We start from the raw sequence: 143,642 nt of genomic DNA, 5'->3' as shown, positions 1-143,642 counted from the left end.
CTGTTTGACAAAGGACAAAAACATACTAGAGTAAATATTCGCAACAGGATGGGGCACGTGTCTGCTGCAGCAAAAATCCGGAAACCACTCGGCACATCCTAATGGAACGCGGAGGTATTATTCACCCAGTGAGACTTGTGGTTAACGTGCACCTTCCAGAAGTGCTGTGGTTTAAAGTATAGATGGAAGGGGCATTAACCGGTCAGCAGGCGAGTTAAGCAAGAAATGTGTAGCGTATTTGTCGAAAATAAGGGGAGAATAGATTTATAGGGCTGGATACGTTACAGGCATAGGTAACGTCGAAAGGTAGATACAGAACCTTTAAGGAAGAGAAAAAAAAGATTAAGGAGAGATAGATAAAATCCTAGACTTGAAAACTTGTGTAGCACACCATGGTTAGCTCAAGCTGTATGTATTGCGTCCTACTTCAGCTAATTAGGTATGCTATAGACGCTATTCGGTCTAGCATTTTATCTACCCCTCCTTATTATTTTATCTACCCCTCCACAAGTAAGGCAACTGTGATCCCGACGCGAAAGCCATCAGACCTCACCATTTTATATGTGCCTGTGGCTGCTAGCGACAATCTAAACCGGATCAACCGCCAAGCCACATCTGTATCGCTCGAGGCACTCGTTCCGGGTCAGATCAAAGATATAAGGATCAACGCCCGTAAGAACATCCTCGCTATAGATGTCACAAACCGCAGCGCGCTAGACATTCTAAGCAACGTTAAGGTGCTGGATAGCATCAACGTACGCTGCTATAAACAAGACCATCATGACTCTATGGCCGGCGTTGTGTATGACGTAGATAATTCCATAAGCGATGCTGACCTGCATATACTCATCAAGCCGGTGACAGAGGGAATTGCCATATTGCAAGCCCGTCGCCTGGGAAACTCGCAGTGTGTCAAGTTAACTTTCAAAGGAGACAGCCTACCGTCCCACGTCAAGGTCGGTCACTTCCGACACATTGTACGGCCTTTTGTGCCAAAGCCGCTTCAGTGCAGGAAATGTCAAAGGATAGGGCACGTTAGTGCGGTTTGCACAAACGCTGCCGTGTGCTCCCGGTGCTCTGGGTCGCACAGCTCCGACGCCTGTCGTGCAGAAAACCAAAAGTGCGCCAATTGTCAGGGCTCTCACGATGCAACTTCGAAGAATTGCCCACATGTGAAAAATGAGGCGAAAGTCTTGAGGCAAATGGTCAGGGATGGTTCCTCGCACAGGGAGGCTGCCGCTAAGGTGCGACGTCGACGTTCACGTCGCCGGAGTTCTAGGAAACCCACTGCTATTGCTAAGGATGCACCGCGTCCACTGACAGTCCAGACACTTCCGCATACAACTAGCAATAGCAGCAACGACGTTCCTCAGCAGAAAGTCTCCAATCTCATTGCCTCAAGCGAGGAGTGGCCGCCATTGCCACGGCTAGATCCACCAGCGGAGCGACAAGATGTAGCACGCTCGCCGAATCATGCTTCACCTTCTGGCAGCAACCAAGACAACGACAAACAAGTTGTCACCATGATAAGGGCCCTTATGAACACGCTACGAGCACTACTGACTGCCATACACACTCCGGCGGCTCGAGGCGCACTTCAAATACTGGATGCCCTGTATCCGGTACTTTCCGGTCTTGAGAAGTACCATGGCTGCTCCTCTACATTCGTTCCTTAAAGAGGTCAAGGAAGCGTCTATCTTCCAATGGAATGTCAGAGGCATTAAATCGCGCATTTCGGACCTTCGTCCGTTTGTTTTTAAGAACAAATTTCCAATAATTGTCATTTGTGAACCAAACGTTGAGAGCGCCATCCGCCTATCAGGATATGAAGCTTTCATGTCTGCCACCTGTACCGACCGCAGCAAAGTCATCGTTTATATCAGATGCGATTTCACATATGTTTTACACCCAGTGGCACCTGATGACAACAATCAGTATGTGTGTTTGATTATAAAATGCAAGAACGTCGCACTCACGCTCATAGGTGCCTACATCTCACCTTCGAGTCGATTTGACAGCGCAAGACTAGGTGGAATTTTAACAGCGACATCTGGACCATGGGTTATTACCGGCGACTTCAATGCGCATCATCCGCTATGGGGAAGCTTAAAGATGGACTGTCGAGGAAGACGTGTACTATCCTTCGCGTCGGACCATGAGCTCTGCTGCCTAAATGATGGCAGTCCCACCTTTCTGCGGGGATTGACATACAGCAGCTGCCTGGACTTGACTTTTGTTTCAAGATGCCTCAGTGCCAGTGTGAAATGGTTCACGGACAACGAAACGCGTGGTAGTGACCACGTTCCAACGTATGTTAAAATCGACGGCATACGCAAGTCACACTCTACTACAGTTCTTCATCACATCGACTGGCCTAAATACACGTTGCTCATGGAGAAGAATTGCCAAGAGATCCGGGACTGTCTGCCTGGCAACATCGAGAAGCTAATTAACGCCGCTGCTCAAGAAGCCACAAGATCTTTTAGACCTATTCCTAAATTCTCTGAATTCGAAGCAGAATTGGAGCGGCTTCGAGCAATCCGCCGTCGCGCGGAAAGAAGGTACAGGCGCACCAAGTCCATCTACGACCTAAGGGAGGCGAGACGCATACAGAAGAAGATCCAGCGTCGGATCAACGCCCTGCAGTCTCTAAGATGGAAAACCTTCTGTGATACCCTTGATCCGCATAAACCCCTGTCACATATATGGAGAACAGTGCGTGGTCTTCGAACATCACCGCAACAACGCCACCCCTTCAAATGCCTGGCTCTCTACCAAGGTCGCAGAGAGCTCGACGTAGCGGACGACTTCTGTGTCAAGGTCGCTGGTCTACCGCCATCGTTCGCTACACATGATCCCCGTGATGTTCCAATCTCGTGGGATTCTCCTATGGACAATCTGTTTTCCATCGAGGAGTTGCAGGCGGCGTTGGCAGCGTGCAGACGTTCCTCATCGCCTGGGCCTGACGGGGTGACATACGCAGCTCTTGGAAACCTCGGTCACACAGCCCGGCATGCACTTCTAGACGTGTACAATAATTCATGGCGTGAAGGAGAAGTTCCAGCTGCATGGAAGTCCAGCCGCCTTGTGCCTTTGCTCAAGCCAGGTAAATCACCCCTAGACGTGGCGTCTTATCGTCCCATTGCTCTGGCCAGTTGTCTAGGAAAGGTGATGGAGAGGATGGTGCTGACGCGTCTAGAGTGGTATCTAGAACATTACAAGTTATATCCTGACGCTATGGCAGGCTTTGGACGCGGACGCTCTTCTATAGACAACGTCATAGATCTTGTCTCGTCTGTTCAGCACGAAAAAAGCCTCAGGAAGCTGTCAGCGGCGATGTTCCTGGATGTTAAAGGCGCATATGACAACGTAACCCATCAAGCCATCCTGGACGACTTGGGTGATGTCGGCCTAGGCGGCCTTGTTTTTCGGTGGATATCCAGCTTCTTGAAAGACAGGTCATTCTTTGTGCAAACAGAGGACGGTGCGTCATCACAACGCAAAACCTACCGAGGCGTACCACAAGGCGGAGTCTTGAGCCCCACTCTATTTAAGCTGGTGCTCATCGACATGGTTCATACCCTTCCGGAATCCGTCCATGTGTCGATCTATGCAGACGATATATGCATTTGGTCATCAGGAGCGACGCGTCCTCAGGTGCGCGCCAGACTTCAAAAAGCGGCCACACTAACATCAGGTTATCTTCGAGCACGAGGTCTGGAGCTGTCCTGCGAGAAGTGCTCTATAATCGCTTTCACGCGTAAAGCAATGAAACCATACGTTATCAGAATTAATGGACAGCCAATTGCCTACGAGAAGACGCACCGCTTTCTAGGAGTGATAATAGACCGAGACCTTTCCTGGAGTCCTCATATCTCCTACCTAAAAAGGAAATTAGTCATGATAACCCACGTGCTCAGATTTCTTGCGGGAAAGTCATGGGGTGCGTCTGTGAGTGCGATGCTCCAACTCTATAACGCACTGTTCCTCGGTCTCCTGCGCTATAGCTTACCTGTACTGGGTGGGACCGGCAAGACCAACCTCCGTGCCCTCCAATCTGTACAAGCTCAAGCTCTGCGAATTTGCCTTGGTCTTCCTAGATGTGCGTCCACGGCAGCGACAATAGCCATCGCGCATGACCACCCTATCAACACGTATCTTCAAGTCGACACTTTGAGGATGCATATCAGGCATTTCGCCCGACTTCCATCGCATCATCTCGCCTCCCTTCCTGCCGCTCGACCTCGTTCAGCGTTTAGCAAGATTATTGCCGCCAACAATGGAACTTTACCGTCAAACTTCACGCCTGCAGCACGACCATCTCAACCGCTGTGGTGCCTCCATCCACTCCAGGCTGTCCTTGTTATTCCCGGTATCAAAAGGAAAACAGAGATGTCAACTTTTGCCCTCAAACAAACCGTGCTTTCAGTGCTACATGAACAACACAGAGGACGCATCCACGTTTACACTGACGGTTCTGTATCCTCTAATAATTCAGCTGGAGCAGTGGTGATTCCCACAGAGTGCGTCACCCTCAAGTTCAAGACATCTCACATTACATCATCGACGGCTGCAGAACTCGCAGCTATCCGTGCTGCTCTGTAGTTTATCGTTCAGAAATCATCACATTCATGGTCCATCTTATGTGACTCAAAGGCAGCTCTTCAGTGTCTGATGTCCCCTTTCAACCATGGACCTAATGAGCAACTAGTCGCAGACATCCGACTACTCCACCATCACGCAATCAACAAGGGACACAACATCATCTACCAGTGGATACCGGGTCACTGTGGAATTTCAGGAAATGACAGTGCGGACGACGCTGCCCGGTCGGCTCATGATGGCGCCCAGATTATACCCATACCACTGTCAAGAACAGATGCAGCCACAAGTCTTCGCTCCCTCGCCCGCGAGCTTACACAAAATCTGTGGAACACCAGTGACTTCACGAACGCACGTCTCCACAAATTGGATCCACGTCTGCAACTCCGCCTACCACCAGGGTTGCCACGAGCGGAAGCAACACTTCTGTGCCGCCTGTGGCTCGGCGTGGCGTTCACGAACTCATATTCATTCCGTATCGGAATGGCCGACAGCCCTACTTGTGACACCTGCGGCTGCGAGGAGACGATTGAACACCTCCTTTGTGACTGTCCCCGTTACGCAGTGCGAAGAACAGTGCTTGTGACCGCTCTCGCAAAACTGGACAATCGCCCCTTTACAGAGGAAAAAGCTCTAGGACATTGGTCCAGACGGGCTTCGGCACTGAAGGCCTTAAGGGCTTTGTTGAAGTTTTTAAGGACGTGCGAATTGTGTGACCGCCTTTGAACGTTGTAGAGCGTAGTTTCGCGTTACTCTGTGAATTTTCTTTTTTTTTTCTTTTATTTTCCTCTTCTTCTTCTTTCTCCTTTTATTCCCTTTACCCCTATCCCCAGCACAGGGTAGCCAGCCGGTACTTACACTGGCTAACCTCCCTGTCTTTTCCCTCCTTTGTCTCCTCCTCCTCTCCTACCCCTCCTTAATATCCTACCCGCAATCCTTCCTTGGCCTTAATCTTCTTACCTCCATCCTGCCCTCTGTCTATACAAATACCCGCACTGCAAGGAATTTGTTGTCCTCCAAAACACTCGCAACCTACAGCCCCTTCCTAATCCAGCCCTAGACCACTGAGAAGCAGCACTATCTAGCTCGAGCTTGTAAGACCCGTTGCACCCGCTCCCCCGCCGGCGGAGGGGTGCAACTGGCGGTACTGGCTGCTTCTGGACTGAGGAGTCTGCTCACCGGCAGGTGAAAACCGCTTTTCCACTCGACCCCTTACCTCGCTTAACAGCGTAATAAAGTTTACTACTACTACTACTACTACCACTACTATTATTACTACTACTACTACTACTACTACTACTACTACTACTACTACTGCTATTACTACTACTACTACTACTACTACTACTACTACTACTACTACTACTACTACTACTACTACTACGTCTACTACTACTAATTTCACTACTACTACTACTACTACTAGCTCAAACAGCCTGGGTACTAATTGTCACAGTCCCGTTTCAAAGGGGAGGCTAATAAATCATGATCTCGCATAACAAAAATTCCGGTGAGGCCTTTTGAAGGCTCTCTCAGTAATATATGCCTGTAAATAACGCTTATGCAGCAGAAAAACCACCCCTGTTGACGGAAGCGCAGGCTTCATCAGTTAGGAAAGAAAGAAAGCGAAAGACCGGTGGCGATGCCACCCCGGAGTTCTAGCACCACCGAGCCGTGTGGTTTTGACAGCACCTAGTCCGGTTAGGTAATTGTTTCGGAAAGAACCAACGACTCGACCTATCGAGTTTAGAGAACTCTTGCACCTGCGCCTAAACCACCCAAAAGGAGAGAAAATATTTGGAATCCGTAATCGGACGCTGTACGCACCAGTGCACTGGCTCCAGCGCGAAATTTTAAAAAGTATGAAGTTTCACCGTCATATTTTTAAGTAATAACGAAATATCTTTCTGCCCAAATGAATTAAAATGTAACTCTGAAAGCATACTTTGCTATTCTAAACTGAACAATGGTTGCTCATTGGTGTCGCTTCAAAACTACCACCTTGCAGGATGCCATGACATCCTGTTGGATAACGTTTGCCCAGCGGCACAAACGATTAAATATATAAATGTAGACAGGTTTCGCAATGTACATCAGTAGTCCTCGATGGTTGGTCCCATGGAGCCAAGAATCATAGTGTGGTGGTCTAGTGGGATGAAGGCCCACTGTTTTGCAGGTATACCGCCGTCGGATCTGGTTTAGGCCAGGGCATGTTCACAATAGGTGTTTGATTGTAGCCGCGTACGCTGGAGCTGAGCGATATGTACAGGTATCCCCAAATGGTCCACGGAGATGCTGTGGCCAGGCACAGGCGACCATGGGGTAAGTGCCGAACCCCAGAAGGAAACTCCGCAACACCACCGCCTCCTGTCGGCTAAGGCCACCTGGGGTGTTTGAACCACACAGCGCGATTAAATCTGCGGTGCGGCGTAGAATCTTCTTGCGGTGGAGGAAATCACCCTGGGGTTCACTTGGGAAAGGTGCGTCCAAAGTAGGTGGTAGCCCGCTGTGGGTAGTGGGGTCAGCTTGTATGTAAGCAGAAATAGTTTTCCGTGGAATCCACTGTACCCGAAGCTGACCGGGCGCCTGAGCAGTCATTCGGTGTATGCTGCCTGCCAAAGGGTGGGCAGTGTATACTTTCCGAATCTCGCTTATGTATTTATTTTAAAAGTTTTCATTAAGAAAGATAGTGCGAAAAAAAAGTTGGTTACTTCAAATTCTAAAGCTGCACGGTTGGCGGTGAGAGATACAGGGCTCGGGATTAATATTCACCAGCTGAAGTTCTTTCGCGTTCCCCTAAACGTAATACATAAGCGTCTTTGCATTCCTCCTCCGTTATGGGTACAGCCGCCGCATTCAGATGGCTGCCGCGGCCACGATTCGATCCCCGTCAGCAGTATTCACTAAGCACCGCGGCAAGTGTCAAGGTGCTACCTATTAAGTTAAATATTAATTAAATTCTGGGTTTTTTCGTGCCAAAATCACGATATAATTATGAGACGCGCCTTAGTAGGGGACTGCAGCTTAATTTCAACCACCTACAGTTCCTTAACACGTACGTAAATATAGGTACACGCGGTGACAAAATATTACGGACCATGAATTTTTTCAATTCAAGTTTATTTGCATCTATACATGTACAGATGACAGGAGTACAGACAAAAAGCCAAATGAATTCGGCTTGACGGGGTCTGTACCCCCTACAAAAAGGGCACTGTGCACAATAAAGAGAACACAAACATACAGTAATGTATAAACGAGAAAAAAAAAGTGAACATTAGTGAACATTGTATAACAGAAATGCATACGGGTAAAAAATCAACAATAGAATGCTGCAAGAAATTGTATTACAGGAAGCGAATAGTATGAAATGACACAAATAATACAGCCTTGAAATTCACATCTATACATAATAAGTTATTGACAAGCAGAGAAAATTGGTTAAGCGTTCATGGCGTCAGTGTATACGAGAGCAAAAAAAAATAAAAAGAAAGGAATACACAATGAGCCTAATAAAAGGAGAGATAGGTGTCTATTGAGTTTTCAATGAGTTTAACAAAGATGGCAGTGTGTGGCGTAACATTTGTTGACCGTAGTTAGTGCGCGCTTTAGGAACGTACCATGTTTCTCTGTGACGTGCGTTGTAAATGTTACAATTCATTGTCAATAGAGACAAATGCTCGAGAAATGTCGTGTTCTGTTTTTTCGCAGTAGTGAAACGCTTGAGCAAAATACTACGATATATGGAGGTGACCGGTTGTAAATTAAGGGCGCTAAAAAGGGGCTGCGTATGAGCGTCATATGAAGAATTGGCGATAGCGCGCACGGCTTTCTTCTGCAATAGAATAAGTTTGGTCATGTTAGACATCGTGGTGTTTCCCCAGACTAAGTGACAGTAATTCAGATGGGACAGGAAGAGAGAGTTATAAAGCAATTTTTTGACGCTCAAGGGAAGAAAAAAATCGAAGTTTCGTTAGTATTCCCACAACACGAGTGATTTTGTTAGCAACTGAGTCTGTATAAGGATTCCAAAGTAAGTTTTCTTGAAATACGACCCCGAGGCATTTAATAGATGGCACAATGTTGATAGTCGAGGAACCCATTAGCAAATGGCCGACAATGTGGACATTTTTGTTTTTAGGTTGAAAAAGTACAGCCTTTGTCTTGTTTTTATTTATAGACAGTGAATTCAATGAACTCCATCGATTAAGTTTACTTAAGGCAGCGTTCGCAAGAGCCAACAGGTCCCTTGCACAACCAGATGTAAAAAACAGACTAGTGTCATCAGCGTATATGATGAATCGGGCAGTGGTGTCAATATTAATTATGTCGTTTATGTAAATGTTGAATAACAAAGGTCCAAGAATGCTTCCTTGAGGTACAAAAGAATGAATGGGTAAGTTATCGGAAATACAGTTATTTATTGAAATCCTTTGACACCTGAACTGCAGATAGCTTTTGATTAAGCCAAGGAAGGGGCCCCTGAAGCCGTAAATTTCAAGTTTTGTTAGCAGAGTGGTGTGGTTAATTGTGTCAAAGGCCTTTGAAAAATCGATGAAAACGCCTAGTGTCACTAAATTATGCTCAAATGCTTGTAGTATTAGTTCCTTTTGTGTTAGTAGAGCTAGCTCTGTCGAGCGACCCTTCCGGAAACCAAACTGACAGTCAGTAATAATATTGTGTTTTTCGCAGAAAGCGGTCATTCTCAGTGTTTTATTAATTTTTCTAGGCACTTTGAAAATACAGGCAAAATGGATATTGGTCTGTAGTTGGACAGGTTGTTTTTATCACCGGCTTTGAAGAGCACTGTAACCTTTGCGAGCTGCATGCGCTTGGGAAATATACCGTTGACAAAGCACAGATTATACACATGCTCAAGAACTGGGCATATCAGATCTAAAACGTGCTTTACGGGGCGTATTTGCAGGTCATCAATATCGCAGCTTTTACTATTTCGCAGAGCGGAGAACGTGAGATAAATTTCTTCGGCGCTAGATGGAAATAAAAAAGCACTATCACAATTTCTGGAATTGAGGCACTCTGCGGAGCGTGGATCGTGCAAACTATTTACGAGGGACACAAGATAATTATTAAAAGCGTTTGCTAAATGCGTGCCTGATGAACGTTCCCCGTTAACTATCAATTCTCGTACGCCCTCTGAATGCTGATGTCCAATGTTAAGCACTGTGCTAAGGTTTCTCCACGTGATATCCGTTCGCATAATAGCTTCAGGATTAAACAACCTGTGAAGGTAATCTTTCTTGGCTTGTCTAAGAGTAGCAGTTAACTTATTTCGAAATTTCTTAAATTCGGATAGATGGCATGTGTCTCTTGTGTCCAAAAAACGTTTGAATAGAGCATCTTTTTGTTTGATTAGATTCAGAAGTGCATTGGTTATCCAAGGTTTTCTAGCTTTTCTAGGCTTCAGTGTTTTAGGAGGAAAAGATACCGAGTAAGCTTTCTTGAAAAGACACAGAAATGACTCGTACGCGGCATCTACGTCAGACTGATTGTACACCTCGACCCAATTTATTTTTGATATTTTTGTGCGGAATTCGTCAAGTGTAGACGGATTAATATCTTGCATAGTCAATGGGGGACACTGCTTCGGTTGTTTTGCCGAGACATACGATTCCAAGAGAAGAAATACTGGCAAATGATCGCTAATATGAGCGCTGATTACTCCGGAGTTAATAGTTCGAGATTCAATGTTTGTAATAAAAACATCAAGCAAACTTTCACAGTCGTTGCTAATGCGAGTTGGAGCAGTAATTGTGTTAAAACATGCATTAGCTTCTAATAGTCGAGTGAAATCGGTACGCAGCTGTGTTTCGTTCAACAGGTTAATATTTATATCATCGCCCAGGACGAGTTCATAACTGTTTTCATTTATCCAGGATCAGAAGTTTTCCATATATGTAAAAAACTTTGCCACGTTCCCGCCTGGAGGGCGATATAAAACAGAAAATATGCTTTTGTTATGAATGACGGTCAAAATTTCAAAGTCCGGTGTGCCCGCCGTAAAGTCGTCGATTTTATAACACTGGACGCTTTCTCTGGCCATGAAAAGTACTCCTCCACCGTTCTTGACTGAGCGATTTAAGTAGTGTCTTATGTAACCCGGTATCTGTATTACTTCGTGTTCGTGTCGGTACCATGTTTCACAGAGCATAATGACATCAAATGGAAAGCCAAAACATGAAAGCAAGGTACACAGCTCATCAGACTTATTGCGCGCTGACCGAGTGTTTAACAGGAAGAAAGATGTGCATGTTTTCTTACGATAAATTTTAGTCACATCTGCAGGGTTCAGCAATTTACTGGCCATCGATGTGAATGGCGGTTTAAAGAAATGTTCGGATTCCTGGATTCTCATTTCATTTTATCGATGTCCGCAACGCAAGATATGCGCAGTACATTCGAAGTGTCTGTTTTGCGCGCGAAAATTTTGCCGCCCTTTGTCCACGCGTGCTTCCATGCTTTTTTCTTCTTTTGCTCAACAACCTGTCCAAGAAGTTTCTTCAAGGCGGGGCATAGGTGTTCATTAATGAATACCGGGGGAGAACTTGAACCATCAGCACTCTGGTAGCCAAAATCAGAGGTGAAAATTCGATTCTTCCTGGCCTTTCCAATCACCGCTTCCCGTTTCGCACGGGAGCGGAACTGCACGACAATGTTAGGACATTCTTTGTCTTTCCTTGGCACACGATGGCATATGTCTACATCGGAATCAGAAATGGGTTCACTTATGACGGCGCCTAGCTTGCTCAAAATTGAAGGCAGGTTCTCGTCGTTGCTTACCGGAACACCTTTAATCTCAATGTTCCGGTTCCTCGAGTACTGTTCTTGGTTTGTCACCCGGTCTTCAAGGTCAGATAGTTGTTGTTTTAATCCTTTGCATTCCTGTGATAGTGCGGCATTTTCTTTCTTTGGCGCTGAGTTTTCCTTTTCCAATTTTGCACTACGCTCAGCCATAGCATCAAACTGTTCACTAAAGAAATCTACGGATTTTTTCAGGTCTTTATATTCTTTTCGAAGTTCTTCCTCGAGTGAACTGCGCATATGTCGCATTTCTTGTTTAAAATCTTTCAACAGTTTTGTCACTTCAGAAGGCATTTCAAATTAGCAGTTCAGCAAACACTTGTACAAGAGCTTGGCAGCAGCGGCAGGGGAAAAAAATAGAACAAAATAAAAATTGGCTACAAATGATTGCACAAACCTGTGTATAAAATGCGCAGATTTAGTGAACCGGTCGGCACAGCCGCTGCTGCCAAGTAAGGATCAGCGGTGAGGCACAGTTCCTTTTGTAGTTGGCGCCTCTTTCAGGCAGCCAATCCTGGTCCACGGCTCGCTGACGTCACACTGGAGGCAACGGTAGTTTTCAGATGAGCGGCGAAACGTGCGATAGTCGAAGAGATACGGCACGTGCAACGGTGATCCGCCGAAGATGCAGACCCAAAGCCACCGGGAAAGGCGGTGGTGTCCTGTGTCTGAGAAAAAGCTGGAAATTTCCGCAACCTCAAAACGCAGTCTTGTATTTGCATTCCGGACTTCGATTAGAATATGCTAACAATGTCGTGTGCAGTTTTACTTGCTACTGCTACAGGCTGCTCGGGAATTAAACGTTTTCGGAAATCCCGTGGTCCGTAAACTTTTGTCGCCGGATGTACATGGGCTTTTGCAATTCGCCCCCGTTGAAATTCGGCCGCCGCGGCCGTCATGGAACCTTCAACCTGCGGCTCAACAGCGCAACGCCATAGCCACTAAGCTACTATACGGCTGGTTATCAAGTAAGTGCGCACCTAATTTTTCTGGACAAGTGCGGTAGATGGTGCATCGGTGAAATATAATATATCTCAACACAAATGGAGTAAGTTGATAACGGTGGGCGTGTGCTAGGTCTGAGAAACTGCATTTCGAAATGCTTGAGCACACACTCAGTAAAATTACACCCTCGAGGGTGGATCGTATGTCGAAACACACTTTTTGCATCCTCACTTACTCTGAAAGTTTTGAAAATGCGCGCATTCGTTAGCAGAACACCGTTCGTGCACACTTTCATTAATTTCAGGGTGCCAAAATGGTGGTTTGTGCGAAACATTCACCTTGCAGAATTTAAGGGTGCTCGGGCACTTCAACATTACAACAGCTATACGTAGTTATTTGCCAGCAGTTTGCGCCAATAATTGCTCGAGCACGTCTTAAGGCTAAACTCCACGAGCGCGATTTTGTGCGCGACAGCGACGAGCGACGGCTTCGAGCGACGGATCGGGCCGTCGCGTGAACAGATCACTCTATCTTGTCGCGCGATCGCTCGGTTCTGCAAATCTAGAATTCGTCGCTCGTTGCCCGGAAGTGCTATGAGCGACTAGCCAATAGCGCGAAGCCGGAACTAGGTGAACATAACTCAAGTACTTCTGATTGTCGCACGGAACGAGCAAACGATTGAATTTTTATACGTGCTTCAAGGATAAGAACCTACTGCAAGACTTTCAGAAGTATTTTAGGGCTCTATTCTGGACACGCATGGCGGCTGCACGGCCGCCATTAGCCGCCATGTTTACTCTCTGATTGGCTGTCGAAAGGTCACGTGTTTTGAAATTTGTGCCGGGAAGCGGAAGTATTGCAAAATGCAATTTTGCGTTTTCATCAAGATGACGAAACGTGACGTGGAGCTGCAAATGTTATGGGACTAATACATTTTTTTGGTCCTTGGCAGATATATTGTGATGTTAGCGCTTCAAAAAGAATGTGAGCGGTAGCGTGCAGAAGCCAGTGCAATGCATCTGCAATTGCGCGAATATGTGGTGGCGATTCAAGATATGCGCCATGCCAGCTTGCTGATTGGCTGAAGGAATATCTCATGAGGAGCGTCACAGGAAGGGCTGTTTCGTAAACGTCATTTTGACGATGCGTGACGTTGCGCAGGGCCGCCATTGCTGAGATTTTCCGCCATAATTTTTGCTGCGACGAGCCGCGCGAATTATGCTAATGGGCAGCCATATGCAATGGCAGCCGAGAGGAATGCGTATCGCCACATTTTCCCCGTCGTTTGGCGCCACGAAAATCTTTTGTTCATAACGCGTGCTCATAGTATTTGCATCGCTCTCGGGTGGTGTTGGCATTTGTGTTTTGGGCCATCGTTTTTTAAAAGAACGCGTAAATACGAAATAATATTGGTTGAATATAGCAAAGTTTCAGCAATGTTGTCCACTTTTCACTGCTGCATTTGTATTGTAATCGAGATTAATGCCTTTTCGCACAATCAAAAGTTATGACAACGGCCTTTTTCTAACTTACAAAAAGAAATGTACGCAAGGCGGCGCCTTGAAGTTTCCTCCCGCGGTGCGAGTAACCAGCGAAATGAACAAGAGATGGCAGCGCCGGCGCTTGCGTCGCTCTAGTGGATATCTCTGGCGCGCGCAACGCTATCGGTGATATTCGGCCGTTTCTAAGCCAGCCGAGTCGGGCTGAGTCACTTGCGTTTCATGAAATAGCGATAACGTGGCCTAGAACGTGCGCGCATCACCACTGGTAGTTCGCGTATGTTGTCTCAAGAAAGAAAACAAGCGCGTTGGCACGAACATGCGATGACTCATTCCATTTTCCAGGGACACGCATCCGAGCTACTGAAGCAGACGACGGCTTGTACGCAGCAGACGACGGAAGCGAGAAGCGTTTTCGACAGAATAATCATACGCTTTGAGATAGCTGCTTTATTTTTACTGCGGAGGAAAACTGTTTTGCTTTACCGATAACGCTACATTCAGTGCCTTCATTTCAGTTTCTTAGGCGAAACGTCAAGTTGGCGTCACGTTACGTAAGCAAAACCGGGCCACCAGCGCCATTTTGTTTGCGTCGCGCCTACGTCACGCTCCGATGAAAATGGCGGAATGTCCAGAATAGCGCCCTTATGCTGCTTTTTACAGTAAAACACATCAACTTAAGTTAATAAAGCACGCGTCACGCTAGTTTCGGCGCCTATATTGCTGCCCTCATACCGGCAACACTGGGGAGACGTCGCTCGAAGTCATCGCTCGCATGGGGTACGACTTGTTGGCGACGAGCGGACGCGACAGCCATCTCCATCGCGTCGCTTGTCGCTGTCGCGTGCAAGATCGCTTGCATGGGGTTTATACTTTATGGTCCTATAGTAGGCTATGGGTGTCCACCTGATGCTTCATGTACATGGCGTCCTCAATGGCGAAGTGGAAATGCAGATTTTGTTTCTTTTCTTTCCTACCTTGCCTTTCAATTTTTCCACTGGCTTCGTTTAAGTCGTTTAAGCTCGGTGTTGTTTTACAGATGAGCTGCCAATCGCCTGCGAATAACAGCATGTCCGCTAATCACACTTCTTCAGGCGCATGTCATTGCTGGTGGAGCATCGGGCCGGCGCAATATTATGCGCAGTAAGTCAGTGAGCTGTTTTATGCAGTATCGGTTGGAACAAACATTCGCAGGTGCATGCGGAGCAATCATCTACCAATAAGAACACCACATTTACTGTGGAGGTTGCGCACCCCAGTCGTAAAATGCAAAAAAAAAGAACAATTACTTTGCCCTCTACTGTCATTCCTGTCTTTCACGTCTTACTGCTAGCTTCACTCCAATTGTTGATTTAAGCGACAATGGTGCGATATGCCACAGCGCATATCGCAAGAGGGCTGCTTCGCGGCTACATTCGTATATCGCCGGGCGCGCAAGGAGGAAGCTCGGAAACATGCACGCTTGCAATCTCGGAGGGACGCGCATGCGTGCAGACGTCGGTCTCGACACCAGGGGTCACCACTAGAAGGGGAGGAGGGTCGCTTTGCCATGCGCTCGCGCATCCCGCAATCTTTAGCTTTTGACTGTACTTCAATTAGAAGTGCTGTTCGCGAACTGCCCACTCTGTTGTCAACTCCTTCTCAGCGAGTTATATGTTTCACGGACACAATTCACGCCGAGCTGCGTCTTAGGCGGTCTGAAAAGGGAGGCCTTGGCCTTGCACGTTCTGTACCCGCTTCTGCACCCGGTTACAAAACATGTTTGCGCTTTCGACGCCATGAGTGCACACCGCGTTATCTAATACGTTACACATAACACAGCAACAGCGCAATATCACGCTCTAGGCACCTCAGAATAATCACAGTGGCACGTGTGCGACGCATCGCAGCTTTCAAGTGATCACAATCGACGTGCAAACAAGCGCGGTCTACACGCCTACGCTTGCCCGGCAGACCTCGCTGACGCTACACTTTCAAGGGCCGCCCCGCGGCTTGCCCTTGCACACCAGCGCGCTTCAGCGCCCCTAGCGGCGGCGGGAAATTTCATCGCTCATCGCGCCTCTCCCTCGCAAGGCGCAGATACGCCAACCGTCACACTGATCCCGTCTAGCCACCATACACCTGGGGATATACACACCCATATATTGTTGCAAAACGCGGCACAACACATTTTGTTAACGAATCCCGGCAAGTAGAACAGACAGTCACCTCATCGCACTCCGAGACACTGCTTCACCGTAGCCAAGGCGATCGTGCGTGGGTCGGCGTGCCGCAGTGCAGTAATGGTTGTGAGGTCACTCGAAAACCGCAAGTGGTCACACATAACACAGGCCACACAAAATTGGTTCCCCGAAAACTTCTGAAACGTGGCCGTTGCTCGGGTGAAACGTTCCAAGTATTTTACGTGCCAAAACCACTTTCTGATTATGAGGCACGCCGTAGTGGAGGACTCCGGAAATTTCGACCACCTGGGGTTCTTTAACGTGCACCTAAATCTAAGTACACGGGTGTTTTCGCATTTCGCCCCCATCGAAATGCGGCCGCCGTGGCCGGGATTTGATCCCGCGACCTTGTGCTCAGCAGCCTAACACCATAGCCACTGAGCAACCACGGCGGGTTACGTTCCAAGTATGCGCGATCGGGGCGACATGGATGGTTCGCACTTCTTTCCGCCTCGCGGTCCTAGCGGGCAGCACGCTTACGGGACCGCCACCATGGAAGAGTGAAAGGAAAATATAGGAGATACGCAAGCGCCTGGGACGCCGACAAAGGGCGCTATTTTGGACATTCCGCCATTTTCTTCGATGCGTGACGTAGGCGTGACGCAAACAAAATGGCGCTGGTGGCCCCGTTTTGCTTACGTAACGTGACGCCAACTTGAAGTTTCGCCTTAGAAACTGAAATGATGACACTGAATGTGGCGTTATCGGTAAAGCAAAACAGTTTTCCTCCGCAGTAAAAATAAAGCAGCTATCTCAAAGCGTATGAATATTCCGTCGAAAACACTTCTCGCTTCCGTCGTCTTCTGAGTACAAGCCGTCGTCTGCTTCAACAGCTAGGATGCGTGTCCCCGGAAAATGGAATGAGTCATCGCATGTTGGTGCCAATGCGCTTGTTTTCTTGCTTGAGACACCATACGCGACATACCAGTGGTGATGCGCGCACGTTCTAGGCCACGTTATCGCTATCTCGTGAAACGCAAGATGCTCAGCCCGACTCGGCTGGCTGAGAAACGGCCGAATATTACCGATAGCGTTGCGGGCGCCAGAGATATCCACTAGAGCGACGCAAACGCCGGCGCTGCCATCTCTTGTTCATTTCGCTGGTTACTCGCACCGCGGGAGGAAACTTCAAGGCGCCGCCTTGCGTACATTTCTTTTTATAAATTAGAAAGAATCTTGATTACAATACAAATGCAGCAGTGAAAAGTTGACAACATTGCCGAAAGCTTGATATATGTTCAACCAATATTATTTCGTATAAACGCGTTCTTTTAAAAAAATGATGGCCCCAGACACAAATGCCAACACCACCCGAGAGCGATGCAAATACTATGAGAACGCGTTATGAACAAAAGATTTTCGTGGCGCCAAACGACGGGGAAAATGTGGCGATGCGCATTTTTCTCGGCTGCCATTGCATATGGCTGCTCATTAGCATAATTCGCGCGGCTCGTCGCAGCAAAAATTATGGCGGAAAATCTCAGCAATGGCGGCCCAGCGCAACGTCACGCATCGTCAAAAGGACGCTTACGAAACAGCCCTTCCTGCACGCTCCCCACAGCATATTCCATCAGCCAATCAGCAAGCTGGCTTGGCGCATATCTTGGATCGCCACCACATATTCGCGCAATTGCACATGCACTGGTTGTGCATGCTACCGCTCACATTCTTTTTGAAGCGCTAACATCGCAATATAGATGCCAAGGACCCAAAAAATGTATTAGTTCATAAAATTTGCAGCTCCACGTCACGTTTCGTCATCTTGATGAAAACGCAAAATTGCATTTTGCAATACTTCCGCTTCCCGGCACAAATTTCAAAACACGTGACCTCTCGACAGCCAATCAGAGAGTAAACATGGCGGATAATGGCAGCCGTGCAGCCGCCATACGTGTCTAGAATAGCGCCCAAAGAGAGGGCAGTGCGAACGTAGGCATGGCCGACGCGGATCAATGTATAGTATCTGTTCTTATCAGCTCGATATCTGATACTGGTTGTATTTGGACCGAAGATATTAAACTTACTTTTGCACGTTGGCGGAGTGTTTAACATCTGCTTCACCTCCGCCGCGGGTCGGCCCAGTATTGCACTATCTTCGGGATCGGCCCACGTATGGGGAGAAATTCTCGATCTACACGGCTCGATAGACGCACGCAATTTTTTCCAGAACCTATAGCCATATACAGCTTCGCTGTAAAATAAAACGCAGTGTGCATTTCGGCAAAGCACACATTGGACAGAGGTTGCAATTCCATGAAATCACCCTTTCGAATGAGTATTGTCTGGCTTAAGCACTATTTTCGAAAGCTTAAGAGAGTGAGTTGTAGACACCAAAATAAAAAACCCTTAAGGGTGCAATTTTTCTTAATGTGCAGAATCAACACGCAACTTTCAGTAGCTGCGCATCAATGACGTGCAGCATACCGTGATGTCAGTCTTCACACTCAGTGAACAGCAGTTATGCCGCCGGCTCTGGTTACGACATATTGGCGATTACTTCGATCACCGAAATGCTCTCGGCTAGCATCATCTTCTCAAGCAAGACTGACATGACGTTATGCTGCTCGCGGGGTTTCTCAGTTGGACGCATCACTTCACTTCTTCCGTCCGCGAGGCAACCACGGCTGCACTTATCACTTCCCCTCTATCATTTCGTCGCTGTTGAAGACGCTGTTATGCACTGTGGCGTGAGCCACAACGCGTGTCTCATAAGCCATTGCTGGGTTTTAGCGCTGTCGTCACTTGGCCGAAGCCACTAATTTTTGAAGGGAAGTTCCAGGTTCGATCCCTATTGCGGCAGCTTCGTTTATTCGAACTTTGATATTATTTTTCCGTCATTATGATGACATACCAGACATGTGCAACAAGGAATGATCCCCATCATTCGATCATTCCTTGTTGCACACGTCTGATCGCGAACTGGACACGGCTGGATAGCTATAGCTTGTAGTGAAATTTGAACAGCTGCTGCTGTAAAAAAAAAATGGCAGCGCTTCTTCGTAAGCTAAATAGTGCCCACAATCCGACTACCACACAAGCGCAAAAATAAAAATATAATAATAATCGGGGCTCGTATTTCCGGTATTCTTCAGCTGTCTGAACGATTTGTACAAAAGTAAGCTGTTGATTAATTGATATAACATATATATCATTAGCGAAGGACGCCAGCCTATGAATAACGGTTCTTACAAACGCAGACCTACAAACGCCGCCTTCTGCGCCCGCCTGCCCCCCCCCCCCTCCCCCCTCCCCCCCATCCCGTCGCTTGTCGTTGAAAGCTGTACGAAACTCTGCTGATGCGTACACAAATTTCGCCCGTGCTGTAACTCGCTAGCCTTACCATTTCGCCGCAAGGAACGTGCGGCAAAACCATGCGGCAGATCGATCCAAACTAATCCACACAAATGGATTCTTCGTTGAGGTGGTTAGTGAGAAAAAAGAAGAAAACTGTCAGACTATTCACTTTTGAGAGCAAACAAAATGGAATGGAATAGCGTTAGTGGTTGGTAATGCAGGTTTAGACCGATAAGTAAGGTTACACAACGCGTTTATGCCATCTAAAATGTGCTGACACCATTTTTTTTTATTAAATGTGTTTAAGGAGAGGTTGGTGCTTATGTGTGGCGCCGGCTAGCCCTCTTCTCTTGCATGGAAGTTATCGTCGAAAAGTTGTCAACAATCACCAAACTGGACTAATAAGCGCATGAAGGAGCATTCACGTGCTAAATCTCAGTACTGCAATATAAATAAATGTTCGCGCAACAGAAGAGTTCACATAGCATAAGTACTCACAAAGCCGAAGTGTTCACACGCAACACACGAGTTCACACAGCATAAATGTTCACAAAACCATGGTGTTCACACATAAGATGTTGGGCACTTGAATTCCGCACTCTAAATGCAACAAGTATACATGCTACATCAACGCGAAGACAAAATGAACATGTAATTAAGGGTGTCTGTTAATAATAACAACGCGAGCAATAACTATTGTATGACTTAATATTTTTGTGAGAACGAGAAGAGAGGGGGTTAACCGAGGCGCCTGATTTTTATTAATCATTCATGAGAAGCGAACAAACAAGGACACCAAGGAAAATATAGGGAAATTATTTTATTATTGAATTAAGGAAATGATAAATTAAGGGCACTGAAAGTGGATGAAAAAACAACTTGCCGCAGGTGGGGAACAATCCCACGTCTTCGCATTGCGCGTGCGATGCTCTAACCAATTGAGCTACTGCCGGCATGGTTTCCCCATCCACTTTCTTGGGTATTTATATGTTACTTCTAGAACTAACCTTGGGAGTGTTAGCCAGCGCCAGGACAACTGGTCAATGGTCGCCTGGGCGAGGGCAACTGGTCAATGGGGCCCTTACCGTTATCGCGTTAACACACACACACACACACAAACACACACACACACACACACGCACGCACGCACGCACACACGCGCGCACGCACGCGCGCACACACACACACACACACGCACACGCACACGCGCACGCGCACACACGCACGCACGCGCACGCACGCACACACACACACACACACACACACACACACACACACACACACACACACACACACACACACACACACCGATGCCTGCATTAAGAGAGGTTACCCGATGGGACGTGTGCCAGTGCCAACCACTCACGGTATAGCTATCGGCGTCAGAACGAGACGATGGCCACGGTCGTGGCCAAATAGCAGGCGGCAGTTAGGTAAAACAAGTATATCGTGAATACAGGTCCTGCTCAGTACGTCACAATACCTATGCGTCCGCAAAATTCCTTTTGCTGAGTGTACGTATGTAGTACAACACCTGTCAGGAGCCTTAGTGGCTTACTCAATTAAACCAGATCATAGATATTCCGACTCATTCAGTATGATCTAATCTGCTTTCACCATATTCAGAGCCCACCATGAGTTTCCGCTCTCCTGCCAGAGACACACGAGCAACCTCTAACGTTGTCAAACGTTGTCAAGTCTCTAACGCTGCCGGACATTGAGATCACCTCAGAATAGTGGGCTGGGCCCGTTCATGCAGATACCAACACCATTAGTACCCTTAGGCCATTAAGAATTAAAAAGAACGCAGTGAATGCAACTTTTCTTTTTTCGCGGTGCTCTCAGACGAGAGAAACTGAACCTCCGCCGCCCCCCTACTCTGGCTCTTCTCTGCACGTGCATTCTACAGAAACAAGTAGGTAGAAGGAAGCGAGGCGCCGCCAAAGCCGATCGACATGAATAAGACGTCGGCACAAAAGGTGGCGGCGGCGCACTCACTTCCCTGGCTTGCTCCCGGCGGACGAAATCGGTCGTGGCGCATGCAACTCGACGTTGAGGATTCGACGAATCGGAGAGGAGGGCGCGACTGATAGCTCCGGGAGGCCCAAGACAGGCGGTAGGCAAGTAAACATCACTGCTACAGTGGTAGACCGACATGGAGCAAAGAGCGTGCGAGATGGTGTGCGAACGCAGGCTGCCTGTGTAGTGCGCTCGCCCGCTAATCAAATGAACGTAAGGTGAAGCGAACCCGAAAGAAGAACGCTAAAAGTGCAAATCCCTTGCGTATGCGGACGTTTGACACGGCTGGCCGTAAGAATACTAGACTTTCGCAATGAGCGACGTAGACGCAGGGGTATTGCAACACAATAGCAAAGACACCGCTTCTCTTTGCCGCGTTACCAGCAAGATTTCCTACCCGCTCTCTCACTGCGCGCTTACGTACAACACCGCGGTGTCATACGTGGAAATATGTTTCTTGTCAAGGGTCAACACCAATCGATGCACTCTCCACCATACCAACTCTGGATGCGTGAAACTGGCTTTCCCACTATTTCAGTAATTTACCCCAGTATTAAATGTAACAACAGCACGTTGCACAAAAGGCAAGAGTGATAAATCAGTGCCTCACTGGTAGAATCGTAGTGCTACATATTAAAAATACCTACTGTAAAACGCTTCACATCCTTAAGGATAAAATGCCGTACAAAACGCCTCTTGTGTGTAGATTTTTTTCTACCTGCCAAATATGTGCTTCGTACACCCTGAAACGCGTGTAGGGTGAAGCATGGGTGTTTTCGTAGGCGTTATGCCTATTTTTTTTTAAACTGCTACGAATACGGATGTGTAAGGGCGTTTTGTACGGTTTTGTGGGTGAAAAGTTTTACATTGCATGTTCTTCTTGGTGAACTATGCATGTACCGATGTGTGCCTTGCCATTGCTTTAGTCGATCCAGCTGATTTTCCTCTGATCCGGCCTCGGCGCACTGTCAGTGCAGAAGTTCTATTGCTGAAGAATGTCTTGTCTACAAGCATCCTTGGTCAGCGCAAATACTCCATCTTGACTCCCACAAATGAAGTCTGTCTTCTTTCAATTCCCCCACTGTCTAATGAGCCGAACAAGAGGAGCACTTCCGATATAAAAATGCGATTACCATTCTTTCGGAACTTCCCAACCTTGTCGTATGTTGACGATTGAAAAATACTGTAATGCGAAAGAAACAACCACAACTTTTCAACAAACAAACGAAATGAGGCAGATTTTTTTTTTTTCGAAACCCCAATCAGTTCTGTACCACAACAGCTCACATATCTTTTTCGAAATGCCCACCTTCCAGGCTTCCGGACGTTTCCTGAAATTCTTCAAAAGCCGCGATGTCTTCCATGGTGATTTGGGCACGTTTCAGTGATTCGATCGAGTGCTTGAAAGAGCACGCATTTTGCTCCAAGATCGGCGAAACAGCGAGGTCAAACGCATTGAGATCGGGAGAGATTAGGCGGCCAAACATGTTTCGTCCAGAAGCCAAGAACGTTCTCCCTACATCACTCGAGGGTATTATTTGCGCCACGGGCACCAGTCTTGCTGCAGCAGCCAGTTAATGTTTTCTGCATTCTCTATGGCCCAGGGGATAACAGCGATCTCAAGCATCAGCTCGCGGCAGGTCTCGGCGTTGATTTTTACTCCTCTTGGCAAAAAAACGAGCTTGGTCTTCCCAAGGCCTGAAATCCCAGTTGATGCGGTCTCGATACGGTCTCGATACGGTCTCCATGACGAACTCGGCAAAATAGGGTTTTTCTTTTTTCGTTCTTAGAGTTCGCAGAGGACCCTGCAGAAGCAACTCTTTGGGATTCTGCAAATTCCAGGCCGGTTCAACGGTGAAAAACTTCTAATCTCATCGGTGAACAGAGTCCGGTTCGGGGCTTCACCGCGGCTCAGCTTTTTCGTCCTGTGGCTTTTTTCCAGCCTGGGGGGCTTCATCTGATCCGTGAGCAGCTGCCCTTTCACTGGTTTGCACACCTGGAGTACGAGTTCCTCGATGACGAGCAGTTGCATGGTCGAGTTACTAACTCCGTGTTTCCGGGCGAGTATTCTCATGCTTCTCAAGGGATTTCATTTGATGTTCTTGCTGACGGCCAGTTTCAGCTCCCGGGTTCATGCTATTCGAGGTCTTCCCCTTCGCTGCCGGTCCTTGATGCCTCGTGTGTCCCGGTATCGGTTGACGAAGCGACGTGTGCACTCACTGCAATTTCAGCATCTTCGCGATCTTCGGAATCGTCATTTCTCGTGATGATGGTGTGGCACAGTTCGTCGGAAACATTTTTTGCTAAACAACAGGACACCGATATCAGTAAAAATAGCAGTTCAATATCGAAATAGCACGAAGAACACGAATAAAACAATATAGAGTAACGGGCAGGTCAAATTACCAGAGAATGATCAACTGTATAGAGCATAGTCAACTGGCCAGAGCATCGGGCTGCTGTGCTGACGGAACTGGGTGCAACACCAACAGTCTGACCAACTGCCGTAACCGTAAATGCCGTAACCCATGAACATGTCAAGCAAGCTATTTCCTTCAGTGCGCATGTGCGCACTCTTTCTGTCACACCTTCCCTCTCCCCTTATCTTTTCTTTATATTTCCGAGCGTGAATAAACCCGGCGTTCTTCGGCTGGAACGACTGTCTCGTTCACTACGGGAGGGGCGTTGCCTCCACCCGTCAACCATTGCAACAGTGGCGACGAGAACCCCCACGGATACGCAACAGCGACCGGGCACCAGCCACGACACGAAGCCGCCCATCAGCCCAGCCGCGACCATGGCCCTCAAGCTTTCGGATTTCATTGAGGACACAGATAAGTGGAACGCATACCTCGTAAAAGTCGACGCTTACTTGGAAGCAAACGAGGTTACAGACGACGCGAAGAAGAGAGCCTTGTTGGTTGCGGCGTTAGGATCTAGGACCGTGGAAATTCTTTGCGGTAGAGTAGCACCTAGAAAGCCGAGCTCACTAAGCTATGAAGAAGTCGTTTCAACCTTGAATGAGCACTATGATCCATCTCCTAACGAGATATCGGAAAGTTTCAAGTTCTTTCATCGAAGGCAACAAGAAGGAGAGTCTATGCAGGCGTTTATCGTAGCGATTCGTCGAATAGCCCATAACTGCAATTTCTCTTCGATGTTGCAGCGAATGCTGAGGGATCGCATCGTTTGCGGAGTGCGGTCGAAAAACTTGCAGAAACAGCTACTAGCGAAGAAGGATTTGACTCTCGCGGAAGCCGAAGCACTTGCTCTAGCAGCAGAAAGCGCAGAGCTAGGTTCGCAACAGATAGGCAGTCAAGGTGACGCCATCGATGCGCTCAACTTTCAGCGGAAAGGGGAACCCGCAATATCAAGGAATGAACTGAGTATGACAGTGCAACAATGTAGATGCTGTGGCAGACAAGGGCATCAAGCCATTGCGTGCTCGCTGCGAAGGCGCCGGTGTTACAAATGCGGGCGACAAGGTCACTTGGCGAGAGTATGCTCACGAACAGTTCCCGCCCAACGAACCTTGGCGATAACCGAACGTTCAGTTGAAATGGAAGACAGCGGCAGCAATGCATTGCAAATATGGTCAGTAAAAAGTAATGAAAGTCTGGTTCCGCCCATACAGAAACTTGTCACGTGGAATGGAATTCCGCTCAATATGATAATTGACACCGGTTCGCCTGTCTGCGTGGTGCCTAAAGCAATATACGAAGCTCATCGTCATAAGTGGCCACCGTTTTGTGAGGCTGCGCTAACCCTTTCATGTTACCTTGGAAAGCTACCAGTGCTGGGCGTTCTGCAAATGCAAGCTTCCTATCAGTCTGCGACAGTTGACTGCAATCTCGTAGTGTTGAACTGCGAAGGCCCTAGCCTTTGTGGCCGTGACTTACTGCAGAAACTCGAAATAAAAGGGGCGCCGCTTCTTCAGATCACGTCGCAGTCAACCGAAGTGAAGCTGGAGAGCCAAGGAGCAGCACCCGTGATGGAGCAGTACGCTGACCTCTTCACGGAAGGCTTGGGACTCATCAAGGGGCCACCCGCACGGCTGCATATAAAAGACGGAGCAACACCAAGGTTCTGCAAGGCAAGAAATGTTCCGTTCGCTCTGTTAGACAAGGTCTCCGCCGAGTTAGACCGACTCGTGGCCGCCGGCATTATCTTTCCCTATGCAGAATGGGCCACCCCGGTGGTTCCTGTATTGAAAAGCGATGGGACAGTTCGCATCTGTGGAGATTTTAACGTAACACTGAACCCAGTTTGTGAAATGGAAACGTATCCTCTACCCGTAGTAAACGACATTTTCGCTACGCTTCGCGGGGGACAGCAGTTCAGCATCTTGGATTTACGCGATGCCTACAACCAAATTCTTCTAGACGAAGATTCGCGTAAATTAGCTGTTATAAATACACACAAGGGCCTCTTCTGCTATAATCGACTGCCATTTGGAATCGCGTCTGCACCTGCGATTTTTCAAAGAACGATTGAGTACGTTCCGCAAGGTCTTCCAGGGGTTCAAGCGTACTTAGATGATGTCTTAATAGCAGATGCGAAGGATCAGCCAAATAAGAATCTGCAAGCAGTTCTGCAGCGTTTCAGGGAATACGGCATCAAGTTCCGGGCGGACAAGTGCCGACTAGGCGAATCGTCCGTTACGTATCTAGGACATAGAATTGATGCCGCAGGGCTGCACCCGTCAGAAAAGAACATCGAGGCAATTAAGCTGGCTCCGACTCCTCGAAACGTTACGGAGCTTCGGTCATTTTTGGGCATGCTCACTTTTTATAACAAATTCTTGCCTAATCTGTCCACGCTCCTCAGCCCCTTATACCGACTTCTAGAAAAGAAATCGAGATGGTCTTGGGAAGGGCCTGAGGATGAGGCATTCCGGAAGGCTAAAGCCGTTTTGTGTTCCGCTCCGGTGCTGACTCACTTCGACTCCTCAAAAGAGCTACTTTTGGAGACTGATGCGTCACCCTACGGCGTGGGAGCAGCTTTATTCCATCGCATTGCAGGACAGTATCAGCCCCTAGGATTCCGATCTCGGACGCTCACTGCCGCAGAAAAGAATTACTCGCAGATCGAGCGTGAGGCATTAGCTCTCGTCTACGGTGTCACGAGGTTCCGAGATTATCTGCTGGGCAGGCAATTCACACTAATAGAGAGTTTTAGAATTGGGGGCGCAAGGCTCTGGGCCCCCAAGCCGCGTTGCGTCGGTTGCTCTTGGGTCTATGTGAGCAGCAGAGTTTGAGGATTGGGTCGAACGCAGACAGCGTTGGGTTGAGCGCTCGGGGCGCCGCAGTGTGGAAAATAGAAAGGTGCTTGAAAGAAAAAAAAAATGAACCTCTTTTGTTACAAGTGAAAACAAACAGAATGCATTTTTGAGCAAAAAGAACGAACAATAAAATGTAAGAAACTGTGTTAGTACCAGTTAGCATTACGAATTAAGTGTGCGATTCTAAGCCAAGCAAAGCCAATCGAAGCCAAGTGCTCTTAGTTGTTTTCTTGTGACGCGCTGCGAAAAGCTGCGAGTTCACCCGTGTGAAATGGCGAAAATCAGTCGAAGTAAATAAAGTTTGCACTGCGACCATCTGCTGTACGCCATCGCTGTCACCCGCGAGGGCGGCCCAAGACGGCTTGGGGGCCCACGCTAGTTTTCGATTCTTGGGTCTTGGGTTAACGCGAACGCAAGAACGCAAGACTGGCTTGGGTTCTGCGCATGCGCACTTGTCGCGCGCAATTTTCTTGGGTCCCCAAGCCGCTTGGGCCCCCAATTCTAAAACTCTCTAATAACTGACCACCAGCCATTGTTGGGTCTCCTAAGAGCGGACAGGCAAACGCCGGTTATGGCCGCTGCCCGCATTCAGCGATGGGCAATCATACTCGGGGCCTACCGATATCGATTGCAACATAAGCTTGGAAAATTCATGTGCAATGCCGATGCTCTGAGCCGCCTGCCTCAACCGTCACAGGACGAAGCGGACCAGGAGGATGATGCCCAAATTGTACTGACCCTGGACCAGTGGGATCAGCCTGCCGTGCCATTAAAGGAACTCAAAGCACTCGCCGTCGCTGATGAGGTACTCTCACAGGTACGCAAGTACACACGGGAAGGTTGGCCGCACAGTTTTGACATGGAAACGAAAGAGATGGCAGAGTTCTACAAAAAACGGCATGAGCTGTCTGTTACTGAAGAAGTGCTCTACTGGGGTCATCGTCTTGTAGTGCCGACAAATGCGCGAGGGAAACTGCTAAAGCTACTACATGCAGCCCACCAAGGCGTGTCCGCTATGAAGGCAAAAGCCAGGTCTTTATTTTGGTGGCCCGGCTTAGACCACGACATCGAGCGCATTGCAGCGACCTGCCACAACTGCGTGCAAACGTTACCGATGCCTCAGGCTAAAGAACCAGTAAGTTGGCCCGATACGCGCGAAAGGTGGTCGCGCTTGCATATCGACTATGCGGGACCAATCAAAGGGAAAATTATTCTGGTAGTCGTCGACTCGCACACAAAGTGGATTGAGGCGGTTCCCATGTCACAGGCTAACGCTCACAGCACCATTAATGCCCTCAGGACAATATTTAGCCGTTTCGGTATACCGCGAACGGTCGTGTCGGACAACGGGACGCCATTCACCGCATGGGAGTTCGAGCAGTTTATGAAGCGAAATGGAATAGTACATATTCGGGCACCCCCCTATCACCCCCAGAGTAATGGCCTAGCCGAGCGAGCCGTGCGAACCGTCAAAGAAGGCTTGAAGAAGATAGGAGGCAGTTGCATCATAACGTCGTTGGCCCGGCTGTTGTGCAATTATCGAAACGCACCACACCAAGGAGGCCCTTCTCCTTCAGAGATGCTATTAGGTTACCGGTTGCGCACAAGACTGGACATGTCTTTTCCTCCCAGAGCCTGCCCTGCTAAAGCTGTGAATGACTCAAGCTGGAACTTTGCACCGGGAGACTATGTGTACGTGCGAAATTATGGCGTCGGGGATAAGTGGGCCCCAGGCACTGTGGAAGCTACTTCCGGCGCTCGCCTCCTGGATGTTAAGACTGCGGACGGGTTTGTCCGCCGCCACTTGGATCAAGTTCGTAAGCGGACCACCGATGAGACCCCAGCAGCCGTCGACCTGTCGAGGCTTCCTACAACGGGTTCCCCGGTATTAAAGGAACCAAGGACCTCTGAAACCCCTGAGAAAGTACCAGAAGCGCAACCTCAGGAGCTACGTCGCTCCACACGATCAAAGAAACCTGTCGTGCGTTTTGGTTACTAAGGGTGAAGAAATGCCGTAACCCATGAACATGTCAAGCAAGCTATTTCCTTCAGTGCGCATGTGCGCACTCTTTCTGTCACACCTTCCCTCTCCCCCTTATCTTTTCTTTATATTTCCGAGCGTGAATAAACCCGGCGTTCTTCGGCTGGAACGACTGTCTCGTTCACTACGGGAGGGGCGTTGCCTCCACCCGTCAACCATTGCAACAGGTCACTAAGTATGTGACACTGGGCGCGTGCTGCTCTTCAATGAACCTATTTGACGGCAACTTGGGTCACTGGATACATGTGCCACTGGGTATGTGCCGCTCTTCAATGAGTATGTTTCACGCCAGCTGGGTCACTGGGTACGTGCCGCTTTCATAATATTCATCACTTAAAACATAGCATCCCCAATCACACACCCATCATAAGATAGATCGTTAATGGCTATGAAGTCGTCAATGATCTCCTAACGATAGTGTGTGTGTGTGTGTGTGCGTGCGTGCGTGTGTTCACCGCTCATATCCGTGAAAGTGTTTGTGGTTAATCTTTTGCTCAATATTGCTACGTAAAACCAAGGAAGTTTCCTTGGTTGTGCGCCCTTGAGTTGTCAACATAGAAAGTACGAGGGCCCTATGGCCTTACATGGCATTTTCACTGTAATCCGATACAACACTTGGCAGGCTCATTTTCTCTTGGATGTTTATGCAAACATTACCGGCGCCTTGTCCCAACCCACTTCCGGTTTCCCAAGAAGTGGAGCGGCAGCGGGACCACTTGAGCCCTCGCCGGCGGAACGCTACTACTGTAACTTCATAGACGAGTGCGCTCGACGTCACAACCAAGCCGACCTCCGCAGCACAGCTCCGCCGCCCACAATCCCAATCAAGCTTGTCCAAAGAAGAAGCTATGTGTATACAGCTCCATCTTCTTGAAACATCCGCCCGGGGGCAGAGCCTGCGGGGTGCCCCATCTCCTCGATTGGCTCATGACCGGCTCCGTATCGGCGGTTCCTATTCGAACCGCGCCATACGCGCTCTCGTAAGAGTACCGCAACCCCAGCCGTCGTGGCCATTCTTCGTTCGGAAGCAGCGTCCGTGCACAACACACGCGCGGTCCCTTCTACTGTGCTGCCCTCTTCCTCGCCAGTCGAATTTCACCCCCGACTGGCGCCGGCAATTTTCACGCGGTGTCGTTCGTTGTTTGCGCGTCCGCTCGAGCGGCATAATCGAACACGAGAGTGGCAAGCACGGCCGCCGCAGCCGCCGCCGCCGCCACCACCACCAGGGTTATTTAAAATAATCGCCCGTGCTTTTTTTTTTTTTTTTCGGCCGGCTGAGGTTGCATGACTCGGCGCCACTGCTCCGCCGCCGTTCAAGCCGCCCGACTGCCTCCGTGCTTCCGATCTACAGACAGACAGCTATGGTGCCTCCTCTGAGGCAGCTAGAGCTACCTGCGCTAGCGCTGATGCTTGGTTTCTCACGCACCGCTCCGCGAGCCCCCCAATTCCTCCCACCCTCGCTCCCCGCAAACTCCCATTCCCGTTCATTTTTGCTATCTTCCTTCGACTGACTCTAGGCGCGCGTGTGAATGCGTGTCTTCTGAAGAGGTGCGCAACCGCTGCCAAAAAGCCGCTTGGTTTCGAGTAAGCGCGGCACCCGGACTGTTTTGTCATTGGCTTTTTCCATACCCACTCCCGTCCATCCAGCACCTCCATCCACACCGAGCCACCGCCCTCCAGCATGGCGATGCGCTCAGCTGCCGCCGGTTCGGTGGCGTTTTCAATCTCTTAGCTTCCAGTTTATCGTTCCTTTCTTCTGCTTCTGTCTCTCTTTTGCGTCTTGGTGACCTGGCGCCAGAGGCAATCGGCGACCGGCGCGGAAAGCGCGAGTGGTGTTTGTTCCCGTCCGAACGTATCCACGCGAGAAGAAACGCAGTGTGGTTACTTTGCCGATGCTTCGCATTTTTTCAAATGAGCCGGATCTCTCTGTCTGTCTCCGTGAAAGGGCCAAGTTGAGCTAGACACCCACTTGAGATCACTTCAGTCGGTGCCTTTTTGTGCACCGCCATGAAAACAAGGAAGTTTGCATTGGTCTCCGTTTTTGATTATCCATGCAGACGCATGACGAAGAACCCTCCTTGTGGGTCTCAGTATCTCGTGTCAGCGCGCATAGGCATCCACATATGCATTCCGCAGCATGCGAAAAATACACAGATCTCTGGTGATTGCACGACAATGTTCAACCTGCATCCGTCTACGGGCGTAACATGCACAACTGTCCTATCTTCAATTCGCGGTGTTTTGTTGTCTCACGCGCTTGTTGAAATCATTCAGTATCCCCATTATAAGACGCGAAAACTTTATTTCTGAATTCCGTACACTTGTTCACATTCAGGACGATTATATTTGGTCGAAAAGTTTTCTTCGAACCGTCTTCTATGATATAACTGGGGTTCAGCGTTTTCCACCTGATTTTTTGGGGGCTGTGTGCCTGCGTGCGTGCGTGCGTGTGCGTGTGCGTGTGTGTGTGTGTGTGTGTGTGTGTGTGTGTGTTAATATTATTTTATTATTTTATCAGAACTTTCAAATGCTTTTTTGGTGTACACTTTTTCGCATCGAGGTCACGGTCTGCTTCACTAGACTTCTTTACGGTAACGAAGGCTGCAATAACTGGGAAATTTTATTTATTTGAGCACACTATCAGCGCCCCTTACAGGGCCTTGATACGAGTGGGCGACATTTGTAGCGTAATCTGTACAACACTTTGATAACATGAAACGCATATTGTAAAATCACATGTTGCAACACAATATCACAGCAATACAACATGTTGTAACAAACAACATTGGAATTTTATAACGGTATTACATGTCACAACAATGCGACATTTTGATACAATTACGATGGTGCCTCTGTCTGTGGCACACTCCCTTACTAAGGAAGGCACCCGTGAACAAGAGAAACTGTTTTCGGCCATTGGCGCTTACCACACGTTCCGTCAGCTTATTCCACTCACAGGCCGATGAAAGAGGGCCTGTGACCGGAATGTTTATTTCTTGACACCCGCGACTTCGTTTCAATTATTTAGCCACGCTTGTTTACTAGAACAAGTTCATTTATGATGCTGTGAAAGAGACTCAACCTCTTCCGTTTTCGTCGTGATTTCAGTAAAGTGAGGTTCGCTCTGTCGTAACGGGATGACACCGAGTCGTCCCTTCGATATTTGTAAAAAAAAAAAAAATGCAAAGCACGCCGTTGCACGTCTTCTAACTTCAGCTCACTTTTCTTGTTCATGCGTATCCCACACTTCGCAGCCATATATTCCAATATTGGACATATTAGCACTTTGAACGCGGTCAGTTTGGTCGATGCGAGCGCAAATTTGAACATGCGCTGGATAAATAGCAATCTTTTATTCGCCTTACCAACGACGTTATATATCTGCTTTGTTCAGCTCAAGTTTGAAGTCACAGTGACACCCAAGTACTTATATTGTTACCCGAGCTAAAGGAACACCAGACAGCGTGCAGGTAAATTCTAAAGGTGTGCGTTTATGCGTTAATGACGTGCAGGCTGCTTTTATTTTTCTGCAAATTTAGGGCAAGTTTGCCATTGAAATAATAATGAAAGGGCGCGAGAGCACAATTGGGCCGTAAATAACAATGCGGGGGGCCATCTGGCAGAACACTGTAAACGTCACAATTGCCGTCCGTATTTTCGCGACACCAGGTTTCTGGCACGGTCTAGAGATAGACTTGAACGGGAGATATTAGAAGCTTTTTACATTGCAAAGGCCGAGGGCACGTGCATTAGTTGCCCTTCAGTGACGCTTACCGAAAAAGAGATAGCTTTTCTAATGAGATAGGGAGGTCGTGATGTCACGATGGGCCATTCTTGGTAGCATCTATTTAAAGCCCTGTTTCTTCAAAAAAAAATTTAGTTGGAAGTAGCGCCTTGTCCGTCGTGCGTGTTGTTCTTTTAGTCCGCGTCTTCGTAGCGCTCTTTTCATTAAGTGACTTGGATGTACCGGGCTCGCCGCGTGAAAGAAAGGAAATGCGGACAAGACAGATGACGATTATAGTTGTGCGGCGAAAGGGTGTAATTTTGCTTAATGCCCCGTTCACACTGAGACATTCGGCGTCTGGAGCGGCGCCCAGTTCGGCGGAACCCAGTTCGGCGGCGGCGAGATCCGCCGGAATAGCCCCTTCCGCGCCGATCGCTCCCATACCGATTTTTGCGGCAGCTGCCGCCGGATTGCCTCGCCGCCGCGCGGCGCTGACCAATCGGGGAGCGCGAAACAGAACTTCCAAAGATGGCGGCCGAGTCTCACGTCATGTCGCAGTCGTCGCAGTCATCAAAGTCCGCCGCGACATCCACATCCGAAATGCTGATCGAACTGGTGCGCAACCACCCAGTCCTCTACGATAAGCGCCACTTGAAGCACAAAGACAACGTGCAGAAGGACGACTTGTGGCAGAACATCGGTCGCGAGATTGGTGGGCGAACCCATCAACGCCGCTGCCGCCGTCTCTTCGGCGAATGCTTCTGCGCGTCATGCATCGCCAGAAAGGTGCTTGCCAACAGGCCGAGCAGTACTGCCTCTTCTTGCTCGGGGTTCATCATTGTCTTTCCAAGCAATGGTGGAGACGCGCAACATAAACACACGAACTCGACGCGAGCGGAGACAACTGCTGCGCAATTTCGAGCCGCGCGAACATCCGGGACATCCCGCGCTTGATTGGAGGTTAGCATTTTATGGGGCAGATGGCGCTGTGTGTCTTTCCGGCGGCGCGGTCCGCAAGCAGTGTGAACTACGCGATTTTCGGCGGCAGGAGAATTCCATTCGCCGTAGACGCCGGATTCCTCAGTGTGAACGTACCATAAGAGTGCACTCTAAGAACAGTTGCACCCTTTGGGGTGTATATTTCCCACACAACAATAATCGTCCTCTGTCTTGTCCTCATTTCCTTTCTTTAACGCGACGAGCCCGGTACTTTCCAGTAACGAACAGCATGCACGTTATCAGCATGACATAGCATTCCCGACAGGAAAGTAACGAGCACAGCGTTTTCAAGAAAGGAAATGCGGGCAAGACAGATGACGATTATCGTTATGTGGCAAATATACACTCCATAGGGTGTAAACTTTTCTTAGAGAGTGTAGTATATTTTGTGAATCGTGCCATAGTAATGAAAGCTGACATAGGTAAAATGGGGATTATAGGACCACCATGCGATGCTACTGTGAGTGCATCTGCATTTTCGTTTAAGGCTAGACCTGTTGTGGCCTGGCACCGACTAAACAAACGAGACGTAAATGTCTCGGCAGAAGAGAATAGACAGTTTCTAATGAATCTGACAATTTGGATGTGGTTAGTGAAGAACAGATAGACAGGTAATCAGCCAAGATTGCAGCTGATGACAGAGATGATGGTAATTTGCATAAAGTTAAGACAATTGCCAATAATTCCATCTGAAAGATACGCATGAAGTCAGGTAGCCAAACGGAAAGAGACCAATTTAGATGTGGTGATATGCCCACACCTGCCTTTCCTTCGCAAATGAAAGCATCAGTTGCTATAACAGTCTTTGTATCCCAGTGTGCAAGGAGGTGTTCCAAAATACTATTCAGATTGATAGGGAAAATGTTTAGCATTGTTTGTAAAGATATCATCAAATTCAATTTTAGCGACCAAAACAGGAATTTAGTAAGGCCGCCTATTGGCGGCGAGGAGTTACGGAGTCGCCATCTATCGGAAGCGCCTCGCTGGCGTAGTATGAGGGATCACGTGGCGCGCTCCTCATGGGTTTTGCTGTCAGCGCTCACTGAAAACATCACGCGCGAGCTCTCCCGGACATTTCTGTAAGTACTTTCGGAACGAGAGAAGTTTCTTACTGTCTAAATAATAATCTTGGGCAAACTGAAAGCACACAATCGTTTACAGACGCTATCTCTTTACCGAGTACGTACACTGAACGCCATTGTGCGCGGTCGCCGCGATGGAGTCTCCCGAACCGGCTTCTTGCGTGAAAGGTAGGTAAACGCGGAGAGCAAACTATGTGAAATATGTTCTTATAGTGTTTGTATAACTAAATGGAGTGTAATAGAACGAAGCCTCAATGCAGCGATCGCGCAGATTCGCACCGACTGACTGCGCGTCTGCATGCTTGTCCGCCCACTGTTTCGCTTTCTCCGCGCGCGCGTTTTCGCACCGTGCCATGAGCTTCAGGCCGTAGAATATGAGCATTTGGCAGTATACAAGCAACCACTGTTGCGTGGGCGCTATCAGAGCTGTTCAAAAATAATTGCATTGTGGAGACTTCGATGCCTACGGTGACTGTGATGTGCCGTCGCGACGATTCAATCTTTTTTTCTTCTAAATTTTTTGACCTTTCAATATTATTTCTCGAGTTGCGTCGCACTGTATGTTTATCGGTGTTGTCAGCGTGCAATTTCCCGCTGCTCCTTTTTTGTAATCCAGTGCATTAATTCATAACACAAACATGACCATATGCTATGCTTTTTTAAAATGTGCTTCTTACCGCTGCCTTTCCACTCCATTGAACTTGCCAGTATCTATAGCATCGACAAGTTCATAGACCAAACCGTCATGACATTAGTCGGGCAGCGGGCTCGGGCGAGCGTCTCAGCGCGCGTTTTCAGAACATCGCAGACCGGGCACCGTAGCAGAAATCTTCCTCGCGTCTGTGCTTGCTGCATACCCGAGTTGTAGCCGATGACTGTTTACCGGTTTTATGTTTCGCGAGCCAAGCTTCACGCAGCTTCTTGTCCTGCGGCTACGTGTGAATAAGGCTGACACCGGCCTCCGTTACGTGCGTCCGGCCCTGCGGCACCGAGCAGTAGCCTACCATGTTGCGCGCCTTCAAAGGCAGCGACTACCTATTGTAGTGCTTTCAAGCGTTGTAAAGGAGACACTCGAAGCGGGAAAATTTCGCCACTAAATGAGGACCGCAGCGTACGAGGGAATTTAAACTCGTTTTCAGCTCGCTTCGGCGCGCCCGAACCAGCCGACGCGGCCGCTATGTCCACGTGATCCCTCCTAGCACGTCACGCCGACGGTGGCGCCAGCTTTTCCAGTGGTGGAGCTCGAGGCCAATAGGTGAACACTGAATGGGTCTAATAGTTTTTAGAAGAAAACAAATTTGACGCAACGTGAGCTCCACTGATAGTTAAAAAATGAGGCCGGTTCATTAATGAAAACATATTGTGACCTCCTCTGCGGTGATACATATATCTTTAGAAAAGTTTGCACTGTTAGGATATGAAATCACATAAGAAAAGACAAGCGTGCTTCTTGCGTACTGAGAATAACAAGAAGCTCCAAATTATAGCAGTCAGCTTCGAGGGTACAGACCAAGATCTCGTCCATGCGCTTCAGAAAAAGTACATAGGACCCTCACCTGCCACGGGACCCTCACCTGCCACGGGATCGTCGTACGCGAGGAGACAATGCGCGGGGGAGGCGAACCCTAAATTAGACGAAGATATAACGTACGCGGAAGTGTATGAGGCGGCACAATCCGCAGTTAAAAACTCAGCACCGGGCCCTGACTCGATCACAAATGCAATGATTCGAAACATGGATTCGGTAGCCCTAGCGAAAATCACAAATATATTTAATAGCGAGTGCTGGGCCAAGGGAGACTTGCCCCAAGAGTGGAAATTGGCTAAAATAATCGCGATCCCCAAACCAAAAAAGAGTCCCTCGATTGATACACTATGGCCGGTGTCGCTCACGTCCTGCCTAGGTAAGCTCTATGAAAGGGTTATCCATAGCAGATTGCAGCGATACCTGGAAGAGCGGAGCTGGTTCCCGGACTCCATGATAGGATTTCGCACGGGTTTATCTTGCCAGGGCGCGTTCCTCCTACTTAGAGACGAAATTCTAACTAATATACCGTACGGCGACGAAAGACTAGTCCTAGCAATAGACCTGAAAGGAGCCTTCGACAACGTCTCTCACGCCGCAATATTGGAGGAACTCGAACTCGCGGGTTGTGGTGAGCGCACATACAATTACTTAAGAGCGTTTCTTTCCAACCGCGAGGCGAGCATCAGTATTGGCCAAATCACTTCGGATTTATTTAAAATGCCTGACAAAGGAACACTTCAATAAGCTATATTACCTCCTCTTCTCTTCAACATGGCGATGTGTCGCCTCGCGCGCGATCAGGATCGGATACCCGACTAGGTTACACGCTCTACGCGGACGACATCACGCTGTGGACGAGCAGAGGTTCACTAGGGGATAAGGAATATACGCTCCAAAGCGCAGTATTAGCGGTGGAGAAGTTTTCTAGACGGAATGGCCTGAAGTGCGCACCCGAAAAATCTGAGGTTATCCGGATACACGCGAAAGGCTACAAATCCAGAGGATCCATTAACATCGTGGTTGAGGGCCAATCAGTCCGAGAGGTACCGACGATGCGAGTCCTGGGTTTGTGGCTTCAGAGCGACGGGAGAGCAGTACAGACACTCACGACCCTCAAATCCACAGCCAACAACATAGCCCAAATGATACGTCGCGTGACGTATCGAAAAGCGGGAATGCGAGAAGACGATACCCTAAGGCTCGTACAGGCCTTAGTGGTTAGTCGAATAACGTATGGCTTACCGTACCAAATCCTGAACAGGGAGGAGGAAAAGCAGGCTAACACAATAATCCGAACTGCTTTCAAAGCTGTTCTGGGCCTGCCTAAATGTGCTTCAATGGAGCGCATGTTAGCTTTGTGAGTGCACAATACTGTCACGTGGTGGTGACGTTGAATAACACAGTAGCAATACTGTGAACGACAAAACGAACTTTTATTGGGCGAACCTATGCCCACAAAACAGGCTACACTTATAGCACAACGATAGCGGCGAACACGCTCGGCGATCGTCGAAAATCTGATCAGCGGGTCAAGCGCGTCGGCTTTTATAGAGGAGACGTCGAATGTACCAGACTAATCGTTTGGACCCGCGTGCCTTCCACAAAGTTCTACACCATTCGCGTTACGCGATGAAATCAGATAACACAAGGTTCGGCGACAACAGACAGCCGGGTTGAAGCATCGATAACTTTCCAGAAACATCGGACACATTCAGGCGCGTCCCTCGCTGTGCGATTACAGTTGTTAAGCGGCGAAACGTGGTCGCCCGATAAAGATAAGTACACGTGTCAATACCCCCCTCTTAAAGAGCATCGACCCGATGCTACATACAAGCGAAATAAAAACACGCGTAGCAAAGAAAACAACAACAAAAAAAAAGGAATTTCGTCAGCGTCCGTAAAAGGGTTTAATGCGCACCACGTGGACCACTTCAGATCGTGCGCGGCGCCGCTGTGAATGCGAAATGCCGTCTGGCACGACCTCATAGTCCAGAGCGCCAATACGTCGGATGACCTTGTAGGGTCCGAAATAGCGTCGGAGTAGTTTCTCACTGGGTCCTCGTCGGCGTATCGGGGTCCAGACCCAAACACGGTCGCCAGGCTGGTACTCGACGAAGCGTCGTCGGAGGTTGTAGCATAGAGAAATTTCAACAAGAGCAGACACTCCCATAGAGCCCAGCGGCCGAATTGACTGTAGCACACCAAGCGGATGTTGTCGACTCCTTCCGGATTCGGTTTCGGGCGCGCGCGTTTTGAACACCAGTTGGTACACGCCGCGCCGGCTCCGCTGCTCGGCGCGGCATTCATTTTTAACGCGATAGCGTTAAGGAGCTCGTGTCGCAGAAAAGCCGGTGTCGTCGGCATTGACCGTGAGCGATAAATCACGGCAGGCACTCCATAAATGAAAAGCAACTTCCAAGATGGGCTGGGTGGGAATCGAACCAGGGTCTCCAGAGTGTGAGACGGAGACGCTACCACTCAGCCACGAGTTCGATGCTTCCAAGAGGTACAAACGCGCCTCTAGTGAATGCGGTGTTGCCTTCGAAACGAGCCGTGGAAAGTTATACTGCGGTGTATATCGGTAAATATGAACATGTAACTTACAGAAGTCGCAATTACACGAGTAGCGAAGTGCGTTTCGCTGCATTTCTTCTGCGCTTTCCGCACACGCAGAGCCATCTTGCGGCAAACACAGAAGACCCCCTCCTCTCCATGTACGGCGCTGCCCCGACAGATGGCGCGCCACGCGCGCATTGGAGCTGTCGCGGCTCGGAATCACTCCCCTGACAACTCTTCGCCTTGCTCCCTCTGTAGAATCAAGCGTCCTTCCTTTCTTTAGATCACTATCTGTCTATCTCTCTGCCCGTGCCGATCACGACCTTTGGCTGGCGTGCACGATTTCCCCCTCGGGGATACCGAGTTCTTTGCTTCGCTCCGCTTGCTCAGGCGCACGTTTCGTTGCTGCGCCGAACGCTGCGTTGCTCGACCATATGGCTCGACGCTCACCGCGTCCGATGCGGGGCGCCTCATAAGTGATGGCTGCCCTGTAGCCCATTGTCTTACACCCCTTGGCGGGTCGACGGGAACGCTGTCGCGTTCCACTCTTGAAGGCGAAGCTTAAGCGTCCTCCAATTTTTTTTTTTCGCTTCTGCTGAACCTCGCGTGGCCTTGGCGTGGAATCGTTTCATTACTAGGTAGAAATGATTGCGAGTGACCTTTACAAGACTGCACCGAATCTGTCACGTGCAATTTCATAAAGAAAACGAAAGACGTCTTCTGAAATGATGAAATGTTTATTTTGCTCTATATAAATGCTCGTTCCTGGCTTCTTCTGCATTCATCCAAAGTTGTGGCACTAGGTAAGCAGCAGTTGTTGCCGTACGATGCTCCACCGGATGCCATCAGCTGAAAGAAAGTAAATTACAAGCATGTATCATTTTGGTATATTGACCTAACAGGAGTATTTCGTGTAGAGGCGAAACGTGCGTAAGTGGTGAATGAGCGGCATTACAGATAAATTCACGTTTACGTACATTTCGCAGCAGACTCCTCCCAAACAATGCCATAAAATGTGAACATCCGATTTTCAAGCACACCTCTTTTCCAGGGCATTATTTCCTGCACTTTAAGTGCACAAATACACGGGTGACTGCGCGTTTCCAAAACAACTTGACCTCAGTCGACACGATGGTACGCCAAGTACACACACAGGCTCAGCCAGACCATGTTACACGCTCGCAGAATGCCTTCTAATCGCACTCAAGTCAGACTCGTGGGTGCAAAGCCTTTTTTCTGTCGCTAAGAATACGTAAATGCCATGTTCTTGAGCTCCTCCGAGTTACCTTTTACGCGTCCTGCCGGCGCATGCAACACTCCCCTGTTATCACTCTCCGCAGTCGCTCGTCGCGTTTTCGAGAAGCGTGAGTACCGAAATAAGGTATATGTTGTTGCAGGGCTATAAAATGCGTCACAAACTTGTCCCACTAAAATTAAGTACACGCAAAACTAACTCACTATGGCCGGCTTGCTTTTTTTGCTAACACCTTCACAACCCCAGGCGCGGCGAGCAAGCCTCAAGATATCCCAAAAAGTTACCAAACAAATTACAATACTTCTTCGGGTCAGAGAATGCGTCACGAACTTCTACCAGTAAGATTCAACACACGCGAAACTAACTGCGGCGCACAGCCGAGCTGCTTTTCGCTAACTGCGTCAATAAGCCGGGCGCGGCAACCGTGCTTCTAAACTACCCCAAATATAACGACGCTAGTTAAAATAATGTTGGGGGCCACAGAATGCGCGAAAACTTGTCTAAGGCGCTACGACGTAGTACACGCATGTAGTACATACACGCGCAAATGCGTCACACGGCCGAGCCGGTTTTCGCTTACTGCGTCAATAAGCCGGGCGCGGCAAACGTGCCCAAACACTACCGAAATAAGTTACAGTAATGTTGGGGCTCATATATAGAAAGCGTCGCAAACATCTCCCAGGACGAGGCATTAACTCAAATTAACTGCGCCAGGACGGCGGAGCTGTTTTTCGCTAACTGCGCCACTCAAACTAAGCCTAAAGGTGCTTAAAATGCGCCGCACACTGTCAAACACAATTTCTCACCTTGCCGTAGTCCAGTGGTGCCGTGTCGAAATGCAGACGATACGCAAGAAAAGCATAGAGAAGGCCGGGAGCCTAAAAAAATGGGCTATATCCAAAACAGACGGGTCACCGAGCACGCGAGCTTCGCACGTACGACCGGCCTCGCTCACTCCTGCGGCTTGTCTGGCGCATGACGTATGCACGCGCGTCTGGCGTGCCGCTAGCTTGTTGCTAGGCAACGCAACAAAAAGTTGCAAAGTATAAGTTCATTTACATGCAAAACTCTTTCACTTTTAGTGGGAAGGAATAAAAAAAATAAAACGTTGTCTGGAAGTTTATTTCACATTCTTTTTTTTCTGATGCTCGCGTCAACTAACGGATGTTGTTGAAACTAGGCGTGACGTGTTTCCTGTTGCCAGTTTTTGAAGAGTGTCCCCTCTTGTTGAATTTCTTTCTCTATGGTTGTAGCGTCGGCTGTCGGTCTTCTGCTGACTCTTGATTCGCAAGCGGGAGAGCTGTCGGGCTTCTTCGGCACGCTGGAGATAGCTAGCGACGTCAACATTCTCTTCGTCAGTTACGTGCGGCAGCATGGCGTCAAGCGTCGTCGTCGGGTTCCTGTCATAAACCAGCTTAAACGGCGTGATCTGTGTTGTTTCTTGCACCGCCGTTTTGTAAGCAAAGGTTACGTACGGCAGGACTGTGTCCCACGTCTTGTGCTCGACGTCGACGTACATTGCTAGCATGTCGGCAAGCGTCTTGTTCAGACGCTCCGTGAGACCATTCGTCTGCGGATGGTAGGCAGTTGTCCTCCTGTGGCTTGTCTGGCTGTGCTGCAGAATGGCTTGGGTGAGCTCTGCTGTAAAAGCCGTTCCTCTGTCGGTGATGAGGACTTCTGGGGCACCATATCGCAGCAGGATGTTCTCGACGAAAAATTTCGCCACTTCGGCTGCGCTGCCTTTTGGTAGAGCTTTAGTTTCAGCAAAATGGGTGAGATAGTCCGTCGCCACGACGATCCACTTATTCCCGGATGTTGATATCGGAAACGGCCCCAACAAATCCATCCCAATCTGCTGGAATGGTCGGTGAGGAGGTTCGATCGGCTGTAGTAATCCTGCTGGCCTTGTCGGTGGTGTCTTGCGTCGTTGACAGTCTCGGCATGTCTTGACGTAACGGGCGACGTCGGCGGTCAGACGCGGCCAGTAATACCTTTCCTGTATTCTCGACAGTGTCCGGGAGAATCCGAGGTGCCCAGCTGTTGGATCGTCGTGTAGGGCGTGCAGTATTTCTGGACGCAGCGCTGATGGTACAACAAGAAGGTAGCTGGCGCGGACTGGTGAGAAGTTCTTCTTCACGAGCAGGTTGTTTTGTAGCGTGAACGAAGAAAACCCGCGCTTAAATTCCCTAGAGACAACGTCGGTGTTCCCTTCCAAATACTCGACGAGGCCTTTTAGCTCCGGGTCGGCTCGTTGCTGTTTAGTGAAGTCTTCCGCGCTTATTATCCCAAGGAAGGCGTCGTCGTCCTCGTCGTCTTGCGGCGGGGGATCGATGGGGGCGCGCGATAAGCAGTCGGCGTCGGAGTGTTTTCTTCCGGACTTGTATATTACCGTGACGTCATATTCTTGTAGTCTGAGGGTCCACCGCGCCAGCCGTCCTGAAGGGTCCTTTAAGTTAGCTAGCCAACACAATGCGTGATGGTCACTGACGACTTTGAATGGCCTGCCATAGAGGTAAGGGTGGAATTTAGCTGTAGCCCAAATGATGGCGAGGCATTCCTTTTCAGTCGTAGAATAGTTGCTTTGCACTTTTGACAGCGACCGGCTAGCATACGGTATCACCCATTCAAGTCCTTCTTTCCTCTGGACTAGGACGGCACCGAGGCCTAGGCTACTGGCGTCAGTGTGGATTTCGGTATCGGCGTCCTCGTCGAAGTGTGCAAGTACCGGCGGCGTCTGCATGCGTCGTTTGAGTTCTTGAAATGCCTTGGCCTGCGGCGTTTCCCACTTGAACGCGACATCACATTTGGTTAGATGTGTTAGCGGCTCCGCGATGCGTGAAAAGTTTTTGACAAAGCGCCTATAGTAGGCACACATGCCAAGGAATATGCGCACTGCCTTCCTGTCGGTTGGCTGCGGGAACTTTGCGATGGCAGCTGTCTTCTGTGGGTCGGGGCGTACTCCTGATTTGCTGATCACGTGGCCTAGGAACAAAAGCTCATCGTAAGTGAAACGGCACTTTTCTGGCTTCAGAGTGAGCCCTGATGACTTGATGACTTCGAACACTGTCGCAAGCCGCCTAAGGTGATCGTCGAAATTTCCGGCGAAGACAACGACGTCATCCAGGTAAACAAGGCACGTCTGCCACTTCAGTCCGGCTAACACCGTGTCCATGACGCGCTGAAACGTTGCAGGCGCCGAGCACAGTCCGAATGGCATGACCTTGAACTCGTAGAGGCCGTCTGGCGTGATGAAGGCAGTCTTTTCGCGATCTCTCTCGTCGACTTCTATTTGCCAGTAGCCAGACTTGAGGTCCATCGAAGAGAAGTATTTAGCGTTGCAGAGCCGATCCAATGCGTCGTCTATCCGTGGAAGGGGGTACACATCCTTCTTCGTGATCTTGTTCAGTCGACGATAATCGACGCAGAAGCGTAGGGTTCCATCCTTTTTCTTTACCAGGACTACAGGAGAGGCCCACGGGCTTTTCGACGGCTGGATGATGTCGTCGCGCAGCATTTCGTCGACTTGTTGCCTAATACCTTCCCGTTCTCGCGTCGAAACTCGGTAAGGGCTCTGGCGGAGTGGTCGAGCGCTCTCTTCGGTTATTATGCGATGCTTTGCAACTGGTGTTTGTCGAATCCTCGATGACGTCGAAAAGCAGTCTTCATATCGTCGGAGAAGACTTCTGATCTGTTGCTGCTTGCTCATAGGAAGACTTGGATTAACGTCGAAGTCTGGTTTGGGGACTATGCTCATCGGGGTAGATGCGGCTGAATCCGAGAGGACAAAGGCATTGCTGGTTTCCACAATTTCCTCGATATATGCGATTGTCGTGCCCTTGTTGATGTGCTTGAACTCTTGGCTGAAGTTGGTTAGCATAAATTCCACTTGCCCTCCGTGGAGTCGAGCGATCCCTCTTGCGACGCAAATTTCACGGTCGAGCAATAGATGTTGGTCGCCCTCGATGACGCCTTCTACGTCAGCGGGTGTTTCAGTGCCGACAGAAATAATAATGCTGGAGCGCGGCGGGATGCTCACTTGATCTTCGAGCACACTCAAGGCGTGGCGGCTACGACAGGTCTCCGGCGGTATCGCTTGATCTTGTGACAGCGTTATCGATTTCGACTTCAGGTCGATGACTGCGCCATGTTGATTCAAGAAGTCCATGCCGAGAATGACGTCTCGTGAACACTGTTGGAGGACCACGAAGGTGGCAGGGTAAGTCCGGTCATGAACGGTAATTCTTGCCGTGCAGATCCCTGTCGGCGTAATCAGGCGTCCTCCAGCGGTCCGAATTTGAGGGCCTTCCCATGCAGTCTTAACTTTCCTCAATTGGGCGGCGATGGGTCCACTCATAACGGAGTAATCGGCTCCTGTGTCTACTAAGGCGGTGACCGCGTGGCCGTCGAGACGCACGTCGAGGTCGGTGGTTCTTTGTCTTGCGTTACAGTTAGGTCTTGGCGTCGGATCACGGCTGCGTCGAGTTGAACTGAAGTTGGAACGTCGCGTCGTCAAGTCGTCTTTCATCGGTGTAGTCTTGGCTTCCCGATTTCGTCGGGACGGCGGCGTGTCGTTATGTCGTCGAGGTAGTTTCTTCGGTGTCTTCGTCGGCGGCGGAGGATCTTCGTCAATTCGACGAACAGCAACCGCACCTCCATCGGTTGCTGCTTTTAGTTTTCCGGATATGGGCTCGCTGACCGGCCCCGGGCTGGGCCAGTGTGTGGTCGGCGCTGCGGCGACAGGTAGCGGCCTGGTGATGGCGAACGCGATGGTCGTCGAGAGCTCCACTGAGTAGCGGCGAGGTAGACGGCGATATCGCGGGGGCGTTCACCTTGCTGCGGGCGCGGAGCGTTCACGGCGAAACCTCGCAGTCCCATCTCCCGGTATGGACATCGTCGGTAGACATGACCCGCTTCTCCGCAGTGGTAGCAGAGCGGGCGGTGGTCAGGAGCGCGCCAAATGTCCGTCTTCCTCGCGTAGGTGCGCTGGGCGACGGGTGGTCGTGCTGGCGGTGGCGGCGGCGGACGACGGAACTGCGGCGTGACAGGGCAATGGCGCGGTCGCGGAGGGGGACCTTGACGGCGTGCGACGGCGGCGTAGGTCATCGCTTGCGGCTCAGGCTGGGGCGATACAGGGGCTACTCCAAGTTGTTGTTGGAGCTCCTCACGCACGGCGTCGGCAATCGAAGCCACTTGTGGCTGTGATGGTGGGAACAGCTTTTGTAGCTCCTCCCGCACGACCGCTCGGATAGTCTCGCGCAGGTCGTCGGTGGCCAGTGATTGAACTCCGGCGTAATTTGTCGAGTTCGTGCGGCGGTCGAATTGCCGGTTTCGCATCTCGAGTGTCTTCTCGATGCTGGCGGCCTCGCGAAGAAACTCGTCGACGGTCTGCGGTGGGCTTCGTACCATTCCGGCAAAGAGTTCCTCCTTCACACCACGCATCAGCAGGCGGACTTTCTTCTCCTCGGGCATTTCAGGGTCGGCGTGGCGGAGGAGACGGCTCATTTCTTCCGTGTAGATCGCGGTCGTCTCATTAGGTAGCTGCACCCGGGTTTCTAGTAGCGCTTGGGCTCGTTCTCGGCGTACGACGCTTGCGAATGTCTGCATGAAGCCGCTTCGGAAAAGTTCCCAGGTCGTTAAGGTGGCTTCTCGGTTCTCGAACCACGTCCTGGCCGCGTCTTCCAAAGCGAAGAACACATATCGCAGTTTGTCGTCGCTGTTCCAGTTGTTAAAGGTAGCGACTCTCTCGTACGTCTCAAGCCAGCTTTCCGGGTCCTCGAAAGTTGAACCGCGGAACGTCGGAGGCTCCCTGGGCTGCTGCAGCACGACGGGTGACGCTGGGGCTGCCATTGGGGTGGACTTGGTGGCCATCCTCCTAGTCGTCTCGGGCAAAAGTCCGTGCTCCGGGGGCAGTCCTTGCAGCCTGCGGCTACCTCGCTGGTTCTTGTCGACGTTGGTGTCTTCCGAGTGAGGGCTTGGGCCACGGCTTTGTGGGGGCGTCCGGTGCATGAACGCAAAGCACCTCCACCAGATGTCACGTGGTGGTGACGTTGAATAACACAGTAGCAATACTGTGAACGACAAAACTAACTTTTATTGGGCGAACCTGTGCCCACAAAACAGGCTACACTTATAGCACAACGATAGCGGCGAACACGCTCGGCGATCGTCGAAAATCTGATCAGCGGGTCAAGCGCGTCGGCTTTTATAGAGCAGTCGTCGAATGTTCCACACTAATCGTTTGGACCCGCGTGCCTTCCACAAAGTTCTACAATACTTTCGACGAACTGAGGCAAGCCATCCTGATGCGACAGAGGGAGCTCCTCAGCTTCACAAAAACTGGTAGGGCAATATTGGCTAGACTGAATATCCCAGCATACCCCATTTATCTCACAGAGCAGGCCGTGCCTCTCCCTCCTTCGATGAGATCCAAAATTACAGTAGCCCCAATTCCAAAGAATATACATCCCGAGTACAACAAAGAAAGGCGCAAAGCACGTGCACAACACATTCAATCAGCCTACTCTAATAACCATAGGTAAAACACGTACTACGCGGACGCAGCTCTGTATGCAGAGGCGACCGGGCTGCGCTACCAAAGGAAGTACGCCCTGGCAGTCGTGAACACTATCAGCCAACAGCAAATTACCGCGTCGGCCACGGCGGGATCTCCCACCTCGGCTGAAATATTAGCAGTGGCGATCGCACTCGCTCACGCGGAGCGTTCGCAAAGGGACTCGGTCGTGGTCACGGACTCCCAGGAGACATGTCGCATGTTTCTCAAGGGGCACGTGACTGCGGCTAGCCTCGCGATAATTCCTAAATCCTTCAACCACCATCATCGCCTACTCTGGTGCCCGGGCCACGCGGAGGTACAGGGGAACGAAAAGGCTAAAGCGTTAGCTCGAGGGTTCACTAAACGAGCGACGGCGTCCTCTTCTAACCCCAACCACCCGCACTATCCCTCACAAAATTCCACCAATTTAAATGCCAAAGACATCCTTGCTCATCAGCGTGGATTCCGCAGAAAATACCCGCCGCCTCACCCACAACTTAACGGGGAAGAGGCCGCCGATTGGCGTAAAATACAGACCGGGGTGTTCCCCCATTTAAAATTGCTAAACGCCATGTATCCCACTCGTTATAGGGCCAACTGTCCTTGGTGCGGTGGCATACCTACCCTAATACACATAACCTGGGAGTGCACTAAGCACCCTCATAGGCCAAATACCAGTAGGACAATGGAGCAGTGGGAGGCACAGCTCGCCCGCTCCGACCTGGCAGGACAAAAGTCCTTAATTAGCCAGGTCAGGCAGGCGGCAGAGCCCAGTGGGGCCCTGGACTGAGAGGCTCCGACCACCCCTCCTTCAAATCTTTACAATTGCAATAAAGCTTCTCTTTCTCTCTCTCTTGACATAAAGTACCATTAGCGACAAACTTTGGAAGCCCAAGACATAAATGTAATGCCTCTCGTTCTAATAGAACCAGAGGTCGAATTATATATGCAGGTCCACAGCAGAACTCTATTATCGGGCGAACATACATGGAATAGATCATAATGAGGGCATGCGGACACAATACTGACCAATAGCTGCCAAGTCTACACAGCATTCCTACTGCATGTGCTCCCTTTGAGTTAATATTCTCTATATACGAACTCCAATCGAAGCTTTGTGGTGTATATTACACGCAAATATTTAAGTGAATTCAGCGGTGGGATACTTTCTTGTCGATAAAGAATTTGCACAGGAATGCTCCGAGAGAAAATTAGGCTGGTGCTTTTTCTGATATTAAGAGAGGTTAATGCCATCAAGCCACAATTCTAGGCGGCTCGTATAGGACTGTAGAGTTTGGTACAAAGCATGTAAATCTAGATGCAACAAAAACAATATGTCATTGGCATATGCGTACACATGCACATCCTTTTGCAAAGGTACAGTACTCAGTAAAACATTAAACAGCAATGGCGACAGGACTGATCCTTGTGGTAGACCTATTGACTGTTGATACACTAATGAAGACAATCCACGTTGAGAGCAGCCAAATTCCCTGCCGTTTAAAAATTCAAAAACCTATGCGACAAGGCGATTCGGTAAACTGCATTCTGAAGCGCGTTTATTAGGCTTACATGTTCTATACTGTCATACGCCTTAGTGATATGCAAAGTGACAAAGGCTGCATACTTTTTCTGATATCGAGCTATATCGAGCTAGTTGAATACGACTTTCTAGGTCGACATGGGCACACCGAATCGAGCACCCACGTCTGAAGCCAATTCGGCATGGGCTTAAAATAATGTTCTCCATCAACCAATTATCAATGCGGTCGTGTAAGATTCTTTCGATTAATTTTACTCATCACCTAATGTTATATAGTACATAACTGGCACCTTGCTTTTTTATCAATTGGATTACTTTTGAAAGTTTCCATTCCGGAGGAATCCACAAATTTTTGTAGAACGGCTTACCATGGTAAGCAATGCGTGTGGCGACTTAAGTATTTATTTTTGCCGTAGTAATGCCATCTGGACCTGGTACTGAATTAGTCAGCTGGCTTAGTGCATTCTTCAGCTCTGAAACTAACTTCTTCCAAGGCTTCACCATGAGTAGGTGGCGTAACGTGACAGGGCAAAATCGACTTAAAGGGCCTCTCACCAGGCCCCATCGCAAATTTTGGTTATACGCTTATACGCTAGAAGTTGTTGCCTGCCCTCTAGGGAGCGTTCTGCCACAAAAATTTTTCAAATCGGCTCATTCATAGCCAAGACAAATATTTCAGTGCCGCGAACCCAATTTCAGGAGGCGAGCTCCACTGCATAGCGAGACACTCCCTCTACTCTCCCCGTCTAGCCTTCACAAGCGCAATTCCGTCCCTGCGTTCTCCCATATCGGACCCCAAGGATCGCGTGACGCTTTCGTCACGGGCCCCGCCTTCATTTTTCTTTTTCTCGCTTTTTCTTTCCTCTTCTTTTGCGGCGCTGCGCATTTTTGCTGACGGCGTTGCGCGCAAGCTGTTGTGCTTGTCTCGTTTCGCGCAGAGCACAAGTTTGCGTGCTGTGCACAAGGACACATGACTAGCGGTATAATTCAGTGCCACACGAATACTGAGGCCGAACAAGCGGATCGAGGAGCACAATCACGCGCTGGAACACGGCAGTAAATGGTATAGCTTCGGTACCTGCGCACACGACTGCATGGCCCTGGGAACAAGCAGAGAAAGCGGCAGTATATCTCTTTTGCTTCGGTTTGAAGTAAAACAAAAAACGCGCAGACATTCCGTTTGCGTTTTATTATTTCTGTAAACTTCAATTTGTCAATTCTAGCAACTAGAACACACAAATAACAGAAGTTGCCTTGAATAATTCTTGAAGTCACGTGTCATCACAAGCGACGTCACACTGTGGACACGAATATGTAGGCGCAGGGACACGAATACGTCACCGTCCAACTTGGAGCGATGTCGCTGCGAGGGAAAGGGAAAACGGCGTTCGGATTGAAATTTTATACCTTTCCGCGGTGTGTAGCGATGTAATTCTTTATAAACACGATCGTTAGCGCGCATTGTACGCTCTGCGCTTGTCAGCTCAAAATGGCCAGACCTAGTGAGGGGCCCTTTAAAGCGACATTCTAGACCTTTAGCAATGTCTTCCAGTAATTTGGCCAATTTGCAGTGTTGAACCACAGAGTCGACGTTTATTTGTGCCGGGAGGACCTTTTTATTACTCAGAAATCGAAAGAGTGCTTTTCTGTTGGTGGCCTTTGAAATAAGTCGAAGTGGTTGTATACAATCAAAGTTGTCTTTCGCATTTGCAATAGTTCTTTTAAATATTGCTGCCGTGAACTTATAGTCTCTCCAACAGCTAGGACACTTCTCATCAAGTAGTTTTTACAAGACTGCTTTTCTTGTCCTGTAATTGTGTGATCACTCTGCGTTCCACCAAGGGTTATAAAACCCACTTTTAGTGGAGTGCACAGTGAATTTAGACTTTTTACAAAATCTTCTAAAACAGAAAAGAAATTTGTGGCCTTTTCTTCGTCATTATCCCATTGCTGATTAGATAAAGCCATCTTTACCTGGTTCACCGCGAATAGGCATTGCTAGGCCTAAGCGAAGCAAAGGCTTGCTAGGCCTAGCCAACCGTACTACTGCCACGACAACATGGAGGTTTTCCCCGCCGCTTTGACGCGCGGTTCCCAGATTTCCCAAATGTGCATGCAAGTAGAGGGAGAAGAAATTATGCCCGAGGAATTTAATCGCACGCCCGGATGGCTGCACAATGGTGGGCACACGAGCCGAACACAGGGCAAGGTCCCTACAAGCAACGCAGGGTGAGTCGAATCCTCGTACCGATACTACGAGCTTTCAGCAGAAGACTAAATTCAACAAGAACGTTAGGACCGCAGTTATTCGGGCGGCTAGCATGCCCGCAATGCCTGCGGAAGAAATTAAGATCGTCGTGCGGCCCAGCGGAGGGCTCGATATTTCCAAGGCGGGAGCTGCATGCGTGGCTACTGCCATCATGGCGGCAGCGGGAATTGAGAAGGCAGATCGAGCTGAGGATATGGCGTGTCCCAATGCCCATCAGAACATTATGGTGCTCAGCACTCCGTGCGAGGAGCGAGCGAAGAAGTATGCTCGAATACAAGCTATCAACGTCCAAGGCAAAATATACGAAGTGAGCGCTTACGGAACGACCGCCCACGACACAGTCAAAAGCGTGATCAGGGGCATAGCGCTCGAGGACAGCGAAGCCGAAATAATGCAGCAGACCGTTACAAAGTACAACCCCCTCGCCGTGGGGGCGAAGTGTATCGGGAACATGACGACAATGATCGTAGTCTTCAACGGTATCAAGGTTCCCATGTATTTGCGTTATGGATCCACGCTCTATCCGTGCAGTCTCTACAGGAAGCAAATAGAAGTTCGCAAAGTATGCGGCAAGGTCGGCCACAGACGCGACGTGCGCCCCACACCGAACGTGTTTGTCTTTCATGCGGTGTTTCTAATCCTAGAGAGAGCCACAAGTGTGCCCCCAAGTGCAAGCTCTGTGGCGAAGAACACCCCACTGGGGACCGCCTCTGCAGAGCCAAATACAAGGTTCCATACGTCGTGCGGCGATGGGAACGCCGTAACGCCGAAGAACAGCGAAAGTAAGCACTCGAATCAAGCTCCTTTCCACGCCTAGGACGCTCCCGTTCGCGCAGCGCTTCCCGTGACGGATCCCGCAGCGCGTCGCGCCATGCCTCACGCCACGCATCAGGTTACGCTTCCCGTCATGCCTCGCGCAGCGCATCCCGCGGCCGTGACTCGTCGGACAGGAACAGCTGCGGCGCAAAGCTATCGCGCTCCCGTGACAAAGTCAGCTGGGCCGACGTAGCCAAGGGCGAAGTTAAAGGCAGCAGCGCCAGCTCCAACAGCGCCACTAGTGGCCGAAGCACTCCGAGCAGCTGGCAGGCGTGGATTATCAGCCCCTACTACAAGGAACTCGAACAACTCCGCGCAACCAATGCGACGCTGGTAGAAAACACGCTCCGGCTTGCCCAAGAGCTAGCCGAGGTCAAGAAAGAACTTCAAGCACAGCAAGCCCATCCAAGGACAGACCCAGCTCAGTCACCCGAGACACCTACACCCGCCACCGACACGCCATCACACCAAGGCATACATTCAATGGACACAACCCAAGACGAGCCCCAGGAGGAGAAGACCACTGATCCAACCCCCAAGAAACGAGCACGCACCGAACCTACACCCACCGCTGACCCCGAGCAGAACACCGACACGCTATCGCACCAAGGCACAGAATCAAAGGACAAAACCCAAGATGCGCCCCAGGAGAAGACCGCTCACCCAACCACCAAGAAACGATCACGCACTTCATCACAACATTACAAGGACCTGACCCAATTGGAAACTCAGCTCGAAGGCAAAATTGAAGCGCTTGCCAACACCTATGCCAGCACGGTTGCCGTGACCGACCAACGACTGGCGCGGCTGGAGGAACTGATCACCACGTCCTTCCGCACCATACAAGAGCGTTTCGAATTCATTGAACACACCCTCAAGCCCATAGTGAGTAGCCCCATCTCTTCAGCGGAATTCGCCAACCACCCATACCTCCAAGAACAGACGTAAGCCCCACCTTCGCCACAACTATGTCCCAACCCCAATCCACAATAGGATCGCTACCGGGCCTTACGGTCTGGCAGTGGAACCGCCACAGTTACAACAACAAGAAATCAGTGCTGCAACAACATATTACCACAGTAAACAAGAAACCCGACATTATCCTGCTGCAAGAAACGGCGACGGTGACCCCCACCCTCCCTGGGTATCGCGATCACGTTAGCCAAGCGGAGGGACGGGGCGGGGCGTCTGCACGTTCGTCCGCAAAGGGCTCACGTTCATCGAGCACCAACTCAAACACGGCCGCAGCAGGGTGGAATACGCCTTCACCGAAATCATCCCTAGCAAACAACGGAAAGGCAGCCTGTTCATCGCCTACATCTACAGTAACCCCAAGCACCAAACACAGAAATTCAAGGCCCTACTACACATAGCCAGCACCCAAGCCAGAGACAACACGTCGCTGATCGAAGGGGACTTCAACGCCGCCCATCGAGCGTGGGGTTACATGAAGGACACGGCCAAGGGACGGGACTTATTACAAGATACCCTGGACCACAATTGTGTCCTAATCATGGACCCCGCGCATCCTACCCGCATCGGCAACTCCGTAGCCCGAGACACCACTACAGACATTACATTCATAAAAAATGACCACACGGGCAAAGTAACAAGGCACAACACGAGCGTCGACCTGGGCAGTGACCACTACATCCTCGAAATTACGATACCCAACCAGTTACGGAGCAATACCATTATACACAAGTGGACGGACTGGGACGAATTCCGTAAGGGGCGCCTCACCACAGCACAAGACATCACAGAGATCGAAACCTGGACGGCGGAGCTCCGCGATGCAGTGCGCTCAGCCACAAAGACCATAGAAACAGACGAGGACGTCATCATCATGGACAGCCGCCTGGCCCATCTGATCGAGGCCAAACGTTCGATACAGGCGCGTTGGAAGCAAATTGAGTTGAAACCGGTTGAATCGCTAATTGAGGAAGAAGGTGGCTGACTTAAACAGGGCCATTGAACACCATTGCATGCTCCTGTGCCGTCAGCAGTGGAACGAAATGTGCAGCCGAGCTGACAGGGAACTTCATCGCAGTTGTACATGGAATCTGTTTCGGCACCTCCTAGACGAAACAAAGACCAACTCATACCAGCGCGACCGCCTGGCCTGCCTCATGCACACCATCACACAACAACAAGGAAAAGACGCTGTTATCAGGAGCCTGGAAGCCAAGTATCTGCCAGACACGCCAACGCAAACCCACCCGCCGTACGGGGGGCTGCCCGACGCGTGGCTCGACCGAGACATTAGAGACATTTTGCTTGCACGCTATTCCGGTAAACGGGAGCGGTTTGGGCGGATTACCGGATGGTCGGGGCGTAAACGTGAGCGGCCGGAGCGGTGAAGCCGCCTGGTGTTGTAGAGCTCAACCAGACAAACGCACAGCTAAAGCTGCAGTAACTCACCATATCCTGCTTCGCCACTCGTGCAAATTTTTGGCAGCGGCGTAATTGTGAACACGATTACGCCACTGTCGAAAATTTACGCCAGCAGCTAAGCAGAATATAGTAATTAGCTCTGTGTTTGTGTGGTTGAGCTTTGCGCCACCAGCTGGCGCCACCAATCTGGTCGCTCACGTTGACGCCCCCGCTAAACCGGAAAACCGCCCGCGCTTGCCCGAATACCGGACACGCTAAAAGTCTATTACCATATCAGAGGTACGGGTAGCGCTGCACGAGCTCAACACCCGCTCAGCAGCCTGCCCCGATCCCGTTACCAACAAGATGCTACGCAACCTGGACGATGCTTCGATAGAGGCCCTAAACCATTACTTCAATTAATGCTGGCATTCGGGCAAACTCCTCCGACAGTGGAAAACGGCAAGAACGATCCTGATTCCGAAACCGGGCAAACCATTGGACATCGGCAACCTGCGTCCCATCTCGCTGACGTCCTGCGTGGGCAAGGTGCTGGAGCACGTGGTCGCCAACAGGTGGCAGGAATACTTAGAGAAGGAAGGCCTCTATCCTGACACGATGATCGGCTTCCGGCGCAGACTCAGCGCACAAGATGCCATGTTACAACTCAAACAAGAAATCATCGACAACAATACACAAGACAGCAAATTAATTCTGGGGCTCGATTTACAAAGTGCATTCGACAAAGTCAAACACTCAGCCATATTAGCACAAGTATCAAGACTCAACATGGGGGTAACGAGCTATAATTATATTCAAGACTTCTTGACCAACCGCACGGTGGAACTGCACGCCGGAGACCTCAAGCTACCCGAACACAAGCTCGGCAATACGGGTACTTCACAGGGTTCGGTCATCTCGCCGTTGCTCTTTAACCTCTTCATGATCGGGGTAGCGAGGGCAGTAGCTGGGACCGGCGTCCGGCATACGATCTACGCCGACGACATTAGAGACATTTAGCGTGTCCGGTATTCGGGCAAGCGCGGGCGGTTTTCCGGTTTAGCGGGGGCGCCAGCCTGAGCGGCCAGATTGGTGGCGCCAGCTGGTGGCGCAAAGCTCAACCACACAAACACAGAGCTAATTACTATATTCTGCTTGGCTACTGGCGTAAATTTTCGACAGTGGCGTAATCGTGTTCACAATTACACCGCTGGCAAAAATTTGCACGGGTGGCGAAGCAGGATATGATGAGTTACTGCAGTTTTAGCTCTGCGTTTGTCTGGTTGAGCTCTACAACACCAGGCGGCTTCACCGCTCACGTTTACGCCCCGACCATCCGGTAATCCGCCCAAACCGCTCCCGTTTACCGGAATAGCGTACAAGCTAAAAGTCTCTATTACCCTGTGGGCGGCCGGCGGCACCGACGCCAGCATCGAGCAACAGCTGCAAGCGGCGGTTACCGCTATCGAGCAGCACCTTGACAGCACAGGCTGAATGTGCTCTCCCGCCAAATCCGAGCTGTTCGTCCTTACACCGCTTCGACCGGGACGGAAGCGCGCTCCCCTTCGGGAGTGTGACCGCATCAAGATTGTGACTGCATCGGGGCAACGCAGCCCCGAAGTTCCCAAAATCAGGGTCCTGGGCCTGCTGCTCAACAAGAGCGGCCGCAACGACGAGACCATCAACAAGCTTACCACCAAGGCAATGGACGCCATCCGGCTCATACATCGAGGGTCTACACGACGGGCGGGCATGCGTGAAGACAGTCTCGTGCGCCTTGTCCGGTCGTTCGTGATCAGTCACATCGCCTACGTTGCGGCCTACCTCAACTGGCAGGTCACTGACAGGACCAAGATCAACACGCTGATCAGACGGGTCACAAGACGGCGCTGGGCGTCATGGAGACCACGAGTACGGCTCGGCTCCTGCAGCTCGGCGTCCATAACACCCTAGAAGAAATAGCCGAGGCGCAGCTCACCGCGCAAATCGAACGCATCTCTACCACCAAGACGGGCCGCAGCATACTGACGTCCCTGGGTTACAACCCCCAAGCTCCCAGCCGGCAACCGTGCGAGATCACAGATGAGGCGCGGGCCCTCATTTACGTGGACTCCATCCCGAAGAACATGCACCCAGAGTTCAACCAAGAACGGCGGCAGGCGCGGGCCAAGGCCCTCACCGAACAACACGCCCAAGACCCGCACGCCCGGTACGTGGACGCAGCGGAATACAAGCGGGAAGGCTTCGCGGCAGTGGTCGTTGCGGCGACTACCGGCACCAAGACAACGGCAGCGAGCGTGCGGTGCACAAACGCCACAGACGCTGAGGAGGTTGCCATCGCTCTGGCGATCACCGAGGCCAAGTGTCGCACCGTGCTCACCGATTCGAGGTACGACGTGCGCAACTTTGCCAAGGGGCGAATATGCGCGCCGGTGGCCGCCATCATCTGGAAGCTCCAACTTCAAGACCGCGGCAGCACCATCCGTATCAAGTGGTTCCCGGCGCACGCCGGCGAATGTGTATCCTCACCAAACCACAACGAGACGGCCCATTCGGCGGCGCGTGCGCTTACCTTCCGCGCCCCTGAGAGTGACCGTTCCGTGTGGTGGTTCGAAACCAAGGACAGATTGACCAGTTATGCCGAAGTAACCAAGTGTTACCGCTTCGCTCGACGGACAATGCGGCCTCCCCACCCAGCACTCAGTCGGGAAGAGGCTGTAATCCTAAGGCAGATACAGTCCGCGTCACTCCTCGCCCCCGCAATGCTGCACGTGCTTCACCCAGAGCTCTATCCGGGTGGGCTGTGCGGTGTTTGTGCAGCGGGTCCGGCGGACCAATGGCACATCATGTGGGACTGTGCCAGGTTCGCGACGGCAGCCACCTCAAGGACTTACCCGCCCGAACTTCAAGGTGCACTGCAGTCTGCAGACAAGGACGCACAACTATGGGCCGTCCAGCAGGCCCAGGGTGCGCTCGAAAAGCACGAACCTCATGACCCACTAAAAACGGTTTCAACTGGGGTAGTGCAGAGTAGGGTATAACCGCGGGCCGACGCTTGGCCAGCGTCACGACGTGTTAAACCGTCGTTTGCCGGCACTTTATTAAAGTTATCCCTATCTTATCGTATCCTAAAGCCATGTGTAAGATTTTTTTTAATGAGCTGAAATTAACAAAGTATTTGAACGCATAGTAATTTGATTCAATGGGCATACATGTTCAAAAAGTATAGGAAGATGGTCACTGCTTGTGGTCGAGTTTATGGCAGACCATGAGGAGTAGACAAATTAGAACTATTGAAAGTGAGATCTATTGCATAAAGTGACAGACTACAAATAAATGTCGGTGTTCTTGCATTAATACATGATAAATTATTGCTGGCAGCCCAATCCTACAAACTTTTACCACTCGAATCAGTCTTGAACCCTCACGAAATGATTTCTTTTCCACAGGACGTAATTACTGTATCTAAAACACTAGTATTCAGAATGCCTCCGGGGAAATAAACAACTAATGTCAGTGGGATGTGGCCTGGAATAGAAATGCCTATAGCTAGAATTTCACTTTCTGAAGGCATAAGCTGGTAAACCATGTTACCCCAGTGCGCGAATTTTGAAGAGATAAAGATAGCTAAGCCACCACCATGAGAGGGACGGTCTAAACGAAATGTACAGAAATTAGATGAAATGTCTTTTCTGCTGATAACCAGGTTTGTTGCAATGCAATATCAGGGGAGTGTTAATGTACAGAGGTAGCATGAGTCAATGGCAGTGGAATAAATGGAACTGCAATTACGCTGCAATATTTTTTACGTACCTATGTTGAGCTAAGACTGGCAGCAGAAACTGTCTTGTCTAGGATGCTATCCTTCAAAAAATCTTTTTTAGAAATATTCTCTTTCTGGCAGTTTTTTGTCTTCATTTTATGTATCATTGTAGATCCCTGCGCTACAAGAGATGTGCAGCATTTAAGATCATGGGAGTCAAGCTCCATGTGCGTTTCTTGCAAGCCACAGTCCGAGCTCCAGTCCAATTCCTGTTCTGCATGATACAGACGAGAGGTCTCGTTAGGCCGAATTTTAGAAGGGCCTGTATTCTATGTTTCTGCAACATTCACATCTGAAGGCACTGGAAGTTTGGAGACCATGGTTGGGTGGGCAACCACCTGAAGGATTTGAGTCATTTATGTGGTAACCATTTGTGCCAATGACTTCAATAGACTCACAAATTGATTCTCCATTGCCTTCTTCATTGCCCTCTCTACTGCCCAAGCTATGACATCTGAAAGCGATGAGTCTACTACATGAGACAGCCGATTGGCTGCACCGGCACACCTGCAAGATTGCTCTGCAATTATAGAACGGGCTTCCCGTCTTGAGCATCTTTTTTGATAAATTATTTATAAAATTTGCAATTCCTGCATTCTCGCAGAACAGTTAGTGTGGTCAACTGAGTTAGAACCAGTGCAGAGACAACACTGTTCTTTCTGTGATGAACAACCATGTAATTTGTGGTTTTCTCTACATTTACGACAGTGAGGAACTGATCGGCACCCCTTAATGCTATACCCACAGCACCAAGAGTTAATGCGGTGAAGGGTGCGAAGAGGGAGTGATTCAACCCAGTAAATGAGTGGCCACGCTTTGATCTCTGTCGGACGAGTTGCACCCATGAAAGTAACAATGACTGATCCTGTGGGGATCTTCTTCTCAGATAAGCAAAAGCAACGAAATACAGACACGGCTCCGGCCACAGAAAACATTTCTAAAATCTCTGAAGGAGAAAAGCTCGAGTCGACCCCACGAGCTAGTCCTTCAACACAAGCTAGGTGAGCAGGAATGAAGGAGCTCACCAGAGGTGAGGCAAATGCTGTACATTTGAGAAGGTCAGTGATGCAGGCCTGGTCTGGTGAACAGCGGAGAATGCCACCACGACCAAACTGCCATAATTTGGTGATCAGTTGGTAGTGAGGTCTCGCCTTCTGAAGCTCTTCCTGAATGAATTTGAGGTTTTTCATTCGAATCGATTCTCCATTGGATGGTACTGGGCCACAGGAATGTTGGTCAGTCCACTGCACAAGAGAAGTTCAACTGGATAATCATGAGGTGCAAGAGAAGCCACCCAGGCAGAGTTTGCCTGGCCGGGAGAAGAAACAGACATCAGACTGGTGTGCCTAGGTCAATCATCGCCCGATATCCAACTGTCTCCTGAGAGGGTACGCCAAGACGAGCTCTTTCTATATAGACGAGCTCTATGGTACACCAAGACCAAGTCTTGGTACACTAAGACACCAGGAAGGAGTCTCTCCAGTGAAACGGTTTGCAGTGTCGCATGTCGAGGATCCGTCGAAGAATCTGGCAAGCCCAGCAACCAAGCAGCGCTTCCTTGCTTCCGAACGGCTGCGCATGATGCCTGTGGAACCCGACAGCTCAACAGTGTGGAGTCACATTCACTGGCTCCCATTTTCTTCTTCTACTGCCATTGCTGCTGTTGGCACCAAAGGTGGTGTCACGTTGCAAGGCAGCAAGCACACCATCTCCTCCACGTCGACCGGAACGTTGATGATTTGGTCGACGATCCCAAAATGGCCTCTGTGCACGAGACATTTCACTCGTATAAACGGGATCCAGGACGACACCAGACGCTCGGTGATCTTATTGAGGGGCGGCAGGTACGAGGGCCTCTCGGACTACAAGAACGACAGAAAGCTGAGCTAGTTGGCAAGGATTCATTATGTAAAAAGGTGAGGCGTGCAGACAGGACACAAGAGTAGAGAAGTGAACAACACGAACGCCGTTGCTCCGAGAGAGGTGCAGGGCCATGCCCCCGTTGTGGGCCATGATATCCTGACGACATCCGATCAGAACCAGAGGTGATCACAATGCTACATTCCCCACCACATTCGTCTTCGACAAGGTGCATGTGAAATTATATGCCTGCCTCCCACAAGTACCGGTCCTTCAATCAACGCCACTTGATCTCGGTGGCTGTCCGCTTGGCGTGTCGCTGCTCCTCAGCTGGTCATCTCACTCTCATGCTATATGTGCAAGAAAAATGTAAGGCTAGGTAGTACCAGTGATTCAAGACAAATTGGTAACACCAAATGGACTTCTTGGGCAAGTTGGTGCTTAGATTTACTAGGTATACTTGATTGTGACATGAAATATATTTCGTGAAGAGGGGACAGACAAAAGAAGACAGTGAAGCGCGAAGCGTGAAGACAATTGTTATCCAATGGTGCTTCACTGTCTTTTGTCTGTCCCCTTTTCACTAAAGGTACTTCACGCCACAATCAAGTATACCTAGCAAAAATAGGTAACGTTTTACATTAGGTCTACCGTACTACAGAAATCTATTTGAGAACTCAAATTATAATTCACTCTTTCTTTACTGTGCCGATATATATCGATCAATTTGATCAGCAGTTCTACGCATTTTTTAACATTGCCATTGGAATTCTACCAGCAACGTCATGCACCATCTGAAATTACAAGTAAACTTTATTTATGTCAGATTTCAAAATTTCTGGGAGGTTGGCGAGTCTGGAAAAATGAACTTTCGACTGGAGCTATCATCGAAACTAGCCTCCAGTGCTCCAAGCACTTTAATAATGAGACCCAGAATTTGTGCTTTGATCGACTTGGCAACATAATTTTAAGTGACAGCAGCTGTGAAGACACAGAGGCCTCTCTCAAGTAGTCAATTTTCCAATCCGACGTATAGACTGCTTTAACGATGTCTCAAACAACGGTAGATGCTCACGAGCGCATGTTATTTTAATAATTGTGTTCAACCAATATTAAATACAGCTTTACTTTTCCTGTTGTGGGTTGCATTCATCCAGCAGCGTTTGGACAGCATATGTACAAATTCTTACAAGCAATCCTCCCTGTTGCGTGGGCTTTTGACTTCCACAAGAGCACATAGTCTATTTCAGACCAACCTTAGACCGAAGCTGGAATAGCAGTCTAATCTGTTATATTGTCACGGGGTAGTGACGGTAAAGAAAGCAAGAAATCGGTGGAATACAAAACTGGCTTTTATTGGGCGAACCTGTGCCCACAAAAACAGGCTACACTTATAGCACAACGATAGCGGCGAACACGGTCGGCGATCGTCGGAAATCTGATCAGCGGGTCAAGTGCGTCGGCTTTTATACAGCAGTCATCGAATGTTCCAGACTAATCGTTCGGACCCGCATGCCTTCCACAAAGTTCTACAACATTCGAGTCACGCGATGAAATCAAATAACACTAGGTTCGGCGACAACACAGCGGATAGAAGCATCGATAACTTTCCAGAAACTTCGGATACATGCAGACGCGTCCCGCGCTGTGCGATAACATTTGTTAGGCGGCGAAACGTGGTCGCCTGTTAAATATAAGTAAACGTGTCAATACCCCCCTCGTAAAAAGCATCGACCCGATGCTGCAAACAAACGAAGTTAACAAACAAAAGCACTTGAGCAAAGAAAACAAAAATAACGAAGTTCGTCAGCATCCGTAAAAGGGTTTAAGGCGCACCACGTGGACCACTTCAGATCGTGCGCGGCGCCGCTGTGAATGCGAAATGCCGTCTGGCACGACCTCATAGTCCAGTGCGCCAATACGTCGGATGACCTTGTAGGGTCCGAAATATCGTCGGAGTAGTTTCTCACTGAGTCCTCGTCGGCGTATGGGGGTCCAGACCCAAACACGGTCGCCAGGCTGGTACTCGACGAAGCGTCGTCGGAGGCTGTAGTGTCGGCTGTCGGTCCTCTGCTGGCTCTTGATTCGCAAGCGGGCGAGCTGTCGGGCTTCTTCGGCGCGCTGGAGATAGCTAGCGACGTCAACATTCTCTTCGTCAGTTACGTGCGGCAGCATGGCGTCAAGCGTCGTCGTCGGGTTCTTGCCGTAGACCAGCTTGAACGGCGTGATCTGTGTTGTTTCTTGCACCGCCGTGTTGTACGCAAAGGTTACGTACGGCAGGACCGCGTCCCACGTCTTGTGTTCGACGTCGACGTACATTGCTAGCATGTCGGCGAGGGTCTTGTTTAGGCGCTCCGTGAGACCATTCGTCTGCGGATGGTAGACAGTTGTCCTCCTGTGGCTTGTCTGGCTGTACTGCAGAATGGCTTGGGTGAGCTCTGCTGTAAAAGCCGTTCCTCTGTCGGTGATGAGGACTTCTGGGGCGCCATGTCGCAGCAGGACGTTCTCGACGAAAAATTTCGCCACTTCGGCTGCGCTGCCTTTTGGTAGAGCTTTAGTTTCAGAAAACCGGGTGAGATAGTCCGTCGCCACGACGATCCACTTATTCCCGGATGTTGATATCGGAAACGGCCCCAACAATTCCATCCCAATCTGCTGGAATGGTCGGCGAGGAGGTTCGATCGGCTGTAGTAATCCTGCTGGCCTTGTCGGTGGTGTCTTGCGTCGTTGACAGTCTCGGCATGTCTTGACGTAACGGGCGACGTCGGCGGTCAGACGCGGCCAGTAATACCTTTTCTGTGTTCTCGATAGCGTCCGGGAGAATCCGAGGTGCCCAGCGGTTGGATCGTCGTGTAGGGCGTGCAGTATTTCTGGACGCAGCGCTGACGGTACAACAAGAAGGTAGCTGGCGCGGACTGGTGAGAAGTTCTTCTTCACGAGCAGGTTGTTTTGTAGCGTGAATGACGACAACCCGCGCTTAAATGCCCTAGGGACAACGTCGGTGTTCCCTTCCAAATACTCGACGAGACCTTTTAGCTCCGGGTCTGCTCGTTGCTGTTTAGTGAAGTCTTCCGCGCTTATTATCCCAAGGAAGGCGTCGTCGTCCTCGTCGTCTTGCGGCGGGGGATCGATGGGGGCGCGCGATAAACAGTCGGCGTCGGAGTGTTTTCTTCCGGACTTGTATATTACCGTGACGTCATATTCTTGTAGTCTGAGGCTCCACCGCGCCAGCCATCCTGAAGGGTCCTTTAAGTTAGCTAGCCAACACAATGCATGATGGTCACTGACGACTTTGAATGGCCTGCCATAGAGGTAAGGGCGGAATTTAGCTATAGCCCAAATGATGGCGAGGCATTCCTTTTCAGTCGTAGAATAGTTGCTTTCAGCTTTTGACAGCGACCGGCTAGCATACGATATCACCCTTTCAAGTCCTTCTTTCCTCTGGACTAGGACGGCACCGAGGCCTAGGCTACTGGCGTCAGTATGGATTTCTGTATCGGCGTCCTCGTCGAAGTGTGCAAGTACCGGCGGCGACTGCATGCGTCATTTGAGTTCTTGAAATGCCTTGGCCTGCGGCGTTTCCCACTTGAACGCGACATCACATTTGGTTAGATGTGTTAGCGGCTCCGCGATGCGTGAGAAGTCCTTGACAAAGCGCCTATAGTAGGCACACATGCCAAGGAATCTGCGCACTGCCTTCTTGTCGGTTGGCTGCGGGAACTTTGCGATGGCAGCTGTCTTCTGTGGGTCGGGGCGTACTCCTGATTTGCTGATCACGTGGCCTAGGAACAAAAGCTCATCGTAAGCGAAGCGGCACTTTTCCGGCTTCAGAGTGATCCCTGATGACTTGATGGCTTCTAACACTGTCGCAAGCCGCCTAAGGTGATCGTCGAAATTTCCGGCGAAGACAACGACGTCATCCAGGTAAACAAGGCACGTCTGCCACTTCAGTCCGGCTAACACCGTGTCCATGACGCGCTGAAACGTTGCAGGCGCCGAGCACAGTCCGAATGGCATGACCTTGAACTCGTAGAGGCCGTCTGGCGTGATGAAGGCAGTCTTTTCGCGATCTCTCTCGTCGACTTCTATTTGCCAGTAGCCAGACTTGAGGTCCATCGATGAGAAGTATTTAGCGTTGCAGAGCCGATCCAATGCGTCGTCTATCCGTGGAAGGGGGTACACATCCTTCTTCGTGATCTTGTTCAGTCGACGATAGTCGACGCAGAAGAGTAGGGTTCCGTCCTTTTTCTTTACCAGGACTACAGGAGAGGCCCACGGGCTTTTCGACGGCTGGATGATGTCGTCGCGCAGCATTTCGTCGACTTGTTGCCTAATAGCTTCACGTTCTCGCGTCGAAACTCGGTAAGGGCTCTGGCGGAGTGGTCGAGCGCTCTCTTCGGTTATTATGCGATGCTTTGCAACTGGTGTTTGTCGAATCCTCGATGACGTCGAAAAGCAGTCTTTGTATCGTCGGAGAAGACTTCTGATCTGTTGCTGCTTACTCATAGGAAGACTTGGATTCACGTCGAAGTCTGGTTCGGGGAGAATGCTCATCGGGGTAGATGCGGCTGAATCCGAGAGGACAAAGGCATTGCTGGTTTCCACAATTTCCTCGATGTATGCGATTGTCGTGCCCTTGTTGATGTGCTTGAACTCTTGACTAATGTTGGTGAGCATAACTTCCACCTGCCCTCCGTGGAGTCGAGCGATCCCTCTTGCGACGCAAATTTCACGGTCGAGCAGTAGATGTTGGTCGCCCTCGATGACGCCTTCTATGTCAGCGGGTGTTTCAGTGCCGACGGAAATAATAATGCTGGCGCGCGGCGGGATGCTCACTTGATCTTCGAGCACACTCAAGGCGTGGTGACTACGACAGCTCTCCGGCGGTATCGCTTGATCTTGTGACAGCGTTATCGACTTCGTCTTCAAGTCGATGACTGCGTCATGTTGATTCAGGAAGTCCATGCAGAGAATGACGTCTCGTGAACACTGTTGGAGGACAACGAAGGTGGCAGGGTAAGTCCGGTCATGAACGGTAATTCTTGCCGTGCAGATCCCAGTCGGCGTAATCAGGTGTCCTCCAGCGGTGCGTATTTGAGGGCCTTCCCATGCAGTCTTAACTTTCCTCAACTGGGCGGCGATGGATCCACTCATGACGGAGTAATCGGCTCCTGTGTCTACTAAGGCGGTGACTGCGTGGCCGTCGAGAAGCACGTCGAGGTCGGTGGTTTTTTGTCTTGCGTTACAGTTAGGTCTCGGCGTCGGATCACGGCTGCGTCGTGTTGAACTGAAGCTGGAACGTCGCGTCGTAAAGTCGTCTTTCGTCGGTGTAGTCTTGGCTTCCTGACTTCGTCGGGACGGCGGCGTGTCATCATTAGGTCGTCGAGATGGTTTCTTCGTCGTCTTCGTCGGCGGCGGAGGATCTTCGTCAGTTCGACGAACAGCAACCGCACCTCCATCGGTTGCTGCTTTTAGTTTTCCGGATACGGGCTCGCTGACCGGCCCCGGGCTGGGCCAGTGTATGGTCGGCGCTGCGGCGACAGGTAGCGGCCTGGCGATGGCGAACGCGACGGTCGTCGAGAGCTCCACTGAGTAGCGGCGAGGTAGTCGACGATATCGCGAGGGCGTTCACCTTGCTGCGGGCGCGGAGCATTGACGGCGAAACCTCGCAGTCCCATCTCCCGGTATGGGCATCGGCGATACACATGGCCGGCTTCTCCGCAGTGATAGCAGAGCGGACGGTGGTCGGGGGCTCGCCAAATGTCCGTCTTCCTCGCGTAGGTGCGCTGGGCGACGGGTGGGCGTGCAGGCGGCGGCGGCAGCGGACGACGGAATTGCGTCGTTGCAGGGCCCTGGCGTGGTCGCGGAGGGGGATCTTGACGGCGTGTCGCTTCTGGCTGCGGCTGCAGTAATTGAGGTTGCACCTCAGGAACCCCAAGCGATCGCTGAACCTCATCTTTCACGATGTCAGCGATCGAAGCTACTTGAGGCTGCGACGAAGGCAGGACCTTGCGCAATTCTTCGCGCACAATGGCCCTGATGGTCTCTTGAAGGTCGTCCGAACCTAGTCCTTGGATGGCATACTGCGGCGTGTGCCCCTGGCGGTTATATTGCCGGGTGCGCATCTCCAGTTTTCTCGATCGTCGATGCCTCTGCAGAAAACTCAGCCACAGTCTTCGGTGGGTTACGAATAAGTCCGGCGAAAAGGTCTTGCTTGACGCCGCGCATCAGGAAGCGAACTTTTTTCTCCTCCGACATTTCCGGGTCGGCGTGCCGGAAAAGACGGGCCATCTCCTCCGTGAAGATTGCGATCGTCTCGTTTGGCAGCTGTACTCTGGTTTCTAGTAGAGCTTGGGCTCGCTCTTTTCGCACGACGCTTGTAAACGTGTGGAAGAAGCCGCTTCGGAAAAGGTCCCACGTCGTTAAGGTGGCTTCCCGATTCTCGAACCACGTCCTGGCGGCGTCTTCCAATGCGAAATAGACATGCCGCAGCTTGTCGTCGCTGTCCAAACTGTTAAACTTAGCGACCCTCTCATACGTTTCGAGCCAGGTTTCCGGGTCCTCGAATGTTGATCCGCGGAACGTCGGAGGTTCCCTGGGGCTGCTGCAGCACGATGGGGGACGCTGGGGCTGCCATTGGGGTTGCCTTGTCCACAATCTTCTTGGTCTTCTCAGGTAGAAGTCCGTGCTCCGGGGGCAGCTGTTGAAGACGGCGGCTTGCTCGATGCTCCGGTACTACGTTGGTGTTCTCTTTGTGCTCCGGGCTTGGATCACGGTTTGTCGGGGGCGTCCGGTACATGAACGAAAAGCACCTCCACCAGATGTCACGGGGTAGTGACGGTCAAGAAAGCAAGAAATCTGTGGAATACAAAACTAGCTTTTATTGGGCGAACCTGTGCCCACAAAAACAGGCTACACTTATAGCACAACGATAGCGGCGAACACTGTCGGCGATCGTCGGAAATCTGATCAGCGGGTCAAGTGCGTCGGCTTTTATACAGCAGTCATCGAATGTTCCAGACTAATCGTTCGGACCCGCATGCCTTCCACAAAGTTCTACAACATTCGAGTCACGCGATGAAATCAGATAACACAAGGTTCGGCGACAACACAGCGGATAGAAGCATCGATAACTTTCCAGAAACTTCGGATACATGCAGACGCGTCCCGCGCTGTGCGATAACATTTGTTAGGCGGCGAAACGTGGTCGCCTGTTAAATATAAGTACACGTGTCAATATTTACATAAGGGCACTTCCTATGCAAGTGCCCTTATTCAGCACTAAAAAATATTGTGCAACACTCATTACTGTACAGCACTGTACTGGAAATGAGCAAAGCACATGGAGGCTTCAGCACCAGCTGAGCGCACATTAGACCACCTTGCTTGCACAGAAAAGTTGATTGAACGCAATAATCAAGTACGAGGAGGCTTCGGCATGCTCCCCGACCTGACGATTGCTTCGCGAGCCTAAAGAATGCAGTAAAAAACAAACCAGGTGCTTACCGCAATGAGTAAAAACAAATGCTCCCTGTACAATAGAAACTTGCACGTTTTCACATTTGCAAAGCTACTGCTTTCTCACATAGCATGTGCACCACTATGGCTAGTATTAACGCAAACAAATCTATTTCTTTGCATAATCCGACTCTCACAAAAGTTGGGAACTAGGAACCAGGTGCACATTTTGTACATTTCACATTTTTTGTACTCTCAGTACTTGTACAAAGTATAGAAAATTACTTTGTCGTTTTCCTTGAAGTGCTTATTTTAAGTTTCACATAAGAATTCTAAAATTCTCTGAGCAATTATTACTGCTATACATCCGTTCAAAACACCAGTACCATATATACATATATATATATATATATATATATATATATATATATATATATATATATATATATATAGATATATATATATATATATATATATATATATATATATATATATATATATATATATATATATATATATATATATATATATATATATATATATATATATATATAACAGTATATCGTGAAATAAAATTTTAAAATATAAAAGCACTGAGATTTCTAGCGGTAAAGAGTGCTAAGCTACTATTACTATTGCTCACCCAGTGGCTTCCTATGGGCACGTTGCAAGTGCTAGGCGGCGCCCTGTCTTTCCGACCCCTAGCGCCATCTGACGAATAGTTGCGCGAATGTGGTAGGATTGCTCACGGCGTCAGCAGCCCGCGCTGCGTGTTTGGCGCCCTGTCAAACGGTAGCGATGGCGCGAAACAGCGTGCCGATATTAATTTTAACCGTGTTTCGGGAATTACAAGATCTTCATAGCTATTTTCGTGAAAAGAATTTAGAGAAAGGAAGTCGTCTATTTGAAGTGGGGCACGTCTACGACGTGAGGGAAGTGTTGAACTCGCGCTGATCTGAAGTGACTGCTAGGTTTATTCCGCAAACGGAAAATAATGCACCAGCGAGATACGTGAAGCTCAGCGTAAGTTACTTCGTTATCTACGGTGTGGACGCGTGAAATCATAGGCGACATTGATTCTTGAAGATTGGCAGCAGCAGACAAATACTAGCGGGGAGCTGCGATAGCCGTGCTGGCATCGCAGGGAAGTGCAAAGACGCCGCGGTTGTTTCCCTGTACATACAGGACGGCGAATACGGATCCAAAACATCTCATCCAAAAACGTGGGGCGTACGAACGACTCGTAAGACCTACCAGAGGTCTTCTAACGTTGCTCTCCCCAAACACAAAAAAGGGGATGAACTTACCAGTTGTTTTAGACTACGCTGGGAAAATATTTTCGCCCAAGTTACTGGAAGTTCGATACTTTTATGTTGCGATTTTTTAGCGCCTGCAAAGGAGGTTCCAATAAACGACGTCGCCAAATATTTTGGTGATCTCAACTGCCCCTTAGACCATATGCTGGGCACAGAAGAGTGTATGCCAGCTGCAACCCCTCCTCATAGCTCTCAGCAAGCCCTAGCGCTGTTTGAAAGGGAGAGAATTGGGAAAGAGTTCCACAGCTTTACTGCGGTACAGTGTGGGAACAAACTACTTTATTTGCTGCATATCCTGGTACGCACTGCAGGCAGTGGCGTAGCGAAGGGGGGGGGGGGGGGGGCTGTCATATACGCCTGGAGACACATGTAAATTGTTGATATCCTCGCCTTCCTCGAATAAACCCGGGGGAGAGGGGGAGGGACAGAAGACCTATGGGCCCCGGGTGCCAGACGACCTAGCTACGCCACTGACTGCAGGTGTCCCGTTGCTGCCATCATTGCTGTAAAAGCAAACAATTCAGCGTTATAACGCACTTGGCATAACGCCGGAACATAAAACAGCTTATGCCGTCGGACGAGCGCTATCCAGTGTTGACGCCGTTCTGCTTCATACGGTCGGCTTGGAAACCTGTAAAACTTTGTTCCTCGTGAGTTGGTGTACGTGCTGCTGCAGCCCACTATACTCTATACAGTACTCTATACACTATACTCTATACACTATACAGTTCGGGTTGCACTTCGGCATTGCTCAGAAAAGGCAACAGCTACGCGCGAAACAGTGCACATACAGGCTTTCCGAACGCAAGCGGGCCGGTCGTGGTGGTGGTGGTGAAAAACGTTTATTTGCTCTATATACATATGGAGTTAGCGGTTCTTCAGATGGCTTCTTCCATCTTGATTTGCAGGGTTGGTGCCCCTAATCCAGGGCCCCACTGTGGGTAGCTGCCGTGCGAGCACGCCTTACTAGCCCTTGCTGGACTTTCAGGATGTCGCTGGAAAGCATCCTCTCCCACTGTTCCGCACTCGGGTTTTCTATTATGGTTATTTCTTTTGCTTTTTGGCAGGCCCACCGTGATATGATATAGCGTGGGCTTGTCCCCGCACCAGGGGCATGTGTTCTCATATTGGGTAGGGTAAAATTTGTTTAGAATGTGTAAGTTCGGGTATGTGGCCGTTTGTAGTTGCCGCCAGTGCCGACCAGTGCGTATGTGGAATGTTCGGCTCCCGCTTCTGTGCTCGTTTTCGGACTGATTTCTGTGATTCCTAGCAACGAAATGTGCACTATTCGACGCAGTTTCTTCTAAGGAACACGCCGATGTCCGATTTTTCTTCCCGTCAGTGAACTCTTTTCCATTTCCGAGGCTTTTTAGTTCGGACCACGCCGCGGCTCAGCTAGCCTTACCCGACTAGGCCTATCGTCGGGGGCGAGGAGCGAGCAGGCCCAGGCCTCGCTCGTACGTGTGCGCGGCAGTATGCCCGCTATGGAGACCGTCGTGGCGGGAGAGGACATCTCCCAAGAAGAAGCGAATCGCCCTGGCTGGACGACGGCCATGGGCAGAAAAAAGAAGGCCACACCGGGACCGACCGTTCCGGACCGAGGCAACGAGGGACGAGCAGAGACGAAGGGCGGCCGCCGCACGGCCGGCCCGCAGAGCGCGGTCAAGCGCCTCGTCGCCGCATCGAGGCTCCCCCGGCTACCGAGGGACCACATTCGCATCATAGTGAGGCCGAGAGACGGCCTCGACGTAAAAAAAGTGAGTCAGATTCGCCTGGCGCAAGCGCTAGCAATGGCGGCCTCACTCCCGCCGAACGAGACCGAGGAAGACATCGTTTGTCCGAACGCAACCCAAAACATTCTCGTCGTGTCCACGCCAACCGAGAAGAACGCGAACGCATACGCCGGAGTTCAAAAGCTTCACCTAAGAGAAGGCGCATACAATGTGGCCGCATACATTGCGGCGCCGGACAACACGTGCAAGGGGGTCATCAGAGGAGTGGACCCCGAAATCAACGAGGCCCAGCTTCAGGCCATGATCGTGAACCAAAGAAATCCCATGGCCTTGGAAGCCAAGCGGATCAAAAACACCTCGACGGTGGTAGTGCTCTTCAACGGCATGAGAGTGCCGAACTACGTCATGTGTGGCGTAAGCCTAATACGCTGCACGCTCTACAGGCGGCAGAACGACGTGTGCTACGGGTGCGGTGACTTGGGTCACAGAGTCGACGTCTGTCCTTATCCTGACAAGAAGAGGTGCCGCGGCTGCAGAGCCAACGACCCGGCTGCAGACCACCAGTGCTCGCCCAAGTGCGCCCTCTGCGGGGGCCAACACCCGACGGCGGACAGCAAGTGCAAGCAACGATACCAAATCCCTTACGTCGTGCGGCGCAGGAGGCGCCGACGCAGAAATGCGAAGAAATCGCAGCTGCAAAGCCATCCGCAACAGCTAAAGAGTAGATCACGTGATTCCAGCGTGTCAAGTGCCCCCAGAGGAGGACGTTCGACAATGCCGACACTACAACAGCGCAGCCGATAGAGAGGCCGTTCTCGCTCCAGGGGGCGCTCCCGTTCCCAAGTGCGCATTCAAGAAGGGCCGACCTGGGCGGACCGGGCCAAGCCAAAACCGCCTTCACAATCAAAGGTAACGCAGGTAGCATTGTCAAAGCATAACAAGGAAGACTCTAGAATAGCTCAGCTAGCGGAAGAAAACGCGCGCCTCAAGGCGGAGATTCAGCAAATGAGGGCGGATTTCGAATCGTTTCGGAAACACGGTTCCACTCCTCAGCTAGTCGACCAACAGCAGCAGCAGGTGCCGCAAAGTACACCGACCCCGCAAGGGGAGCAGTCGGTTCGCTCGGTCAGACGCAGGGCCCCTCCCCTGACGGAGGAGGTAAACCCGGCGGAACCCGAGTTCAGTAGCGTCCTATTGGGAATTAAGCAGTCGATTAGCTCATTGCAGCTAATGGTCCAGCAACTAGCGGAGAGCATGGTAGCGCTCGCGGCAAGAGTGACGCGTATCGAAGCACACGTGGCGCCTGTGGGTGCTAAACAAATCCAAGGCATCAATCATGGCGACCAACTCAACTCGAGAGCTGTTAGTGTGGCAGTGGAATTGCGCTAGCTTCAAAAAGCGCAAGGCTCCGCTGCTACAGTTCGTTGCCTCACAGGCGGACAAACCGCACGTCATAATCTTACAAGAAACTTAGGGTAGCGAGGTGTCCCTGCCCGGCTACCGGGTCGCCTCGTCGAAATTCGAACAGGGTAAGCGCGGAGTGGCGACCCTCGTCGCGAACAAATGCTCTTTCCAGGAACGAGATTTGAAATTAGGCAACGCGAAAGCGGAGGTAACCGTGATCGAACTCATACCGAACAGTTGGCTGAAAAACAGCGTATTCGTAGTGAACGTGTACAGCCCGCCCTCTGACCACAGACAGTCGTTCACATCGATAATAACGAAGGCGGCCTCAATGGCCAGGGGGGGCCCACTCATAGTGGCAGGAGATTTTAACGCGCCCCACGGAGCATGGGGTTACGCAAGGCCAGTGCCTAAGGGAGAGCGGCTATTGGTGGCAGTCACTACGTGCTCGCTAGAGCTGGTGACGGACCCCCGCTATCCGACTCGACTAGGCACGTCGGTGGCGCGGGACACGACGCCCGACCTGACCTTCGTCAAGAACGTGCGAGGGGCCGAGTGACGCAACCTGCACGAGAACCTCGGCAGCGACCACTACATACTGGCGGTCACGATCCCCATCAGGGCGGCACCACCGAGAGAATTTAAGGTCACCGACTGGGACGCCTTCCGCAAAATAAGGAAGGAAGACACAAACGAATACGCGGATCTAGACAGTCTTTTTAGAAGGCTCAAAGAGGACGTTAACACCGCGACGAGGGTTGTCCAAACTGAACTGAACGTGGAAAGGATGGACGCGAGATTGGCACACCTATTCGAGGCAAAGAATTCCATCACGGCCAGGTGGAAAACGCAAAGACTGAATCGCAGACTACGAAAGAAAGTAGCGGCACTAAACCGGGAAATCGAAGCGCACTCGATCGAGCTTTCCAAGCAACAGTGGAACGAGGTGTGCGCGTCGGTAGACGGACAAATGAGAACCGGGCGCAAATGGAACCTCCTAAAGCAACTGTTAGACGACAAACAATCCAAAGGAAGTCGGAGATTGGCAATCGATAGGATTTTACAAAAGCAAAAGGAGCAGGGCAAAACGGAAAGCGAGTTCCTAAAGGAGCTGGCGGAGACGTATCTGCCACTGGGCCCGTCAGGCGACGGCGACTATCCACAATACGCCGGGGCAGAGGTCGAAGAACTCGACGCGCCTTTCACGGAATCAGAAATTTGGGATGCCTTACAAGGCCTCAACGGACGCTCCGCTACAGGCCCGGACGGGGTCTCGAACAAACTGTTGAGGAACCTAGACGGAAGGTCGGTCGAGAAGCTCACCGAAGAAATCAACAGAGTGTGGGAAACGGGAGAAGTACCAGAGGTGTGGAAAGAGGCCTCGGTCATACTTATACCGAAACCCGGTAAACCACTTGCGGCGGAGAACATGCGGCCAATATCGCTCTCCTCGTGCGTAGGCAAGACGGCCGAACATGCCATACATAACCGAGTATCCCGGTACATAGAGAGAGAGGGCCTCTTCCCACATAACATGGTGGGCTTCAGACCGGGCCTCTCCACACAGGACGTAATGTTGCTACTCAAAAAGCATATAATTGACGGCATGACCAGAGACACCAGGGGCATACTGGCCCTGGACCTAACGAAAGCGTTCGACACGGTCAAACACAGATTTCTAATGGAAACGATCTCGATGATGGGGCTCGGCCGGAAATTCCACTCTTACATAGGCTCCTTCCTCAGAGACAGGAAAGCCACGATCAAAATTGGACAGGCCACGTCCGATTGGTACACGCTGGGCGCGAGGGGCACCCCACAAGGGGCGGTGCTCTCCCCACTATTATTCAATCTGGCAATGAAAGGGCTCTCTGACCGGCTGACGAGAGTGACCAACGTCAATCACGCCCTGTACGCAGACGACATTACGGTGTGGTGCCCGGGAGGGTCCGACGCAGAAGTCGAGCAGGCTCTTCAAGAGGCGCTGGACACAACGGAAGAGTACCTGAAGGAAACGGGACTCCGTCTGTCACCCAACAAATCGGAACTGTTGCTGTACAGGCCCTCAAAACAAGGCATGAGGAATTTGACGCCGATCGATCAAATACCGATCAAATTACATACGAATGCCGGCCAGCCGATTCCCAGAGTGGACACTATACGAATCCTGGGGCTGCTAATTGAGGCGAAAGGTGGTAACACACAAACTGTCATGAAACTCACATCCAAAACGGAGAACATGCTCCGGCTGATCCTCAGGGTGACGAACCGCAGAGGAGGGCTCAGCGAGAGCAGTCTCATCAGACTTTACCACGCCTTCCTCATGAGTCACGTCAATTACGTAGCCTCGGCGCTAAAATGGACCAAGAGAGACGCGGCCAAAATAGAGACACTGATGCGCAAGAGCGTCAAAAGGGTGCTAGGTCTTCCGATCACTACAAGCACGGAGCAGCTCGATCGGTTAGGGGTCCACAATTCACTATCAGAAATCATCGAAGCGCAGACCACGGCACAGGTCGTGCGGCTGTCGACCACCAGGGCCGGCAGGCGCATCCTAGAAGAAGCAAGGATAAATGCCGAGGCAGAGTGCAACGCACACAAGATTGCGCTCAGCGCGGCGGTAAGGGGCACTTTCAAGGTAGAACCGCTTCCTAGAAACGTCCACCCGCAATTCAACGAGGGGCGCCGAAAGGCGAGGGCCCGAGCACTGCTGAAATCGACCGCCAACTGCCCGGGCCTGGCGGCATTTGTAGACGCGGCCCAGTATGGGCGCAGCGACCGGTACGCGTCCGTCTCGGTACGCTGGGATGGCACAATTAACGCAGCATCGGTCAAGGGGGTAACGTCCGAAGTGGCCGAACAGGTGGCAATAGCCATGGCAATGAGAGACCCCGAACGTCCTTACGTCTACACAGATTCGCGATCGGCGGCAAGAGCATTCGCCTCGGGCTCGATATCCCGGGAAGCGGCGGCCGTCCTCGGCAGCGAGGGAGCCGCGGGTCAGCACCTCGTCAAATGGTTTCCAGCCCACATGGGGGCCGACGTGCACCCCGAATTTCCCAACGCCAACGAGCTGGCGCACGGACGCGCGCGAGGACTCACGCACCGCGGCGATCGTGGCGAGCGAGGTGGCGGGGAGGGAGGGGATGTTACGAACTTGCACCGCTGCACCACTATTACGACTTTGTGGTCCCGTAGCGCTCGTCACCCGTTTCGTGACAGAGCGTTGGTAGCGAAGACTCCGAGCCAGGCGTCGATGAGAATAACGAAAGGGATTTTATACATTATATACAGGTCATTGTACAGGACAAGATCGGATCGGCACTGGGGCCGAGAGCTCACACAAACGCGACTGTTCCCGCACGACGGCGTCCGGCGAAAACGCGTGACACATCTCACCCCAGTCGGGAGCGACACTCTCTCCCGGTGGGTCGGCGGATCCCGTTTTCGAGGCGGCCTCCTCGCCGCTTTATAATCCCCGAGAACCATTGTCACTCAAACGGCCCAATACAAAGTCAGCACACGACGGTCGTCCGAGGAGTCCAACCAGCGACCGCGCTGGCCACCCGGTTCAAAGTTCGCGCGCGCGGTGACCTCCAGGCAAAGGGAGGTGCGGCGCCGGGCTGTCTGGCACACGCCGACACGTCCAAACATGCGGCTCGCCGAGGCTTCTCCCGCAGGACCCCGCTGCCTGACGGCTCAGCATCTTGACTTGTGAAGGGAGAATTAGGGCGCTCGCAGGATAGATTCTGCATCTTGCAGATTCGGAATCCGGGCTTGTGGTGATGGCACAACAGCATCCCCGCCCTCAGATAAGGCGCCGGGAAGACGAGCTGCCTCCACGTGGCTCGGATGCCAGGCGCGCACGTTCGTCAGGCTCGTCCAAGTTCACGTCCAGTGTCGGGACGCCAGGTAACTTCACGTGCCCAGGTCCGACTCGCCAGGACAGGAGCTCTGCTCACCGCGTTGTCGCCAAGGCACCTCGACCAGCTCCGCTCGGGTCGTTCCTAAGACCTTGCTTCTCGCCACTGGTCCCGGTTGGTCGTTCTGCAGCTTGCAAAACCGACCGGCAAAAGGCAACACCCAACACGAACAAGTGCCCTCTGTTTCCCGTCAAACACCAGACAAGGCCATAATTCAAATCAACCTAACTAAATTGTTATCCCCCTTTTTCTCCCGCTGCAACAAGAGGCAGGTGTACGATCTAGTACACAAGGCTGAAACAACCAGTTTTCAAATTAACAGCTCAACAAAATAGAAACAATTAATAATCAGCAATAATAATGACAAATAGAATGGTCCCCTTGAAATCGCTTTGACCGAAAACATACCACTGAGGAAGCAAATGAGGTCATTCATTTTTCCCGGCGATATTTTCGCGGAATCCGAAGCTGCTTATATTTGCGACCCTGCTTATCCGTGTAGCGGCGGTACAATAAGCCAGATTCTTTGCCAAATGAAACCCTCTTTTTTTTCACTCCCCGTTTGACGCTCTTCCTCAGATCGGCTAATGAACAGCCTTCCTGTTGCTCGCGAATCAGACTTTCTCTTTCAACTGCAGCCTGCTCCTGTCGGCTGGCGGAAACCGGAGCGAGTGTGGAGCCCGCGTCGCCTAATTGCGGCGTCGCGTCTATATCGCGGCTAGCACTGCACGCGTCACTCCCACTCACCTCCAGGACCCGCTCGCCTAGGCCAGCCTCCGAGCTCTGCCTCTCCCGTGACTGCTCGCCACTCAAGTTACCCTGATCGGTCCCTGTACCGCACCGCTGTTCGCTCACCGACGCTAAGTCAAGTTCCCTCGACAGCGGGCGCGCTTTGGATCGCGTGGGGGCCATGTACGCCACGTCGGCAAAGAATGATTTGCCGTGATCCCTCAGCAGCTGCTCCGAGCTATTTGAGAAGAGGTAGGAAAATTGCTCCGGGAGGGCGGCTGACACAGCGGCTTCGGTGTTAAGTTTCCCAAACTCTCCTTCAATGATAACCGTTGCGATCGGTAAACAGACACTCTCCTTCTCGGCCACTTGCCGTATCCTAACGCACTCTCCCGTAAAATCACTCGAGGAGACGAAAGACGGGTGAACAACGTCCATAGTTGCTGCAGAGTCCCGCAGTGCTCGGCACTTCTTGCCGTTTACCTTAATTTCCTGCACATAGGGCTCCAATAGACGTATGTTCTTGTGAGTTTCCTGTATCGTTGCAAAAGCAATTCTCTCTGGGCAGCTTGCAGCGATGTGCCCTTGCTTTTTGCAATTGTAGCAGGTTAACGGTTTCCGTTTTTCAAAAGAACGCGTCATTTCGTTTCGCTGTTTCGGACCATCGTCATCATTCTGAGATGCATTCTGTCCTTCCCTTACAGTTTCTTTGGTAAGGGACTCGTCGTCCCGAAACTCGCGACGCGTGATTTCCTTCCGTTCGTCGGGCTTCCCGTAAAACTCATCTCTTCTATCTGCTTTTTCTACACGCACTACCTTGCTGTGTAAGCTGCGGCGGGTGTAATACTCTTCCGCTAACTCTGCTGCCTTGTTTAGCTTAACCTCCTTTAGCCTATCTTGCAGCCAAAGCCGGACATCCTCATCAATGCAACGGTAGAACTGCTCCAACGCGATGCATTCGACAATTTTGTCGCGGTCGTCGTAAACCTCTTCGCCCTTCAGCCATTCCACCAGGTCGGCTTTTAGACGAAACGCGAAGTCAACATTCGACTCCTTACCCTTTTTTGCATACCGGAACCTCTGCCGGAAAGCTTCGGGCGACAATTTGTACTTCCGCAGTAGCGCTTCCTTCTCATCACTGTAGCTCTCAAACGCCTCTTTCGATAAGCAAGTTATTACGTCTGATGCCTCCCCAGGAAGCAAGGCTAACAGATTCTGTGCCCAAAGGGATCGCTCAATGCTATTCCGTTCGCACACGTGCTCAAATTTCACGAGGTATTTGGCCATATCCTCTCCGACGACAAAGGGTGGAAGTTGATCGCGTATTCTTGGAACATTAGAAGTGAGACTAGGCGCTGGCGAGCTATTTCGGGTCTCCAACTCTTTCATTTTAAGCTCGTGCTCACGAATCTCTCTCCTTTCCTCCTTTTCCTCTTCGCGACGTTCCTGTTCTCTCCTTTCCTCCCTTTCCCGACGTTCATGTTCTCTCCTTTCCTCCCTTTCCCGACGTTCATTGATACCCGCCAAGGCCTCTGCGGCTTCCTCAGCCGTTACGTCCCCAGTCCTCATGACCTCAAGGATCGCATTCTTTCTTTTGGTTGAGCCCAACTCAATGCCCAACTCCTCACAAATTTCGAGAAGTTCCTTCACCTTGTACTTCTCCATCGTTCACACTGTCCTCCTGCTGTTTACCCTTTTTGAATATACCTGCCGTACGCTACTATAACACTACTAGTAAGACATATGCAAGTATATCACACACTGCCCTGTTTACCCGCTCAGCATCCCCTGGTTTTCAAAACACTCTTACTAGGCTTGAAACACACAAGGTTATCACAATGCAACACCAAATCCTTCCTTAAGCTACTATAACCTGTGTCAAAGAAAGTCTGGTGTTTGAGGTAAACTTCAGGCACTCACCGCGCCGAGGTAGCTGATGCCGGTCAATCCCACCGCTGCCACCAGTGTTACGAACTTGCACCGCTGCACCACTATTACGACTTTGTGGTCCCGTAGCGCTCGTCACCCATTTCGTGACAGAGCGTTGGTAGCGAAGACTCCGAGCCAGGCGTCGATGAGAATAACGAAAGGGATTTTATACATTATATACAGGTCATTGTACAGGACAAGATCGGATCGGCACTGGGGCCGAGAGCTCACACAAACGCGACTGTTCCCGCACGACGGCGTCCGGCGAAAACGCGTGACACATCTCACCCCAGTCGGGAGCGACACTCTCTCCCGGTGGGTCGGCGGATCCCGTTTTCGAGGCGGCCTCCTCGCCGCTTTATAATCCCCGAGAACCATTGTCACTCAAACGGCCCAATACAAAGTCAGCACACGACGGTCGTCCGAGGAGTCCAACCAGCGACCGCGCTGGCCACCCGGTTCAAAGTTCGCGCGCGCGGTGACCTCCAGGCAAAGGGAGGTGCGGCGCCGGGCTGTCTGGCACACGCCGACACGTCCAAACATGCGGCTCGCCGAGGCTTCTCCCGCAGGACCCCGCTGCCTGACGGCTCAGCATCTTGACTTGTGAAGGGAGAATTAGGGCGCTCGCAGGATAGATTCTGCATCTTGCAGATTCGGAATCCGGGCTTGTGGTGATGGCACAACAGGGAGCACCGAGACCCGCTGCTCACCTCCAACGAAATAACAACACACTATCAGCTGTCGAGGAGGACCTTCCCACTCCCCCACGCTAAACTCACTAGACCACAGTCATCGATATTCAGAATGCTTCAGACAGGGTCGTTCCCCTCGAGAGGCAGACTGAGCCGTTATTCACCAGAAGTAGAGCCGCAATGTCCGGATTGTGGCGAATCTTACTGCTCGCTAGCGCACATGCTTTGGCAATGGGGAACCAGCGCTGGCCAGGAGGCGCTACGACATTTTTCATGCGTTACTAAAATATGCTGAAACCGTCCGATAGGGAGGCTACGAAGATGGCACGACATATTTAGCGATAAGAAACGTGCGCCTGTATCAATGTTTGTCTAGCCCGATGCGGCCAGCCAAGTTCTGTCCATGGCCATGCGCGCTGCGTAGAGCGCATGCGCTGCTACGTCCTAGCACGTCGGTTCCCTGCCGTTTGAGGAGCCGTGAAAAGTGTGACTCAAGACAATCGGTGAATTTGCTGACACGAAATCACTGCGTGTGCTACTGGAAACTGTGTCTACCGCTCGCTAGGCTGTGTGTTACGGCGCTGCTGTCGGCACGCGAAGCTTCAGCGCTGGTTGCCCATGCTCCGCGTTAAGCGGCACCGTGTTCACTAAAGAAGAAGACTGGGTGGACGCCCTGCAAAGCGACGACCACCAGACCCAGCTCCGGGCCGTCCAGAGGGCTCACGAAAGGGCGGAGGCTCACGGGCTTCCCGTCCCAACGTGGGTGCGGCCCGCGACCCCTGCCGCCCACTAAACCAAGAGTGGGTGGGGAGGGGTTCCTCAGGACACATTAAAGTTATTTCCTCCTCCTTCTCTGTTGCGTTGTTTGTCTGGTGCCGGGTATCTCATTCTGGCGCCCCTGAAGTAGTTTAGCGTGTCAGCGTATGTTTGGCCTACCGGTTTTGGGTCCTCTATGGCGGCAGTGTTCTTGGACGCCCGGTTTGTTGCGTACCCTCGAGCTATCCTATCTGCCTCCAGATTTCCCTCAACATTCGTGTGTCCCGGTATCCAAACTATCGCGTGTTTGCTTTGCTTGTCCGTGGGTCGGCCGTTAGAGTGGAGAATGTTCAGCGCTTTGCGGCTGATCCTGCCATTCATGTAATTCCGGCATGCTGTTTGCAAGTCTGTTAGAATCGTTAGGGATTTGCCTAGTCGATAGCCCTCCACTGCCGCTAGAGCTACGGCCGCTTCCTCGGCTTCAACTATCGTGCAGTTCCGTATTGACGCGCTGGTGATTTCCCTGAGGTCCGGACCAATATCCTGCCGGTTCCGCGCTCGCCGCCGCGAGGGGCGCCCTAGTAGGCGCGGGAACTACGTTCGCAACCTGTCTATTGCAACCTATTGTGACTAATTGACATATCAGGCCCCATCAAAACCAACTGGCATTTAGTTTTAATTACAACACAAATGCACAGTCTTAAGTTTATAAGGTCAAAAAGCTTTAATAGTCCTGATACATTGGCAGTGGGCCTAATATGTATTTCTATTACCCTACTAGCAAGCACCATAACACTGTTTATGTTGATATACATATAATCTTAAAATTGGTGTGCAGTTAATATAAACTATTTATAGACCAATATGTACCTAATCAAAATTCCTTACGGGCTGACAAAAAACTACTGTAATTAGGCGAACAAATACCTATCACACTAATCAATACCTTAAACATTAATTACAAAAACTATTTAGACTAATATAATTCTGTATAGTAATTTTTGATGGGATGCCATCAGCAAGACTGAAATTTGTGCCTTACAATGCCTAGCTCGAGAAACGAGAGCACAAGACAATTATCCACAGAATGCACGAACTGCAACTCTTCGGCATTATCGACCCATTTCGCAGAGCAGTTTGTTCTATAGAAACGAGATGGCACTATCGGCGGCGCGCCACACATCACCTCAGTGACAGCACACGAACACAAAACCATTACCACTTCCACCTTGCTTCTGTGCGATCAGCTGTCGGAAATGCAACAGTTTTCGCCAACGCTCTGTACTCCAATCATGCCGGTTTGAATTATGTAGACTGAAGACGTGTGACTAGTGACTGGCACATTAAGGAATGGAATGAATCTGTGTAGCCATGTTTGCGGACCGTTGCTGCACTTTACTGTCCGTATGTGTTACCGGCACTTTGAGAAACTTTCTTCGAGGATACAGAAATTTGCTCATCTGCCAGCGGTGTATCGCTAACCTTCAAAGAAAGTGCTTCAGCCCCGGAATGTCGGCAAGAGTGAGTGCCGCTTGTTAAACAATGACAAAGGGAGTAGCATGGCTTCCTGTCATTGTACGGTTCGCACACAGTATCTGGACACATCTACCTCAACTGGCACGGAATCTCACACCCACTCTATCGCCAACGCATCAATAAGTGAATGGGTGCACACTTGAATATATGCGCACCATATACGCACAATAACGAACTACACTGACAGCGCACGAATGGTCGAAGCTGAATGTTTCGTGACGGTCCTCAAGAATAAGCGAGTTACTAGCAATAATACATCTTTGATACAAGGTATTACAATGTACAAAAGAGCTACATTTCAAGCCTTGTACACTGCAATAAATCTACCGTAACTTAGCACACCCACGAGCAATTAGGCAGAAATAATCAGACAGTGACCACCCCAGGGAAATTTACGGAGTCAGAAAAGTGGCAAGCCGCTGCCTCAAAATATTTGCCAAATTATGAATAAAAAGCAAAACACACCAATCCTGATTCAATTCACGAGCGAAAAGTTTGGATAGGTTTAATTACATATTTAGCCTTGCTTTTAAAACAAGCACTATATACGATGCTTGTGCCATTTGGACATAGCTTAATCAGCTTCCATAGCGCTTTTGCATGTTCTCTGAAGCTGTGGCCAAAGCTTTGTGTTGTCCACCCAGACATAATCTATGATATCTCCTGAAACAGACGTTTGCTGAGCCACACTGGCGTCTTACACACCCATTGTAAGTGCGGAGGCAACAGAAGCAGTTGAGACAAGCAATGGACACGTCACCACATGATCAAACATGGCAGCACTCACGGGTTCGCCACGAAAAGGGTCAATACCACACACCAAATGCACATTTGTAGCCAACATCCCGTGCATCTTCCACATAAAAAATCGCTCATGCCAGAACAGTACAATTGAAGCAGCTAATTGCAGCATGACCTTGCTTGTCTTAACTTGTATTTTTTCTATAATTTTAAATATGTGATTAGTTTCCAACTAGACATACAGTTGTGAAGAAAACTGAAGGTCATGTGCTGTTTCCCATCCCCTCACCCACCCGCAAGAAAGGAAGTTGTTTAAAAGAAATTTACACTTAAAGCAGTTTCTTAAGCTGACCAGTATTACCATTTTTTTCAAAACTCTGAACATTAGTCTCCAAAGTGGAAAGATGGCAATAAGACAGTAAAATCATTCTCAACACCGGAATTAAAGATTCTGCTTCCAATACTGCACACACCATAGACACAGCTCCTGTTGTTTAGGAATATAATTTATTACAACACATATTCCGGGCACACACAAGTTTTTCCATGGTCACTATCTAAGCTTACAATGCTCATGTTCGGTGAAGACATTTTGCTGCATTTTCGACACTAGTTAACAAGGCTCTTCTTGTGACAACAGGCAGTTATTAGGATGTCCAGTTACTAGGATGTCCAGTTACTAGAATGTCTAGCAATATGCAAATGAAATGTGGCATACATAGCTACAAAAATTGAAATATCATACAACATAACATACGGAGGGGGACACACATGCTGAATAAATTGTTACAACTTCATCACAAAAAAAAATTAATACAACTTCATCAAACTCCAATCTTCCGTGTCTCTTCCTTACATGCATATAAGACCATATACTTGTACTGAACTAAACACAAATCATCTTAACACATTCTTACATAACTGTTTACCATAAAACAAATACAAGTAAAAGTGCTAGTGAACATCATATGAATACATAAAAACATCTGCACAATACAAGTACAATGTTCCTAAACTCTTACCATGCCCTCCTAGCCATGGTATTGTCATGCACTAGTGACCACAAAAAGTACAGTTAGCTGGGCTTTTCTCGTCAATATGAAGCAAAGCCTGTGGTATGAGTACACATTTTGTTCGAATATATATTTGCGCTTATCTTCAGATATGCTAAGTAATAACATTTCGTCAACCATTTACAGCAAATGTGAGGGGGATAAGAAGAGAACAGACAAAAACACATTTTACACTAAGTGTTCAATACAATTCCCTGACTGCCACTAAGGAGTCGCCAGAAAACGTTAAAAAATTACTCCTGCAATGGGAGGGAGTAGGATTACAAAACACATGTACATGTACATACAACGACTGCATGTGCAATCGCATGTGAAGATAATGATTTAGACAGCACTACATGGATCATCTATGTTCCTCTTACACTGCTGATCACACTTGTTCACTTTACACAGAAACTTGGCCTTCCGAGGTTTTTCCAAGGCACTTGCTACTGCTGTTAGGCACTGCTCGTGGACTGCAGTGGCACAATAAGCTCGACCTTCAGCCATTGTGGAGGCAGCATAACGTGCCCATTTAGTTATGGCATGGCATTCAGTAGGCGACATCTGAGCCCCCCACCTACACTACACTACACAACAGCCTTCCGCTGTTTGAAAGTTGTACTCTCTTTGTAGACAAAATCATGCGGAGGGGCACCATCTCATTTCAAGGACAGCAAATTGTCCCACCATGTTAAACCCTGGCTCTCTATACGGTCTAATTATGCCACCTATTAAGTGCAACACGGCCGTGTTGCAGGTCTGCAGAGACCGATATAGGGAGAGAAGCCCCTCCAACCTGGCCTATTGGAGTGCACTGAAGAGAATCGGGACGAGAGGACTGCGCACCAGAGAAAAAGAGCAACAGACGAGAACTAACAGTAGCCATGCCACGAACATGTTTTCAATGTTTGATGAGCCATGTACTGACACAGCAGTAAACGATGAGGAAAATGAGAAATTGACGAGGCTACATGGCCAAAGTAATGATTACAAGTCTTTAGCATAGCGCATACTTGGATGCAATGAATAAAACATTGATGCAATAAATAATAAGTAGTGACAAACAGTTTAAATTCACAACCTTCAGATAATGAAATTGACCCATTGCCAAGTGCATCAGGCAGGCAGTCTGCTTAAATTCCAGATGCAACAAAACAAATGTATTGTACCATTCAGAGAAGTTTAATGTTTAGTGAGGACATTCAACAAGAAATGACTGCTGGCTTTGCAAGCAGGTGATTTCTACAGTCACTAGTGAATAACAAGGTATGACAGGCTACCAAAACTCAACTCAATTTAGTAGACAAACATGCTGCAAAGGCATCACATACTAATACTCAGAATGAAAGGCACTATTTCCTAATTGAACCCTGCGAGACAAGAGTAACAAATCAAGACAAGGATTTCTCAGGGCATGGCCAATGCAAAAAAAAAAAAGTTCATTTGAAATCACATTGGAGCATCACCTTCGGTGGAATTAGGTGCTTGTCAAGCCTCCTTGCAGTTGTTCTACCATGAATAAACTCAATTATGAATTACTGCCTCAGCTCAGTTGGGGGACTGACAAAACATCACTCATCCACGTATATTGATACGGCACACAATTGCAATAGACGTCAACAATGCCCAAGTGTTTGCAGCAATATCAAGCAACCCAAAACTCTGTGCAACAAAATTGAAGGCTGAGGCAGGGAACCTCCCTTTTTCTACAATTCAAGACTAGCACTGCCTCACACGATGGAGCAGCAAATTAGCAGCAGACCTTAAAAAAACATGGAAATAGGTGTTGCACTGCCTGAAGTCGCTAAGTCACCAAAAGGAGAAAAAAAATGCACTCTTAGAAGAAAGGGTCAAATAAGACAGAAGCAGGTGGACTAAGTGTTTGCAGCGGTACCAAGATACACAAAACTAGGTGGAATAAAACTGAAACGTATTTCCCCGCACATTCACTACAATGACATCCAGGTACCTACACGCTAGGTAGGCATTGAAACTTTAGATTAAAACAAAAGAAAAAAAAGGAAGGCTCACTAGACCATGCTCCAGCGATGATCACCCATGCCAAAATCACAGGAGTCCACAAAAGGCTTGCAGAACAAGCCCCAAGGAGATGGCACACTTTGCTCTACCAAATTAGTAAGGATTTTGCAGAGATGCAGACAAGGACATTGTGCAAAACCCATGGGGGCTGCTGTTGCAATCACCAGGAATGACGGGCATCAGCTAGGTGTGCCGCATTGGCGTCAACGTAGGCCACGAAAGCTGCTTTCTCTGTGTGACACACCTTCATGAGGTCAATGCAGTCCTGCTCAGCGTGATGTGCATTGGACCGGCGTCCACAGAAGCGCTTGTAGAGCTGGTCAAGTGCATATGAGTTCTGCTTGCTGGCAGCCACTGATCCACGTCCCTTCTTGGGTGCAGGAGGCAGCACAGGCCAGAGGTGGTGCACAGCTTTGAGTGTGTCACAGCATGCAAGTCCTGGTACACCCAGAACGCTGTCCACATCACCGCTGCCCGTAGAAAACACGAGCTCATCCTAAAAAAGGGCAAGGTAGTATATTCTTGAAGACACTATTCCCAGATAACATGCTTGAACTTTAGAATTATATGAAAAGTGCATTGTTCAGTCTTCTGCTTTCATAGCTTTGAAGAGCATGGAAACGCAATAGCCAGGTCTTCTTTTGTGCTGACTTTTTACATGTTACTGCTGCGACAGTATTTTAATTTTTAGGAGTATATGTCACACAATCCTTGGGGCGAAGTCATACAACAATGCACATTATCTTCAGGAAGCTTGAGCACAGGGCCAACCCTTATTTGCCCACTCAAGCACATAGAAGTGAAATACAGAAACATCCTTATCACGCAAGTGCTGAAACCCAATTGCGATAAAGTTAATCGCATTTAAAAGAAGAATTCCAACTAGTGATTGACTGTTGCAGAATATTGATGGAGGCACTCAAATATTACATAAAATTTACAAAAATCATGATAGCTCCAAAGAACTTAGCAATAGAAGCAATTATCACAATTCTGTTATTTGTATGTGAATGTCAATTCAAAGCTGACAAATGCGACCTATGACACAAGACATTATACAGTATACTTTAATTTGACTCCACTTAATTTGATTTTTCGTTTAATTCGATCCCTACCAAAGGTGCCAGCTGGCACTGATACATTTCTATAGGACTGAAATTTTGTTATTCCGATCCTGACATTATCCTTCGTCAGCTAATTCGAACTTGGCTGGTCATCACACATAAACCAGAAACCAATGGTGACAGCAGTGGTGGCTCCAACAGTGGCCGCATCAGTCTAGATGGCACTCGGGGTACAGTGAACGTCACCTCCCATCAAAAATGCCTATTTTTGGCCTGCGCCAGGAAGACATTAAAGCAATAAAGTTAGCTCACAATAAATTATTACAGTATTTACCCGATTCTATCGCAAGCCTATACGAAACCAAAACCGTGTTAGCAACAGCCTACCGTTCGAGCCTACCTAGCCAGTGACATCGCCACTGCCATCACAAGATGGCAACAGAATGAGTTCTCGCGAAGCATGACAACAACGACACACGACTTTCAGTTTTATCACGAAAGCACATTCAAACTATAAGTTATTTTACAAGTTAACCCAGCGGCAATAAGTTGTGTCACATGCTCTAGGTATGGAGAATTGTATGTATCACGGGGTGAATCAGCAAAGTGGTTAGTCTAGGCGTGAGCCACTCTCCCGCTTGCAATTGTTGCAAAGCCATTTCATAAATGCAGAATACTGAACATGCTATGGACCATACAATGGGCATTTCATTATTTACAGACAGCAATACAGTAAAAGCTCGTTAATTCGAAATTTCGGATAATTCGAAGTAGTCGCCGCGGTCCGTCCAACATTGCATTGAAAGCAATATGTAACACATCCCGCTTATTCACACTGAAATCCGCACCGCCACCGATAATTCGAACTCCGCATCATCGTGGATGGGGAGGGTGCTAGTGCGCGGGAGCACGCTGGCGTCGCCGCGCGGGTCGCGCAGCTTTGCTTTTTTGATCAGCGGCAAGGACGATAACACCGTCGCCGCGCGCCGTGTTCTTTGTGTACGAGCGTGCGAGGGTGAGCCGGCGAACGTAGGCGAACGCGGCTCAATCTCGCGTGCGCGAGAGTGGAAGGAAGGGCGGAGCGCACCCTCTCTTGTCGCGCGCGAGGCAGGGGGTGAGGCGAGGGAGGGACGGGGGACGATCTTCGGCTGCTGCTGCTGCTGCGGGCACCGCATCTTGAAAGCTATCTGCGACGTGGCCAAAGTACGCGCCCGCGTGGGCCTCATCTTCAACGCGATCTGCGATGTTTGCAGAGTGCGCGTAGTGCCAGTAGCTTCATATGCGATGTGCTTTCTACGTTTCGTTCGCGTTGAAGCGAGAGCTGTACGAACGTCAATTCGCTCGCTGCTACTGCTGCGTGTCCTCACTCCAGCGTTCTTCAGCGAGTTTCCGCGGTCATCGAGCGAGATGCGTTCATGCTTACCTGTGCGCGCGTGACACAGTGCTTGCTAATTTATTTAGTAAGCGAATGCTTACAAGTTTATACGGCCGATAAGACTATTATCCTTACTTCGTATAGCTATCTACTAATTTTCTATCGCAATCGATGCCTCGCTTTTCGCGCGAGACTGCGACATTTTTTTTTTTTTTTCTCCGCCCCAGTCAGCGCGACGAGCGCGCGGAAAGAGCAAAGGCATCTCGACGTCGGGCGCGTCGGACCGCGCTGGCCGCGTCCGGTTACGTTGGCTGCGCCAGTGCTTCGAAGTATAGACGTTGTTCACGCCAACGTGACGTAGCGTGTGCGCGCGCGCTCACGCCACGTCAGACTATATACGCGCCTTAACCGAGCGATTTTTATGCGAAGCATATTACTAGAGCTCAACCCAGCTCCTCTCAGGCGCGGCGGTGTCGCCTTCAATACCACGTTACACCGTGACGTCACGACAGAGGAGAAACGGGGCTCCAAGTCGCGCCGTCGCCTTCAAGGCTGACCACGTGACACCGTGACGTCACGACAGAGGAGAAACGGGGCTCCAACTCGCGCCGTCGCTCGCGGCGTGGCGGCGGTATTGGCCTCGAGCTTCACCACTGGAAAGGCTGGCGCCACCGTCGGCGTGACGTGCTAGGAGGGATCACGTGGACATAGCGGCCGCGTCGGCTGCTTCGGGCGCGCCGAAGCGAGCTGAAAACGAGTTTTAATTCCCTCGTACGCTGCGGTCCTCATTTAGTGGCGAAATTTTCCCGCTTCGAGTGTCTTCTTTACAACGCTTGAAAGCACTAAAATAGGTAGTGGCTGCCTTTGAAGGCGCGCAACATGGTAGGCTACTGCTCGGTGCCGCAGGGCCGGACGCACGTAATGGAGGCCGGTGTCAGCCTTATTCACACGTAGCCGCAGGACAAGAAGCTGCGTGAAGCTTGGCTAGCGCAACATAAAACCGGCAAACAGTCATCGGCTACAACTCGGGTATGCAGCAAGCACAGACGCGAGGAAGATTTCTGCTACGGCGCCTGGTCTGTGATGTTCTGAAAACGCGCACTGAGACGCTCGCCCGAGTCCGCTGCCCGACTAATGTCGTGACGGTTTGGTCTATGAACTTGTCGATGCTATAGATACTGGCAAGTTCAGTGGAGTGGAAAGGCAGCGGAAGAAGCACATTTAAATAAAGCATTGCATATGGTCATGTTTGTGTTATGAATTAATGCACTGGATTACAAAAAAGGAGCAGCGGGAAATCGCACGCTGAGAACACCGATAAACATACAGTGCGGCGCAACTCGAGAAATAGTATTGAAAGGCCGAAGAATTTAGAAGAAAAAAAAGATTGAATCGTCGCGACGGCACATCAGTCCCCGTAGGCGTCGAAGTCTCTAGAATGAAATGATTTTTGAACAGCTCTGATAGCGCCCACGCAACAATGGTTGCTTGTATACTGTCAAATGCTCATATTCTGCGGCCTAAAGCTCATGGCACGGTGCGAAAACGCGCGCGCGGAGAAAGCGACACAGTGCGCGGACAAGCATGCAGACGCGCAGTCGGTCGCTGCGAATCTGCGCGATCGCTGCATTGAGGCTTCGTTCTATTACACTCCATTTAGTTATACAAAGACTATAAGAACATATTTCACATAGTTTGCTCCCAGCGTTTACCTACCTTTCACGCAAGCAGCCGGATCTGGAGACTCCATCGCGGCGACCGCGCGCAGTGGCGTTCGCTGTACGTATTCAGTTAAGAGATTGCGTCTGTAAACGACTGTGTGCTTTCAGTTTGCCTAAGATTATTATTTAGACAGTAAGGAACTTCTCTCGTTTCAAAAGTACTTACGGAAATGTCCGGGAGAGCTCGCGCGTGGTGTTTTCAGTGAGCGCTGACAGCAAAACCTATGAGGAGCGCGCCACGTGATCCCTCATACTACGCCAGCGAGGCGCTTCCGATAGATGGCGACTCCGTAACTCCTCGCCGCCAATATAAGCAGCTGCGCTTGCCTCTGCTACACTCACGAGGTGAGATGCCTCCTGGAGACAGAGCTGCTCGTTGGAATGAGTAGCGAAGGTTGCGGCGTGCTACAGAGACTGTTTCTAGGTGGCTTTGCTACGGCGCAGCGACTACGCGCCCCGCATCGGACGCGGTGAGCGTCGAGCAACGCAGCGTTCGGCGCGACAACGAAATGTGCGCCTGAGCAAGCGCCGCACGCCTGAGCCGACGCCGACGACACCGGCTTTTCTGCGACACGAGCTCCTTAACGCTGTCGCGTTAAAATAAAGGCTAGTATGCTTCGCATCCTGGGCTTAACCTTAGCTAAGCCACAGCCAGTTTTTTTTTTCTCTGACTTTCATTAGTTCGAATTTTGTATAATTCGAATTTTCATAGCATCCCCGCGAAATTCGAATTAATTAGCTTTTACTATATAATGCTGTCATGGAGTGATGACGGTGGACAGTTATGTAAATAAATTTCCATGTTGAGAATGTGAAGCTGGCTGTGGTTTCGTCTTTTTCATACTGTCAGAATTGGAGGCATGCTACATTTCTCCTCGCTAAAAAATTGTGTGTGCATTTGATTTCTATTTTGTTTAGGAGCTGTACATTTCTCCGTTAGTTTTTTTTACATTGAACAGATGAGCATTCATTTCGAGGGTGTGGGTAAATGCAGTCAATAACAGATTTTTCAGACATGCCTGATAATTCGGATGCCTTCACGGCAATGCCACGTACCCCATAGAGCCAATGTATAAGGACGTCTGAAATTTCAGAAGCTGAAACCCTTCGCAGTCTTATCTTTTGGACTTTTTGCCGCGACCACAGATCGGAAATGGCATTAATGGAAGCCACCACCGCCACCATTTTGATTATTTCATAGCCTTGAACCAGCACTCTTGCACACGGCTCTTTGCAAGGGTGCAAATTTTCCAATCAATGCAACATTATTTTCATTGCAACTTTTGCTCAGGAGTCAACAGTTTCAGCCCCAATAGGTGCAAACTTTTTCTTTTCAAATATTCAGTCGAAATCCCGTGAAGTGAACAGAGAACTTTCCCAAGCAAAGTGCTTTAATATTGTTACGGGGATGTTGGGAGTATAGACAGACTGTATTCACAATATACATATATACAAGCAGAGTCTGTGTGGTCAGGACGGCTGACCAGCAACAACACGCAGCAGCCAACGTCTCGCGATCTTCTTCCTTTCTCTTCTTTTATCCTTCCGTAACAATATCATTCCAAAAGTTACCATATTCACTTGCATAATGAACACACTCGCGTAATGAATGCACCCCTAAATTAGCCGCGAAAATTTTGTATTTTTTTTCCTTGCGTAATGAATGCACCCCCCACTTTGCAGTCCCACGACCAAACAGCCATGCTGCAGTTTTTCGGAGAGACTACAAACTCTGACTCACGCACATGTGTTTAGAGCAAGCACACTTAATGCTTAACAGATCCTTTCCACCAGTGGCGGCGCAAAGGCACCTCGCAGAGAAAGAAACAGAACTGGCTCTCTGCAACATAAGCAGTTTATGTACTTTACGCTGACGTAATGGCAGAGCGCACGCACAGGATTCGCGGCATGGCGCGGCACACAGGAGAGATGAAGTAAGAAGGGGCGGCCGGCACTTTATCAGCATAATGGTCCTAGTCGGGCATAGTGTTATGGCTATGGCTCGCTTTTCTGTCTGCCTTGGGTTTCGATGTGTGTGATGGGCCTTAAGTCGAGTTATACGCCTGCTGCGGGACAAAGTTTATCTGCTCACAAAACTGAAACGCTGATTAGACATCGATAAAATTTGACATGCCGATTAGCAGGACGGTCGAGGAAAGAGACGCACACAGCGTGCTTGTCAAAAAAGGTGCAGGTTTCAACGTGATGCTTGCGATAATAGCAGATGGCCGGAAGCGGCTGCAAGGACGAGCTGGGGCGCGATCGGAGATTGCTCTTGGGAGCGTGGGTTCAGTTTCGCCGTGCGCGATTGGCCTAGGTCATGCCGATTTCGTGCGGCTGATGTGTTGGTTCTTTAAATTTATGGCAGAACCACGATGTGAATGAAGCGGCCAGCGACCTGAACGGCAGGTCTGGTGGTTCCGATGCGGATTAATGTTACGGTTTGCAAATCGTATATATGTATCTTTACTGCAAAGATAAGTTATCATATGCATGTTACAAATCATTACCATCTTTCTCGATTTTTGCTGTTCCGAAAATGTCTCCATGAAATTCGCCCCACATAATGAACGCACCCACCAACTTTGCTTCAGTATATTGAGAAAAAAGGTGCATTCATTACGTAGGTACAAATGGTATTAGGCGGTCATTGAGCACAAGAGAACGAACGCCATCAATGTTTTCATCTTCGCACGAGGCGGTGGGGCATCCTCATGCATCATGGTTGAGGATGCCCAACTTCGCAACTCTGATATTGATCCTTCTTTCTGTCCATTCTTCAATCTCCATTTTGGCCGACTAAAGAAAGTGGCTTACACAAAAAGTGCACGCATAAAATTCTGCCATGTGATACAGCACTCCAGCTTGCACTACCAGCCAACCAAATCCTTTCGAGTGGTGAAAGTGAGAGCAATTCGTTAAACCCTCACCCACCTCTTTGGTGACTCACTGCATAACCTTTTGGGACAGACCTTGTATTTTGGCTCGTTGTCCAGACCTCAAATCTTGAATGTGATGCTCCCATAATGTGCTCAATCAGAATCATAAATGATGACAACTCAAGGACATCGCATTGTTCCTCACCAGTGTTTATACAGCAAAGCTCTACCTCTAACCCCCCCCCCCAATGCATTTGTCATGTCCATGGGCAAAAACTTAACTAATCAGTGGGAAGCGCACACCGCATGCACCACAGGGTTCCTTGCAGCACCACCAGATGGCATTTGCCTCCGTGCATCTGCAACGCCAGCGGTGCAGGGGAAGGAAAAAAAAGAACCAGAAGGCTCATCTTCGAGCATAGCATTCGCCGAAAGCGTTTCTAGGTAAAGATTACGATTGCATAAGCTGCAGTTGCCAGGAAGCAGCAGCTGTAGCATACGAAGCAGGGAGTGATCTACCTACACTTCCATATGTAAAGGAAGAACCTGCCTAGTAACCGACTTGTGTTGTGACAGTGCTATGGAAAGGCCACATATAGTGAGAATTCTTGAAGAGCAGCGTGCATACAAAGCACGGCGAAAGTGCAGTAAAGTGCATTTCTCCTGTCTATGGTTTACTCTCTGTAGGTGAACGAAGTAGCGGCGCAAGCCAAATCGCAGGCCATTTAAACGTCTTAGGCTAATAAATAGGTACTTAGGCTAAAAATTAGGCAAAGTGCACGTGAACCTCACCACACGAATCTGCAATGTGGACAAAGTTCGTGCCCACGCGGGCACCGTATCTTGAAAGCGATCTGCAATGTGGACAAAATGCACCCAATGCCGCTCACTTCGTATGCACTGTGCTTTCGACATTCGCGTTGAAGCGAGAGACAGCATGAAGGTCAATTTGCTCGCTCCTGCTGCCTTGCTTGCTTAATTTGCTATTGCAATCAATGCTTCGCCTTTGGGGCAAAACGTTTGTCACTCACTTTCTGCAATAAAGTTAGGCATCGCAACGAAAGTTTCGGAAGTGAGGCGTTTCAGATATTACGGACTTTGGATAAAATGGACATCTTTTGCCGGATTATCAGGGTCCATTGTAACGAAAGTCGACTGTATATGTATTCTCAATGTGTAGATTGGTTGTATGTGCACATTGCTCTGCCTTGATGACCACGCAGGATCACTGACATTGCCTTTTTAAAGCGTGCAAACTGATACAGCAAGCAAAGTTCAAGAAATGGCGTAATTCCATCTCGAAGTTCCCTCCTGTTGAAGGATTCACAGCTACGGTAAGAAGTTGGCTGATGCCGTGAAGTATATTATTTCGCAGTGATGCCATACGCTCGCGCCATACGTACGCAGCAGCGTATGGCGTGAGCGCGCTAACTTTATCTTGAAAGTGATCTGCAACAAGTACAGTCTAGGTTTGTCAGGGAGCTCATAGCTTTGTGTGCACCGTGTTCTCGCCGTTTTGGGTTGCATTGAAGCGAAGGAAGCACGAAGGTCAATTCGCTTGCTGCTGCTGCTCTTCCTCATGCCTGCGTTTTGACAGCGAATGTCCCCTCTCATCAAGTCAGATGTGTTTATGTTTGCCTGTGCGTGCATGACACCGTGCTTGTTAATTTAGTTAGTGACCGAATGTCTATGAGTTTATATGGCCAATAAAGCTGCTATTCTTGCTTTGTATAGCTGTCTACAAATTTGCTCTTACAATCGATGATTCGCCTTTCGGGCAAAACTACAACTTTTTTTTTTTACTCACCTTACATTTGAGGGAAGTTTTTCTTTTCTTCCTGACCATTTGCATTTCGGGGGTTTGCCTTGATTTATGTAGATACAGTAATAGAGTTAAACCTCAATTTAACGAAGTCAGTAAAATCCGACTTCTGTAATATTGAAACTTGACCTTTTATGCAAATAAGTGGAGTCACCCACGAATTTCCCTTACACGGAAGGCACCGCAAAATTTTTCTATCAGGCAATCAAAATCATGCAATTGAAAGAAAGAAAACTTCATTGAGAAAAATAATCTCATTTTACCAATCCATAGCGAAGTTACAAAAGTTAAATCCTTCGTTACTCGAGAATTTCATTATATTGACGTTTGTCATATCAAGGTTTAACTGTACTTAATAAACATCTTCATTAGACATCATAGCTATTCCTTTGCCCGATAAGCTAGAACAAACATTAAAATTATATAGGAATTGTGAAGAAGACGCGCCTCGCGGCACAGCCGCATCGCCAACGCGTGGCTCGTCTCGGCTCGCGCTGTTGATTGCTGCCGTCCGTTTGGACAGTGCTTCGGGGTGCTTCGCCGTTCCCGGTTGCTGTGCCTTTACATTAGGAGCCGCCAATAAACCTTTTCTCAATTGGTGGAGGTGCCGGGACTCAAACCCCGTCGCTTGAAACCCTGGAGCTGAGATCAAGAACGCTACCACCCGCCATGACCGACAGCTCCTCCCAAATGGCACCGACGCCACAGTCCATCACCTGCACCGGCGTTCCACGACAACGGGACCCCAAGGTCTTCAGCGGTGCAGACGACGAAGACGTAGAAGACTGGTTTGCGTCATATGAACGGGTGAGCGCACACAAGTGGGATGATCCAGCCAAGTTAACCCACGTCATCTTTTATCTGGCTGGTGTTGCCCATCTGTGGTTTCACAACCGCGAAAGTGACGTGCCCACATGGTCAGTCTTCAAGACAACCTTTACGAAAGTGTTTGGCCGACCCGCTGTTCGCAAGCTGCGTGCCGAACAGCGATTGCGCGCCCGAGCACAGCAGACGGCCGAAACGTTCACAAGCTACATAGAAGACATCGTGGACCTTTGTAAATGAGTCAACGCCGCCATGCCCGAAGCTGAGCGAATTCGGCATATACTGAAAGGCATCGATGACGGCGCATTCCAGATGCTCCTAGCCAGGAATCCGCGCACTGTGTCTGAAGTTACGATGAGTTAAGGAAGCAACGCGCTTCGACTCGGCGTCCTTTGGGAAGCGACGACTTGTTGGCGAGCCTTGACATGTACGACCCATCCTCATTCTTTCAGCGGGTCAAGGACTTTGTGCGTGAGGAAGTTGCCCGCCAACTTTCTTTAGTCCCCTTCACTCAGGAGCCCACCTCCTGTCTTCCAAACACGCTCCGCACCCTCATTTCCGAAGAGGTCGCCCAAGTTGTCCTTTCCGCACACCATCAGCCGCCTGAAGCCGCGAATCTGAACTCTACGCGGGCAGTGCAGCCTGTCGCCACGCATCTCACCTATGCGCAGCCAGTCCTGCCTGTGGCCGCGCCTCTTACGTACGCGCAGGCAGTACGCACGCCTCCACAGGCGTTTTTCACGACCCAGTCCCAACCACTGTCACCGGAAGCCCATGCTACATCTTGGACCGCACCGCGAGCTAATCCTTGGAGGACACCTGACAATTGAACCATCTGTTATTCTTGCTGCACTCCCGGACACGTCGCCCGATATTGCCGCCGTCACCCTCAAGCGTTCGGCGACGCCTCGCGGCCCTTCCAGTACGGCAGCCAGCCATTTCACCAATACGCCACTCCTTCCCCCCAACCGTACGCTCGTGCTGACATCCCAGAATTTCCTTCGCGTCGCTCGCCATCCCCTCGCCGACGCTCGCTCTCCCCAATGCGACAGCGACCCGCACCACCTGACCAGGAAAACTGAACGTCGCAGTTCTAGAGGCAAGAACTGCGCCCCATTCGAACTGTCAAACTCCTCACGCCTCTCCTGCTAAGGTGGTCGAAATTTGTGTAGAAGGTGTTACTGCATTCGCTCTTGTGGATACCGGCGCAGCCGTTTCTGTGATAGCCGCCAAACTGTGCCGTTCGCTGCGCAAGGTGACCACGCCGCTTTCTGGACTGTCGCTTCGTACGGCAAGCGCGCAGCACGTCACTCCGCACGCAGCCTGTACTGTACGTGTGCTTATTCACGGCATTGTTTACATCGTCGAGTGTACTGTTCTTCCCACCTGCTCGCATGACGTCATCCTCGAATGGGACTTCTTATCCAGTCATAAAGCCGTGATCGACTGCGCACGCGCCAAAGTTGAATTTTCCCCTTGTGACGCACCCTTGGACGAAGATTGCGACCGCCCATCTAAACTTACCGGGCGCAAGGACACAGATATTCCACCTGGCTCCTTCGCCCTCGTACCCGTCTCTTGCGATGCCATCGCTGATGCAACGGTCCTCTTCACACCGTCCGACGTCTTCATGAGCCGTAAATCTCTCCCACTACCCTTCGCGACGCTTGACATGGCTGGCGGCTGCAGCAATATATACTTTTACAATCCCCTCTGTGCCCCTATTACGTTGCTCATTGGTGAATGCCTTGGCTTCGTGGAACTCCTCGACTCTTCGTCTTTGGTTGACGTCCCTGGAGACTCTTTTGATGTCGACCCCGGCCAACCATCTTCGATGTCCGCGCTTGAGGAAACGTCCAGGGATGCGTTCTCGAATGCCATCGCCGATACCCTCACACCTGCCAAACGCACCGACCTTCTTGATCTCCTGCACAAATTTAGAAGTTCATTCGACGTTTCACAACCTCACCTGGGCCGCACGTCGGAAGTGCAGCACTACATTGACACCGGTTCACATCAGCCGTTACGTCAACGACCGTATCGCGTCTCTGCCGAAGAGCGTCGTGTCATTACCACCCAAGTCGAAGATATGCTGCGCCGTGATGTTATTCAACCTTCACACAGTCCCTGGGAATCTCCTGTCGTTCTCGTTCGCAAGAAGGACGGGTCTATTCGCTTTTGCATCGACTACCGTCGGTTAAATAAGGTAACGCGCAAAGACGTCTATCCTTTGCTGCACATTGATGACGCCCTCGACAGTCTTCAGGGAGCAGAATTCTTCTCGTCCCTTGACTTGCGTTCAGGGTACTGGCAGGTCCCGATGGCTGCGGCCGATCGCCAGAAAACCGCATTCATTACGCCTGACGACTTATATGAATTTAAGGTGATGCCTTTCGGGCTTTGTAACGCCCCTGCCACCTTTGAACGACTCATGGACAACACGCTGCATGGCCTCAAGTGGTCTATATGTCTGTGTTACCTCGACGATGTCGTGGTTTTCTCGCCTGATTTTCCTACTCACCTGCTCCGCCTCAGACAAGTTTTGACCTGTCTAACGAACGCTGGCCTTCAACTCAACCTCAAGAAGTGCCGCTTCGCCGCGCGAGAGCTCACCGTTTTAGGCCACGTTGAGTCCAAGCACGGCGTTCTACCCGATCCTGCAAAACTTCGAGCAGTCGATGAGTTTCGAAAGCCTCAGACCATCAAAGAACTTCGAAGCTTCGTGGGCCTATGCTCATATTTCCGGGCGCTTTGTTCGAAATTTCGCATCGATCATATCGCCATTGACTCAGCTTCTACGCGGTGACGCCGCCCTCTCCTGCTGGTCCCCTGCATGTGACTCCGCCTTTGCTACACTGCGTCGTCTTCTCATCTCCCCACCTATTTTTCGCCATTTCGACCCGTCAGCTGCAACTGAAGTACATACAGATGCCAGCGGCGTCGGTCTCGGCGCCGTACTCGCCCAACGAAAGCCGGGCTACCTCGAATATATAGTCGCCTATGCGAGTCTCACACACTGACGAAGCCTGAGGCCAATTACAGCGTGACCGAAAAAGAGTGCTTGGCTTAAGTATGAGCACTTGGCAAGTTCCGACCATATCTGTACGGGCGCCCATTCGACTTGGTCACAGATCACCATGCGCTTTGTTGGCTCGCCAACTTGAAAGATCCCACTGGCCGCCCAGCCCGTTGGACACTACGCATCCAGGAGTACGATATTCGCGTCGTATACCGCAGTGGACGCACACACTCCGACGCAGATGCCTTGTCTCGTTCACCTTTACCTCCAGACTCGGCCTGCGCAAAAACTTCCGCACATTCCGTGTCATCTCTCGACATGGACTCCTTTGCAACCGCACAACGTCGTGACCCGTGGATCGCTTCTCTTTTCGACTATCTTTTTGGATCATCGACCATCCCTGTATCCCGAACCCTCCGACGCCAAGCACTTCATTTTGCCATTCGTGACCAGCCGCAGCACCGACGCAATTACACTTCTGAAGGTCGTCGGTGGCTTCTGGTGGTTCCCCGCAGCTTAAGGTCTCAAATATGTGCCGCTTTCCACAACGATCCGCAGGGTGGCCATGCCGGAGTCTTCAAGACGTACGAACGAATTCGCTACTGCTACTACTGGCGCGGCATGTACAATTTTGTACACAAGTTTGTTCGGTGCTGTCTTGACTGTCAACGCCGCAAATCGCCGCCTCTACGCCCATCTGGTGCCTAGCAGCCGCTCCCGTGCCCTGCCACACCCTTCGATCGCGTCAGCATCGACCTATACGGCCCGCTTCCTATGACACCAGACGGCAATCGGTGGATTGTAGTTGCTATTGATCATTTGACACGCTACGCCGAAACTGCTGCTTTACCAAGTGCTACAGCGTGGGATGTAGCCTCTTTCGTCCTACATCGCTTTGTGCTTTGACACGGCGCACCTCGGGAACTCCTCAGCGATCAAGGTCGCGCCTTCCTCTCCGAAGTCGTCGAAAGTTTGCTTTCGGAATGCCATATTATTCATCGGACAAGCACGGCATACCATCCACAGACTAACGGGCTCACAGAGCGATTTAACCGCACACTTGGTGATATGCTATGTATGTGGCATCTGATCATGGTAACTGGGACCGCATCCTTCCATTCATCACGTTCGCGTACAACACCGCGATCCAGGCCGCTACAGAAATTTCACCTTTCTTCCTCCTGTACGGCCGCGAGCCTACGCATACCATCGACACGCTCCTTCCGTACCGTCCTGACGCCTCCGAGTGTCTACCTATTTCCGACGTCGCCCGACAAGCCGAAGAATGCCGCCACCTAGCGCGCTCCTTTACGGCAGAGCAACAGCAGCGCCAGAAAGAAAACCGCATCGACACGCATCCAAACACGACCTACACTCCAGGCGTTCTTGTGTGGTTGTCGGTCCCTTTCCAAACGCTGGGGCTTTCCTCGAAACTCGTCCCAAAATTCGAAGGGCCTTACCGAATCTTGGAGCAAACATCCTCAGTGAATTTTCTCATTGAGCCCCTGTCACCACCTAAAGACTTGCGCCGGCGTGGACGTGACATTGTCCACATCTCGCGTCTCAAGCCCTACCATGACCCTCTGCCTCCCGATTCTTAAGGCGCCAGGATGGCTCTTTTGTCCGGGGGGAGATTGTGAAGAAGAAGACACGCCTCGCGGCACAGCCGCATCGAAAATGCGCGGCTCGTCTCAGCTCGCACTGCTGATTGCTGGCGTCTGTTTGGACAGTGCTTCGGGCTGCTTCGCCGTTCCCGGTTGCTGTGCCTTTACATTAGGAGCCGCCAATAAACCTTTTCTCAGAATTAATACTAAACAGGCGTATCCACAAACACTGAATGATCCTCTACATACAAAAATAATTGAGAACACTACCTCTTGACTTGTGCACAAGATAAACTGTGCTGGGCTCAGATTCCTTAAAGGGCCCATCACCAGGTCTGGCCATATTGAGCTGACAAGCACAGAGCATACATTATGCGATAACGATCGTGTCTGTGAAGTATTACATTGCTACACGCTGCAGAAAGATCTGAAATTTCAAACCGAACGTCGTTTCCCCTTCTCGCCGCACTCCAAGCCGGAGGATAACGTACAGGTGGTAGTATACCTACATACATGTGTTTGCACTGTGACTTCGCTTGTGGTGACACATGACTTCAAGATATTCAAGGCAACATCTGTTATGTGTAATATGTTGCTTGAATAGACAAATTAAAGCTTGCACAAATAATAAAGCACACAAACCAAATGTCTGCATGTTTGTTTTACTTCGAACTGCAGCAAGAGAGATGCACTTCTGTATCGTCTGCTTGTTCCCACGTCGTGCAGTCACGCGCGCAGACACCGAAACTATGTCATTTTCTACAGTGTTCCAGTGCGAGATCATGCTCTGCGATCCGCTTGTGTCTGCCTCAGTATTCGTGTAGCACTAGTCAGGTGTCCTCATGCACAACACACAAAATCATGTGCTGAGCAAAACAAGACAATCGCAAAAGCTCGCGCGCGACGCCGTCAGTGGAAGTGCACTGCGCAGCAAAAAAAAAAAAAAATGAGAGGGAGAAAAATGGAGGCGGTCCTCGAGCTCCGGCATGGGAGAATGCAGAGAAGGAATTTCGCGTGTGGAGGCTAAACGGGGCAAGTGGAGAGATTGTCTCTCGTGGCATTGGCACTTGCCTCCTGAAATCATGGGCTCGTGGCACTGAAATATTTCTATTGGCTATTAATCAGCCGATCTGAAAAATTTTAGCGGCAGAACGCTTCCTAGAGGACATGTAACAACTTCCAGCGTATAAATAAAATTTGTTATGGGGCTTTTTAACAATTCCTTTTATCTGCCGTTAACTGCTGTGTTGCATGCAGCTGCACCAACATTATAACCAGGGAAAGCAACTCGATGCAACCAAAATCATAAGTATTGAAAAGGAAAACAATCGCTGTAATATACAGCTGCTGCTCACTACTAGTATTTGTTGCAATGTTACAATGTTGCAGTGAGAGGCAGAGAAAGGCTATTGCCAATCTATGAAGAAATTAGTACCTACCATGAATATGGGAAAGTCAAAAGAGTCGCCATTATGGGCCAGAAGGCAGATCGGTGGGGCCAGGACGGAGAGAAAGGCACGAATCGCAGGCTGGGCCTGATGAAACAGGCCCTGGTCCTTCAGGAGAGTGGTGTCCAGACCTGCAACATACAAGGCACAGGCTAGAAGACACTATCATTGCATTCACTTCCTGCACAAATGCTGGGCCAAAATTGCGCAGAGGTTTTTGCAAGTGCGAGAACCCTAGTGTCCCAAGGTGGCCATTCACCAAACCTGGTAATGCCCCAGACCATGCAAGCCAGCTGTCGACAAGACAGAGTTGACAATCATCCACTTGGCAGAGAAGTTCGACAAAGAAAACTACTCAGCTGACAACGGGTGCAAAAGCATTTGACACAGTGTCTATAAGGAGGTGTAAGAGGCCCTCTACAAGTGGTTTCTCGGTGCCTGAACTTTGGTCTGCAGTGGACGAGGATGCCTCAGGATTCGAATTTCTACATGTGGACGATGCATTAGAAACATCAGAACTTCTAACCAATGAGGCGATTGTTGCAAACGTGCTTGCATATATAACGACAACGGCAGCAATGATGCGGTAGGGCAGGATGCCTCAACTTTGTCTTTAAAAGAGGCCCTGCGGATGATTCAGTCCCCCCGGAGCTTTGTTCTCGCTAGGAATCTTCCCCTGCACCACGTGGAGCACCTGGATGCCTTCGAGAAGGATGTCAGCAAGCGTCGCATGAACGAAGCAAGGCTGACAGACATGGGGTTTTCTCGTGCAAGCCAGTTAGAAGTATGTGGCGAGATTCTTGTGGCGATCACGCCTTAGTGTTTCTTCTGGATTTCTCAAGCTGACAGGCTGCCACGGCAACCTTCTTGAATGATTTAAAGGCCTCTTTTGGGGCCACTAATGCAATGCCTCAGTGGAGCTCACATATTGCTTGCTGCCCATGAACCCTCTTTGCAGTTGTTATAGCAGTGCCATTCTTGAACGCCGACAGCCACAGCTTGTTACGTGATCATAGCGCGTAGGAAGCAGAGTTAAACAGTTAAACAAGTGAACACAATCAGCAGCCAGATGGAGGAAGGTGGTGGGGAGGGGCACTGGACTCCCCATCATTACAGTCTGCTCGTAACAGCTCTGCCATCCACCTACAGTAATCCCTCATTATAACAAAGTCAGCAGGACGGCAAAAAAATTTGTTATAAGTGGTAATTCGATATAAGCGACCCCTTGAGAAAAGCTAAAGCAGTCAAGCTTTAATTGTGCCACAACTGTGAGCAAGTCCAAATACAATGTATTCAGCGAAGCAAAACTTTATTCAGGTGCAAAAAAGGCAGTAAGCTTTGGCTGTTTCAAGATCTTAGCGGGCACGAGCAATCCCTGCTCTAATTTGACCAAGCAGTGCACAAGGCCGTGGGCCATGCATTCAACCTTATTTCGCAGCAGGAGTAGGTACTCCCGTGTCTGCACCATAATTGGCACTTTGTGAGGCTCTTTGTCCGCCGACTTTTGATCTTCGTCGGGGCTACCAATGGTATCAATTAGTATCTCCTCATCCATCGCTGGGGCGAGCACGGGAGCAGCAGCGTCAGTCAACACAAATGTCTCTAAATCACCTTCTCCCTCTTGGGCAGCAATTTTATGAACAGCCTCGTACAGATCGCTGCAAGTCCGGTCATCGTCAGGCTGGTCATCAGGGTCATTGACAACGGCGTGGGTAAAGCCAGTTTGCGCAAAGCAGTTGTCGACCTTCAAAGGTGCGAGTTCTTTCCAGGAAAAGTTCAGCAAATGGATCATACCAAGCAAATCAATATTGTACCTCTTGCTGGCATCATATGCTGTGAGCATGAGCTGCAAAAGAGCTTTGCAGTACAGCTTCCGGATGGTCTCAATGATGCCCCGATTCATTGATTCCAGTACCGCGGTTGTATTTGCAGGCAAAACTTCCACAGTAATTGCCTTGAGGTTGTCGATCTTTTCATGGCTCGGACAATTGTCAACTATGAAAAGCACTTGCCAATTCTTTGCGTCGAACCGTCCATCCAGAAGGTACACAGTCTTCAAAAGTAGCAGCAGTCATCCATGGTCGCTTGTTGCTTCTTTAGATGCATTCCTTGGGAAAAGTTGCATTTCGGAAGCACTGCGGCTTCTCCGCCATTCCCAGTATCAACAAGGAAAGCTCGTCCTCGCCTGTTGCATTGGCACCAAACAGCACTGGGAAAAGCCCCTTACTTTGTTTGCCTCTGGATGAGGATCTGTCAGCAGTGGTGAATGTGCGATTCGGTAGCATCTTGTAGGAAAATACAGCCTCATCTAGGCTGTAGACATCTTTGTCTTCATACTTCTCAAGTAGAGCTTGGAGCGGATATTGGCGCCGTACGTCTACAGTGTCGCGGTTCACAGCCAGCTGCGCTTTTGCCAATGGTCGACTTCAAGCTCACGCCGTGTCGTTTAACAGCTCAAGCCAGCCATTGCTGCACTTGAAATCTTTATGGCCCATTTGGAGGGCGAGAGCTTCACCTTTTGGAGTAATTGCTGTAGAGGTCGCCACATTTCAGCCCCATTTGTTAGGCTGCCACCAGAGTGTGGCGCCCCCTGTGATCTGTGTGTCTATATATGTTCGAGCCCAATAAAGAAGGGGCATTCCCTTTTCGTCCAAGCAAGCGGCCGCACGTTTCGGTCCGTCCCTGCGTGCTCGTGCCCCGCGCGGCACCAACCACGCGACATGGTGTCAGAAGTGGCCGGATAACGGCCCCCTGCCTTAGCCCTCACCTCATAGGAAGGCACGAAGATGTCCCTCGAGACCGGCGAGCCGCCGAAACTGTACGGCATCAACTTCCAGCCGCCGGCACCGTTCGACTTCGCGAACCCGCCAACGTGGGCGACATGGCTCAGCCGCTACGAAGACTACGCAGTGGTTTCAGGACTGACGAAAGCGTCGGAAGACATGCAGGTACGCTCACTACTGTACTGCATGGGCCCGGAGGCCCGCCCGCTTCTCGAGACTTTCTCGCTCGACGCCCAGTCGCTCACTTCATACCAAGCCGTTGCCACCCGCTTCACTGAGCACTTCGTGCACCCGGCAAACGAGCTTTACGAATCGTCACGATTCCAGACGCGTTCAGCTGCCCGACGAAAGCGTCGACATGTACTACGCAGAACTGCGCAGGATGGTCAAGCGCTGTCTCTATCCGTCTGCTGCTGTCGAGGAAAGGCTCGTACGCGACCGGTTCGTCGTCGGCCTCCGCGACTCCCGTCTCTCGGACCAGCTGTGCCGGAACGCGAAGTTGACACTACAGGACGCCTGGACACAAGCCCGTCAATCCGAAGACGCCGACAGGGAAAAGGCGTTGCCCCAGAACCGCACCGAGCACTCCCGCGAGCTCAACCTCGACGCCGCAAAAGCTAGCAAGTTCCCCTCTCGCCGTCGCTCCGCCGCTAAGCCTCGTTCGCCGCAGTCGCTAGCAGAGCGCTCACGCGAGCCGTCCACATGTGAATTCTGCGGCCGCGCGCCTCATCGACGTTCAGACTGCCCGGCCCGTCGCTCCACCTGCAAAAAGAAAGGCCACTTTGCCGAAGTATGCCGCTCGCAGAAGTTCAAGCAGTACAAGCTCAGCTCCGTTCACCTGCACGCCGTCGCGACGCCCGCCTCGGCAAAGTTCATCGACGTCACCGTTGACGACTACACAGCGCAGTTCAAAGTCGACTCCGGAGCCGAAGTATCTGCTGTTCCCAGCGACTTTCCTACCTTGCCTGCCACACTCGACCAAGTCGACACTCTGCTCACTGGCCCGGGAGGACAGCCGCTGCGCGTGCTGGGCTCGTATATGGCACGACTTCAGTGGCAAGGGAAAACAAGCCGTCAGCGCCTCTACGTGATCCAGTCTCTCACTGTGCCTCTTCTGGGACTGCCAGCGCTCCAAGCCCTCCAAGTAGTTCAATTTCTTGATCAACTCAAGACTTCAAAAGCGACGCTGCACGCCGAGCTCTTCAATGGATTGGGCACTCTCAAGGACGAGTACAACATCCGGTTGAAACCCGATGCCATACCTTTCTCGCTAAGCGTACCTCGCAGGATCCCCATTCCGCTGCTCGAGATTGTCCGCCGCGAACCGGACAAATTGGAAAGCGCAGGCGTGATCCGTAGGGTCGACAAGCCAACACCATGGTGCTCGGGTCTCGTCGTCGTCCGGAAAGGCGATGGTTCCTACCGCCTCTGCGTCGACTTAACACAACTCAACAAGGTCGTCCTTCGTGAAAGACATATTCTGCCAACTGTCGAGCAAGTCCTTGGCCTCCTCGGCGACGCAACAGTTTTTTCGAAGTTGGACGCGACCGCAAGCTTCCACCAGGTGAAGCTCTCTGAAGACTCCCAAGAGCTTACGACATTCATCACCCCATATGGCCGATACTGCTTCTGCCGGCTCCCCTTTGGCATCACCTCCGCACCAGAGTACTTCCAAAAGCAGATGGCAAGAATCCTGGAGGGCCAAGAAGGAGTCGCCAATATGATAGACGATATTTTGGTTTTTGGACGCACCCGCCAGGAACATGACGCCAGACTGAGCCAGGTGCTATCTCGCCTTGCAAAAGCAGGTATCACATTGAACCAGCACAAGTGTCGTTTTGGGGTACCTGAGGTCTCCTTCCTCGGAGCTGTCATCTCAGCACAGGGCATCAGGCCAGATCCGGGCAAGGTTGAAGCAGTCAAAGCCATGGAAGCCCCATCGGACGTCGCTGGCGTTAGAAGACTGCTCGGAATGGTGAACCATCTTGCCAGGTTCTTGCCACACATCTCGGACGTCACAGCTCCCATCAGAGCCTTACTGAACAAGTCCGCGAGTTGGGTGTGGCAGCACGAGCAAAAGGCAGCGTTCAAGAAAATCGAGGAACTCTTGACGTCAGACAGGTGCATGGCCAAGTACCACCCGTCGTACGCCACTATGGTGTCTGCAGACGCAAGCTCATTCGGACTCGGCGCAGTTTTGCTACAGACGCAACCCTCAGGAGAGCGCCGCCCAGTCGCATTCGCTTCTAGGTCAATGACCGATACCGAGCAGCGTTACAGCCAGACTGAAAAAGAAGCTTTGGCAACGACGTGGGCTATCCAAAGGTTCGACGAGTTCGTCCGTGGCATCCCCTTCGACGTCGAGACTGACCACCTGCCACTCGTTTCGCTTCTGGGCAAGATGGAACTGGACGTGTTGCCTCCTCGTATTCAGAGTCTACGGCTGAAGACCATGCGATACCAGTTCCGTATGCTGCACGTGCCAGGAAAGCTGCTAGCCACAGCTGATATGTTGTCGCGCATCACCTACAAGCCACCCACTCCTCTAGACACTATCGAACTTTTTGCAGCACAGGTAGTCGGCTGCACGTAGGAAGTCTTGCCACTCAGCCCTAAAGACGTGCGACAGGCACAAGAGTCCGATGGCGAGTGCAAAGCCCTCGCTTCCTACTGCCAGAATGGCTGGCCTAAAAAGACCACGATACCACTGCACCTTACAAAGTACGCCTCGGTGGCAGACGAGCTCTCTGTCTGCGACGGTGTTCTGTTGAAGGGCGCCCGGTTAGTCATCCCATCGTCCCTTCGGCCAGCGGTCTTGACACTGTTGCATGAAGGTCGTCAGGGCATCAACAGGACCAAAGCCCTAGCTCGGGAGTCAGTTTGGTGGCCCGGTATCTCGACAGACATCGCCTCTCTCGTTGCCAACTGTGAACAGTGCGCTTCCACCCGCGTGAACCTTGCCGAGCCCCTGCTCTCCACTGCCCTACCTGGACATCCCTGAGAATTCCTTGGTATGGACTTGTTCCACCTCAACGGCCAGACGTTCATCCTGGTGGTGGACTATTACTCAAGGTTCCCTGAGGTGGTGACCCTGAGGAGCACGACAGCTCAGGCAGTCATCGATGCTCTCAAATCCATCTTTGCCCGCCATGGAATCCCGCAAGAAGTCAGGTCAGACAACGGCCCACCGTTCTCGTCGCAAGAGTTCGCGGCGTTTGCAGCTTCATACGGCTTTAACCACAGGACCAGCAGTCCACACTACGCTCAGTCGAACGGAGAGGCAGAGAGGATGGTGCGTACTATCAAGGACCTGTTTCGCAAGTCAAAGGATCCTTATCTGGCTCTGCTCAGCTATAGGGACACTCCAGGAGTCAACGGCTTTAGTCCAGCCCAGCTGTTGATGGGACGTCAACTCAGAACCAGAGTCCCAAAGCAAGGCTCCCAGCTATGTCCCAACTGGCCCCCAATGAAAGAAGTCGTCGCTAAGGATGCGACTTACAAGCAGAAGCAGGCCGACAATTACAACAGGCATCATGGAGCTCGAGACTTGCCGCCACTCCAAACAGGTCAGCGTGTCTGGGTGCGACCTGATCAAGTGCAGGCTACGGTCCTCAGTCCGGGGCAAAGACCAAGAAGCTACGTGGTCGAAACGGAGCGAGGTGGCACCCTACAGCGCAACCGGCGTCACCTAGTGCCTTTTGGGACTACTGCCTTCGGAGAGGAACCACCACCACTGCAGCAAGTTTGCTGTCAGGAGCCTCGGCCTGCCAACATCGTGGAATCAACGGTCCCTCTCTGACAGTCTGTGCAACAGTCCCCTGCAGCCAGGGACCACAGTGACAGTGCGACTCGAACACGTTACGGCCGGCCTATCGTTCCGCCGCGCCGTTTGAACTTGTGAAACCTTTGAGGTGTCTGGCTTCCTGAATCTCTCCCGTCTAACCTCCAACGCTTCAAGGGGGGAGATGTAGAGGTCGCCACATTTCAGCCCCATTTGTTAGGCTGCCACCAGAGTGTGGCGCCCCCTGTGATCTGCGTGTCTATATATGTTCGAGCCCAATAAAGAAGGGGCATTCCCTTTTCGTCCAAGCAAGCGGCCGCACGTTTCGGTCCGTCCCTGCGTGCTCGTGCCCCACGCGGCACCAACCACGCGACAATTGCAAGTCCATGTGCAGGGAGATTTGCACTCCTGATGCCCTTCAGCCACTGTAGAAGTGCGCCTTCTACTTCAGGGTATTTCGAATCGAGATTCCTCTTTCTCTTTGCCGAGAGGCTCTTTTCAAAGCCATCCAGCACAACGTCCTCGTTTTTCAATACAGGTGACATAGCAGAAGACGGCATGTCAAATTCCTTTGCAATGTCAGTTTTCTGCCAGCCACCTTTTTCCACTTCTTTTATCAGCAGGACTTTCTGCTCCAAAGTCAGACATTTTCGCCCGGAGACTGACGGAGCCATTTATTACTGCAGACCACAAAAGCACACGCGAGGCACGCCTAACAAAGCATTACAAATAGCACACTATTATATTACTTCCAGCACAGATCCAAATGCACGCGCCGTCGGCGCCAAAGTGACTGAATGCGGCAGGCGATGCAGAAGGCAGAAGCTTCAAAATGTCGTCGGGGCATCTTGCTTTCCTCGTCAGTGCACGTTGGTGATGGCGACGGTTGCAATGGCGGGCTTGGCACAGCTTCACGTGTAGCAGAAGAAAGACGATCGGAGTTGTGGAGACCAAGAAGCAGGAAACATGGAAGGGCATCCGTTGGTCGAAGATTGTGCTCGGGAGGGCAGACCGGAAGAGGGCAGCTTTGGAGGAGCAGTAACATCAAAATTGGTAGAAAGGAGGCGAGGAGTGGAGATGAAGGCGAGTGAGGAGTGGCTGGCATCCAAGCAGCTTGCAGACTGGAGAGCGAATGAGGAGAGGGGGGTGCGGAGGTCACTGAAGACTACAATAGTAGTATCACACTGGAAAGCACCGCAAATGCCATGGCTTGAGTCTGGGGTTGTGTTTGTTGTGCTGGAAAAGCGATTAGCCACTCATTGTGGGTACGCAGCACGATCATGAAAACTGAACGGTTTTGCAGTAGTGGCTTTGCATGATCACGGGCAATTTTTTACCGAGGCGTGCTGCCGTGAAGTTTGCAAAACTAGTTTTTCAGCACACCGTTGCCGACGACACTGTGCTAATTCTACAGTTCAAGTGTCAGTGTTTGCGCACCGTCACATCCACGCCACTGATAGTCTAGGAACAAAATTCAATGACCCTACCACACATTTAGACCTTTTGTCTAAAGTCAGATGGCTCAAGAAAATCGCCAGGGAAACACCAGCTTGCGTTGACCCGCCATGTTGACAGCTTGACTCTGTGCTGGTGAGGCTCGGATTTTTCGTGTTTTCGACAAGTTATTGGTCGATTTGTACAGTCAAAAGTGCAACGAAGCTAGGAGCGGTTTTATTGCAATGCAGGCTAATTATGGCGAGTGGTGAGCAAATTTCTAGACCAGCGTCCCCAAAGTCGTCTTTCCGATTTGTTAACGTAGATCCTCGCGTCGAACATGGCACTTATAATCGGAGGGACACTTTTGTGCTTTTCGGCACATTTCAGCGCCAGAAGTGCTTTTCAGAGCGGTAAAACTTTGCTCATCAAGCACACCACGTAGAATGCTACGGCACAAGCCTGCCCTCAGTCCTTACGCCAATTTTCGGCATCCAAGAGACCACAGCTTTCTGGCATCGCAAAGTGTCAGGAAAACTTTATTTTCGTGTGTATTCTATCACGGGGGACACCAACGATGTGGTTGCAACTGAGATTAATGGTTCAGGTGCACTGCACCATAGACAGCTTCCATTCGCTTTGCAGTAGACGGCTGGGAGCACTTGACACTCACTTGGTACCCATTACTATCGGGTCATCGGTCGTGGGTTTGGTACTTTTGTGGCCTGTTCTGTGTCTGCGTGAGACCAATTTGTCGGAGGTATCAATTTGACACTGCATTCGCAAAAGGGGCGGCGGCGCTCGGTGGCGGCGATCCTCCGCTTGCCACTTCGCTCCAAGCGGGTCAAGCTCTTCGTACATTTCGGTTTAAAATGCATGCATTTGGGTCGGGACCGGAAGAAATTTTGAATAAAGCGATATTTCAAGTACAGCGAGGGTTATAATGAGGGATTACCGTACTTTGATGTTTTATGCAGCCCAGTTATAACAATTATCCATTATAACAATGGAATTTTCGTGGCACTTGAATATTGTTATAAGTGGGTTCAACTGTAAGGGGCGCTTTACGTAACTTAAGCTACTGTACTTAAGTACTTAAGGTACTTTCCAAGGTAACTTGGTATTATTTAAATGCTTTGATGACTCAGTATTTTTGGCGGAACTTTCGAATACTTTCCAGAGTACTACAGTCTAACCTCAATATATCGAACACGGATATATCGAATTATTGGGTATATCGAACACTTTCTGTATCACCTGGAAAATCTCGTGCATTTTTTATTTTTTATTTCGAACAGGGTCGGACGTAAAATGGATATATCAAACTCCAGCACCCCAGACCACGTGCGCTCTGTTGACAGGCGGTGAGCTTTCCCGCAACACCCTCAAAGATAGCAGTGGCACGATGGGCGTTCCTGACTGCTGTCCACCATAGCTGCACACATCGATCACACCGAGTGCGCCCATTTGAACGTAGCGGTGTACGCACGCAGTGCCTTGGCTAGTTCGATAATTGCATTTGCCGCAGTGATGCACTCTGCGTCTGCTGCGCCTCGCGAGGACTGGCGGTTTGCATCTACAAAGACATGCGACAGCGCGCACCTATAGACACCTTAGCAGACGCCACACAATACTTCGTTATCGACAGTGTTTCAAAATGCTTCGATTGACGGACGTGGAGATCGCAGCAAAAGTAGTGGCCACACAAAGGTGCTGCCGAGGTTGATCCCGCAAGCACTGATGTTGCCCTGCTATCGAATTCAACTGGGGCTGTAGTTGAGTAGGGCTGTGTAGTAACCGCAGCACAATAGAGGGCACCGGCCTATCGCTTGTGGATCGTTTAGACTATGTTGAAAACTCCGTGTTTAAGCATGCAGCTGCCAATAAGCAGGCTACACTGCTGCAGTACTTTCAACCAAATAAATAAATACTTTGTGGGAAGCTTCAAGTGAGTATTTACTGCACCATGATTAGGGTGCGATCAGGGATCGTTGTTCAAAGCGCGTATTCGGTTGCGCCACACATGATTGGCCTAGGCCGCATCGACTTGGCGCCGCTGACTAATTCGGCGCAGCCTAGGTTAATTGCACGCAGCGCAACCATACACGCGCTCCAAACAACGATCCCCGATCAACCCTTGGTTCGATTGATTTGCAGAAGTTTTTGATGCATTTTTTTTTATGCGATCTTATATATCGACTTCTGACTATATCGAACCATTTTGCGATTACTGCAGTGTTCGATATATCAAGGTTCGGCTAATTGTGCTCATAAATTAAAGGGGCCCTAAACCACCCCTGTGGATAGTCTGCGGATAGCACATGCTGCTGTGAAAATCTCAGCCAAATTTTTTAATCGTGCATAGCAAATGGATCTCAAAAACGGAGCACGAAGTCACCTTTCTCTAAAACTACCTTTTTTCAACAGAAACCTGCTCCTCATTCTTTTCTGGATGCTTTATTTCGTAGTATAGCAGATTCCCATACGCGGCTGCTACGGAAGGGTGTTTAGATCATTGCGCTTCTTCCTACTGTTACTGCGTACATTTATTGAAGTTTAATAAACAGGCTTAAATCTCCTTTCGAATATGGTTACATACTTCCGAAAGAAGCCGACTATCGTCTACTCACACTCGGCTGCAGTCAACCGTGTAGGAATTACTCTGGCCACTCTGCTTATCAGTGTTGTAGTCTGGTCTCACTAATCTCAACTAGTTTTGAACACTCATCTAGCCTCAATCCATGCAAAACTTAAAGGGCCTCTCACCAGGCCCCATAGCAAATTTTGGTTATACACTGGAAGTTATGTGTCCTCTAGGGAGCATTCTGCCACAAAAATTTTTCAAATCAGCTAATTAAAAGGAGAGATAGAAATATTTCAGCGCTGCGAAATTATTATTTAAGGAGGCGAGCTCCACTGCTAAGCAAGACACCCTCACCACTTGCCCCGTCTAGCCTCCCCTGCGTTCTCCCATACTGGACCTCAAGGATTGCGTGACGCATACGTCACGGGCCCCGACTTTTTCTTTTTTTTCTTTTTTCTTTTTTGTTCTCACTTTCTTGCAGCAAGGCGCACTTCCGCTGATGGCATCGCACGCGAGCTGTTGCGATTGTAGCGTTTCGCGCAGTACACGATTTTGCGCGCTATGCATGAGGACTCCTGACTAGCACTATAAGTCATTGCTACACGAATACTGAGACAGACATAAGCGGATCACAGAGCACGATCCTGCGCTGGAACACGGTAGAAAATTAGTTTTGGTGTCTGCACATGTGATTGCAAGATGCGGAGACAAGCAGACAAAACAGAAGTACATCTCTCTTGCTGCAGTGCGAAGTAAAACAAAACCATGCAGACATTCAGTTTGTGTGTTTTATTCCTTCTCTAAGCTTTTATTTGTGTATTCAAGCAACATAATACACAAATAACAGATTTTCCATAGTATAACTGTTGAAGCCACATGTCACCATGGGCGACGTCACAGCGAACACATGTACTTAGGCGCATTAGCACTTGTACGTCATCCTCCGGCTTGGACCGCGATGGCCGCGACGAGAAGAGAAAACGACGTTCGGTTTGAAATTTCAGATATTTCCGCGGCACGCAGCAACGTAATACTCTGCAGACACAATCGTTATTGTGCGTTGTATGCTCTGTGCTTGTCAGCTCAAAATGGCCAGACATGGTAAGGGGCCCTCTAAGGTCAGACCACACACGCACACTTACCAGCGTGCGCTCACTCCTGGCCGCTCCTGGTTAGACACCTTGGCATATTTCGCTTCGTAATGATATACATGGTGTCTACCAAGTTGACATTGTCAAATTCCTTGAGTTTTCCAGGTTTTTCCTGAGTGACACATAACTTTATGTCTAGCCAGGGCTGAAACCACATCGCCCGATGCTGTCACTCTCAAGTAAGCATTTAAAAAAAAAAAGTTATACCCGTGTCAGACGGGCGTTTGGAAGGCCTTCCAACCGATAGTCAGTTGACTCAAAGGTCAAGTTCGAGCTGCCACACGGGCCGTTTCGAAGGCCGCCGAGTCAAAGGTCTATCGAGTCAACGGAGCACCTTACAACTCTATCGAAATCTCGATGGCCTTTGAGCAACGGAAGCGGAAACAGCGCGAACATGCCTTCTCGTTCACATTGTGCTCGTACTCACGGTTAGAAAGAACAAATCAAACCAAATGCTCTTATAAAATACTATATATGATTGTTAATCATTATTCAATAAACTGTTTTTGCCACTTGACATGTGCGAACACACACCAGAACGGCAGCCGCATCGAGCGGCGCAGACGTTGCCGCAGTTTCGCTACTCAACAACTTAAAAACTAAACATATATGTATGGCAATGAATAAACAAATTTTTTTAAATGTATAAACAAATATAAAAGAAATTATAGTGATTTTAAATTCGTTTTAATGTTGTTTAACTTTTCGTGACATGAAAACGAAAATAAAGATCCGCAGCGCCACACAATTTTGCGAGAAACGCCTGAACCACTCAACGGCCTTTCAAAAGTGCCGTGTAGCAGCGTGACAACTCCTTTGAGTCGATAGAGTTGTGGCGTTTCAAAGGCCGTTCACTGGAAGGCCTTCCAAATGTGCCCGTGTGACACAGGTATTAATTCAGTTTGAATAGTAAGGAGCAGTGTTTATTTTATTCAAAATAGGAAACTGAAGGTAGGGGATAGTAAAATGCACTGCAAATAAAATATATTCGAAAAAGAAAAATGATAAAGCCCATTGTAAATAGAGTCGAACATTTTCAAATACAAATAAAAAGAGATGCATACAGAAGAAAATATTTTCGAAAATGAGCTATTTCTATCAAGTCGTAGCAAGATCATTGGTATTATGCCCTAAATTTATCACAAGCGAGGTTTCTTTCTCAGCAGTTGGAAAGCCAACCTCAACTGTCCTCACATACTCTTTAACCCACGCACAAAGCCTCTGTTTTGTGTTTCATTGCTTTCAAGAGTTTATTTTAGTTTGGGTGAGGGTCACTTGAATCTCTGCGTCAGCGAACACTTTGCTTTTTCAGCTCAAGCCCCTTCAAAGAAAAGGTGGCACAGTTCCTTTCCCGATCATTCCTCAATACGGCAGTCATTTCTGTTCATGTCCTCATTCCGCGGCGTATTTGCCCCATGGACCGTTGGAAGCATCCTCTTGGTCAGTTGTAAAGTCAACGTCCGATTTTTCGTACTTTCTAGGGGCCATGAAAACATCCGAAAAACCAAATCAGGCAGTCCGAAAAAAATGAATGCATGTCTTTTACTGCCCTTCAGGGTTCAAATCCTCACAGGCACGTCTGAAAAAGCCTTGAAGGCCTCCCAGTACACTTATTAGGCATGTCGGTGCTCATGCTGTGGCAGGAGACGGCAGGTGCACGGGTGTATAATTATGGAATACGTACTGTGTCCCATGACAACTGCCCCTTCCCACACTTGTTAAGCTTTACTGCAATACTACAAGTGCAGTCGTGAGCACACTTAGTGTAAACACGGGAGCGTATGCCGCACGGTGCTATCAGCGATGCTTACTGATGCGAACGCAAAGTTCTGCACATGCGCAGTATTTTTGCGGCGTGGCTATTTTACCATTGCGCGCATTGCATCATCGAAGCGCACCGTCGTCGTCTGCTATGTTTTGCCTCGGCTGCCATCATCGGGCTTACCGCGATCTGCCAGTTAGGATCAATGAAACAAGAGCTGGCTAGGTCTGTAAGCGCCAGTACCGGCCTTCGATTTACTTTTAGCTTAGACTTTGCATGTCTGCAATACCAAATTAATGCCCATTGAATTACATTTTAAAACAATATTACTATGTTACTGCATCTCTTGCCTGCTTCTGAAGCTACTACCGTTCTTTCTTTTTCACTTTGTCCTTATTTCAGAGCGTTTGCACGCGTTCCAGCTTTCGCCTTGCTTTCTGCAACAATTAGTAACAGCAAAACATGTAAATAGTAAAATAGAATCAGTACTCTAGTCTCCTAAATTACGTATTATGTTATCGGATGGGACCGAAGTATAATGCAAGAGAAACTAGCCTTGCCATGTAACAATTATAAAACATTTGCTTCAAACGCGCACAAGGAATTACATGTCTCAACAATGCCTCAAAAACACAATAAATAGCAAGTAAAGAAACAAACAATAGTGGCAGCACTTGAGTTTAGTAGCGAGTCATTTCGCTATTCCCAGTAACGACAGCTGCCATTCAAGATGGTAGTGAAGCATACAGTGCTGGCACAAGTGATCGGTCAACACGAAGGCTCTCCCACTGCTGTCGAACTTCTTCCCGTAAGACGTCTGCAGTCGTGGCGTAAATCGGTTTCGTCGCAATGGCAGCTTCCATACGGCCCCATACATTTTCTATTAAATTCAGGTCGGCGTCTTTCGGACACTACTCTAGCACGGGGATCTGCTTGTCTGAGAGATATTCTTTCATAATCCTGCCCGTGTGAACTGGTGCCTGGTCGTGCTGGTACAGAAAATTTCGGTGAGGAAACAAGTTTTCAATGTAAGGCAACAACACATAGTCCAGACTACGACAATACTTTGCCGACGTCAAGTGCCGTGGATATGTTGCAATGGGCCCAGGCCATGTCGGGATATGAAGCCCCATGCATTCACACTTGTTCTTCCACTGGACAACACACTCCGCACGTTTTCGGCATCATATCTGTAAGACAATGTCTTCTGAAAATTTACCTAGTAGATAATGAACAAATGTGCAAGTAAATCAGCCTTTACGGGTGCCTGACAGTCACCAAACACGCATCCTCTGGTCCTGTCGCGTGGAAAACGTAAACTCATCAGAGAAGATGACACGACTCCAGTCCTAACTTGTCCGTGGAGCAAGCTGCAAAGCAAACTGCAGCCTTGCGTACTTGTTCGCCGCTGTCAGTAATGGTTTCCGTGCTGCCATGCTACTGTGAAACCCTGCATCCTTCAGTCGATGGCGAACTGTAGAATCTGAAGCACTGAAGTCTAAGGCTTCACGAATTGCTCTAGCGGGAAGGAAAGGATCCTGGACCACGGCTGCGATGATTAATGCATCTTCATCCTCCGTTGTAGATCTTGGTGGCGGCCCCGGGGGAGCATCGCGGATGAGTCCTTCATGCTTAAAAGCCTGAATTCACGGTCTTCAATGGCCTGTTAATCAATGCTCCGATTTGACGTTGGGTATACCCCTTGTATGCAAGATGCACAATTTCACGCCTCTGCTCCTCGGGAACCGTAGCCATGGCAGTATGCCATCACCTGTGGGACGTACAGAAACAGTGTCTCTATTTATATATTTGCTCATAGTATGCTTTGTGGCGGTGTGATCTTTATCATAAAACATAGCAGACGACGAAGGTGCTTTCCGATGACGCGATGCGCATGTAGGTAAAATATTCAAGCAGCAAACGCACTGCGTATGTGCAGAACTTCGCGTTTGCATCGGTAGGCATCGCTGATAGCACCGTGCGGCATGCGCTCCCGTGTTTACACTAAGCCTACTCACGACTGTACGCTTCAACACGTAACATCACTGTGCTGAGGTGAAGCTGCCTTTCAGGAACCGGCATTATGCAATGCGCCACGTTTTCTAAGCTTCGAAGCCAATCGCTAGGATCACAGAGGTGGAGTCGGTGCAATTAATGACAGTGGCAAATTCTTTCAATGAAAAACACGGCACCGAACGGCAAGTACCTTAACAGCAAACGTCGAAGCGGCTAAGCCTAGCGCCACCGCGGTGGTGGATACGGCACGAGAAGTTCATTTGAGGAATCGCCAGTCATCTGTGCGCAGGTGCGAGTAAGAGCGGGTATGAGAGAGAAAATCGAGGCTTGTGCTCCTTGAATATACGACTCTGCCTAGGCACTGTCATGCACCTCACAACACAGACCCACAAGGAACGAAAACAGCATAAACCTTCAACTAAGATGCATTGGGTTATAGGCACCGGGCACGGGATGAGTTTGGTCCGTTGGCACCTCCCTGCAGCAGGCACAGCTGCCAGCTACGTTGGTTGATTATGTTCTGTCATTTCTTGTTTTTCATTGCCAAAATATTATGTGGAACAAAAACCGAACAAACATGTTGCATTTTTGGGTGCATGAACAGTTACTTTAACATGACTGAAGCTGGTGAGGCTATTCAATTCCATCGGTTTTCGTCACAGCCTCATCAGATGGAACAGCAGAAAGCCTGGATATGCACAGTCTGTAGGCAATGGTACATACATTTCTGATGATCCTTTGCTTTTGTCTAGTTGTTTTAATAATAATAAAGGAGCCGTTCATTAGCAAGAACTTCGTGTTCCATGTAAATTGTGTCTTCGCCTTTGCAGGTGCGACAGCTCTGAGTTTGAGCACCGAAAGAGAACATGCAGATTTGTATTCGTCATTTTGCAGTCCTCTCAGTGGCCTAGTTTTGTTTAGTTTTTTTCTTTCAGGGTAATTTTTCCTTCCTCTCGTTTTCCAGCTCTGGCTGCATCTGGTACGTGACTCTCTTTGCTGTGCATCGACAGCTAACATAAAAGCAGCAGCGTGTTCACACTCGCTGTCGACACTGGCCTTACGCATGCACCGGCTACCACCGACGGCGCTCGTCGTGCCCCAGATGCAAAATAGTAACTAGCCAAATCTTAAGTCTTGGTCTAAGACATTGAGATCAGCAAAGCATTGCAAGAAAAAAAGAATGACTGTACAGAGAACCGTACAAAGAATGGGAACATAGACAAATTTGCAATAAACAAAGCAGATCAAAAAACAAAAAAGGGAGACGCAGTATATAAGGCGAGAGCTGCGCGGTGACCTCCGATGCAATGGTACATTCGGGGATACGGGGTGCGCAGTAGCCACCGGCTGCACCGGCACCATTTTAACCGAAAGGTTCAGTCTCATGTAAGCGCCGCACCTTGACAAAATTGTGAAAAAAGAAGTGTGGCCCTTATACGAGTCTATACGGTATGCAACATAGCCAAGCCACAACAGCACTTCCGCACTGGATCCACATCAACTATGGAGGTTAGGGGCACATGTGCTGCAATACCGTCTTGCAACATCGGCATGGTTGTTTGACAAATTGAGTGCAGTACAGTCGAACCCAACTATATCGAACCCGTTTACATCAAATTATTCTGTATATTGAACAATTTCTGAACACGGTATAGTTACAATCAGTACACATATAGCAAAAATTACGCTTAAATCAAACAAAGATAGCGAATCCCAATATATCGAACGAGCAGCGCAAAAGTGCCTCCAGAAGTTGGCTTTCCCTCACGGCGGCGGGGAAACCCGGCGGCGTGGCTCCATTCAACCGCTCTCCCTACCGTGACCACACTGCGTCGGGCGAGCCGTCGACACTCCCCGGCAAAAAACGATGCTGGCCAGCCCGCAGCGCTTCCTCAGACAGCCAATCAGTGGCTCTTGTGCCCTCGTCATGCAAGATGGTGCAAGTTGTCTCGCTGCTTTTCTGGTTTATTGTGTTTGCGCCTTGTGGGCCTTCTTTTGCATTGTTGTCCTGATAAAGCGGCACAATCTGCTTTTCCCCGTGAAGCTTGAAATCATAAATCGGGTCGAACACGGTGAGAAGACGGATGACCTTACAGCGTGCAAGATTCCGAGGAGCACTCTCCGCATGATCTTGAAGAATAAGGGGGAGATTAGGGCTAAAGCAGACAAACTCGCGACCCGGCACCTATTGGCGCCAGATGTGTACGCACGGCCGTGTACAAGCAGTTAATCTGAAATTGCTTCAGACGTGCCGGCTTCCACGTGCCCAGTGATTACTAAATTGTGATGAGTGCGACGAAGCCATTGCCGCTGTTGCCGAAGTTTAAAGCGAACTGTCAGAATTTCCAGAAGCCGTTGACAAATCAACGGTCGTCGAGTTTGTGAATGCAGATGATGGTATCGCGACCACGGGAGAGCCTGAAAACAAAGACTACGTTGTCGACATCATACCGAGCACAAGTGAAAGTGGGCACAATGAGGAAAGTAACGATGGTCCTTTGCCCACATCCTCCGAGGTGTTTGGTGCACTCGCACCAGTCCGGTGCTTCTGCGCGAATGTGGAAGGTTGTGGCCTCAGCTGCTCCAACTCTTTATAGAAAAAAAAAATTTAATTATGGGTTTTTACCTGCCAAAACCACTTTCTGTTTATGAGGCACGCCGCAGTGGAGGACTCCGGAAATTTCAACTACCTGGGGCTCTTTGACGTGCACCTAAATCTAAGTACACTGGTATTTTCGGGGGCGAAATGCGGCCGCCGTGGCCGGGATTCGATCCCGCGACCTCATGCTTACAGCCTAACACCATAGCCACTAAGCAACCATGGCGGGTGACTCTTTAGACAATGTGGAGAAGTGCGTGCGTCGCAGGCAGCGAAATTGCCCAAAGAGAAGAAAATACAGGACTATTTCACGTGAAACTAAGCTAGTTTCATCAATAAAGTGTTTTTATAAATGGTATGTGCTTTTATGAGATCCAATTATTCAGCAGGCTTGTATCGAATTATGCCCTATATCGAACTGATAGGCTTTCTTTTTGCAAGTTCGATATAGCCGGGTTCGACTGTACCACAATATGATTTGTTGCAAGCTTCTGCCAAACTGCTTGCAAGTGTGTCCTTGGCTGCGGCGCAACCATTCTTGGCTGCAGCAGCCAAGGACTTTCACCAAGATGTGCATTGATTCATAGCTCTGCAACACGCTGGAATGCATCTCATCTAGCATGGTCTCTTCGGGCCTGCTTACACTATAATAATAATAATAATAATAATAATAATAATATAGGGGCGCGAAATGCGTCCGCTATAGACAGACGCGCGCAGAGAGAAGAGAACGAACTTTGAGAGCGACCGGCGAGCAGCCGAGCGCCGGTGAAACTGAAACTTTATTGTACGTGACTTCCACGCCGGGGAGGCCGGCGCCAGGAACATAAACATCCGCTCGTTGTGCAGACGCTCACGGCGGCGGCGGCGGCGGAATCGGATCCACTACAGGGCTCCCCCCCCCCGTAGATACAAAGGTCGCTGCTGTCGCGCTGATGCCCAGGACACGTGCTTGCTCACGGGGCAGGGCACGGATGGGGGAGAATCGGGCGGGGAACGAGTGGGGAGTGCAAGAGAAACGCACAAGTTCGCCATGTACGCGGGCTTCACACGGTCGATTGAAATCACGTTTTCACGGCCGTTCAAAGAAACAGTAAAAGTCTTTTCTCCGCGCTGTAGCACTTCGAACGGGCCGTCGTACGGTGCAGTGAGGGCGGGTCGGACGCCTTCGCGGCGCACGAAAACGTGAGTTGAGGCAGCTAGGTCTTTGCTTACGAAAACGTCGTAAGTGGAGGGCTGTCGAGGTGTTGTTGGTCGCAAGCGCTCAAAGAGCGACCGAAGTTGCTCAACGTAGGCAGGAGGCGAGAGGTTGGGGACTGCCGGTGGTGCGAAGAATTCGCCGGGTAGACGTAGTGTCGTCCCGTAGACCATTTCGGCAGCTGTACACCCGAGGTCCTCTTTTATGGCCGACCGAATACCTAGTAGAACTAGCGGCAGGTCGTCGACCCATGAAGTTCGAGCGTCGCGGGCGATGAGGGCGGCTTTCAACTGGCGGTGAAGCCTTTCCACCATTCCATTTGCTGAAGGGTGGTATGCAGTTGTGTGCATATGGCGGATACCGAGAATGCTTGTTAACGCTCCGAAGAGCTCACTTTCAAACTGTCGTCCGCGGTCGGTTGTTACCACACTGGGGCAGCCGAAACGAGATATCCAACCGGCCACGAAAACGGACGCCACGGCTGGCGCCGTAATATCGTGTACGGGAAACGCTTCAGGCCAGCGCGTGTAGCGGTCAACGCAGGTGAGGATGTATCGTTTACCACGCGATGAAGGCAGTGGACCAACAATGTCGATGTGAACGTGGTCAAAGCGAGAGTCGGGTGGACGGAAGGGTTGAAGTGGTGACTTGGTGTGGCGGGTCGTTTTTGCACGTTGGCAGCGTTGACATTCTTGAGCCCAGCGGCGGACATCTGCGTTGATGCCGGGCCACACATAACGCGAGGTGATGAGGCGCTGAGTGGCGCGAACACCAGGATGGCTCGAGTCGTGTAGCTTGCCAAAAACTTGACGGCGGCGCGAGGAAGGCACAAATGGACGAGCACAGCCTGTTGACATGTCGCAGACGATCGTACTGGAGGAAAACGGCAGTGGCACCTCAGCAAACGAGAGAGATGTGGACCCTGCACGCAGGTCACGCAGCTCGTTGTCAGAATGTTGTGCCTCTGCGATGATGTCGAAATCCACAGCAGCAGTGGAAAGCGCGTCGACACGTGACAGGGCATCGGCAGCCGCATTAACTGGTCCTTCGATGTACCGTAGGTCGGTCGTGAATTCGGAAATAAAATGCAGGTGCCGAATTTGCCGGGACATGTGTGTGCTGTGGTTTCCACGGAAAGCGAATATCAGTGGCTTATGATCCGTCAGTACGTGGAACACGGTACCTTCGAGAAGGTGGCGAAAGTGGCGAATGCCAAGGTAGACAGCGAGGAGTTCGCGGTCGAAAGTGCTGTATCGAGTCTCTGCCGGCTTCATCTTCTGCGAAAAGAAACCGAGTGGACACCACAGATTGTGCTGGAATTGTTGTAGAACTGCACCAACGGCACTGGAGGAGGCGTCGGTGATGAGCCGCATGGGCGCGTCAGTTAGGGGATGCACTAGGAGGGTGGCTTGTGCCAGGGCATTCTTGGCTTCTTGGAAGGCGGCGTCTGCTTCGGATGTCCACTCCAAGATCGCAGATGGTGCCTTTGGAGCCTTCAGCATATCGGTCAGAGGTAGAATGATGCGCGCTATATTCGGCAGGAACCGTCGATGGAAGTTCAGAAGCCCGAGAAATTCGCGGAGCTTGCGAAGTGACGTTGGACGTGGAAAATCCCTCAGAGCTTGAACCTTCCTGTCCAATGGCTTGATTCCTTGAGGTGTGACAAGGTGTCCAAGAAATTCGACGTTGTCAACACCAAAGACACATTTGGCTGTGTTGATAGTTAAGCCATGTTCCTGCAGTCGCGAAAACAGCAACCGCAGATGGTCAGCGTGCTGCTCTGGTGAAGAACTTGCCACCAGCAGATCATCAAGATAGGCGATGACGAAGTGCAGACCACGTATTACTTCATTGATGAAGCGTTGGAAAGTTTGGCCTGCATTACGTAACCCGAAAGGCATGCGGACATACTCGAATAGGCCAAAAGGAGTTGTGATGGCAGTCTTCGGTATGTCCGCTGGTTCCACAGGAATTTGATGATATGCCTTGACTAGGTCAATCTTGCTAAATATGGTTGTTCCAGCAAGAGTGGTAGCAAAGTCGTGAATGTGCGGGAGCGGGTACCGGTCGGGAGCGGTGCGGGCATTCAATGCACAATAGTCTCCACAAGGGCGCCAATCTCCGGGGTCACGCTTGGGCACCATGTGTAGGGCAGATGACCAGCTGCTTGACGATGGGCGGATTATGCCTAACTGCAGCATGTGATCAAATTCTCTGCGAGCTGTGGCGAGGCGGTCTCCAGCAAGACGTCGTGGCTTGCAGGACGCTGGAGGACCCGTGGTGACGATGTGGTGCGTCACAGTGTGCCGCACTGGAAGTTCCAAATTGGTAGGTTTGGTAAGTTCAGGAAATTCACTGAGGATAGAGGCAAATTCTGATGATGGCGAATGCGGAGCTGGTTGCGTAGAGGCGGACAGCGGTGCGAGGATACCTTGCACGGAGAGGCTGGTCGTACAGTCCACAAGTTGACGGGAGCGGAGATTCACGTTCAAACCGAAATGGGTAAGAAAGTCCGCACCTAGTATGGCGAAGCGCACGTCGGCGAGGATGAAAATCCAGCGAAATATGCGACGCAGGCCCAGGTCAATGGTGAGGGAGCGTTGGCCATATGTTGCGATTGTGGATGTATTTACAGCTTGCAAAGGCGCAGTCCTCGGACAACGGTGTCGGTCCTGGCGAGAGGCAGGAATGACGCTTACCTCTGCACTAGTGTCCACAAGAAAGCGGTGGCCTGCGATCCTGTCTGTGACGTAGAATAGGCGGCTTCCCGTAGCGGTTGAGTCACGCACCGCCATTAGTGACTCGCTTCCATGTTTCCCTGCCAGCGACAAGGCTGTCGACATTTTGCAGCGCTGGCGCCGAACCTGGCGTGGTACCAGCAGAAGCCGTCAGTAGTGTGTCTTGGGCGGGAACGGGAACGCGAACGTGAGCCACCCCTAGCCAGTGGAGAGCGACGAGGCGTGTCCATCTGCATTGCTGCCATGGTGTCCATCAGCCTGTCAATTTTCTCCTCGAGGCGAGATTGCCGGGCCTCGAGGTCTGATGTGACAGTGGTCGAGGACACCGCGGATATTGCGCCGGAGTAGTCGTTCACGCGGTCCGCGAGTTCTGCCAGTTTGTCAAGAGGCATATCATCCGCAGCTGCCATAACCACGACAAGTGTCTGAGGCAAACGTTGCAGAAACAGCTCGCGCAATAGTGGACTTTCGGAGTCTTGGGTACGGTCGCCGAGTAGCTGTCGCATCCGATGTAATAGCTGCGACGGTCGGCGATCGCCGAGTTCTTCCGCGTTGAGGAGTTGCTGCAAGCGGCTTCTCTCGGACACGGTTTTGCGTGTGAGCACTATGGCCTTCAAATGGTCGTAGGGCGCGGCCGGATGTGGGGCTCTCATGACGTCGTCGAACTCATCAGCTACCTCGGAGGTAAGTGCTGAGACGACATGCAGGTACATCACACGTTGCGATGTGATGCGCCGCAGATCGAAGAGGGCTTCTACTTGCGTGAACCACACGGCGGGATTCTTCGGCCAAAACGGCGGCAGCCGCAGCTGGGCATTGGAAATGGCGTCCATGGCAGCGCTGGGGGCAGGGATGTCGCCTGGCACAGTTGCTTGGGGCTGAAGAGCCGGGGCGTCGTTGCTGACTACTGTAGTGTTCATTTCGTCTTCCATTGCGTGAGCTTGCTACGTCTGGGTCACCAAGCTATAGGGGCGCGAAATGCGTCCGCTATAGACAGACGCGCGCAGAGAGAAGAGAACGAACTTTGAGAGCGACCGGCGAGCAGCCGAGCGCCGGTGAAACAAACTTTATTGTACGTGACTTCCACACCGGGGAGGCCGGCGCCAGGAACATAAACATCCGCTCGTTGTGCAGACGCTCACGGCGGCGGCGGCGGCGGAATCGGATCCACTACAAATAATAATAATAATAATAATAATAATAATAATAATAATAATAATAATGATAATAATAATAATTTTATTTGACCATCACGTCATATATGATGATGCAGGGGGACCGAAGTAAAAGCTGTCTTTCAACAGCTTGACAGAGCAACGGCCCCCCTTTTTTGGCAGCAGCATACGAAGTGACATAAAAAGAACATACTTAAACCTTAGACCTGTGCTTCTGACAGACACTTAGACCCACATCCCACTTGTGCTTGTTGTGATCAAGTCAACAAATTCTGCTGTCTTAGCATATGATTTAGGCCACTAGGAGTCGCTTAAATCAGCCAATCTTTGAAACCATGTCAGCCCTTGGCAAAGGAGGAAGATTAGATTACATTGAAGAGCACTTAACTAGCTTTTCAAGAGTCTCACCTTAATCTCCAGCAGGACTAAATGCTTGTCTTTAATGTCCCTCATTAAGGTGTTATTTTATTTATTTGTAAAATACCTTACAAGGTTCTAACATGAGGCATTGAGTAGGGGGGGGGGGGCATAGAACCAAGTACACACATAAAAAGTAGCAACCTTGAGGGAGAAGAGCGATCTTGAGCAATCAGAGGGAGAAGGAGGTGACTCACCAGACTTCTTGGCAGCCATCGGGTGCATGACAGCTTGAGGCTTTAGGCACAGTGTCAGCTTGTTGATCACCCGAAATTCAGCCTTATCTTGCTTCTCAAAGTGGGCCCTATATTCAGGAGAAAGAAATGTTGTAAGCTACAATTACAACAAATAAAACACTCCTTGCATAATAATTCCCAAGAAAGCCATATGCTCAGTGATAGGCGAAATTCATTCGTATTCCCTGTCATACACACAATAAAGTAAAAGCCTAGTTCCCAGGTTATTTTATTGCAAGAGGGGTTACATCCATATGCCAAGAGCATTCTGCACACAGAGGGAAAACAGTATGTGTGATGCACAGACTGTGTCCACTCGTGTCAGCAGAATAAAAAATGGGCCTGTACTATCCCTAGACAATGCTAATGCAACCGGCAAAAAGGAAAGTTCACTGTTCCCCCCCCCACCGCCACTTCTTTTTTAATAAGTGGTATGAAGTTGACTAAAATAACAAAATTCACTACTTAGGGCTGCTTTAGTCCGGAAACAGTGCAGAAGATAACACACAAAGGGTGGTGGTATGATCGATCTATCAAGTGTTCCCCAAGTTTTCCAAGAAGCCATCGACTACCACACCTGGCGAAGGAGGGATGCCCCACCAGTGACACGCAGCTGTCACAGTTGATGTTCACGCTGTGGGGTCTGATATGGGATATCTCACACCGTACTCTTGGGACAAAGGAACGACAACACAGTAGTGCAAACAATCACAAGGGCATTTATTGCACCTTTCATACATCAATGCCTGCTAGCCGAGTTGCTATCCACAAAACATGCCGATGGGCGCGCGACAAATCTAGAAGTCCGACTCACCGCGTCCTCGTGAGCGAATATGTTCGCTCCATGCTGGATCCCAACGCCTGGTCGTTCGCGTGTATAGTCACGCGAATCGTGGCGCGTTCGAAGGCGGCCACGCGAGGCGGTCTCGCAGATGCATCGGTCGCCGCGCGCTCGCGGGAGACGTCCCCCGCCGCGAGCCGACCCGCCGGGGAAGAGGGTTGCTGCACGTGCGGCACGCTTCCTGTCTCGAACCCAAGAGAGCGCCTTGCCTCTCCCGCCGAGGGTAACCCCGCAGCCGCGCAACACTAGCGCCATCTCTCGGACTGCGCCTGTACCACTCAGACCACCGCGTGTGCGGCGAAGCCGCACTACAGGAGACGCGCTATGCGGGAAAAACATCAGGGGAGGCGCGAGGGTCGCGCATTCCCACATCCCCCCAACCTTAAATCACTTCTTATTCCGGCGAAACATGTGACACGGTCTAACATTTTTTTCTTCGCGAACAAGGTAGTACAACAGTGGTCGCGCCGAAGAAATGTCTACACGCTGTCCATAACATGCGAGCCGACTGTCCTTGGGTGCACCGCTGGCGTCCGCCAGTCACAGCAACAGCTTTGTAGACTCGACGGCACGATCCCAGGCCAGGACTCCGGAGACGACGACGCAGTAGTCGGTACGAGCAAGCGTCGCTCGCGCCGACTCGCCCTGCTGGCGGGAGCCGCAGTAGCTGTCGGTGACCGCCGGCTCTTTTGTCCGCCGCCGAGGGTTGCGAGCTGGATACAGGAGGCCGCCGAAGTCGTCGCGCCGAACTGGCCACAGCATCACCATCGCCCGGGGGTGGCTCGATCGTAGTCCGGGGCAGCAGCGCAGACGATGTGCAGGCGACGGCAAACCAGGGGTGACTCCAATCACACTGCGTAAACTCAACACACTCGGCAAACACTAAAGTAGTGCAAGGGAGAGGAATTCTGCATGCGCATCGCCCACGTGGTTCGATGTTCAACTCGGCTAGCAAAAGATCAGGCAGCTACTCAGATGCTAAGTTCACGTGAACGAAGCTCGCTTTCTTGAGTCGAACGAGTAATTTCAATTCGTGCGAGGCTAACTAGAATGAGGTAAGCAAGGTGCAACACCTCAACGCCACGGTCCACCGGGTTGTGTCCCTCCACGTGCGACAGGCAGCTTCGTAAAGCCTTAGGCCTAAAGCGTCGCTCTCTGACAACAACCGGCATCCAAAAACAACACCCAAAATGGGCGCAAAACAGGCAACCGCGAGGAGACGTCAGCTCTGCGAGGTGGTCCTACTCCGCTCGGTGCACACAGCATCCGAGTTGACGGCGCCCACCGTCCCAGACGGTGTCGGAGCGCCCGGTGCCAGGCCGCAATACCAGTCAGCCCGTCGTGGCACCCGTGGCCCGCGGCCACCCGGCTCCCAGAGCCGCGACTTCATCAGAGTCAAAGAGATAGAAGAAGCTATTTACATATTTACATAGGAAATTCGGACCACCCACGAGGCTTCCGTACTCACTCGCTTCAGGCTTGCCACTGTTCCGCGGGCGCTCAGCCTCGCTCTCCCAGGATGCAGACCACGTGGCTCTCGTACCAACGAATGCCATTAAAAAAAACACTTGCGAAAAGGCTTAGTAAGTTGACATGTTCAAACACACTACAGCCACCGCCGCCTCGCTCAAGAAAGCACGCCGCTGACGCTAGCGATCAAAATCCACGCTAGGCCTACGCTTCGGTTCAAACAAAGGTCTCGAACGAAGCAACACTTAAAATTATCGTCCGATGCCCCAAGAGCCCCACGTTGGGCGCCAGATGTGGGGTCTGATATGGGATATCTCACACCGTACTCTTGGGACAAAGGAACGACAACACAGTAGTGCAAACAATCACAAGGGCATTTATTGCACCTTTCATACATCAATGCCTGCTAGCCGAGTTGCTATCCACAAAACATGCCGATGGGCGCGCGACAAATCTAGAAGTCCGACTCACCGCGTCCTCGTGAGCGAATATGTTCGCTCCATGCTGGATCCCAACGCCTGGTCGTTCGCGTGTATAGTCACGCGAATCGTGGCGCGTTCGAAGGCGGCCACGCGAGGCGGTCTCGCAGATGCATCGGTCGCCGCGCGCTCGCGGGAGACGTCCCCCGCCGCGAGCCGACCCGCCGGGGAAGAGGGTTGCTGCACGTGCGGCACGCTTCCTGTCTCGAACCCAAGAGAGCGCCTTGCCTCTCCCGCCGAGGGTAACCCCGCAGCCGCGCAACACTAGCGCCATCTCTCGGACTGCGCCTGTACCACTCAGACCACCGCGTGTGCGGCGAAGCCGCACTACAGGAGACGCGCTATGCGGGAAAAACATCAGGGGAGGCGCGAGGGTCGCGCATTCCCACAACGCCTAATCGTTCACTTCGCTTCAAGACATCATCGCCCTCCTGACTGTCACGAAGTGGCCACTTATCGATGACAGAGTCATCATCGAGAACTCCCAGGGGAAAGCTTCGACTGTAGGCGGTTGCCTCCTATTGTGACACGTTGGAAACAGGTACACAATGTACACGAGGAGCACGATGAAGACAGGTGCACGAAGTACCCGAGCAGCACGTGGAAGACCAGTGAGGGGCGATAGCGGTGGTGAACAAATTGGCGCTTGCGATTGGCCAGTGGATTCCCTCAACGAGAGAAAGAGAGGTTATTTAAGGCCGTCCTGGCCGCTGTGTTAATCAGAACTGCTCAAGACTCGGACAAAAGTCACAACCATGCACCAATGAGGTGAATACAATCTTTTCTACTTTTTTCATCATCACAATGCCCGGCTTCGTTGTTGTTTCCCGATTCTTGTCGTGAAGACCCACCTCACCCAATCGAGATCGTATCAGTGGACAGAACTTGTATGTGGTCTGTTCAACAGTTGTTTACTAAAATGAGCTTTCACCAACTACATCAGCCTTCCATGTCACTAAGCTTGTGGCATATGTCGAAGCAACGGGATTGTGCACATAGCTTAGCTTATTTTTTCACTTCAATTTGCTAGAATGCCAACTCCTGAAATACAAGCTATTTGGGTGCTCTGCTCAGGCTTCCGAAAAGGTATGATGACCGCTCAGGGAAAAAATAAAGCAGGATGTTACCAACAAAAAAAGGGAGTATACCTAAAGCAAAAACGCAATGCAACCTCCCCTAGCCTCTCTCTCTCTGCATCAATCAGCTGTCCACGCAAATGCACGCAGCTGAACGATCAGCACATTAGTCACACGAGACTTCCGCGTGGTTGAACAACTCAAGCATGAATTCAGGAAGGAAAGCAGTCCATTCAAGGCACCACCAACTTGCACAAGCCAGGCAGCTCATCAGCTTCAATGCTCTGAGAAGTTGATTCTTATTAAAGCAATTAGTGCAATAAATGTACATCACTGCAGCACCAACAATTTCAATACTCACTCAACAAGTTAGGCACACATACAGTTCTGCCTAGTTATGGGTAACCCCCTTTGCTTTCATAACATGGACTCATTGCAGATAAAGTTTTCCAATAAGATTATGCCCTGTTTAGTTGTTACCACTGTGAACAATGCTGTCTTTAATTTATGCGGAGCCCAAACAGGATCTTAGATTTCTTGCATTATTCATGAAAAGCCAGTTCGAATAAAACTTCACCTATTATTACAGAACAGCAGAATTTTCCTGCTTTAAGCTCCCAATGCATTTGAACCCAAGAAAACAATCGAACTTTTTGGTGGTAGCTCCTTAATGCGTTTCATGTAAGCCGTGTGAATACCGACTTCGAATCAAATATCAAATCAAATAAAGAAAAAAAGCTGCTGAATACTGAATCGTATATCGAATATCAGAAAATTTATAAAGTTTAATGCTTGCAAATTAGGTGCAAGAAAACAGGGCTGCACATCCTCGGGAGTCTTCTAGCATTGCAAAACAATAATGCAGCAAACTATCAGTAACTTAGGTACTGTCAGGATTGCCAACATCACCACCTGGCGATATGCCTGCGAGCATGCGCCATCCATCAGTGGCAGACTTCTCGAACGAACACTCATGCGACGTCATAGATGCTAAAATGATAGCGCAGTGCTTGATGCTTCATAAGGAACCCGTGGAACAGTTAAGGAGGGAGACTGCTGCGGACCGCTATTGGAAGTGCGCATGTGTCCGGTGTGTGCCCTGCCAGGGCATAAGCATATCTACTCAGGGGGGGGGGGGGGGGCAAAGTATGTCATCCTCCCCACTTTCAGTAGCGGTGACTATCAGCTGTACACTGGAAAATACAAAAAAACAACTACAGAGGCCAAGTTGTCTACAGAGGCCAAGTTGTCAATAGCACCCCCGCAAGTATGTTTTTTTTTACAACGCATTTCCTGCTTTGTCCACGAAGATTGTCTTTCTGGCCTTGCAGATGGCGCTCAGCAGGCCGCACTAAGCAGAGTATGGTTTTTCACAGTGCGAGCCGTCAGTGCGAGACGCTTTGCACTCCTGCACTGCTGAGGGGGCTTGTCATCGGGCGGTCCAAAACATGTTTCATCTTCTGCTGCTTGCATATGAAAACAAAAAAATCTGCTTTGTTCTTTAACAATTTAACAGTCTATAATCAACATTGCCATTTATGATACTTCGTCGCTAGATCTAGTGACTTTCTTGTCTGTTTACGACAAACTTTTCTATTTAGCAACCGGAGACTATTTCAGCGACTTGAATAAACAATTGGCGACATTTAAGTGACTTAGAAGCTAGGAAAGTCACTTGAAAAATGGCCTTCTAGAATGGAGCTCATTATTCAAAAGCTACACGTCCACAGCTAAAAATCACATAGGTCCTGTGAGCATGATGAAGAAACAGTTGCCTTCACATTGTCAGTCTTCAAATTGTAATTGTGCTTCACAGCACAGTGGTCAGTCTTCATATAGTGTTCACAAAATTGTTTTCTTATTCTCTACAAACTGATTTGAACGGGTTACATTCGGGAATACATTCGCGAGTGTAACAGTAAATGATCTCCCAAAATCAATTGGAATAAGTTTTATGTTCAGGTAGACTGTATAAAGGCATAGACCTTGGAGCAGTTGAGTTCGTTCACGCGAATCTGAAAAAATCGCCTTACATTTCTGACGGCTTTCCGACCAATTAATACTTTACGGCGGCTTTTAGGTAGATCAAGGGCAGAAGCATAGTACTTGACCTGTATGAAGCTCGGATAATTGTCATCGACGTGTTAACAACATGTGGTGAAGAATTTAGTTCTATCACGAATGTCGAAAACCAGAAATATTTAGCGTCAATGTATACAAAGGGCCTTTTCGTGCTAGGAAATCTAGGTTATTTATGCTCCTTTAAATCCTGCCCTATTTGCAACCTTTCAAACTGAAAGTAAGCACAGAATCTAAGCTGTCATCATCCGTCATGTAAATACATTAGTACGCTATCAACACGGGTTTATTAAAGTTTTTTATACATATACTCAGATAACTGGTACTGTCCATGATTTCAGAGTAGTAATTAATCATGGTAACCAAATTGACGAATTTTTTTATGGATTTCAACAAATCATTTGAGAAAGTTTCACTCAACAGGTTACTTTATAAATGAAATCCAAGTTTTCCAAAACACACAATTGATAACCTGGTTGTCAGCCAACCTAACAAACTTGTAGCAATGTGCTGATTACAAAGGCCACTCTTCAGAACGACATTCAGTAGGCTCTGGCGTCCCACAGGGATCCGTGCTTGGGCCGCTTTTATTTTTCATGCTCATTAATGATAAAGTAACATATTTCAGTTAAAATGGAGTTGTACGCCGACGACTGTGTTGTAGCTCAGAGATCAGTTTTCTGACCGAGAAAAGCTGAATCAGGAATTCTAGAGGATTACTGAAGGATGTCAATTCTGCCAAATGGAAAGCTGTTCTTTTTTCAAAGAGCTTTTAAATTATCAACCGCTCCTTTTGAGTTGCTAGCATATAAAACGATTGCCTTACCACTAGTAGAGTGTGCTTGTGTAATACGCGACTCTGACTAAAGCTGATGACAAATCAGAGACAATACAAGAGAAAATTATGTCCGCTTTACGCATAACAGTTTGAGACAGTCTTCAATACCAGCTCTTTTTGCCAAGGCTAATTACCTGCCTTCTCCCGCAGGAATCTCTGTTCCTGCATTAATCTTTAGCAGCTAACTTATGGGCACAACAACATTGATACATCAAAAGCATCCTGCCTTCTCCCAGAGGAATCTCTGTTCCCATATTAATCTTTAGCGACTGACTTATGGGCACTACAACACTGATACATCAAAAGTATCCTTTGTTATCCGGATATGCCACCAGACAAAGGCACAATTTAACAGTTACTCCCATTCACACATGCATTAATTACTTCAAGTACTCCTTCTTTAAGAGAATTGTTAATGATTGGAACACTTTAACTAATGATAAAGTTCTTCAACCAAGTGTTGACTCTTTTGTTTGAAAACTAGTGTGCTGAAATCATTTTCTTTCTTTTGTATGCTGTGACCTGTGCCTGTATTTCACATCTACCAGCTTTTACGGTTTTATCGCAAAATGCTCGATTTCCAGAGCTTAGTTACGATTGTCATATTGATGACAATAATTTTAAGACTTCTCATTTGCATCCTACGCAAGGTTGGATTGATCTTAACAGGATGCAAATACATAGTCGTGGAGTGCTATTTCAGAGCTTCACTTTTTTTAACCTGCTAAATTGTTCTGGCCAACCGGCGGCAGTGCCACCACTAATATAGCAAGTCAAATTTTTGCCGCCACTCCCTGGATATTTCACAAATAAACATTATGAACATTTCCATTTTTCTGTAGTGCAGGTAACTTTTTATGCAAATATTGTGATGCATTCTTGAAGCGTCTCTACCGGTAATATTTAAAATAAGCTCTGCGCATCTTGATTAATGAAACAACTAGTATACTTAAAGTTTTGGTATTTCTTAGCTTCAGTGGCAGTACTTCTTGCATCTTAAGGTTGGCAAGTCTGGTATTTGTTACATTTTTGCAAATTTTGTAATTATTTTTGTTTCATAATGCACTCTACCAGAATGCCCATTTGGATTGCAGTATGAATAAACAGACACAAATAAATAAACTTGAATAAAGGCCATGTACACTGTGTTGGTATATCCACTGTTTATCCTGCACGGACATTACACAAACCTGAAATGTCTAGGTAACTTCATGTTACCTTATAATATAGTGTTCCAGAATGTGTTATTCAAAATTCAATGAAATCCACTAAAATTCACTAAATGTTACTGGGAATTTCAGCTACCTTATTGTCTCACTTCAGTGACACACTTCAAAAAGTTTTGCAACACCGGATTGTAATTATTATTTGTGACTGATAATCAGGTCTGTCCAAAAGAAAGAACTCACTGAGGCATTTTTCAGTGTTTATATATATATATATAGTATATAAATATTATGGCATTTTGTTGACATATTTGAGCAGGGCACCACTTCCCATTAAAGCCCCTAAAACTTCGTAAAATAGCGACACTCTCCTCCTCTGCCTTCACTCCTCGTTTCTCCTCTCTTTCACGCTCCCTCTTCGACGTTACACCGCCTATACCGCTCGAGCAAAAATGGCGTTGAAGCATGGCTGTAAACAAACGAAGCAGGCGCGAGGGCCCACGTGATGTAATTAGGCCAATAGCGATGCGGCATCAGCCAGATCGCGCGAGGAGGTGGCATTCTTCTCAAGCGAAAATGGCACTGAAGCACGACTGTAAACAAACGAAGCTGGCGCGAGGGCCCACGTGATGCTATTAGACCAATAGCAACGTGGCGTCGGCCTCGACCAGAGCGTGCGAGGAGGAGGCGGCATTCTTAAAAGCACGTCACTACTTTACGAAGTTAAAGGGGCTTTGCTTCCCATGTTTCTTTATTCATTTATTTATTTATTTACGTACCTCAAAACGTGGCTGTGGCTGCACATGGCTGCAAGCGTGGCTGAGTGCATACGCAGCCACACACCCTGCTTTAGAGGTAATTTGCCGCGTATGCAAAGAGTGGGCGTGCCAAGACGGCATGGCATCCTGTTAGTTGTCTTGCCACGCGTTTAGTATTGAAGATTGCGTAATCTCAAGTTTTGGTGACGCGTTGGAGCCAGAGGCAGACGAAGCATTCGCTCCCCGCTTCCAGCGCTTTTCGTGATAGCGTCGTCCTATGCGGGCGACACTACCTGCTGCAGGGGCGAAGTGCACGCGAAAGTGTGGCTGGCTTCACTTAATTTGTACTGCCTATGTGAACATATTGTCGACATGGCATGGAACCGTATCATTCATTGCCGACTCAAATTCATCAAAATGAATTGTTTTCTCATTCAAATTTGCTTTTTTCGACTACCCGATAACTGGAAAATTCTGCGACCCTTTCCGTGTAAGAAAAATTGATCGACGGCTGTACTTATTTACATAAAAGGTAGAATTTCCATACTACTACTATATTTTCAATATAATGAAGCAAATTGCAATTTTGCCTGCGTCGTTATATTGAGGTTTAACTGCGTAATAAAAGCCATGTTAGGTCACATATCACATGGCTGTCATTTCCACTAAAACTTGTATAAACACATACCTGTGGTCACCATTAAAGCCCCTCCATCCACGCCCCACCGCCGCTTTCTTAAGTAGCGACAACCTTTGTTGTGTGCCGCCTTTTCCCCTCACACCAAATCCGGTTCCGGCATTTCTGGTTTCAAAATTTCCGGTTCCGGTGTTTCCGCTTCCTGGAGTTGCGCTGCGGGAATTTCCGCTTTGACTGCCAATGGTGAGATGCCCGAGCGTGCTTAGCAGAGCTGTGGCAGTGACCATGAGAAGAATGCAAAGGCGACAAGCTGTTGTATTCCGCTAAAGTAGTAGTTCACGGTCGCCGTTTTCCAAATGCACGAAAAACGGCAGTGGTCTCCAAACGCCCAGGCACTACATTCCACTATACGTTCTCTCTCGTGGCACAACCCATCACAGGTTGACGCGAATCAGCGAACACGATCAGATCGCTGATTGCAATAAGCGGTGTTTCTTGGGTGGAATCGCATTCACAGTTTAAACCGCAGCTGGTGCAATTAAAGCCGCTCCATCGACGCGAAAGTAAACAATGCTAAAGAAACATAGCGTCACTTCCACTCGGAACAGGAAGCTGCAGCTACGGAAGTTCCGCTTGACGCCGGAAGCTAAGGGGGTGAGTGGGAGACGAGCGTGGAGGAGGAGGGTAGGTTGGCGGTACTTAACTTGGTCGGCGGAAACGCATATGGAGGGGCTTTAGTAACCATGTTCCACATTTTGGGACAGCCTACGCCATTTCAGGCAATTCTAGCTTTGGCGCAGCTTGGCACCTCTTTCCCACCTCTGACATTTACGTACGTACAGGAGGAGAAGACAAAGCTTGAAACTGCATGGGGGAATTCCTATGAGCAATGCAATGCATAATTTTGGTTTGAAACAGACAGCAGAAGCTTCCCCAATTGTTTAAGCCTGAAAAGCATGTACACAATGTCAAAATAATGCAAAATAAGTCTAACGCTGTGGAATGCACAATGAGAATGACAACAACACCACAGAGAAGATCTAAACAGCTCATGAAAACATTCATTACACCCATAATGCCTGTTGTAGTCAATGTTATCAAAATATATTTGTTAAACTTCGCTTTGGACAATACAAAAGAAGTTTCACATTCAATTCCCTTGTAAATATCTCGATGAACTATGCAGTTAACTTCCCATCAGTAGTGTGAAGCTTAGGACTAACATAAGTGACTGCTTTTTGGACAACTTCAAAAAAAGCTTTTTCTTAAGTACTTCCCTCAACACAGCACTGCGATCCTTAAATAAGCATACTATATGAGGGTGATGGTGTTTTAAGTCTCAAAATTTCACTGAGGCTATCAGAGATGCTCTAGTGGGAGTACCGTCCCCCTAATCTTAGTGCACGAGCACTTTGCATTCTGCCGCCCATCAGACTCACCCACCCACACTAATTCCTTCAGTTTCATAAATCAATGTGCTTAGACATCTGTGGCGCTTAGCGACCCTTACCTATCCACAGCCACCATGGCTATTTCAGTTATGTTGACTGGCTGGAACTTGGAGGGCAGGCCTGTTGTTTCGAGGTCGAAGAATACTAGCGTCTTGACTGGCTGGGGAAGCACTGGTGACAAGCGTTGCCGGGTCACTGCTGCAGCAGGCGTCTGCTGCTGCAAAAAATGAGCACGACATTTGAAAAAAATTCCAGCAGAAACCATCTTAAGGTGAATGAGATGAGTGTCGGCATTACTGCAATTATCATTGAAGCAATGTAGCAACACGCCATATTGCTGGCACCAAAACATTCCATCTATGAGGTGTGTACTGTAGCCAGGCTCACGTGTTTCCCTCTGGACACACTGCCCCATCTTGCAGCACCCCCACAAAGTCCACGCATGGCACGTGTCTGAATATATATCCAGACAAGTATGCCTGAATGTATACAGGGTTGCAAAGAAAGCCCGCCAAATATGTAAAAAAAACATGTGACGGAGCGCTTGCGCAGTAGTATCATGCTGCTCTCAGGCGTGCATTCGGTGAACAAGGTCGGCTCTCATTGGATGGCGGAGAAAATGAATGCTGCTGGCCGAGTGCTGCCAAAGAGATAAAGAATGCCCTGCCGCTACCTCGTCGCCAGTCAAGGTGCAGCCAACCTTGCTCACCGAACGCCAGCTTGAGAGCAGCACAATACCACTGCGCAAACACTCTCGTATTCTTTATACTCCCGTCACGTGGCTGTTTTCATATTTTGAGGGGTTTCCTTGTAACCCGGAAAAAAGGACTACATGAGACGTATCAAAGGAAACAACTCCATCGGTGGTTTCTGAAAGTGCTCTACAAATCTGCGTATCATACTTGGGGTCCTCATCCAATAATTAAAAAGTTGGGTAATTAGACTTAATTAGCGATTTTATGGGGAAAACAAACAAATTGTCCGAGTTACTATAGGCTATTGCAAACAGTATACGTTCGGTTCAATTCACTTCCGACACACCTTTCATTTTTAAATTCTTGGCTTTTAAATTCCCGCCCTACACCAGAGAAATTTGAACATTCCTTTCTCACTGAAGAGCAACAAATATCCAATGTGCATTTGCAGTGACCCAAGTTGGCATCAAAGAGGTACATTGATGAGCAGCACATTGAAGGCGGCACAAACGACGGAAGAACCATGCTGCCAAGCAGCGACTGAACGGAACTACCAGCTCGACCTAAAGGAAGCTTAAGAAAGGGATAGGCAGACAAAGAAATGGCATATGCCACTGTGTCGAGCCCCACTACCTACAGGCCTCACACGATGAGATTCTGTCACTCACAAGAATAAGAATTGGAACAGTAATAACCCCAGCTGTGACCTATCGATGACAAGTGCACAGCAGTCCTGCAGCTGATCCTGATATACTGCCACCAGTCAGAGAACAGCCAAAGTGCCCCGTATGTGGCCGTAAAAGTGCAAATTTGAAACATTTTATGGCAGTGCCTAGCATTGCCCACCTAGAGGCAGCAGGCCCTCCATGGACTCCCTACGTGGTGCACACAATGAGGTCTTTAGAGAATAGTGAATAAAATAGCCATCCCCTCTACATGAGCCTCCATGACTTTATAAGGAGCGACCAGCTTTATGAAGTCATTTAATGCCTATGCCTTGAAGCCATGTGTGAATTTATTTTCTCATTCTTAAATTTTCTATTTTATTCATTTAGTTTTTAAATAAAGTCATTTCATCACTCACTAACTAGTCATTTTAAGAGGATAACATATGGAAACTTCAATGAGAGCAGTGTCTGCTGCCGTTTTAACATTAGGCTATAACGTTGAGTACATTTTGACAGCCTCATTTTCTATGTTCGCAGGTACTGCATAAAGCATTGATAGGGTTCCGTAAGCCAAGCTAGTGATCTTTTATTGAGAGCTGTTAACCTTTTTCTCTTTTTCTTTTTTTTTTCTTTTTGCTGCTCAATACAATTATGGATATATAGTGCAGATGCTGGTAGGGCAAGTTACTAGCAATAAGTAGTATTAAAATTTTCATTAAATATCCCACAAGTACTCAGAAAGTGAAATGTTTTTTGTTGCTGAAGCAATGTGAATATTCGATTCATTACTACCTGAACATATAAACATGGCCAGCCACAGTGGCCGCATTTCGATGGGGGCAAAGTGCGAAAACACCCGCGTAAAAGAACCCCAGGTGGTCTAAATTTCTGGAGTCCTCCACTACAGCGTGCCTCATAATCAGAAAGTGGTTTTGGCATGTAAAACCCCATAATTCAATAAATATAAACATGGCAGGCACAACATTCAATCGTTCTTCGTATTTCTTTTGTTTTTGAAAAGAAAGAATAAAGTTATTTTTCTTTTTTTATTCAAGATTTGCTGCAAGGCATAAAAATGTTTTCATATTGTAGCATTTCAAGCTTTTTCTAGATATCTAACATATTTTGGCAAGGTTAAAAAAACATGTCACATTTGCATGTTGCTTCCAAGTTTGATGGTAGCACATATTAGTAAAAGATGGCTACAAGCCAAACACGAATTGCTTTCTGAATAAGCACCATGCGATCAAATAACCAAAGGTAATTTTACATTATTCATCACCATTTATACTTAAACATGCGTCACCTACATTTTCTTATAGTTTTCATTTATCTGCTACAACCATAGTACTATAACAAAAAGGGGTTCCATAACTAGTTCACTTCCAAGATCTGTTCAAAATTTTTTTTTCCTCCTTGTGCCCAAAAGCAGTTCACAAAAAGGCAACACAGTGGAACCCACTTACTGCAATAAACCAGTACCTGCCCCATTTGTGCGTTTTTTTGTTTGTGATCATCTGTTTCACACTGAAGTTTATTACTTTATTACATGCCAACTAGCCCAGCAACAGCATCTTCTTATTATAAACCAGTTGAGACCAAACCACACATTACTATAACAGGGACTTAAGAACAAAATTCCTCCAGGGCCTTCTTCAGCCAGATGTCGCTCACCATTTGTGAACAACCTACACATTGCGAGAAGCACTTCAATTCACTAAGTGCAATTTCGCACATACAGCCACTGTAAAGGTCTTTCTGTACATTTAACAATGACCACGACATTCCTGTTTATTTACCTGGATAGTCTGTTGAGTGAAGTGGTTGACCAGAGCATGCGTTTGCAAGGGCCGTGTCGGTGATTGCATGGGCTTGTCTGGTGACTGTATCTGAAAGTGTGCCAGTGGATTGAGGTTGGACATCCCCACAGGCATCGCTTCTTCATAGGACGACACCACTGTTGTGGCCTGCACTTCAGCTAATAGCAAAAGAACCAGATGAAAACGTCATAATTTCATCAGCAGCATGAAGAAAGACAACACAAATCACACAAACATGCACACCCATGTATTGCTGGGCCAAACTGCAGACTATCTAAATCACAACACAAGAATAATGCTAGTATTCATTACAGCAAAGTTGGAGCTTAGTGAACTGTGGATGATGGCCTTTTTTTCACCACAACATCAACTAGGAAGGATGAAACGCTTTTCACATGGCGTTCAGGATGCCGACAGGCCTCCTTACCCTGGATTGTAAATACCCCTTATCACACGCATAACATATTGCTTGAAATTATCAAAAGGCAGCACATGTCAAGCACAATGAAAAGCAACCACTCCTGACAGCTCTACAATGTGTGGTTAAAACAGCATGGCCTTTGTACTGCACTCGAATACTGCAGGTACTCCAGTTTGTGTCAATTAACAATATGTGCAAGATGGCAGCCTTGTCATACATTTACGTTTTCTCTGAATTCACAGGTTAAAAAAGGAATCATTCTACAACTGCAATCAGCAGTAACGTTGGTTGAACATGTATGAAAAAATGGTCGAGGTTATCTGAATCGAGACAGGAGCATAAAGAACCGAAGAAAGATTTGCAGATTGTGATTGCAGATTTGCGACGAAACATTTGCTGCAAAGAATAGACACCACTGCAACATTGCTTTGGTAACCCTATGACATGATGGCACGAGGTATAGAAAGTGGATATTCCACTGCAACTGGCAGAATCGCCCAAAAGAAATTTTGCTCCGGTTGCGTCTTCAATGGCTGGCCACGGTCACGAATGCTGGCATAATCTGCCTGAGAAGTTACCCTGGTGACAACCGGTACAGTCAACTTGCCAGCTGTCCACAGACTTCCACCCTAGCTCTGCAGTTTGTGTTACTTGGCCAACTGGTTGCAAGAATAGTGCTGTCATAATCTGCCTAGAAAGTGTGAAGTTCTTCCTTCATGTTCACTTTGCCAGCAGTCTGTGGTGGCATAATGTGCCTTAAATTTACTCTAGCCTGAAAAACACTTTGCCGACACTCTTCTATGTAGCTGGAAGCACCTTGTCGCCTACCACTGACATGTAGCATGTTAGATGCTCCAAGGTCAAGCTTCAAGCTACAGCGCACTGAAAAGGCAACTTCGGTTGGCTTAGATGGCTGAGTCGCCACCCACGCTGCAAGGTCGGACAATATATGCCAACTGTTCCATCAAAGAAATGAACTTGCCTGCATTTTCTACATTATTGTTCCACATAGAGAATATGTTGTGGTGTAGTTTGGCAATGTCATGTGGTACGCATAAGCAGCTTTTCAAGTAATGAAGACTGCAATGTTGTACTGACAACCTGCAGTGGTAGCGAGACCTGTAGCTCACCTCCTGTGTGGTTTGAAAACTGCCGACTAGCTTTTGCTGTTGCTACGTGGACACGGGGGCCTCTCCGATTATCCGTCCTCGACAGTCCCGGACTGCCAAAGGCAATGCTTTCATCCAACGAGCATCGGCTCTGGCAGCCCAGGACAACAAATAAAAGAAATCCAGTGAATGTGCCCACTTTGTGCTTTAAGGATACGCAAGACAGCTGATGCAAGCAGACGTTATGCTTCTAGTTTCACTATTTAGCAATAACTTAAATGTAATAAGGACTATTAGCTGCCAACTTTTTGAGCATCTTAGGCAGACAAGGTACAACTGAAATGCGGCTGGTTCTGTGTAAACAAGAAAACAAGAGCCCTAATTCCCAGCATTCTGCAACAGCTGTCTATGCTATTATTTTTTTAGAAGCTGAACCGCCTGCAAAATGGCATGATGCATTAAGCTTTCTCGCGTTGATCAGCAGTGGGCAAGCAATGGACGCCTCAGCACGGGTTAAACGACGCCAACTTGCTGGCCAGAGTCTGTGAAACTAACTTGTACTCGGTGAACTGCTGCCAAATCGTCGGCTTACTCCGAAAATTTGCCGGCATTTGACACGTGAGTAAAGCCAGCTATTGACGTCGAACTGACAGCAAAAGTTCTTTCAGGCGACTTTGCTAGCAGGAATATCCACACCGCGAATAGCAATAAATAGTAAGCAGCAACAAATTCCGAACAAAATACAATAGCAAAACTGCCTGAGGAGAGCAGAATGCCCAACACTTTGTTGACAGAACGGGACATTTTCGCGGGAAGCCGACATCAAGTTTCAAAGGGCACAGCCTCACGTAAAGATTCCTTTCGCTCGATTCTAATGCTTTCTTATCATCCACCGCTTACGATCGGCCAATCCTGGTGATAACAGAGACGCCCAGCTCCGACCGCTGACGAACAGCGAAAAGGAAGGAACAGGAATTGAACCTCTGGCGTTATTATAGCCAAAGTCGCTGCGATCGAGATATGATATTAAAGGACCCTTGGTTGGCGAGAATACATACTCATGTTGAATTCCATCTTGCAACGTCTCTGGCCTCACCCTAGCGCCTCTTGACAATGACAATTCAGAAGCTTTCAGCACGCCACCAGAAGCAGCGCAGCCCGACCACTCACTCCCGACAACTGCGCGCGAAAAAGTGGCGCGAAACGTAGTTGCCAGACTGCCTTGTGCTACTTAGGCGTGGATGAAACAAAAACTAAAAACAAGAAAAAAAACAACTACCAGATGTGATGACATTCTTATGAAAAAATATCGGGGCAGCTCGGTCGACGCGTATTAGAAGCTGCGTCAGCAGCTGACGTCATTCAACTTCGTTTTCAGATTGATCGAGCGCGTCGTGTTGGCCGTGTGTGTGCTACCAAACTATTTCGTGGCCACGACCTTCCGTGGCTACCGTAGCCCCTTTTCGTGTGCCTAAACAATGGATACAAATGTTCGTAGAGACGTTTCCTTTCGTGCAGTGATGCTGCTGGTGCAAAGCCCTGCTCATGCTACCGAGTGTGGAGTGGCAACTCTGGAGTCGGAATGATTCCAGAAACATTCCACATTTTCAAACAACCGGAACGGAGAGAGATACATATATACAGAATATAGGGGAAAGGCAGGAAGTTGAACAAGAGAAAATCCGGTTTGCTACTCTACATTGGGCATAGGGGGGAGGTAAAGAGATAGGAAAGTAGAGAGAGGGGAGCACAGAGACACAATCACAGCCGGTCACTGTCACCGCACAGTAGCACTACAAACATCTGTTCAGGCTAGATGTCCGCTTGTGCACATCTGTTGACCTTAAGAACTGCAACATTTGCCCTCGTCGCCCTCAGCACCCTCAGCTACGATGGCTTGTGAGGTCGGCATTATAAGATGGAATGGAATGATATGGCGCTGTTACGACTTTGCACCGCTGCACCACTATTACGACGTTGTGGTCCCGTAGCGCTCGTCACCCGTTTCGTGACAGAGCGTTGGTAGCGAAGACTCCGAGCCAGGCGTCGATGGGAATAACAAAAGGGACTTTATACACTATATACAGGTCATTATACAGGACATGAACGGGTCGGCACTGGGGCCGAGATCTCACAGCAAACGCGACTGTTCCCGCACGGCGACGTCCGGCGAAAACGCGTGACACATCTCACCCCAGTCGAGAGCGGCACTGTCTCCCGGTGGGTCGGCGGATCCGGTTTTTGAGGCGGCCGCCTCTTTATGGGCGTCTTGCGCTGGAGCAACGCCTCCTCTAGAAAGATGCCTGCGGCGTCGCTCGCTTACCCATTGTAGCCGTCGCGCCTTGAGTTGCGGTCGGTTGTCAAGAGATGGCGCTACCTACAGCCCTATCTCCGCCAAGGGGGCTGGGACGGTGTGGTGTCGCGGCCGTAGCGGCGGCCGCGCCCAACGCTCTCGCCGGCCGCACTTCCATGGGGTGATGTGCGCATGCGCGCATGTGTTGCAAGCGACCACCGCAAGGATCGCTCGCTACCGCCTCACGCGGAACGGAGGAAGGAGGGAAAGGTAAGGGCAGCAGGTTTTCGGCGCACGCGGCAGGCATCTTTTTAAAGGAGGCGTTGGCTGGAGTTTGAGGTATAGTAGCGGCGCCTGGTGGCGGCGCGGGAAACGACATCTGGGTCGTACCAGATTGGGTCGTATTGAGCCCTGGCTGTGGCGAAGCACGTTTCTAGGCCGAGTTTTATGTCGATTCGCACTTTTTTCTGCCCTGTTGCGAGTGCGAAAAGGCTCGTCACTTCTCGCAGACCATGCCGACCACGCTGCGAGCTCGCCGCAGCCTATAGTTTAACGAAAACGGGCTCTCCGTGTGCCGTGACGTAATACTGGGAGCAGACGGAATCGGTGACGCCGATCCGGAGAGACCTAGCCCAGCCTCGAGAAGGCGTCACCGTCATTACTTCTGCGTCGTGGGCTGCCATAAACAAGAAGGCCTGAATCCCAACATCAGATTCTACCGTTTTACTTCAAGGCCTCACGAAGTGGAGCGTCGGGCGCGCTGCATAGCTGCAGTTCGTCGCGCTGAGTAAGCGAAACTTCGCGCCATGCTGACTGCTTCGCCTGTCTTGAAGCTTGCTTGATTATCTGCGTTCTAAATTTCGGTCTTTTGCACCTACAGTCCCGACAGCACACCGACATAGCAGCAGGCATGGCTGGTGATTCCCGATTCGAGACCCGGCCACAGCGACAATTAACGATTCGACCGATGCGAATTGGTTAAGTGACCAGGTGTGTGCAAATGACCACAAATGGCCGGGCTGATTCGGTGACAATTCACTACCCCACTACGAGCAGCACAGGTTAGAGAGTTAAATGTGCTCATACTTGACCTCAAGTCAGCATGTTGAGGCAGCGCAGCAAGGTAGTATTGATTACAGCAGATCGATGTTCGAGCGCTGTCATTAAAAGCTACGTCAAGTGAGCAGCGCACGAGCTCGCGCTGCAGCGCGATTCGCACGTACGTGCGAGCTCATATGCATTGCATCAGTTATTATCAGTTACTAAAAGGGACAGATGGCCGCTACGACAACGCAGGCATAACTACTTGTTTAGCGAAATGCAGTCAACAAAGATTGCAGGAGGCCCGCCGTTTCGCGGCATGTCGAAAGACCGCTGCCTTCGCGGCGCGTACGATCGTGTGCTCGAGCAGTTCCGTACACATGATGTCTGCTTATCGCTGCTGTGGATTCATTTATATCAAGCATTTCCTCGCGTTTGTGCGCCTGAATCTAGCAGCGTGCAAACCTTATAACCTCAAGTTCCACTTCGTAAGCGACTCGCTTCACTTGCGATTGACACCGCGCTAAAACTTCGCCGCTTAATTCTTGAACGGCGTACAGGTACTCGGCACTGCATAATTTCTAGCCTTTACGCAGCGTGCCACCCCTGAAAAAATCTTCGACACCGGATATTCGCTGCAAGCCGTGATACCACACAACCGAAAGTGGCGGGTCCATATTGTAAACGTGCTTTCCGAAGCAGACGACCGAGCTTGGTACGACCCATTTTAGGACAGAGGGCGCTTTTTAGC

At 49.7% G+C, this 143,642-nt stretch overlaps 1 protein-coding gene, 1 long non-coding RNA gene and 1 pseudogene across 7 annotated transcripts; 1 reads left to right on the top strand and 2 right to left on the bottom strand.

Annotated features, from left to right (window-relative positions):
• Positions 1 to 18,025: 18,025 nt before the first annotated feature.
• On the top strand, positions 18,026 to 18,205 carry LOC139052252 (U2 spliceosomal RNA; annotated as a pseudogene).
• A 63,606-nt stretch (positions 18,206 to 81,811) lies between these two features.
• LOC139052223 (three-prime repair exonuclease 1-like) lies at positions 81,812 to 141,899 on the bottom strand. Of its 6 annotated transcripts, none has more exons than XM_070529319.1 (6): positions 141,881 to 141,899; positions 138,007 to 138,185; positions 134,904 to 135,061; positions 124,011 to 124,117; positions 100,167 to 100,306; positions 81,812 to 84,914 (listed from the first exon to the last, which is right to left on the bottom strand). In XM_070529319.1, the coding sequence occupies exons 1-6, from the start codon at positions 141,882 to 141,884 to the stop codon at positions 84,579 to 84,581; spliced, it is 924 nt and encodes a 307-aa protein (XP_070385420.1). In that variant the 5' UTR covers positions 141,885 to 141,899; the 3' UTR covers positions 81,812 to 84,578. The 6 variants fall into 6 exon arrangements, with proteins under 6 accessions (XP_070385420.1, XP_070385421.1, XP_070385419.1 ...); XM_070529320.1 differs by lacking the exon at positions 141,881 to 141,899 and adding an exon at positions 141,751 to 141,876; XM_070529318.1 differs by lacking the exon at positions 141,881 to 141,899 and adding an exon at positions 140,616 to 140,774.
• Positions 124,749 to 127,170, bottom strand: LOC139052224 (uncharacterized). The gene is made up of 2 exons (XR_011509790.1): positions 126,832 to 127,170; positions 124,749 to 125,743 (listed from the first exon to the last, which is right to left on the bottom strand). It is a non-coding gene; the product is annotated as an uncharacterized lncRNA (long non-coding RNA).
• Positions 141,900 to 143,642: the final 1,743 nt, after the last annotated feature.

This window comes from Dermacentor albipictus, unplaced genomic scaffold (assembly GCF_038994185.2).
Source record: "Dermacentor albipictus isolate Rhodes 1998 colony unplaced genomic scaffold, USDA_Dalb.pri_finalv2 scaffold_20, whole genome shotgun sequence".
Lineage (NCBI taxonomy): Eukaryota > Metazoa > Arthropoda > Arachnida > Ixodida > Ixodidae > Dermacentor > Dermacentor albipictus.
This window is presented reverse-complemented; position numbering and strand designations above follow the sequence as displayed.

Bases quoted from the DNA above. Each gene is read 5' to 3' on its own strand.
- LOC139052223 (XM_070529316.1), bottom strand. From the start codon at position 140,361: ATGTCCCGTTCTGTCAACAAAGTGTTGGGCATTCTGCTCTCCTCAG. The intron at 135,062-138,006 runs GTAAATAAACAG...CATTTTTTGCAG, and splicing joins TCACTCAACAGACTATCCAG to CAGCAGACGCCTGCTGCAGC. The intron at 124,118-134,903 runs GTAAGGGTCGCT...TCCTGAATATAG, and splicing joins GCCATGGTGGCTGTGGATAG to GGCCCACTTTGAGAAGCAAG.